Genomic DNA, 117,670 nt, shown 5'->3' with positions numbered 1-117,670 from the left:
CAGAGGTAAAAGAGGACAGCGAGACTTGGTGGAGGGATGAGGAAGTGCAGGAAAATATTAAAAGGAGATTACCAAAGAGACTGGCAAATAAAAAGTGGGACTGGAGGTGCAAAATACAGACAGGAGTACTGGGAAACTAGGCATACAGGAAAGACAGACGTGGCAAAGGAAAAGCCTTAGTGCGTTGTATGTGAAGGAGGGAAAGAACAGTGCTGAGTGGCTACACGCTGACAGATGGAGCTGGAAAGGATGTGCAGCAGCTGGAGATAATCAGGGACAGGAATGGAGATGTGCTAACAGGTGATGGGAGTGTGCAGAAAACGAGAGATTGAGGAGCACAGAGGGAGGACAGTGGGTGAGTCAGGAAGTGACTTAGAAAGGAGGAGGAGTGGAAAGGCAGCTGGTCCAGGTGCCATACCTGTGGAGGTATGGAGATGTCTGAGAGGGAGCAGTGGACTTCTCAGTAGGCTTACAGCAAAGCAGTAAGAAGAGAATCACAGCACCGTTTCAACCTGTTGACCAAATAATAAAGAAATCTTTGATGATTTTCCACCAAACGTGCACATTTGCAGACACTCTTCTTCCTGTCGTCCTCAGTCCTATGTTGATGCAAGTGTTCAGTTATTTCTGACTGTTCCAGGTTTCATGTCTGTAGTTTTCCCAGTTTAGGGAAAGAAAGGGGTTTGTCTTTTGGTTAATGTTTTGCTATCGGCCATAATGAACGACACACATTTGTCAAAATCTAGTTTTGCGTCTGGTCGTCTGTGTTTGGGTCGTTATGATCACTCCACACGCTGTGGCACTGCAGACGATCAACATAATCTATGTTATAAGAGCAGGTTTGTGGTCCACACACACTGAGTAGTTCTATAAAATCATCATGAGTGAAACAGAAGCTTCCCTGGTGTGTATTATCTTTCACTACGAGTCAGATCTTGTCCTGTTCTTAGCTCTGTCTCTTTCTCACCCTCTCTGTCCTGCTCTCTCAGTGCTGTCACAGCAAAGTGTAACAGTGAAACAGAATTTACAACCACATAAATGCCATCAGACTAAAGTTAATTAATAATTTCTAATAACACAGTGTACATATGTTTATAAATGAGACGGTGCAGTCTGAATATTCAAACTGAAGGTGGACTACTGCTTTTCAATGATCAGGTACAAGGATGACCTGCAGAGCTACATCATCCTATACTGAGAGAGACGATCATTCCACAGCAGGGTGGTGCAGCACATACATGTGTGCAGCAGGAGTGACAGACGGCTCAGGGTGGGGGGGTTACATCAGAAACGTGCTCTGAGCCGTACTTGTTTGCAGTGCTGATGGACAGATTCACACATGTTTGTAGCTTTAGAACGAAAGTGCAGGGCGAACATGGATTTGCACGTGATATTAAAGTAGAAACATGAACTCAAATAAAACTTTATTGTTGAAAGTGTTGCACAAGCACATGGAACCTTTTTGCTCTCTGCCATCCACACGACTGTTGCATGAGCCAATTACAACAGACTGACAGCAGAGCTGAGGGTTAACCAAGCCGACTCATACAGGTGTAACTCATCGTGCGTTTTCAGGGGTCTACATGCGAACACCTGCATTAATACTAACAAATAAAGCGGAAGCAGCAGCTGGGTTCAGGCTCAGGTCTCCCCCCGCGGCTCCGGCTCACAGCCCAACATGTTTGTAACATATATAATTACAGATATTCCGCATTTAAACACGTCGCTTCCTGGCGTGGACATGTCGGCATGTTCACAAACAGGCGGATGTCCAACCTGATCAGCCTCAGCGCAGGAACAGACCCATATTCCCAGCGCGGTGAATTCTGGGAACACACAGTAGTTTCAAGATGGCGGCGAGCAGGAGGCTGGCCAAGGTAAATCCGTCGTTGCCGTTCTTTTTGATCGTTTCTAATGTTTAAGGACGTATTGACGGTTAGTGGAAGCGTCCGTCCTTTGGCTCGTGTTCACGTTACAGAGTATATTTGCATTAAGTGACCGTCAGTGTCCAGCTGTAGCTGCAGCTCAACAGAAACAAGAGGTCAGCATTGACCACCTAGCCGACCAAATATTAACGTTAGGCAACTAAGCAGTCCCAAATCAGGCCGGAGGATCTACAGGGATCCTGCCCGGGGCTGCCAAAAACCTCATTCAAGTCTCTTATCTACAGTTTGAACGTCAGAAACTCTTGAGTTGTGTGACCGAGGGAGTCAATCCGGCAGCGGGCAGCCCGAGATCGTGTCAATTTCCACGGCATAAGACGTTTGCTAATCAGCTAAGTTGCTATCCCCAGGTCTCAGCTAGCTACACTTCAACTTAATCAGACTTTGAAGTTCGCCATTAGGAAGTGGGTGTGAACTACAGCGCAGCGTTACACTTCCAGTAATGCGGCCTGAAGGCGACACACACTAAATGCTGCTTTCGTTTTGTGTAGTGGTCGTAGCATATTGCGTAAGGTCTGCGTTAACCTACGTTTGTTTCCCCGTGATTATCGTTTCCGCCTTTAAACGTACACTGCGCTGAATGAGGCGGTTACAGGAGGCTGTGTGTTTGAAGTTTACCCGGAGTAACAACGCTGAAAGCACGGGGAGCAGAGCTGGCCTGGAACCGGCTCACTGATGCAGGTGGAGTTATTCAGTGCGGACATGCAGATTAACATTAACAGGATTTCATTCACGTGAAACAAACGTCGGTGCTGTTGGACCGTAAACCGGTCACACGCTGTTTATTAATCACAATCACTTTACCCTAAAAACGTGTTAGACACACCGTCGAGCTGTGCAACAAAAACCTGCCACAGATGGAACCACGAGGCTGGCTGTAAGTGCCACTCAGGGGGTTTCAGCTAATAGCTAACATAATCTAACGTAAGTCAAACTGGTGACAGAACCAGTAACCTGATGGCAAACTAGGAGGTCCACTGTGGTGCTGCTGGATGCAGGTTGTAGTTCACTTTCACTTTCACTGTTGGCTGCTGCACTGAAATGAAAGAGAAACGCTCCTGTTGGCTGGAAGGCTTGAGTTTGGTTAGCATGTGATGAATTAAGATGAAGTGCAACGCTGCTACTTTATGCAATGAAATAGTTGCAATCCAAGCAGTTTAGAGCTTAACAGGTCACTGGACACATACTGTGAATAAAACATGTAGCGCTGAGCACATCCTCAGATCTACCATATACAACAACACTTCTCTACAGAGCTGAGATGTTGCAGTTGGTTTGTCATTTGTTTTAAGTGACATGTTTCATTGTATAGCAGCTTTAATTTTCTTTACCTGAAAACACTGGAGGTGGTGCTGTTTAGTACTGGGGACCTCTGAGGTGGATGACAGGAACCAAACCAACATCAGCTTGTTGTTTCTTTGCTCTTACTTTCTGCTTAGACTTCACATCAACATTCAGGAAAGAACGTGTAAATAATGTCAGCGCAGTTTAAAACCTGGTGTGTAGTTTGGAGGCTGAAACAGACGAGGCTGCGTCTTCCTGCTACGCTGTCCTAAACTGGTGGTGTCATTTGGGTGGTGCATCCTTCCACTCTGTAAAATCATACATGTTTTATTTTTCTTGTATTGACTGTAATAACCTTTCTAATATCAACTGTGTGCTCGTTCTTTCAGGAACTTGATGAGATTCGCAAGTCTGGAATGAAAAACTTCAGAAACATTCAAGTTGAGGAATCAAACTTACTGGCATGGCAAGGGCTGATTGTTCCTGTAAGCTGCTGTTCCTTCTTTGGCTGGTCTGAGATACGTAGGCCCGAGGTTCCCCTTACTAACCTTATTGGTTCCCTTTCAGGACAACCCTCCTTATGACAAAGGTGCATTCAGGATTGAAATCATTTTCCCCACCGAGTACCCTTTCAAGCCTCCCAAGATCACATTCAAGACAAAGATCTACCACCCCAACATTGATGAGAAGGGCCAGGTGTGCTTGCCTGTGATCAGTGCAGAGAACTGGAAGCCTGCCACCAAAACTGACCAAGGTTGGTGCTGAAGTCTTACACAGGGCTGCTCGATGTGAGTCGCAGCGAGCTGGAGAGCTGCACATCTTTTGATTTTTGTCTGACGTGATGATTGCAGGAAAAAAAGTCCGTGTCCAAAATAAAACGTTGTCCTGTTTCAGTAACTGTCCGTCTGTCGGGCTCAGAGCATTTTCACATAGAGCTCCGTGTGACGAACAGAGCAGAAAGCGTGTTTTATGCACACGCATGGTTGTGTGATCAAAACACAGTGTTTAGTATGTTTTGTATTTATTGAACAGCACAGCTATAGTAACAGGAAGCTGCCGATTCTGTGACTCAGTAAAGCGTCACATCGTTTAGACAGCTGTGTGTTTTTATATCGCTGCTACTGCAGCTGCTAACCTGTTTGTTTCATCAGCGAAGCAGGAGACACAGAGATGACTCCTACTCACAGTTTAGGGAACATTTATTCCCTAAATCTTAAACATTGAGTGTTATTTCAGTTTGAAAGAAACAAAGAGAAACCTGCAGAGTTTATCACAAAGTGTACGTGAAAAACAAGAATGAACTCAGCACCGACTCAGTTTTCAGTGTTGTCCCTCAGGTGGTAGGACCTGCTGCCAGACAGCTTTTAGTACCTGGTGACGGTTTCAAGCGAGCAGAGTCGGGCAGAAAGTGTGATGACAGCAGACCTATCACAACAATCAACCCCACCAGTGTTTGTGAAACATGGAGGGAAACAGCTGCACATAAACCAACACTGTGGTCCAACGATGGGTGCAGGTGCAGCTATAATCCTCAGTCTCCTCCATTGTTTGGGCCACCTTGCTATAACAACCCATCATCATTGGGGTGGTGCTCAGTTGTCATGGAAACAGTGGAGACGAGGTGCTAGTGTAAACGAGGGAGATCTGTGGTCAGTTTCCACAGTGCTCGTGGGTATAAATGTCGTTATAATTTGGGTCCTTTAATGATTTCTTTGAACCGGTTTCTTTCAGGGTGGAGTGACTGTGCAGCGAGCACGTTGAACCACTTTAGAAACAAGTTTGGATTGATTTTGTCTGATCCACACTACGACTGAAAGCAAGCTGCCCCTCAGTGAGTGGGGCTTGGCCTTTAGCATAGTTCTGGCAGGATATTTGACCACCGTTCTGGGCACAGTGGGTAGAGTTCATTTCAGTTGGTTTGGTGTCATGGAGCCATCTCTGTAACCCTAACCTCAGTCTACAAACTCTTCAGTAGGGTTAATGTTGGGCTTTTAAGAGCATCCCAGGAGCTCAGTGCAGCCGTTTCTAAATGACTGCAGATTCTGGGATCACCAGTTTCAACAGTTGGACATAAGTGCAAGTTATTTGGATGTGTTAGCACTTTGCTGAGGTGTAGGAGAGGACACGTTAACCTGCAGCTGCCCACGTGGAGAAAAGTCAGCGTCAGATCAGACGTTTGAGTTGACAGACGGATTTAAAATTGTGCATCCAATTCTTTCTTTCTTTTTTTTTTCTTTTTTAAAAGTCCTTAAAGATGTGCCGTACAGTCGCTTCACCCTGGAAGAGTTACTGTGAGCGTCTGTAAACTTTTGGCCTTTCATTATAATCAGGTTATAATGGTTTCTACTGTCAAACACATCGTTACATACGTCACACTGCAGGGTTTCATCTCACTGGTTAATCTTTAAGCTGACAGTTTTAATTCAATAGTTTAAATGTTTCCCCATAAGCTGAGCTTCAGTCTGCTGACGTGGAAGAGCATCTGTCCTCTCAACAAACACCATACATGCAACCACGCAGCTGAAATGGGGGTTAACCTCTACTGTGCACGAGAGATGGCACGATACCACTTTTTTTATATCCGTACCGATATCATAAATTTGGATATCGGCCGATATGATATGAATCCAATATAGTGTTTTTTAATCAATAAAACTGTTTTTTTAATATCTTGCTGCATTTTGTATAAGTTCATACTCAAGTTTAAATAAACAACAACACTAAAGCTATTCTGTTACTCCTGTATGTAAAAAAAACACACTGCACCCAAAATATTTCATAGTTCAGCAAAACTGATCAATCTAATAAACTTAAACCTGCTCCATCCTCCTATTCTGGTATTTTAAAGAGTAAGCAACCTAACTAATAGGGTTGCAAACTCCAAGCAAAAAAAATAGGGAACCACCCCCCACCCTCCACCTCATGATGCTTAATTGATGTAATCAACTTTAATTTGATGCAGTGTGGGGGGGGGAATGCACAGAAATAAATTATTTTTCAAGAATGAAAATAGATTCAACAGAACTGCACAGATGGAAAAAGTACTATAGCTTACTAGGGTATATTAGACTTAACAGTTACTATATACAGTAATGGACTTCTATACATTTTACATCAGATTAAAACTTTGGGTGTAAGATAATTATTTATTAAAAGCTCGACATTTTAAATGAGAATAAGAAAGAAAAGTATGTCTTTGTGCCCCCTTTTCCCTGTTCATGCCCTATCGGCCCCCCTGGCTAAACTTTGCTAGATCCGCCCCTGCACAGTTACCAGCGTCAGCTACGTAGAAAAAGATCCTGGTGTAGAAAGTAATATTAAATAAATTCTAACAACAGCTTATCAAGCTTAAACGTGCTGCTGTTGTTCAGCCGCTGGTTTCCTCTTTCTGGTGCAAAGTGGACTAAAAACAAAGAAGAGAGACGATCAGCTGATCATTGATCAGTTTCACATTGAAGGAGAGGGAGGGGGAGGCAGTCTCTCCATATATCGTTTGTTAAGCTTAACGTGGGAATGATTTACAAACATTCAGAGATGAACTTACACACTTGCTTTACTTCTCTCTGGGAAAACTTCCTCTGAGTTTGGTAGCGAGGCTACAAATACACACAGCCGCTCTATCACGTCACCACACTGCTCCGACGTGCTACAGTTATGAGCCGAGTTACGGCGTGTCGCAAGTTTTGTGAGGTGCTTTTTTTGTTATTTAATGGATCGGATTACATTTTTTTTTTTTATTATTATTATTTCTCTCCGATATCCGATCCAGTAATTTACGGACCGATACCGTATCGGTCCGATACGTAATATCGGATCGGTCCATCTCTACTGTGCACATGACTTATTGCAGCAACGTCATTGGTTAATCAGTTCCCAGTTGCCCTCTGTAGTGTTTCAGAACGGTCCCATGGATTTATCAGTGAACTTACATGATGTGTGCACGTTTCAGAAGAACGACACGACTGTGCTGATCAGGTCTATCAGGGCACGCTGGGTTTGTGTTTGTGGATTCACTGAGCGCGTCTCCTAAACGTCCACACACAACAGAAACAGTTTTATTTAAACAATCACAACAACATTAAGCTGAAGCTGCTTTCCACTGTCAGTGTGTGTTACCTACAGTCATACAACATGTGTTTGCATGATGTGAGACTGACGAAGAGAAGGTTGGACTTTCTCACGACACAAACTCATGAGTTCACTCTGACTCTAAAGACTTATCTAAGTGCACAAGCTGCAGACGGTTTTGTTTTTATTACTTTTTAGAAATGTTTTCTATTTCTTTGCTTTACATGATGATAGTTGTGAAAAGCTGTAAGTCACAGCACACTGCAGCCTCCTGACAAACAAACTGCTGTGACAGTGGAGGCTGTGGCCTGTTAGGAAGCATTTTGTGTCTGACTCTATCTCCTTCGTGTCTTTCAGTAATTCAGTCCCTCATCGCGCTGGTGAACGACCCCCAGCCCGAGCATCCCCTGAGGGCCGACCTAGCAGAAGAATACTCAAAAGACCGTAAAAAATTCTTGAAGAACGCAGAAGAATTTACAAAGAAACACGGAGAAAAGCGGCCAATGGACTGATCACGTCACGAGCGCGTAGCCCTCTGTCTGCCTCCCTCCCCAGCCCCCTTCTGTTTCACGTGTCCGACCAAATACTGATCTTCCTCTGCCCTCCCCGCTCCGTCCCCCACCAGCAGCTCGCCACCTCCTCGGCCCCCCCGTTTCACATAGCGCTCCTTTAAACGGCCCTGGAGCTGCCCCGCTGAGGCCAGGCAGCGACAGCCAAGCAGGACTCTCTGTGGATCAGACCGCTTTCTCTCTCTCGTCCTCGTCGCCGTAGATCTCCAGACCATTTCTAACTTTCTACTCTTTCTTAAAGTGAAAATGGGGAAAAAAGAAATGCTAAGGGAACATGATGTGTTAATTTTCTTTGGGCTTTTTTGGCTTTTCCTCAGTAGAAACAGCTCCTGTTTTAAATGGATCTCACTTAGACATGATTGGTCATAAATATTTGATTCTTTTATTTTGAAAAGCAGAAGACGAGTGTGTTTGTTTTTGGTTTTGTTGGTTTTCATTTGGCCCATCTTGTGTAACATTTTAAGCTGAAACACATGAAGTAGTGAAATGAGAGTTGCCGTAGCTCAGACCGAGGCCGATGTTTGGCTGCAGAAATGCACCGTACTCTGTGGAACATCTCACATCTCCTCCCCCAGAGTCTGTAACAGTTGACAATGTTAGGCCGTACACGAGTCGAGTTATTGTAGAAATGCCAGAGATGACTTCCGAGTGTTAAAGATTTTCAAACACTAAAACATGCAGCTGAAAACTTCTGCATCACAGATGGTTAGCCATTCACCCGCCCTCCTCAACAGCCATTGGCTCCCAAACGTCTTTTTTTTTGATTGACACTTGTGTATAAAATCTGCAAGAATGTGTTGGATTGATTTGAATTTCCATGCATGTCCCCTTTCCTCCTGCTGGGTGCCCAGTATAACCATGTTTAGAACCAGGAACCTGTAGTACACTGAGACATACTCACATAGTCCCAGCTGAGAGGGGCCTAACTTATCAAGCTGGGGGAAGGAGACGCTAAGCTTGAAGCTTGGATCAGCTCCTGGAGATCGTCCGAGAAACGGTAACCTAGAAGGCAGCTGGGAGAGGGCTGGCCGTCCAGGGATGTGCCGGGACATGGAAAGGGACTGCAGCGGCCAAACAACACCATGTAACAGCTATTTGATCTGCTCCCAATATTGTTTCATAATAAAGATGATGGCTTACCATTTGGCCTCCATGTTTTCCTGGTGCTGTGGGGATGTTGTGTTGGGACTCGATCCAGTGCTGCTTACAGAGGGACAGATTCACTCCACTTCCAGCATAAACTGGGATTTGGTGTTTAAAAAAAGCCACACCACAGGTATTTAGTGAGCGCAGTGAGGGGAAGAACAGGCTAACAGAGGTAACACACCGCGTCAGTCCAGGGCTGCAGAGAGCTCCCTGCTGTTGGCCTGAAGAAAAGCAAAGTTATAACATTCAAACTATCAAATCTCTGTTCACACCAACGGACCCTTTATCTACAGCTCGGTGAATAATGGAGGCCCACAGTAGTTCTGACAGCAGCTAAACTCCATGCTATAAGCACATACAGATAAAATTGTGCCATACAATAGTAATGGTAGCATCTACCAACACATTAGATTTAGATGGTGAAAACTTATGAAAGACTAGGGGACTCTCAGCTGGGCAATATCTGCCATTTGAGCCAATATGAGAATAAAGCTGTTTTATGGCATATTAACTGTAATGGTTGTTGGGTCTGCGCTTCCACAGGCCGCTGGTTTAGAGACTCATTCCCATTAAGGAAGCAAGACGAACAGCGATTTTACTTGCGCAAGGGAGGATCTCAGAGCAGCCCTTCTGCCCTCGTTCAGACCACTTCCACCCCGGCCTCCGCTTGCCGCCTTTCATTGAAAACAGAGTACACACAGCACCACCCATTGTAAACCCCCCTATGGTTATAAAAGATAAGGTATTGTGTGTGTGTGTGTGCACGTGTAAGCACGCGTGTGTATGCATGTATGTGCGACCATCTGTATGTGTGTGTTTGGGGTTGTGTTTCTGTGACCTGCTGCCCACAAAAAGGTCATAAAGGCAGGAAGTTTACTAACCTCATAGGACCTGGCGTCCACATGTGTGGACATCACATTTTGGGTTAATTAGACCAAAATACTAAATTTTGCTCTGCAAGGGCCTGATGTCCACTGACGAGGACGTTATGCTGCTGCTGTTCTATCGAACTTCTAAACACATCCTCATATGTGGCTCTCGTTTTTCTCAGAAACCAAAATCAGGTAAAAAAAATAAATAAATCGGGTAATTCTTTGTTTTTACATTCACCAGGTCCCAATCAGCCCAAATATCAAAGAGAAATTAAAAATGCTGCCGTGGAAGAGTTCAGGTCTCAGGAGGCTAAAGAAAACAGAAGCCTCACATAGGATGTGCCTGTAATAAACACTACAGCCTCCCCACCGCTCAACAGGCTGCGGAGGGCGTCAGAAACAAAAGAATGTCTTTGATCATACAGTTTGAACTAACACAAATTTAAGTAACACAATGACAACATTTAACAATTTGACTCCAACAATGGTCAAGTTGGATAAATATATTCAAACCAGGACACGCTCCATTCAATGACTCTGGGTATTCAAACAGTGGAGATTTAGTGCAAATGACAATGAACTCAGCATTTCATGGCTAACATGACTTTATTTGGGCCTGAGACTAGTTTTTGTCTCCATGCAGCAGACGTTATACATGTAAGGATTACTGCTTCTACTACAGGCGGCTCCAGGCTTTGAGATGTCCAGTAAGCAGGTCACAGTCACAATCGATGACCTGAAACTTTGATTGGATGCAAATGAAGGCGTGAAGCTGCCCTCAACAGTGCACCGCCTGCTGCACCTCACCTCTGTGCAGGCGGGGTGGCTGCAGCTCAACGGGCACAGCAGGTCTGCTAACTGGAAGGTTGGTGTTTTGATCCCTGGCTGCTCCAGTCTGCAAGCCAACATATTAACCTCATGTTGTTCTCCGACGCATCAATCAGAGTGTGAATGTTAGAAAGAACTTAAGCACAGTAAAAAGTCATTGAATGGGCGAATGAGGCGCGTTGCAGTAAGGCAGAGAAGAAAAGTGCTGTATAAGAACCAGTCCAGAGTATTATGGGCTCATGTTGGGCCATCAGGCCAGCCTCATGTCTGTTTTTGAGTGACTGATCAGAGACATCCACACAGCGACCTGCTGGAGGTCATTTTGTGCTCCTCCTGTTCTTCCTTACAAATACCAGTCCTGCTGATGGGTTCAGGACCCTTTGCAGGTCTGCCCACCTCTTCCTGAGACTGTGCTTGGGGACACAGTTGGACTTCCTCTACAGCGTCTGTAGGGACATGCTGGTCTTAGCCAAATGTAAAACTTGAAAGCACAGTACTCAGCTTCTTCACTGCTCGGGCTGACAGAGACGGCAATGAGGAAAAAGGTGGTGCAGTCCAGAACATGTTCCTGTGACTGTCTCACCTGACAATGAACTGAGCGTTTCACACGTTATTTACTGGGAGAACTCTCGTCTGCTGTATTGATCAGTGTTTACTCATCACCACCAGCTGGTGGAGGCAGCAGCCTTACACTCAGCTGACCTACAGTGTAAACACTCAGAAGTGGGATTCATGTTTGAGCAGACGGAGGGTGTCTGCTCCTCTCCAAGGCCGGCCCGTCGGCCTGCAGTGCTCTGCTGTCAGTGTGCAGAGGAGGTGCTACAACCGGTCTGTGGCTTCCTCGTGTTGGTTTGTGAGCCAGACGCAAAAGAGAGCAAAGTTACACCTTACAAAGAGCTGAAGCCAAACAGTGTTCATGAAAGTGTACGCTACATCCAGTGTCTGTGCTTGTCATGGTTTATGTTTTCACAGTTCTCCTGTTCCCAGTGAACTCTGCTATCACTCCATCAGTAATGGGGGACATTTAAAAGCTGACGTGTAAACCTACGCACACAGATCAGTATTTAAGGTTTGAATACTGAGAAAACCTTTGCTGATGCCTAATGCGTCAGGAGTATCGGAACAGTTAAGACACACTTTCTTTAAACGCAGCATCTCTGTGGCCAAAAACTGGTCCACCCCAAGGATCGGGTCCCCCGACACAAACAGAGTAATGTAGTGCACGCTGTTAAGAGCCAGGAGGACTGCTATGAGAATGGTACTCGTGGCCAGGGATGGGTACCGGTGTCCGGTGCCATGATGGCACCGGTTCTGACATAAACGGTAGTAACCAGACCGAAAAGCAGCGCACATTTCGGTGCTTTATTTCGGTGCTTTTTTTTCCTGAGCTGTGATACACTTTGGATTCTAGCCAATCATTTTACGTTTCCGAGGATAGTAGGCGGGTCCAGGTACGTACGTTCTTTTAGAGCAGAGCTACAGATTAAAAATGTCCAAGGCAAAGCGGTCAAAAGTCTGGCTGTACTTCACAGCAAAAGATGCAAACTCAGCAGCAACAAGTGCTTTAAGCTGATACTGTGATACTGTCAAAGGAGGTAACACCTCAAATCCGATGAAACACCTGGCGACGCATAGCGTTTTTTTTAAAAGCCGAGAAATGCTCCGTATTTGATAGCTTACTGCGAGACCTCACACCAAGCACATCTACTGCGGGTGTGGTGCCTGTTATCGGACCCGGAGTTAGCAACATCCCCCAAGAACCCGAAGAGGAGAGTCCTGGCCCCTAGCCCTGCCAGTGTAGCAGAAATGATGAGGATGATGATGCGGCAGCAGCCGTTCTTCTCTGCGTGAGGAGCTTAATGTTGTTCGTGTGTAATTTACGTTGAGTAGGCTAACCACGTTATTACATTAATGCATGTAAGGTGAACTAGCAAACATCATCATAGCTACATGCGGCTGTCTTCTTGTTTGATGGCAGATACTCCCTTCACCCTGGCCAAAAAGGCCAAAATGACCAAAGAAAAAGTGGAAAACAGCTAAACATGAGAGGTTTTTAGACAAAGTTTGTTTTTTTTCCATTGTTTAAGCACTGCTTCCAGCCAAGAGTGATGCCATATATGCCCCATAGCTGCAGAAAAGGCTAACATTGTTATCTTTTTACAAAAAAACAGCTGAACATGAGAGATTTGTGGACCAATTTTGTGTTCTCCATTCTTTAAGCACCGGTGTGAGCACCGTTTAAGCACTGGCACCGTTTCAAAAGTACCGGTTTGGCACCGGTATCGGATAAAACCTAAACGATACCCATCCCTACTCGTGGCCATTGATCATTGATCAGTGTTGTTAATCAGTGATCATGACTGTTTGCCTATTAATGATCAACAAACTGACCTCACAGCCCTTTGTTCCTTCACTGGGCTGGTTTCAGTCATCGTGCAAATGTCCTGTTTATAAGATTGGAAACCTGCAGTCAGCTGAGACTGAAGACGTCACCTGATGATGATGATGAAACGTTTCTCCCACTGGAAACTTCCAGATGAACACAATCAGCCTTTAGGATCAGCTGTCACTCCTTGCTCTGCTCGGGCCCAACAGCCACCAGTCGCTCACACCATGCACTTCCAGTGACTCTGCCAACTATCCAGCAGTATGTGGGCTGTAAAACACAGGACAATACAACTCTGGACACACAGGTGACAGAGCCACGGGGAGACAGAACAATGCTGCAAGCCCTGATTGCATCAGTCCCAGGGTCCTGAGATCTCTGAGGCCCAGCCTTCATCCTTCAGCATCTCTTCAATTCAATTCAATTCAATTCAATTCAATTTTATTTATATAGCGCCAAATCACAACAAAAGTCGCCTCAAGGCGCTTCATAGATACAGAGAAAAACCCAACAATCATATGACCCCCTATGAGCAAGCACTTTGGCGACAGTGGGAAGGGAAAACTCCCTTTTAACAGGAAGAAACCTCCAGCAGAACCAGGCTCAGGGAGGGGCGGGGCCATCTGCTGTGATTGGTTGGGGTGAGAGAAGGAAGACAGGATAAAGACATGCTGTGGAAGAGAGACAGAGGTTAATAACAGATATGATTCAATGCAGAGAGGTCTGTTAACACATAGTGAGTGAAGAAGAAACACCCAGTGCATCATGGGAATCCCCGGCAGCCTACGTCTATTGCAGCATAACTAAGGGAGGATTCAGGGTCACCTGGTCCAGCCCTAACTATATGCTTTAGCAAAAAGGAAAGTTTGAAGCCTAATCTTGGAAGTAGAGATAGTGTCTGTCTCATGGAAGCCAATGAAGGGAAGCCAAAACAGGAGAAATCTGCTCTCTCCTTCTAGTCCCTGTCAGGACTCTTGCTGCAGCATTTTGGATTAGCTGAAGGCTTTTCAGGGAGTTTTTAGGACTTCCTGATAATAATGAATTACAGTCGTCCAGCCTGGAAGTAATAAATGCATGAACTAGTTTTTCAGCGTCACTCTGAGACAGGATATTTCTAATTTTAGAGATGCTGCACAAATGGAAGAAAGCAGTCTTACATATTTGTTTAATATGTGCATTGAAGGACATGTCCTGGTCAAAAATGACTCCAAGGTTCCTCACAGCATTACTGGAGGCCAAGGTAATGCCATCCAGAGTAAGAATCTGCTTAGATACCATATTTCTAAGATTTTCAGGGCCGAGTACAATAACCTCAGTTTGATCTGAATTAAGAAGCAGAAAGTTAGCGGCCATCCAGGTCTTTATGTCTTTAAGACATTCCTGCAGTTTAACTCATTGGTGTGTGTTATCTGGCTTCATGGACAGATAGAGCTGGGTGTCATCAGCATAGCAGTGTAAATGTATGCTATGTCTTCTAATGATGCTGCCTAAGGGAAGCATGTATAATGTAAACAGAATTGGTCCTAGCACTGAACCCTGTGGAACTCCATAATTAACCTCAGTGTGTGAAGAGGACTCTCCATTTACATGCACAAACTGGAGTCTATTAGATAGATATGATACAAACCACTGCAGCACAGTACCTGTAATACCTACAGCATGTTCTAATCGCTCTAATAGGATATTATGGTCGACAGTATCGAACGCTGCACTGAGGTCTAGCAGGACAAGCACAGAGATGAGTCCACTGTCAGAGGCCATAAGAAGATCATTTGTAACCTTCACTAAAGCTGTTTCTGTGCTGTGATGAGCTCTGAAACCTGACTGAAACTCTTCAAATAAACCTCTGCAGATGATCTGCAACCTGAGACTCCAGCAGCAGAAGTTGTCGAACTATGGAAGACATCATGTTTAGTTCCAATACTAAAGAAAGACAGACCAGACTGGTTCTCATGTCATGAAGGTGCTTGGAGCGGTTCTTGCCCAGTTTAGCCTGCAGGTGAAACCTCTTCAGTTTACTCACCAGTCTTTTGTGGGGGTGGATGATGCTTTCATCTACCTGTTGTTCCAGCATTCTCACTCTCAGGTGGAAGGTGGCATTGTAAGAATCATGTTTTTTTATTTTTACAGTGCCTTTAATACCATCCAACCCCTTTTGCAGAGTGGAAAGCTGGTCAGGATGTCAGCACTTCTACTGTCTCCTGGATCGCTGTCTGTCTGGCTGGTGGGTAGCCTGTGTGTTGTGGTGGTCAGTAATACTGGGGCACTACAGTGCTATCACCATTCCTATTTACCTTGTACACCTCAGATTTCCAGTATAACAATGAAACGTGAGTCCTCTGATGACACTGCAGTGGTTGGGTGTGATAGTCACGTAGAGCTGGAGCTAAGTGTCAGAGTGGAAAGACGGTGCAAACCATCTGTACCCTCGATCATTATGGGAGATGTCAGATCTCTCCCCAGTAAGATCGAGGAATTGGCAGCGCTGAACAGACTCCAGAGGGAGTACCGGGAGGTTAGCATGATGTGATACACAGAGTCGTGGCTAGCACACCTCACTCCAGACTCTCACGTGAGTGTTCCGGGATTTCACCTGGTGAGAGCGGATCAGGACGCGAAGGAGACCGGCAAGAGGAAAGGTGGGGGGATTGTGATGTGTGTGAACGAGAGGTGGTGTAAATCGGGGCACATCAGTGTTAAGGAGCAGCACTTTACTCGTGATGTGGAGCTTTTAGCGGTTAGCATCCGACCATATTACCTGCCACGGGAGCTCTCGCAAGTCATCGCGATAACCGTGTACATCTCGCCAGCGGCAGATGCGGCAGCAGCATTTGAGACAACCCACGCGGCAGTGTCCCAGCTGCACACGTCACACCTCCAGTGGCGTGTCTAGAAAATTTTTGTTTGGGGGGGCCAGGTAGGGGCACAGATTTGGAGAAGGGTGGCAGATGTAATTGGCAGATAATGTTAAAAAATATTCTACCAACTGAATCAGAATCAGAATACTTTATTAATCCCGAAGGAAATCAGGGTTACAGCAGGCTGCACGCTAATGGCGCATGCGCACTTACAAAGGAACCTTCTGACCAACTTTACACAAACATCACATTGGGGAGACACGTTAGAAAGGTCGGCTGATAGGAAAAAAACAACGAAAATACACTACATGAGGTAAGAGGAGGAGAAAAAAAACTCCACTCAGACTGAGCTCCTAGTGGGAGAACAGTTTGATAACAGAAAAAACACCTCAGCACAAAAAGCACATGACTATCAATACACCATAGAAACACAAGACAAGCAACAGGGGCGGGTAAAGGTGAGAGAGAGCCGGTGTAGACAGCGCATCCGGCCCTGCAGCCTGTCTGCGCTGGTCCAGTCGACCGCCATCTTCCCCGGTAGGGCACAAGCATCGAAGGCGTTTGGAAAGGGAGGGGGGATCAGTGTGTGCATATCACTGTATGTGTGTGTGTGTGTCCAGAGTTCAGCTGAGACAGTGTCCTTCGCCCTGCCAGGCTAAGTAAACAGTCTTCCAGCCAACCCAGGTGGCCTTGCATGGGATGGGAAGGACAGTCATAACACAGTCGTTATCAGGGAGTGATTGTTCGGCTCCAGCCTTGGGCCTGCAGCTGGCGCCGTGATGGGGGTCCGCAATTTTGATATTGATTTTGTAAATTTCCATGCGAGCAGCCCAGGAGAATTTTCAGGCTGCTCTTTAACACTCTGACGCTGGTCTCTCAATCTCCCGTTGGAGAGCCGCGAGCCTCCCCATGATGGTATCAAACTTCTGTTCCATGGTGTTGTCATTCTTTTGATTCTGAGACCCCACAGCTGCAGTGATCCGTTCCGCGATGTTTTCCAACTGTCGCTCAAGGGTCTCATTCTGAGCAGGCCTCTCTCTGATGTATCCCCCCATACGCTCAATGGTGTTGTTTTGAGCCTTCACAGCAGCTGTAAGCGTCTCCAAGGTGTTAACCATATTACGTTCGTTGTGAGAGGTCGCGCCTCGTCCCGTCGCTTCGATTCCAGCAGGCAGCCTTGGGGGGGGTTTGAACAGCCGGTTCCGCTCTCTTATTTCTCCGATAAACCAGGGCTAAGCCAGCTCCGATCAGCAAGAACAACCGTTCACCATAATTCAATAACCCTGTAAACCTAATAACCAAATGTGCTTTTAACTCTTGTTAGAATGAGATTTTAACCACTACGGTGCAAAGTTTTTAGATACTGCGTTGATAAAGTACAAGAGATACAATCAGTCAGTGTTTATTCAGCAGTCAAGGACATCAATATTTGCATAGTATTTTTACTGACATGTAGTGCACATATGTTTTGGGCAAAAACATTTTTGAATATTAAAATACGAACATTTTTAACATACAATTGGCAAATTAGCCAGTTCCAATGCAAAACTTTATCTGCCTGTTAAAAAAAGAAGATAATCTTCTCACAAACTAGTGTTTGATTTTGAAACAGGAAAAAAGTGGGGAAACAACTGAAAAGACTAACATTTGAATAAAACCTGAAAGCAACTAAATACTTTCTATGCTGCCTTATGGTAAACTTTGGTAATATTGATAAAGAACAACACTGGCTGATGATGAAATACAGTCAGCTGGCACGGTGACACTGCCAGTATTAACCTGCAGGGCTGGACTGGGACAGAAAATCGGGCATTTTGACTAGAGACCGGCCCACCAGGTATTAAAGCCATAAAGCCTTTGAATGAAAACAAACGCTGCTGTAGGCTGTGGCACTTGGCCAGAGGTGGCGCTGGTTGATTCGAGTCCATGTTAGTGCACAAAGTAAACTGCACGCTTTAGTTGTGAAGCAAAAACACTGAAATCGGGGAAATAAAACGTAGGAGGGGAACGATAACGACGACAAGAGCATCCCGATCGTTGACTCTTGCTGTCCTGTGAACAACATCGGCTTCTGGGTGGCAAATGTTTGGAATCATGTATGATTTTTGTTCCACTTCTCACGTGTGCACCACTTTGTGTTGGTCTTTCACGTGGAAGTCCAACACAATTGATTCATGTTTGTGGCTGTAATGTGACAAAATGTGGGAAAGTTCAAGGGGGCCGAATACTTTTGCATCCACTGTAAGAAGAGCACGAGCAGACTACTTTCTAAGGAAGCTCAGATCCTATAATGTGTGCAGAAGGATGTTGGGAGGTCTTCTACCAGTCTGTGGTAGTGAGTACCAACGATGCCAGTGCCAGAGGTCCCAGCAGGATCAACAAACTAACCCACGAGGTCTACTTGATATATAAAATATAAGTCATGAAAATAAAGATTCATAGATGAAACACAAAAGTCAAAGTGCACTTTTCCCACTGACAACATCCAGATGAGCAGAATCAACTTTTACTTACCTGGATGATTGAAACAGATTTTGTCTTGATCTTTGCTCAGAGTGCAGCGATGTCCTGTGTGAAGGGGCCTTCAGTCGCTTGTATTTATGCCCACTGTTAAGAGGCAGGAAGCCACTGCAGTATTCTCCTGAGCGACAGCTGTGTCACTCAGACGTACGTGCTGGTAAGAGGAAGGAGTCACGTTCTTTCCACAAACTCAACTTTTCAAACAGTTCCAACACTGTGTGTCAGTACGTCTCTGAGCTTCTGTGCAGGATTATCATTAAAACTGTAGTAAAAACTGGCACCATCGCACACTCACGCCTTTAATCCAGCTGTGACGGCCGCGCACAGCGTGCCACCTTACAAGAATCAAGAGGTGCACAGCTGACCGACGCAACACAAACACTGTGTTCCAGTCCCAAACAGCTTTAAATCCATCACGGACAGCAAACTCACCTGTTCACCTGCAGAGTCATGCACCCTCTAAATAACACAGTTAGTATAAACAGGAGATTTCATCATCAGTTGATTTTTAACATGGCAAACAACCCTGACAAAAAACAGCCAAAACAGACAAACACAGCATCTGTTTTTATTTGGATTTTGTGCAGCTTCCCACAGATGGATGCAGAAAGTCAAAAACTGGCACTTTAAGATAATTAAGGCATTTGTTGTTGGTGATCAGGTTTACTCTGCAAGTGGTTTGAAAGAAACAACAAAGAAAAAAAAGTTCACCATCATTTATTCCCCAGAGCTGTTCAGTTCTGATGTTTGATGACAGCAGACAGAAAACGGTTTCAACATGAAAATATGAGCTTTGAAATACAAAGAACATATCTATAAAGACTACTGAAGCTCTCTGTAGTTCCACACATCCAGACCTGAGATAGTTCAAAAGTGTCCCTGCTCAGCAGGTGGAAACCAGGGCCATGAACACACACACAGCTCCTTTATTCTATAATGAGCCAGACTGAAAACTACCAAACATACTTATGATGAGAGCTCTGAACATATGTTGCTGATTATTTTAGTAAAATGATTCATTAGTATTTTAAAACAGTGTTGCAGTGAACACTGTGCCTTCATTAGACATTTCTACACAGTGTATCATGTGCTGCTCTGACAGCCATCCTCAGGCTAGACTCAGAGCCGGTCATGGACAGTCCCACTCATTAAAGGCTGCTACGAGCTAATTTGATCAGTCTCAGTTTGTAGGGCAGCATAAAGTGGTGTTACTACAAACATCAGTGGTAACTGAGCAACATTTGGAAGCTGAGGGCAGTCACAGGTCTCTGAAGGCACAGAGCTGCACTCTCTCTTGGCAATAGAGAGCCAGCACAGATGGATCTTTGAGAACACTCAGCTCGTGCTGCCTGTCAGCAGACTGGGAGAAGTCGTCGGGGCCCTCTCCACAGCCTCCCTCCTTGGGGTGACTGGGGTACCCCGGGTGGACCATGAGCTCAGCTGTGACCACAGGCTGATGTGAACCCTGCACAGAGCTGGAGGTAGAGGATGAAGGGTTTGCAGCCAAGGCGTAGCTGAGGGCCCTGTGCAGGCTTGGGATGGACATGTTCTGCCCCATGGTGGTCAGTCCCAGGTACACATCTGGCCACCTGTGGAGGAGGAAAATCGTTACGATTCACGTTTATCATATGTGCAACATCAGAAACTCTCTTGTCCTCCAATTGTCCAGTTTCCTTTATTTAAAGACACTCTCCACACTCTGCCCAGCAGCTCTTTGGAAACTCTAATGAGACACGTTTAAGCCTGTCACAACATCTTAGCAAAGATACTGAAGCTTTTTGCTAAAGGCAGCTAGTCCTTTACTAAGTTTCAGCGTTATGTGTAGAAACTCTGGTTCATCGCTGTGTCCTGAGTCAGGTGTCTTTCCTGTGCTTGAGTCACAGGTCAGTGTTGAGTAGCTTCCTTTGAAAACAAGCATCACACTGAACAAATGAGTGAAACGCTGCCAGTGTTCAGAGAAAGACTTCAGACAGTCTGGAGCAAAATATAAAATCTAAGAAAGTGTGGTGAGTTTGGACAGCACTGTGAAACACCACCAGTGACACTTAAGCGTGATGCTTAAACTCAAAGTAACTGTAGAGCTGACTGGGCTCATCTGCACAGACAACAGGACAAAGAGCAGCCAGCAGCCAGCTTTGATGAAGCCTGGAGAATTATTTCTGAGGAGAAGAAAACACGAGCGCCCCACAGAGTCCGGCTGTGATGGAGAATAGAGGTGGTCACACCAAATACTGACTTTCAGGTCAGAGTTGTGTGAACTCTGGTTTTGCCTTAGGTGTGTTTTTCATGTATGCTCACAAATTTGTTTAATTGCTGCATTTATTTCCTGTTTTTGTAGCAAACTAAGTAAATCTGTCTTTGTTCTAATACAGTAATGTGCAAAAGTCTTGAGCTGTGCCATCGTTTATCTAACAGACATGGAGCCAAAGTCCAGCCCTGCTGCTTCCACAGGACTTCAGAGGGAAGCGTGTGCTGGTAACACATGCACCATATAAACTGATCATCAATAAGTATGGACGCTTCTATAAAAGCAGAAGCTTTTGCAGGTTTGCATTCAGGTGTGTGTTAGTATAGAAACACAGGCAAAGACAGCAGCACGGATCTGAAAGATCATGAATCACTGCTGCTTATCTTTTCTGCACAGAAGCCACCTCGACAAAGATCATCCCAGGAGTGGACGTCACTGCAAAAACACTCCGACTCTACAGGGCTACACGTTCATGCAAGAACAGCAGCATGGGTCAGGTTTGCAAAAACCACGATGTGCTCTGGAAAGCAGTGCTGTGCAGGTCCATACTGGAGCCCACTCAGCTGAGTCATGTGTGGGGCTAGTTCAGCTCCAGGAACTTAAAACTACAGAGGCCCATTTGTTCAAACTGCAGAGCCTTTAAAGTTTATTATGCAGAGTAGGTCTCCTTTAAATATACAGCGAACATGAAGCTTTAGAAAATAAAAGTACAACTCACAATATTTCATAGATGAATAAACAATAGCGTGTGTAAAATGTTTCTCAGCATTATTATTGTTTTCAGTTACATTTGTTTTTTTGGTACTTGAATATTTTGAAATGCTGGTAATGACTTTTTTAGGATTTCTGTTTCCTGTGTGATAATTCTGGACAATGAAGCAATAAGACCGAGAAGTTTCATGTCGTGTGTTCATCATGAAGGTGCAGTTTAAAAGTGTCAGTGTGGGATCAGACAGGGGTGTGTTTCTATTGGAGGGTGCACAGACGCTTCAAGCTAGCACGGTGGCGTCTGTTGGCCTCTCCGTGCTGAGGTGCACTCTCAAACGCTGCGTCTGCATCTGGGCTTTGTTTAAATATCGTTTCAGGTTTATTCAGTTTAAACCTCGATAAGGACTCGATCACATTTATGTCCTGACATGTAAAACCTTAGAGATGACCAGTGTTGGGAAGGTTACTTTTCAAATGTATTCCACTACAGATTACAGATTACATGCCTCAAAATGTATTTTGTAACATATTCTGAATACTTTGGATTACTTAATATATTATCATGCTTTTTACAACTACATGAATGTCCTATTGCTGTGATTTATTACTATTACTGCAGGTTACTCTCCACACCAACACCAGCTAGATGTTTAAATTTTAATATAAATGAGTAACAGCAGGTGGACATTAGGTAAGGCTGCACGTTTTGCAGCGATCTCGTGTAGAAAACTATTCGGCACGTATATAAAACAGGTCCGCGGCTCTGAACCGTAGTAAAGGGACCTCTGGCTGATACGTTGGGTTCGTGTCGGCTCGTAGCTGAAAACTGGCTTTACTTTGTTGTCTGGGTCAAGTTTGCTTGTGAGAGACAGAGAGAGGCGTTGAAAGGCTGCTGCAACGAAGCTTATTGTTTCAGAGGAAACAGGAACACAGTGTACAGTCAAGTCTTAACAGCTTACTTACAGCTGGGCTCGTCAGGCTCTCTGTTTGGCTGCAGTGGTTATTATTATATTTACATGCTTCCAGCTCCTGTTTCTGCTCGGTGACAGCTCGTACTTTTCCTTTTTCTCCCTCCTCGCTCACAGACACATCACGGGTACAGCAGTCCATCCTCCCTGCAGCACGGACTGCACTGCCCATCAGGCTGCATGCTTTAGGGCCTGTAACACTCTGCCTGTTGCCTTCATATTAAATCATTTTTAAAATGACATTATGAGACGCGAGGCTGAGACAGACATCAGAGCCTCTTATTGTGTGTTTTGTTTGGTTTCCACCAGCGTGGAATTACCAAAAACAGAGGGCATAGCCGAACATGTGAAACAGGAAAAGACCGCTGTGTAATCCCTTTATTTCAACAAAGTAACTGTATTCTGAATACCACCCTTTTAAACGGTAACTGTAACAGAATACAGTTACTCATATTTTGTGTTTTAAATACGTAACGGCGGCACATGTACTCCGTTACTCGCCAACACTGGAGATGACACTCACTGCATATGTGTGGTTTAATTTGAAGCCTGGTCTAGTCCCAGCAGTTTCATACAAACAGACCTGATTCCATGGCGTCTGAACACTGGGATGGCATCCAGAGCGTCCTTCTCCACCTGCTTGTAGAATTTGTGCAGGTGTGCTGGTATCCACGGGCAGCTGTATAGACCCGGCTCCACGGGAACACGAGTGTAGGGGATCCTGAGATCTGAGACAACCTTCGCAAACACTTCACGGACCTCTGCACAGACGACATAACACGAACATTTCACTGCTGTCATCTTCTTAATGGAGCCAACAGCTAAGCGCTCACTGAACTGAATCCTACATATGGAAGAAAAGCATCAGTGGAACAATAACTAATAGCAAAGCTCTGTGTTGGAGCACAGCAGGACTTCTCTTTGTTTCTCAGCTAAATTATATTTCTGCCCATATAATCATTGCTCTTTTACATAGCATATTATTAACTACTCAAACTTTTTCACTGGTCAGATGACAGGATGCTTGTTTTGTTTTCTATTATAAAAACATTTTTTAAATTAATGAATCTGATTAGTAGAACCAAAATCAGCTGCCTCAGTACAAACAAACATTAACGGTCTCCTCCCTTCAGTTCACATTTACCTGCTAACTCAAAAGCAGAGACACACAGGTGCGCATTTGGATGATTAATCTGTACCATAACTCCATGGGGACGTGTTGGAAATAACCTGAAACATGCTATATATCACCACAATCAGTCATAAATGTGTAAATGCTGTTGACTCTAGCAGCAAACAGCAGTTACAGCTTTGTCTCTTCATCCTCTGATCCTCTGACCTGGGAGGACGTGAACATGTTGGTGTCCGTCCATGTGCTCGGGTAGGTGACCATTCAGCTCCACGAAAAGCCCGACCTGGGCCCTCAACTCCAGCTCCACCTTGGAGGAAACAAAACACACCTGGAAACAGCTGTGATGGAGACACATGACTTCAAAGACAAAGGTCGTTTTAAAATCTGAGGCTGGTGCTTTTGCAACTCAGCAATAACAACGTGACAGCTGTACCCAAGTTCAAACTGGTACTGTCTGAAGACGGTTCAGTTTCATTCACATAGTGCTGAATCTCAGCAGTCGCCTTCAAGTGTAAAAATGAAATAACAGAATCCGCCAGCGATCAAACTGGAGTCTGTTAGATCTGCTCGGTGTTATTCAAACCACTGCAGCGCTCTAATCTCGGTAATACTGTGGTCAGTATTGGTGTAGCTCATGAGGCAGAGCGGGTCATCTACTGATTGGAAGGTTGGTGGTTCGATCCCTGGCTTTCTGCGTGCCAAATATGCTTGGGCAAGATACTGACCCCAAGCTGTATGAATGTTTGTTAGGAAGCACTTACAGAAAAAAGTGCTTGTATGAATGTGGCGTGTTGTATAAAGCGCTTTGAGTGCTCAGAGTGGACATAATAAGTATATATAAGAACCAGTCCATTTTTTCTCTAACTGTAAAATTGTATTTGTAAACGAGGCCATTAATAGTTAATGTTAAAGGAACATTCAGTTCAACAGAGTTCAGACTCTCCTTCAGTGCTGAAGGCAAACCTGTGGTTGTTCTTATTCTCTTAAATCAGTGAAAGATTTACTTTACAAAGGGCTCTTTTTAAATGAAGCAACAACCTGTTTTTCCAGGCTAAATAAAAACCTTCTAAATTAACGAGACGCTTTGTCCTCTCCAGCTTACAGGTCATCTGCTTCCATGTCTGAGAGTTACACCTGGGACTCAGGTACCTGTAATGTGAGGACTTCGTTTGCAGAGAAGCTGCAGCATCCAGAGTGGTACACAGTGAGGAGGTAACACTACGAGATAATCGACCTCTGTGGGAGGAGCTGCTCTGCACTGTGTTTGCATACAGTAATGAAGAGAGTAGCAGTGGAGAATGAAAGTAATCTCCTGTAATCAAATGTATCCCCACTGCTGTGTAATCCATTACTGTAAACTGAAATGTTGTCAAGAAATGATCAGATGAGACTGTTTTTCAGGAAACACTATTAAATGTTCAGTTTCTGTATGTCTGGAGAAGACAGAGCCCACTATCACTCCTGTCACACTCCACCACCTGTCACACCATGTGACCTGCTCTCACATATCGCTAACATTTGTTTACCTGTATCTTGATATTTTAAGATCATATAAAGATGCATAAAAATGTGTAACATTATATATTTTACACTGATCTTTATTTTTCACTGACAGTGAAATTCTAGTTTTTAATGTCGTACCTGTTTCATGCTGAGTTCTCCTCTCTTCAACGCCTGACGAAAGCCCATCTTCCCATGGAAGAAGCCATGCTGGTTTACGAGCGTGGAGGACTGCTGGAGGCTCGGACACACTGGTATGCCTTCAGACAGGTTGGCATGCAAGCCAATGGGAATGTTGTGTCTGACACAGGAACAGCACACTCTGTTAAACCATGCGATGCTACAACAGGCAAACATTTGTCTATGTTCAAAGGCACAGTCACTCTGTTCTTGATTATAAATACAACATCTCTATCGAAATACAGCTGTGAAAAAGAAAATCCACTCCTTTGAAATAGTCTTTTTGTTTTTTCAACGACTGTTTCACATCATCACAGAGGAAACGTACTGCTTCACAACAGCGCTGCTTTAGTTCATCGAGGTTTGTGGGCGTATGTTTATGCACAGCTCTCTCAAGGTCCCGTCACAGTTGGGTCCAAGTCCAGAGTCAGCCACTGTAACACCTTGGTTCATTTTTTTGTAGATATTCTGTTTTTGATTTGATGGTGTACATGGAAAGAGTAATTGTTGGATACAGTGTCAGCCAGGCTTTATTCAGGGACAGATTCAATTCAATTTTATTTATATAGCGCCAAATCACAACAAAAGTCGCCTCAAGGCGCTTCATAGATACAGAGAAAAACCCAACAATCACATGACCCCCTATGAGCAAGCACTTTGGCGACAGTGGGAAGGAAAAACTCCCTTTTAACAGGAAGAAACCTCCAGCAGAACCAGGCTCAGGGAGGGGCGGGGCCATCTGCTGTGATTGGTTGGGGTGAGAGAAGGATGGCCTCACAGTAAGCTTTATAATACTGTGGTACACAGAGGAGTTCATGGTCAACTAGCAGTGAGATACCCGGGTCCTATGGCTGCGAAACAAGCTGTAATCATCCCCCAGACTGTCCCACCAATCGCCCTTGGTCTGGAGCACCATGCAGGATCGTACCTCACAGAGTGATGATAGTCATGAAAAAGGTGGTGGATCAGTCCAAAAACATGTAGCAGGAGCTGGTTAATGATCTGACGGCAGTTCGGACCACAGTCACCAACAACACCACAGGTAACGTACTACATTACAATTGTTTGTCCCCCTGCTCAGGAAGACACATTTATAGGCTTGTCTGAAGTTTGCCACTGAACATCTAAATGATTCAGAGAAGGGTTAGAAGAAACTGCTGTGGTCAGAAACTAGAATAGAATAGAATAGAATAGAATAGCCTTTATTGTCATTGTACAGAGTACAACGAAATTGGAGTGCCACTCCCTTGGTGCAAGTTTCAATAATAAATATAAATGTAAAATATAAAAAGTACAGAAAAAAAAAAACAATCGTAAGTACTCAAACAATAGTATGTACAATATATACAGTGTAGCAGCATTAATATAATGACAGTATGAATAGCAGCATAATATAATGACAGTGACGGTATGGAATAGGTTCAATTGTTTTTGTGCTTATTTACTACGGTGATAGCTCTGGGAAAGAAGCTATCCCTGAATCTGTTTGTCCTGGTTTTATGTGACCTGTACCGTCGGCCTGACGGTAATAGTTCAAACAGTTGGTTGCTGGGGTGAGAGTGGTCCTTGATGATATTGCCAGCTCTGCTGAGGTACCGAGAGTTTGCAGTGACCTCCAGGCTGGGCAGAGAGCAGCCAGTGATCTTCTGGGCTGTGTTGATGACCCTCTGCAGTACTTTCCTGTCTGCAGCTGAGCACCCTGCATACCATGATGTTATGCCGTACGTTAGGATGCTCTCTATGGTGGCTCTGTAAAATGTCACCAGCAGCCTCTCCTCCAGGTTGTTCCTCCTGAGCACTCTCAGAAAGTGGAGACGCTGCTGGGCCTTTTTAACCACCGCTGTAGTATTTGCAGTCCAGGAGAGGTCATCAGATATCTGCACGCCCAGAAACCTCATGGAGTGTACCCTCTCCACACAGCTCCCGTGAATGTAAAGTGGGGCCGGGTCTGCTCTGCCCTTCCTGAAGTCCAAGATAAGTTCTTTAGTTTTCGTGGTGTTCAGTTGGAGGTTGTTAACTGAACACCACTCAGTCAGTCTGTTGACCTCATCTCTGTAGTCCGACTCATCCCCCCTTGAGATGAGTCCAACCACTGTGGTGTCATCCGCGAACTTTATGATGGTGTTTGAGAGATGGGTAGGGGAGCAGTCGGATGTGTAGAGCGTAAACAGGAGGGGACTCAAAACACATCCTTGTGGAGACCCGGTGCTGAGTGTGATGGTGCTGGACCGGTGGGGGCCGAGTCTGACAGACTGTGGTCTATTTGTCAGGAAGTCCTTGATCCAGAGGCAGATGGGGGTGGAGAGTCCCAGGTGAGACAGTTTCTGGACCAGGATCTCCGGGATGATATGATTGAATGCTGAGCTGAAGTCCAGAAAGAGCATTCTCACATAGCTTCCTCGGTGCTCCAGGTGACTCAGCGCAGTGTGGAGCGCTATGGTGATAGCGTCCTCGGTGGAACGATTTGTCCTGTAGGCAAATTGGTGGGGGTCCAGAGTGGGAGGCAGACCGGCCCTGATGTGCTGACAGACCAGTCTCTCAAAGCACTTCATCACTACAGGCGTAAGTGCAACAGGCCTGTAGTCATTTGGGCTGGCCACAGCTGTCTTCTTGGCGATGGGGATGATGGTGGAGGTTTTGAGGCAGGGCGGGACGGTGTTTGATGACAAGGAAAGGTTGAAGATTTTAGTGAAGACTCCGGTCAGTTCGTCAGCACATGCTCTGAGAACCTTTCCATGTATTCCATCAGGACCTGCCGCCTTCCTGGGATTCACTGACCTTAGAACACACCTCACTTGGTGCTCCCTAAGTGTTAGTGTGCCAGTGCTGGGGGCGGGTGGAAGTGGTGTGGCAGCTGAGGGCTTGGTCGTCTCAAAGCGGGCGAAGAAACGGTTTAGATCCTCAGCCAGTGAGGCATCAGTCCTAGATGTTGCCTGGTTATTGCTTCTGTAGTTGGTAATGTGGTTGATCCCCTGCCACATTTTTCTGGGGTCGTTGTCAGCAAAGTGATCTTCAATCCTCCTCCTATAGGCAGCCTTAGCTTTCCTGATGCCTCTACTCAGGTCTGCCCTGGCCGCCCTATACGCAGCCCTGTCCCCTGACTTAAAGGCAGTGTTGCGGCTTTTTAGGAGGGATTGCACTTCACTATTCATCCAGGGTTTTTGATTTGGAAACACCCTGACCCTTTTGTTGACGGTGACATTGTCAACACAGTTCCTGATGTACGAGAGTACAGTGTCCGTGTACTCCTGGAGGTTGTGGCTGGAGAATAAATCCCATACAGTTGTTGAGAAGCAGTCCTGCAGTTGAGAAAGGGCTCCTTCAGGCCAGGTTTTTATTGTCTTTGTCTGGGGCTTTGTTTTTCTCAGCAGGGGGGTGTAGGTGGGGGTGAGGGACATGCAGAGGTGGTCAGATCCAGCCAGGTGGGGGAGGGGTGTCGCTCTGAAAGCATGCCTGATGTTTGAATAGACATGGTCCAAAGTGTGTTCTCCTCTCGTAGCAAAGTCCACGAACTGGACAAATTTAGGAAGCACAGTCTTTAGGCACGCTTTGTTAAAGTCGCTGGCGACAATAAAAACCCCATCGGGGTGGGCAAGCTGTTGTTTGTTTATGGTGTTGAGCAAGAGGCTGAGAGCCGTGCTAACGTTAGCATCCGGTGGTATATAAACAGCTATCACAATAACTACTGTAAACTCCCTCGGGATGTAAAAAGGTCTGCACGAGACTGCCAGAACCTCCAAATCAGGAGAACAGTGTGTGTGAATGATCCTGCTGTTTACAACACAACTAAAATCAACTCAACCTCAGAATTGCTGAGGTTCACCTAAAGAACACTATTCCCATAGTTCCCAGTGGCCTTTTACTTTGCTCTTGTGCGATGACCTGATCACGGTGCAGCTCCACTGTTACACGTGAGATCAACTGTCATTGTCAATCAATATCCTCATCCACACAACTAATGCCCCCAGCTGAACCAGGGTGTGGTGAACCAGGATCTATGTGCAGCCTGAGTCCACCATTGCATGCATACCCCCTTGGCACCTTATTGGTACGCTGCATGTCTCACGCAGACCAGTGAGAAGTGTTACAGGGCTGGAGATACCAAACACCTGTCCCACATCCATGCACAGTCACTGTCTGTGGAAGTGTCCCTGTCCTCAACAGCCATCGGCTATTGAGGTGTAGTGTCTGTGGCCACTGGGACCTGAGCAGAAATAGAGGGAGAAGGGTGATGGGTCCCAGAGCCGCTTACTTGTTCCATCAGTTGCGTCCGCTCCACCGACTCTTGGCCATTACAACGGGTGGTCCAACATCAGTGTCACTGTAATGTCGAGGCTGATCAGTCGGTGGCAACAGACCAACTCCGCTGTGCCCGCCTGAGGCCCCTCCATCACCATGAGCTCTGCCAGCCAAGCCTCCCCTTTCCTGGGACCAGGTTGTAGCTTTTGGTTTGCATATTATGCAAAGCCCTTTCCATACGCCAAGCTGCAGGCAGCTGATCTCCATCATGGAGATCAGCTGTTCTGGTCAACCACACCCCTCGCCCGTAGCTGAGTCACGAGCCACACCCCACCACTTTAACTTGAGTAGGTACTGAAAAAGAGTTGTTTATTAACCAAGATAAGGATTCTGCAATCATTCCCTTTAGTTATTTAGTTCTTTGCTTTTCTACTGTACTCAAAGGACTTTACACAACTTGCCTCATTCACCCACTCAGACAAGCACTTCTATTTTTTATGTAAGTGCTTACTAAGTAAAGTGCTCTGACTGCTCAGAGTAGAAAAGTGCTATATCAGAACCAGTCCATTTACTAACCAACATTCACACACACATGCAGCAATGGATTCGTCAGAGAGCAACTTGGGGTTAGTATCTTGCTTTGGGATATTTGACATGGACACTAGAGCAGCCGGAGATCAAACCACCAACCTTCTAATTAGAAGATGACCTGACCGAGGTGCTTCCTTCTTTTAAAGACTATACCAGATTCTAAATTTGGCTCATCCTAAAGTTATCTTATTTTTCTTATTATCTTATTTTCTTTCTATATTGTCTTATTGGAATATCATTCGAACTGTAGAAGTGTAGTCGGATGATAACACACAGAGGAAAGGTTCAGAACTGAGGGGATCAAACTACCAGAAGGCAACATTGCAGACATGGAGAACAGCTACAAGTTCCTATGAATGCCAAAGGGAAATGGGAACCACAAACAGGTCGCTAAGAAACTTGCAACCGCCAAACACCTGGAAAAGTCAGGCAAGGCCAGAGGAGTCAGCTGAACGGTAAGAACAAGATCCGGGCTATCAACACCTATATCCTGCCGCTAATCAGGTACCCTGCTGGGATGATAAGCTGGCCAAAGGAGGAGATAGAAGCCACTGACATCAAGCAAGAAGAAGAACCATTATGGAAGGACAGGCCCAGGATGACATCCAGAAATCCTACCAGTGGCTGGACAAAGCTGGACTGAAAGACAGCACAGAGGCACTAATCATGGCAGCACAAGAACAAGCTCTGAGTACAAGATCCATAGAGGCTGGGGTCTATCACACCAGGCAAGACCCCAGGTGCAGGCTGTGTAAAGATGCCCCAGAGACAATCCAGCACAGAACAGCAGGGTGCAAGATGCTAGCAGGCAAGGCATACATGGAACGCCATAACCAAGTGGCCGGCATAGTGTACAGGAACATCTGTGGGAGTACGGCCTGGAGGTCCCGAGGTCAAAATGGGACACGCCCCCAGGGGTGGTGGAGAATGACCGAGCTAAGATCCTGTGGGACTTCCAGATACAGACGGACAAAATGGTGGTGGCTAACCAACCGGACATAGTGGTGGTAGACAAACAGAAGACGACGGCCGTAGTGATCGATGTAGCGGTTCCGAATGACAGCATTATCAGGAAGAAGGAACACGAGAAGCTGGAGAAATACCAAGGGCTCAGAGAAGAGCTGGAGAGGATGTGGAGGGTGAAGGTAACGGTGGTCCCCGTGGTAATCGGAGCACTCGGTGCGGTGACTCCCAAGCTAGGCGAGTGGCTCCAGCAGATCCCGGGAACAACATCTAAGATCAGCGTTAATCTCGTTAAAATGACGTTAACGCCATAACCGCATTAACGGGGCAAATCTCCGTTAGCGAGTTAACACGGATCGCCCCGTGCAGGGGCTGCATGGCGCTAACACGTTAGCGTGCTTAGCTTGTTAACGGTTATGGCGTTAACGTCATTTTAACAAGATTAACGCTGACGGCACAACTTTTTAAACCTCTTGAATTAAAGCTGAAAGTCTTACTTCACTGTTTGCTTTGAAATTCACTGTGGTCATGTAAAGAGGAAGGGAAAAAAAGTATGGCTCTAACTCTACTTTATTTATCCCTGAAACTGGGAAATTATTGTGTTACAGCACCCGAAACGTTAAACACAATCCATAACAAAATAGCTTACATGAAGCCGAAGCACTAATAATATAAAAGTGGCAAAACAAAACATTTAAATAAAGCAGTAAAAATATAAATATATATATAAAAAGCATGAGAAAAGCTAAAGAGAAAAGAGAAAACAAGCCCAAAAAGTTAAAATAGGTGGTAAAGAATTTCTTTATGTGTCTTTCTGGCAGCAGAGCTTAAAGAGATATATGAGAGAGAGCCGGTGCAGTGTGTAGTGCAAAGGAAAAATGAAAGAAAAAAAAAGTTACAAAACGAAAAGACGTGGAAAACAAAGCAAGTCTTCAGAAACTGCCAGGACTAGCAGGAAAAAGTGAAAGATTTCTGGTCTCCTACACATTACATTATGTACTGTAAATGGTATTTTTGCAGTGTGTTAGATTTTACATATACAGTGTAAGGCTACGCTACCTTTTAGCCAGATCTGCCGCCTGTTTTGCAGCCGAGCCATTAACCAGCAACGAGACATTGGAGATGCCTCCAGCCTGGAAGCAATCCACAATCCCCTGGTTCCTCCTGGGACAGTAGCCAAAATCATCTCCTGTCACCACCAGCATCATTCTGGGCTGTGGCATTATTGCTGGTCTCTGTTGGCGACACACAGGGGACAGATTAACATTCATCATTATGGTGTCCATGGCTAATAATGACCAGGTTGTCCATTATCAGTGAACATGGACCCTGGATCCTCCGACTGTTCCACGTCACATGGTTTATTGATAAGAAAGACACGAAACACCAAACTGTTGTGGTTTTCAACAGTGCCTTTCATTGCTGCTATAGAACATGAAAGAGCAGTACGTCAGCAAACAGAAGCACACGCACATATCTGTCAATACACCAGCCACGTTTCTAAACTAGATGATGGTCTGATTCAAGTTTTTGTGCACATTTTAAGATTGCTCTACATCGCCAGCTGGACTATTAAAAACACATAAAACTGCAAAGTTAGTCTATATTAGCCCTTTGTGGTGATATACTTGCCCGATGCAGCTGCCCGCTCATAATCAACGAAGTGCTGGGAAATCTTTGCTGAGTTACTGCGCTCTGTCTCTCGGTGCCTCTGGAGCTTCGGTTTGGGCTGCATTCTAATATGAACAGCTTCAGTCCGTGCAGGTAAGTACAGAGCATGATGAGCCAGACGAGCTGCTGCTTTTTACAGTGTAAAATTATCTGATCTACCTGGGCAAACACAGGAGCCACCTAGAAACCAAACAGTAACACCTTAACAAACATCTAAGGTGTGTTTACTATTTAGATCAGGTTTGAAAAAACACCCACAACACTCCTGTTAATCTTAGCCCCCATGTCTGTTAACCCAACTATATTCTACAGGTTCATGTTTACCATTATTCCTGAGTTACAAGCAAAGCCTGCACAGGTAGATCATAAGTTTCTTTTTAAATGGTAACAGTAGTGTCCACAGATCTTTGGTCCAACAGAAGAAGAAGGCCACAGCCTCCAAAGGGCAGTCTCATTCTGTCTTCTGGATCGTGGTACAGCCAGCAATGATCAGCAGACCTCAGAGATCTAGCTGGCACATACGGATGTAGCAGCTCACTGATCATGGAGGCATCTGATCATGGAGGGGTCTCAAAATGATCAGCACACTTTTAAACTGAGCCCCAAACTTTATGAGGAGGCAGGAAGACATAATCTGTCCACTTTAAGGGGACCCAGTGATAAGCTCAGGCAAATGAACTACAATAATCAAGATGTAATGAAATAAAGGTATGTATAACCACTTTGATTTCACTTTGAGACACAGTGTATTTACATTTGTAAAAGATAACCAACATGTTTTTCCAAACTGAAGCCTGATAAAAGGTGACGCCCAGATTTCTCACAGTGGGGAAAACTGAAGTTGAAAGATGAAGATGAAAGGGGCACAGAGTTATTCAGGATGAATGCAAGTGTGAACATGAACTAAATTAGCAGAAGCAACTAAAAAGCTCCTGTGAAAGAGAGAAAGAAACTCCCTCAAGTGCTGATCCAGACATTCAAACACAAGCTCTAAATGTCTAAGATACCATTACATTTAAAGATGGAGCTGCCAGGGACGGAAAGACCACAGGGAAGCTTTATACATACAGTGAAAGAAGACACGCAGGGGTTGGTGTGACAGACGAATATGCTAGAGATGGGGTTAGATGATAGCAACTGATCTATGGCGTTATTTTTGTGCCACTATTCTGAACGCACGTAAAAAAAGTTTGCAGGTGCAAGTGTTGTATTTTGAGGAGAAATTTATTTTGAGCGAAGAAAAGCTGAATTTGAGTGAACAAAATTCATTCCTGCGTGCAAAAACTGTATTTCAGTGTTTGCTGTTATCCACACACACACACACACACACACACACACACACACACACACACACACACACAACAGCAGCCCCTCTCGCTCAGTTTTTGCATTTGCGCTCGCTCACAATGTGTCGCTCGCGCTCTCAACATTTCTGCCTGTGCTCGCTCAACTCTTTCTCTACACCGTTATATTTGTGCCACAAAACCAGCCAATCACAGACTTGGATGCAAAAAAATCTGATTGGCTGTTTTGGTCTCCAATCAGCTCGAAATGACGAAATGCAATATCCCAGAATCCATTTGGTCCAAAGCTCAAACGCGGCCATATTCTTCCTCTGGATGGCATTACCTTGGCCTCCAGTAACACTGTGAGGAACCTTGGAGTCATTTTTGACCAGGACATCAACGCACATATTAAACAAATATGTAAGACTGCGTTCTTCCATTTGTGCAACATCTCTAAAGTTAGAAATATCCTGTCTCAGAGTGACGCTGAAAAACTAGTTCATGCATTTATTACTTCCAGGCTGGACGACTGTAATTCATTATTATCAGGATGTCCAAAAAACTCACTGAAAAGCCTTCAGCTAATCCAAAATGCTGCAGCAAGAGTCCTGACAGGGACTAGAAAGAGAGAGCAGATTTCTCCTGTTTTGGCTTCCTGTTAAATCCAGAATTCAAAATCGTGCTCCTCACATACAAGGTCTTAAATAATCAGGCCCCATCTTATCTTAATGACCTTGTAGTACCATATCACCCTATTAGAGCGCTTCGCTCTCGCTCTGCAGGCCTACTTGTTGTTCCTAGAGTATTTAAAAGTAGAATGGGAGGCAGAGCCTTCAGTTTTCAGGCCCCTCTTCTGTGGAACCAGCTTCCAGTTTGGATTCAGGAGACAGACACTATCTCTACTTTTAAGATTAGGCTTCAAACGTTCCTTTTTGCTAAAGCATATAGTTAGGGCTGGACCAGGTGACCCTGAATCCTCCCTTAGTTATGCTGCAATAGGTGTAGGCTGCCGGGGATTCCCATGATGCATTGAGTTTTTCTTCTTCACTCACTATGTGTTAACAGACCTCTCTGCACTGAATCATATCTGTTATTAATCTCTGTCTCTCTTGCACAGCATGTCTTTATCCTGAATCGCAACTGAATTGAATCACAATAATCAACAGCAGCTTTACTGCTACTCAAGACTTTAACTTTAATAACAGATTTGTCACATTGGTAGACCATAATTTAATGATTGCCTTCCTGTATTATAGCAATTATATATTGTTAGCTATATTGTAGATGTTTGATTTCAGTATCTACAACTACAGTGAATGCAATGGTATTTATGTTAGTCCAAGCTTGCATGATGGCGGGTTGTATTAAACCATAATGAAAGTTTTTGTCAAAGTGTTTTTTTCCAACACTTTCACCTTCTAATTATATTCTTTTTCTGTATAACACACAAATTATTTTTAAATTAATCATAAATTACATATTTATTCATTTATTTTCTTATGTTGTAAATTTGCACTGCACAGTCTCTTATTTCTTTTTTTTGTGTTATATTCTGGACTTTCGTGTGACCCTGCATGCTCCATCGGTCTGTCTTTGCTGCTGGAACACATGAATCTCCCCAATGAGGAACAACAAAGGATATTTCTGTTCTACTCTATTTCTATTTGTACATAATATCTGAATTATTTAAAACAAAAAAAAAAACCCTCAGTGGGTCAATACCATCAGCTCCCTGACACACACAGACTGATTGCTGATTTTCAAAAAGTGGGAAATGGATATATGAAGTCATCACAAATTTTCCCAGTGCCAAAAACTGGAGCGAGAAGGATCATCAAGAAATTCAAAGAGAGCTGAAAGTACTGAACAAACTACTGAGAGATGGGTTTAAAGACCCCAGCAGACAGTAGTGAATGACTTCGCCAAGTTGGGAATTGTAGTCTCAAAGAAGAAAATCACAAGAACCTTAAACAGGAACAGACTGACAAACTGGGAATCTCATCAAGATGGAAGGAATCAAAATATGTCACAGAAAACCTTAAGTCAGCAGCAAAACTACGTCAAGGTCATTGCTTTGTCTTCCAACATGACAACAGCCCAAAACATATGACACTCCTGATGAAGAACTTCCTCTACAGGTCCAAAGTGAACATTACTGCCTGGGCTCCACAAAGCCCTCCTACTGAAGATCTATGGGGTGAACTGAAGAGCAAGGTCCATGCCAGAGAAGCTTGAGAGATTTACCAAAGAAGAATGGGCTGGGCTAATCATTTATTTCCATGGTAGTTAGCTGCACATACCTGATTGTCGTCTACTTCAACAACGGCAGTAAAAAAGAACCAGCTGCGCCATCGAGTATCCGCCAGACAGTCAGCCTCTGAATAGGCCAAACTTTGCTCTCTAGTGACTACTTTGTGTTGTTGTTTTTGTGTGTCGGCTGGAGAGAGTTTACAAATGAGAAGCAAAAAAGAGCCGTCTGATATTCAAAATATATTCAAAGGTGAGAACAGGCTTTTCCCTGCAGCACGGTATGTAATAAAGACTCACTAAGAGAATAGTGGCATTTACCAGAAGTACAAATACTTCATTAATGTACTTAAGTAGAAATTTCAGAATCAGTTATTTATTCTCAATAATCCCGAGTAAACCATCACCAAACTGGTTTAGATCTCTGGAATCGTCCATTTCTAAATTGCTTTGAAAGATAAACTTGTGTATTATCTTAAAAATGCTTCAAAGGACCAAGGATGAAGCTCCTGAACGGGTCCGGGACAGGCTTGCGGACCAGGTGTTCTGGCTGGGCCTGGGAGTTTGGGTTCTGGGTCATGGCTGGGGTGTCACCAGGGTTGTGGGTTGGTGCATGCAGGCCCCCGTGCACGGGGGTTTGGCCCTGGCAGACTTCAGCAAATCAGTGGAAGTGGGGGCCTCTTTAGCTAACGGGTAGGTTGGGACCATCTTTTGCAGGTGGTCTCTGCTCTTCGGGAGTCCACTCTGTGGGTGGGGGGGTCTAGCAGAGGTGGAGGATGGGTGAACCTGGGTGTCCATTGACTGAATGTTGGGGTGGGTGTAGTTTTTCCCCTGTAGTGGAGTCGGGTGGGCCACCCCGAGCTCTCTGGGGCTCAGTGGTGCTACTGCCCCAGTGTGGATGGGCCTGGGCCCCCCTGCCCTTGGTGGATTTGGGGAATGGGGGTGCCCATGGGGGTCAGCGGGGGAACTGGCTTCAGGTAGGAGGTATTCCTCCTCTGTCCCCTCCTGGCTGCCTGAGCCTCAAATTTATTCCACACCACAGATACTCGCATTACGTACACGGTCATGACAAATGCATATAGGGCCTTGTGGGTGAGTACACTGAACTGTGTCCAGAGGATGGTCTGTTTATTCAGCCTCACCTCTCGTGCCAGTGCCCACTTCTCAATTTTAAATCGCACTTAGACACTGAGGGTTCTTGGGAGGGAGCTGTCCCCACAGAGGCTTGTTGGTGCCATGCCCCTCTGCCGTTTTAAATAAGCTTTAAAACAGCATGCAACAACATCACATATGAGTGGGCGGAGTGAGGTATCAGGTCTTCTCACACCCCTGTTCCCTGTTCTCCATCTGGGGCAGCGGACAAGGAGGAATAGCTGGCCGTCTGGTCAAGATGGTGGGCTTCCCTGCTGCTGCGGGACCGGGACGGTTTGCTTGTCTCCACCCCAGGGTACAGGGGACCATGGTGGACACCATTCATTCTTTCATTCTTTATTCATTCTTTATTTTTTTGTCACATGTAGTTATAGCTAGTACAACATACAGTGAAATGTTTTTCCTGGCTAAAAAATACTCCCCCCGACTGTGAGAAACATACTAGAAAAAACTTTTACCTAAACTAAGAAAAAGGAAAAACTATAAAAATATACATATTTACATAAGTACAAATGTATATAATATGATAAGATAAGATAAGGTTCAGGAAAGAAGAAAGTAAAGTGCGAATTATGTACTATGTGTGAGATTGTCCAGAGGTGAAGGGAGCCACCAGGTGGAAGAAGGAGTCCTATTGGGCTTTTTAGCCTGTGGGACTTTGGAGGCAGCTGATAGGTACCGACAGGCCAAGTGGAACGCAGCTCGGGCAGTGGGTGAAGCAAAACCTCGGGTGCGGGGGGAGTTTGGAGAGGCCATGGAAAAAGACTTTCGGACTGCCTTGAAGAGATTCTGGCAAACCGTCAGACGACTCAGGAGGGGAGAGTGGTGCTCTACCTGCACTGTGTATAGTGCGGGTGGAGCACTGCTGACTTTGACTGAGAACACTGTCAGGCGGTGGAAGGAATAAACAAAATACTCCTTAATCCCACTGTCTTCCATGACGAAAGCAAAGTCCGGGGACGGCTCGTCTATCCCCGGGGGTGAGGTCACTGAGGCAGTTAAGGAACTGCTTGGTGGTAGGCCCCCTGGGGTGGAAGAGGTTTACCCAGAGTTCCTGAAGGCTCTGGATGTTGTAGGGCTGTGTGGTTGACACGCCTCTACAATGTTGTTTGATCAGTGATGGTACCTCTAGATTGGCAGACCGGGGGGGGGGGGTTTCCATCTTTAATAAGGGGGACTGGAGGGTGTGTTCCAACTATAGGAGGATCACACTCCTCAGCCTCCCTGGAAATGCCAGGGAGCTGGAAAGGAGAGTCCATCCGTTAGTCGAACCTTGAATACAAGAGGAATAATGCGGTTTTTGTCCTGGTCGTGGAACACTGGACCAGCTCTTCACCCTCTCATGGATACTTGAGGGTGCGTGGGAATTTGCCCAACCAGTCTACATGTGTTTTATGGCCCTGGAACTTACTGATTCTTTACATTGATGCTATGGTTATTTTTCTTTCTTGTACTGAGACAGTGATTGTAATTCTCTGACACTGGGCCTTTGTTAGGACAGTGAAAAAAATCAGGGCTTAGCCCAGCCCAGAAATCTTCCCCCCCCCCCAAAAAAGCAACTTTTTAAAAGCTTTTACTATATTTTTGTCATGGTCCCGGTCGGTGAGCCAGTGTTTTGAGTTTTGCACTTCTACTTTTTATTTTATCATGGATTATGACTGCTTGTGTTTTGGTTTCTGCCCTAAGTATTTCTAGCTCCTTAGTTCTGTAGTACTTCCTGAGTTCTAATTCTTAGGTTTTGTTATTTGGCTTCCCGGTGTTAACTCTGTCCCACACTTCAGGTCTCTATGTTCTGTCTCCCCAGTCTCTGTTAAGTTTACGTGTCTAGAGTTCAGCCGGTGTGTTTCCTGTTTTACTTTGAAGGTCCGTGTCTCATGTCAGTGTTTCTAGTTTTGCTTCCCTTTGGTCTCGTCGTGTCTGATTTCTTCCAGCTGTGCTCTCCTCCTGTGTCTTATTCCCCTCGTTATGCCCCAGTGTATTTAAGCCCTGTGTTTCTCTGTGTCAGTGTCGCGTCCTCCCTCATGCTGTGTGATCCCTGGTGTGGAGTTTTAGGTTTTGGTTTCCCAGTCTAGTTTAGTTCTGTTATTAAAGCAGCGTTTTTCTGAGTTCATTCCTGTGTGTTGCGCGTCCTGCATTTTGGGTCCTCTTCCTGCCTGACCACAGCCAAATCGGGACAATTTTACAGTTAAATAAATATTTAAAAATACACACTGAGTGCTACCTAAAGGCTGAAGTAAGATGTGTGTAGCTGCCTGTCACAGAATGATACTACGATTAACTATCAGTGCAGTAAGAGTTCTTCAGCTTCGTTACTATTTTTTATTTTAAGCAGCAGCGTAAAGCTCGATGAAGTAGTTACATGCATATTTAAGCTTTACCAGCTCTGGTCTCAACGTATCTGCTTCTATTCTGCCAAAATGGCCATTTTAAACTGTTACCTGTGTTTGGTCTTTTGGGTACTCACCTCTTCCTCACCTTCACCTGGCGTCTCATCAATCTGCTGCACTCTTAATTTCCTCTACTCTCCTCCCTCGCTCCTGTCCTGGTTGTTACAAATAATGCAATCAGGATGTATCAAACAAACTATGTTGCAAATGTTTTGATGTGACGATTAGTATTACTACATTATTACATACTTTATATTTTAAACACAGATTTTAGCATATATTTAACATATCAGATTGAATTAAAAGCAAAAACCTAATGTTTCTGTTTCATAAGACCAAGTCACTAATGAATACCGACTACAGGCTAATATTTATTATACACTACCAGTCAAAGTGTGGACACAGCTTCTGATTTAATGGTTTTTCTTTATTTTCACGACTGTTTGCATTGTAGATTCTCACCAAAGGCCTCAAAACTGAATGAATGAACACATGTGGAATTATGTAGTAAACAAAAAAGTGTGAAATATCTCAAAACATATTTGATATTTTAGATTCTTCTAAACATCCACCCTTTGCTTTGATTCCTGCTTTGCTCACTCTTGGCTCTCTCTCCATGAGCTTCATGAGGTCGTCACCTGAAATTGTTTCCAACAGTCTTGAAGGAGTTCACAGAGATGCTGAGCACTTGTTGGGCCTTTGGCCTTCACTCTGAGCTCCATCTCATCACAAACCATCTCCATTGGGTTAGGTCAGGTGACTGTGGAGGCCAGATCACCTGGTCAGCACTCCATCACTCTCCTTCTTGGTCAGATAGCTCTTACACAGCCTGGAGGTGTGTTTGGACTCATTGTCCTGTCAAAAATAAAATAAATGATGGTCCAACTAAATGCAAACCAGATGGGATTTCAAATATGGCTGTCAGCTGTGTCCCATCATGACTTCTGCACAACACAACTGATGGTCCCAACCTCATTAAGAAAGCAAGAAATCCCACCAATGACCCCTGACAGGCTCACCTGTGAGGTGAAACCATTTCAGGTGACGACATCATGGAGCTCACTGAGAGAAGGCCGAGGGTTTGCAGCGCTGTCAACAAAGCAAAGGGTGTCTACTTTCAGGAATCTTAAATATAAGACTTATTTAGAGTTATTTATGATTTTTCTTTGATACGTAATTCCATATATCTGGCTTCATACACTTGATGTCTTCAGTTTGTGTCTACGATGTTGAAAGTAGTAAAAATAAAGAAAAACCATTAAATGAGTAGGTGTGTCCAAACTTTTGACTGGTAGGTACATCAGCCAGCATTTCATTCCCATTTAATCCCACTGGATTCTGTGCCCTTTCCATCTAATGACATCTGTCTTTCCAGCAACATCACGTCCTATTTAGGTAACACGTTTTTTTTCATGTAATTCTGCATTCAGTATTCAGATTTAATCATTAGACTGTATTGTGTCTTCAAATGGTAAACGGACTGATTCTTCTGCTTTATACAACAGGCCTCAATCACCCCTTCACACCCATTCATACAAGCACTTCTTTGTATGTTTTCTATCTAACATTCACACTCAGATGGCTGCAGCGGAGGACAGCTTGGGGTTAGTATCTTATCCAAGGATATTTGGCATGTAGACCGGGGCAGCCAGGGATCGAACCACCTCAGCTACAGCCACGAGGTTGGTGGTTCAAGTCCTGTCTGAATGTGAGTAAATGACAGAAAACAAGGATGGACATAAAAAGTAAAATTGTCAGGTATCATACTTTAGTAGCTTCTACTTTTACGCCCTACATTTTAAAACAAATATCTGGACTTTCTACTCCTTACATTTTCAAAACACGAGGCGAGTTATTGTTTCATGTCGCTGTTCAAACATCAAACAGTAACACATTAAAAGTAATACTGTTAGTGTAGCAATCATCAGGGGTGTTCCAAAAACGGATGAAAGAGGAAAAACATAGAGCTATAGTCAAGGTCGGCGTGGGTCAGTGGGGCTTTAGGCACAGCTGCACATGTTCATACATTTTGGTTGCTGTACTTCAGCATCTACAAAAAAATGAGTGAGCATATAGGCAGAGATGTTTTTTTAATTGGCATGCAATTTTAATGCAACGTTTCTATCGGCTCAACAAACATGGCAAACACACAAACTGTTTGTGTGCAGTTTCATACACCGTGTGCTGCAGCGAAAGGTCCAGCTGCTGAATCTGGCTGGGAGAAAAAAAGAAAGAACCAACTTCACTCAGAGATGGAGGAAGATAAGAAAGCCAGGACAGGAAGAAGAGAGCTTAGATTTAAAGGCAAAGACTGTTCAGTCGTTTTGATAAACTGGAAATTGAAAGCTTACATGTAAACACTTGTGTTTTTAAATCAGCTACTGGATGTGTACATGTGACTTTATGTTTTTCATATTGTGAAACATGCTGCAAAACAAACAGACACAGCTCGCTAACTTTGTGTTATTGAAAGTGTGCATGAAAACGCTGCACTACAGGTCAGTGCAGGATAAACACATAACGTGATGGATTTAAAGTACAGACCAGTGACTAGTGCACAGTGGCTGTGGTGCTCATGGCCAGTTTCTTTCTCAGGATATGCCAAACTGTAGATTTAGCCCTGTTGTGTTACTTTCTCAGATGGTTTTTGGTCTGTTCTCCTGTTTCGCAGCTTGTTTCACCTGCACGGAGAGCTCCTTTGACAGCATGCAAGCACAACACCTCAGATCAACTCCAGGCCTTTTATCTGCTTACATGATAATGACATCAAGAACGAATTGCCCACACCTGCCAATGTCAAATGTCCAATTACTTTTGGTCCCTTTAAAAAGAGGGTGGCACATGTTAAGGAGCTAAAATTCCCACTGTTCCCAAGGCCACTGTTCCCAAGGCCACTGTTCCCAAGGCCACTGTTCCCAGGTTGTCCTAGTTTCGATTATGCATATGAACTGTTTATAGTGTTGGGGAAATCTGCAGTCAGCACATCTGCAGGCACAGTCCCTGGTTGGACGTTTTTAAAGGGATACAGCAAAGATCAATGTAATAAATCTAATGAGTCTGCACACACACACACACACACACACACAGGAGATAATGGAGATGCATGTTAGAAATGGCATGTTATCCAGCCACAGCACAGCAGGCTGATTTACACCAGTGTCCACAGACCTGTTTTTGTTCCACCTCCAGGATCTGTTATGATTTATATGCAGATGGTAAACGGTTCCATTTCTGAGGGCCTTCAAATGAAAACGCTGACTGACCAAATAATGTGTTGTACTTTGGTAGTCTGCAGGCTCCATGATCCTCTGGCCCCAGCTCCTGTACTGCTGCTGACTTTTAGAATGATTCTGCTCACTAACTCTGGGACAAGGCCCTTAATGCATTTACAAGTCGGTTTTAAAGAAATCCCCCAAATTATCAAAGCTTAAGAGATCCTTAAGCCATCAGAGTGAGATTTTCCAAAGATGCCCCTTCACTGGTTTCTGTCTAAAACGTTCAGAGCTGTTTATACAGCAGCATCAGAGGTTTGAAAGCAGATCGACTCCAAACAGTGACACAGTATGAGGGATGAGACAGAATCATGGCAGGAATCCAAGATGATACCCAGATATTCAAACTCATCCACTTTTTGGATTTCTCTCTGATCTATCACAATGGAAAAGTTATTCCAGACTTTACACCAGATTGTAAAACACCCTGAGAGCGTTTTGTTACAGTTCAGAGTCAAAGAGTGATCGTTGAACCACCGAGACACTCCCACCACCTCTGTTCAGCTCTGCTGCCTGTCGTGGAGTCTTTGCAGATACATATGTAATAGCATCATCTGCATACATCTGACACTGGACACCTTTACAACTGTCCATAAGTCACTGATGTAGAAACAGAAAAGCAGCAGTCCTAAAACGGACCCCTGTGGACCTCCCACACAATTTTGAAAGCTTGATTTCATTACATGAACTCTTCTCTATTTGCAGATATGAGCTGGGACATTTTGGACTAAGGTCTTATTATTACAGGTAAGTATTCAGAATAGCCCACCCTGCACAGGTATCAGTCTGTCACCTTCATCTGCCACAGGCTGTCAAAGCTACAGCACTGCAATGTCTTTAACTAAGATTTGTTTCGTATGATTGAGTTATTGATTTCTCTTCTGCTATAACTTCAAAAAACTCAAATATGTCATAGTAACAAACCCATGGCAGACCCGACCACACTAACCATTCTAAACACGCTTTTATTCCGGTTGTCGTTCTTTTACACGCAGCTGCAGCTTTTCAGCTGAACACACACCAACAACAACAACTCAGTCAGGACCCAGTACGGGTCTAATGCAGCTGCGGTGTGTCAGCATCCCTGCAGCGGTGCTGTCAAACATCATTCCCACACACTGGGTGACACAGATATTATGTCAATATGCAGAATCTCTGGGTCACGACTACTGTAAGCCACCTTTCTGATGAAGATGATTAGTCACAAAATCATCTGAAATAGCTGATTCATTTGTGATCAGTCTCATTCACTCAGTCTGAGAGGATGCAGCGTTACAGTAATCCATGTGAGCGACCCAGTTCATCACCAGCCTGTGGAAGTCATTCAAAGCGACTTTGTGGAGTTCTCCTGATGAACGTATCGTAACGTCTGGAGCGGTCTATGCACTACACCTACTACAATCATCCTAAGGTACTGAACAACACTGTGTTCATGACAGTGTTGTGGAAGCTGCTAAAGTGCTGCCCGACTCAGAGCCTGCAGAGCCTGCATCACTGTATCAGAGCACGGCAGGTTTGGTTTCCTGTTGTTGGACTTTGTTACAATAAACTGCAATTACAGAAATAACAGAACCAGGACAGTGGTATATGAACATCTTAGAGCTTAACATCAGTGTAAATAATATAATTCATATATTTAAAAGTACATGTTTCCTATTTTGTAATGATTTAATATTTCCTGACTATAGACAGCGCAGTGTGTTACTGATGGAGGCAAGAAAATACTTCAGCCAGCACTGGAGTATTTTAACACAAGGATCTGTACTTTTACTTCAGTAAATGATGTCTGTACTTTTCCCTCGTGTGTTTTATTGGGACGCTTCCCCCTGTAACCATGGTTTCCCACCATCCCTGTGCACATACTCCGATAAAGGAACGACACACGGTGCTGAGTTCACCGACCTGAGTCCGTGCGCTGCCTCAGCAGCGGCTCGTTGTCCTCTCACAGGCCTGTTACGCTCATGGTCCAAATGTTTCAGCTAGCAGAGTTATCCGCCGGCAGACTGCAGCACAGCTGCTACAGTCACACAGGTTGGTGAATGACGTTTGTCGGACACGGACCAATCAACACGGGCGCTGACGTTAGTGGGACCCGCCGCGTGGATGCTCAGCTGTGACTGGTTCATACTATTACGGTAGGTCGGTCAAAAAAATCCGTTTCAAATGTGATTCGCCCGATAAACGTTTATCTTACGCTAATCCAAAAACACGCCGCAGGCTAACGACGCTGACGTCAGCGCTGCCGGAAATGACGGAAAATTACCGTCCAGGCCAATCAAATATTTGCGGTGGGGGAGGGATTTGCGTTTACGACGTAGCTATGACGTAAGCGTTAATCCCCGGTCTCTGTTCGAAGGGAAACGTTTAAGTGGGCGGGTACATTTGCGTGACCATAAATTTTACGGTAGGAGTGAATCATCACACAGCAGCCTTTAACCTGCTGCACCGGCAGGACGAATAAATCACCCGTGACTAAGATGAGCTTCACCGTGGGAGAGCCCCAGTCACTGCCGGGTGTCTGTTACGGTCAGGAACAGGACGGGACACTCAGCTGTCTCCCGTCCAGCCAAGCATACCAACACCACACATCTAAGACGTCCCCGTGACTGCGGGATAAACGGCTCCTCTGTTTGCTAGTGTCACCGCCCAGTGTACACAACACGAGAACACACAATCCTATTATATGACAATACAAAACGAATCTTACCCATTGTGCTACACACGGGCGTTCATGGAAGTCCGAAAGCCCCACGCACGGCGCAACGACACTGTACTTCCGACTAGTAAGCCGCATACATGAGACCGGGTTGACTTTACTGAAAATACGTCGCCCCCTGCTGGAGAAACCGGAGATACACGTGGAAGTGGGAAAAACTCAGTGCGTTAAAAAATATCCTCCGATGTAAACAAACGCAAAAATGTAAACACGTCATAAAAACAGGATTTCCTATTAATCCTGTGAGAACTATTACATTTAATACACAGTTTTAAACAGGCCTACACTAACAGTGGGGACACTCCAGGCTGTGATAGTCTTCACATGATGCTAAAAGGTTTGACAATCTGAATGTTACAAAGGCAACAGCAAAAATGGAGATGGGTCTCTAAACGACGTCACCTAGAGATGTTCAGTCACACCAGTGCAACTGCACATTATCCTTCCAGTGACATGTTTAGCAGGTGAAACCTTACAAGGAGCAGAACACTACCCAAAGGAAGCATTGCAGTACCATCTTCACTGCCTTGCTTTTTCCCCACATGTCCCGATTCTGTCGCCACTCCAGGTAAACTTATCCAAGCAGCCATTCATATCACACCACGCTGACATGTCCACTGTAGTTTATTTGGGTGGTGGACAGGGATCGGCACTTTGACCGGTCTGCCCCTATACAACCCAGCATAGCTTTCAGCTGTATGTGCTCCAGTAGCTGTTCTGTGGGATCAGGCCACAGCGGCCAGGCTTCTCTGGGGTGTCTATGGGCAGAGGAATCCTGGTGGGCTGGTTATCTTTCCTTGGAGAACTTCACAAAAGGTTGAGTACCTACGTCAAACGCTGCTTTCTTTGGCCTTTAATCACAGATTGAACTAACAACATGAGAACAAACTGTGTGGCTAGTAGCAAAATGCCTAAAGATCCAATTACAATGGTTTATTTGCCTTGTCTGTCATAGAATTCCATCTAAATCTAGACAACACTGATTCATTCGTTCAGTTAGGTGATAATTGATTCATAGGTCATGTAGCTAAACAACATGCTTTCTGAAAACTGTACAAAGACTGGATAAAAACTGAGTGCAAAAGCAGGCACTGTCCAAAGAGACACTTTGAAAGTCTGTCCAACTATTGCTCAAGACCACATGTGTCCAACTCCAGGCCTCGAGGGCCGGTGTCCTGCAGGTTTTAGATGTGTCCTTGATCCAACACAGCTGATTCAAATTGCTAAATGACCTCCTCAACATGTCTTGTAGTTCTCCAGAAACCTGCTAATAAACTAATCATGTGATTCAGGTGTGTTGACCCAGGGTGATATCTAAAACCTGCAGGACACCGGCCCTCGAGGCCTGGAGTTCGACACCCCTGCTCAAGACCAATTACAAGAAAGTCGGGTCATTGGAAACAAAATACAAACAAATTCAAAACTTTTGCTCAATATGACAGTAAACGCAGATTCAGAAATGATACAATTCAGGTTTTAATTGTTGACTCTTGTTGACCCAATGAGGTCACCTCCTAGTTATGGTCCTTCATCCACTGTTCAGTCCAATGCACTATCTGCTCCAGGTTGTGCTCCATGTCCTCAGGAGTGTTGCTGGGAAGTTGGTGGACAATCTCCTTACTGTAGGCCTCCATGGCTTCCTCATAGATGGTCTGGAAGATCTCACATTGCACATTGTCCTGCAGCTTTTTTCCCGTGTAGCCCCTTTCAGTCACAAAGAAGACAGGGACAACTTGGTTCAATGGTTAAAATGATGAATTATCACTCAAATACAAAGAGACAGGGAACCAGACACGGTGGCTGCAGACGAGTTCCTGGAAGTTCTCATTTTTACAGCTTTCTTACGGAAAAAAAAGACAAGTCTCACAGCACTTGCTATTTCTGGAACCCGGATGGCTCAGCCACATGTTCACAGTCATTATCCAGGAGTAGAGAATGACTGTGATGCCTATGATAGAGCTACATTTACCACAAGCAGTGACAGCTCTGCTCTCGTCTGTATGCAGAAGGTGCTGAAGCTGGTTAGAGCTTGGAGCTGCAGTCAGCCATGTGTCTTAGCTCCCAGCCACAGAGGCTGAATGTGTTTGTCCAAGCAGACTGTGTCACAACTTCAAAAGCACCGTTTTAAATTCAAACTGTTAATAGCTGCCATATGCTACGTAATAATTCAATGACAAAACCAGTGTAGTGTACTGCAGGCTAACACTGTAGTGAAGAACTATCACATTATTTAACTATGATTAATTCATGAATCAGAAATCTCATCGTTTTCACTTCAGCAACAAATGTATTTCCCTCCAAATCAAACGCTGTCATGTTGCAGCCTCATTTCAAAACTCTTCAAATTCCATTCGCACCTGTAAAAAAAGGCTTTGCTTTAAATTCTTCCAAATGTATTAAAAACAAAAACATGTAGCTAACAGGGCAGCGATACACACAATTCACGGTTCGATATTTTTTCGATACAAAAAAAGTGTTCATGCCCTTTTTTAATTTGTCATTTATCAGAAATATATATATTTAACTCAAAAGGACAGTTTTTAAATTTAATGTTGCTGAAACAACAAAGTAATAAGAAAAAAAATAAATCTGACGGAGAAATCCCTCATCTTTGGAAAAGAGAGTTTATTACAGAGAAATGTCTCTTTCCAAAGTAAAAGCTATACTATCCGCTTCTTCTGGGCTATATTCTCAGCAGCATATTAAACATATCAGGTCCCCATAAGGAGAATCCTGTGCTAACGGCTGTCTAAATGACTCGGGTAAAGTTTGTAGCATGCGTGCTTGTTGTTTTTGTCTGCTTCCACTTGTCTTTGCACTAGGATGATGTCGGAGTAAATGTGCAGTCATATTCGTTGTGTTCCCACTAGTGCTGTCAGCGTTAATCTGAAATGACCTTAACGCCACAACACGGCAAATCTCCGTTAACGAGCTACCCCTGATCGCCCCGTGCGTGGGGCTAGACGGCCAACACGTTAACGAGCTAACTGCGCTAACACACTAGTTCCCACCCATGTAATTGAGCACATCCAACATACTGTTTTACTTTAGTCCATGACGCGCTTACCTTCAGGGTCATACGTCACATGAAAACCAAAATAGTTCCAAAGGCCAGATCTGAATGAGGGTGGGGGAGGTTCAATTTGCCATGTTGCAACGAGAGCTTAACGTCTGTCTCGCTAGCTTGCGCTGCGCTCAGTGAATCTGCGTTCGACTACTCCGCCTAGGCTGCACTGTCGAGCGCAGATCCACTGAGCGCTCAACACAGACAGCATAGTCAGAAGGAAAATTGATAAAATAAATTAAAAATTCTGTATTGTTCGATACATATGCGTACCGAACCGAAGGCACTGTATCGAACGGTTTAATATCGATACCAGTATCGTTGCACCCCTAGTAGATAAGTAATCACAGTCGTCCTGTTTTCACTGATCATCTGTCAGATGTTTCTGTAAGTTGGCTGAATCCACCTGTTTTGAAATCCAGTTGACCGGACTTGGACACACACCTGTCTATATAAGGTCCCATAGGTGACAGTAAACGTCAGAGCACAAACCAGTCCATGGAGTGTAAGGAACTGTCTGAGACCACAGAGGACTGTATCTGCACCCAGAGCCACCAACAAATGAACCAGCGGGACTCTTCCAATCTGAGCGATTCATTCAGAAAGGGCTTAGTCAGGGAGGTGACCAAGAACCCGATGATCCCTCTGACAGAGCTCCGGTGTGGCTTTGTGGAGAGAGGATAACCTTCAATCAGCCCTGAAGTGGCCAGACAGAAGCTGCTCCTTGGTTAAAGGTACATGACAGCCCACTGGGAATTGGCCAAGTGTCACCTGAAGGACTCAGACCACGAGAAACTGAAGTGTCTGGTCTGATGAAACAAAGACTGAACCACACAGCCAAGATAACAAAGGAGTGACTTTGGGACCATGCTGTCCTTGAGTGACCCATCTGGAGCCCAGTGAGCCCCACCGAACATCTCTGCACAGGCCTGATAAAGCTGATGGAGGTTCTGCAAAGAAATCTGGGAGAAATGTCCAGAAATAGACACACCAGGCTCGTAGCGTCGTACTCATACTGCCAAAGGTGACTCGACAACGTTTTGAGCAAAGGCTTATGTACATGTTAAATTTGTTTTTTTATTTTTAATAAATCTGCAAGAATTTCAGCTTGTGTTACTTTGTCATTCTGAGGTCTTATGTGAACACTGAGTGTAGTCCACTGTGGAGCAAGCCTGTAACATGACAGCGCTGTGATGACTGCTCTGTGAGCAGAAACAAACCCAGGTGTTGTTACCTGGCCTCCAGTCGAGTGTACAGCTGGGTGTTGTCTGTGCGCAGGACAAAAACGATGTCGAACCAGCGCTCGGGGAACAGGTCACAGCCGTGATAGTCCACGATCACGCCTCCTTCACTCATCTTTTCATCCAGCTCATCCACCACCTGCAGAACACCAACAAGCTCCAACACTGACACTCGATGCACTCCCTCAATCTACCTGCACCGTTAGCAAAACGTTTGTTTTGTCTGCAAGCAGCAAAATTCTGCTAGAAATAATAAACAGAAATCCATCAACTTAGCGGAGAGGTGGGCTCTGAGAGGGGAAACCATCAAAGTGTGCTGTGGCAAAATATCCAGACATTTATCATTTGTTGTAATAATGATATTTAATAAAGCTCAGCACATTAACAGCTGTGGACAGATTCACAGGCCCTCTTTCTTCCCCTGTTTTAATGATGGAGAGAAATGTGTCTCCAAAAGGCTGCAGATGCTTACAATGTGCTGCACAGGCGTAAACTAAGATGTACACATGAACACACGCTCCGATCCATTTTACAAATGCATCCACCTGATCACTTATGCACAGTTATTACCTTCAGCTCACAAATCTGATCATTTTCTCTTTCAAAAACCTTCCTGCTGCTGGTCTGGTCTTGTTGTCAGACTGTGTTTGTGCTCATTGTTGGGCATTAAAAAAAAAAAGTGGTTTGGATTCTCAGGAAGGAGTCGCTCTCGTGACTCATCAAGTGATGTCACTGACTGAGTAACTGGTGGCAGGCTCTTTGAAAAAGTAGCAGGTAGCAGGTACTGGTGAATATAAATCTCTCTGCCTCAGACATCGTTGTGTTTCTCTGCTCTACAGTCCAGTGTGGAAGTTCACTCACCCTGTCCTCATCCAGAATGGGGCACTGGTACTCGTCATCATATCCATCAAACAGTTGTCCTGGAGGAAAAAATGATCCATGTTTCATATGCAGAGTTCAGATTCAGTGTGATTGAAAGCAGGGCCATCAACAGAATCACTGGCTGTAAATCACTTTGTGTAGACGAGTTAGTGAAAGTGTAATAATTGTACTGAGAACATGATTTCTGCTTTGGGTCACAGACACCGTGTGCTGTAAGTATAAGAACATGGAAAAGATGGTGCAGACAGCTGCACCTGGTCAGAGTGGACGGGTACAAATGCCAGGATGTTGATGGCTCCACCCTCGTGGAACACAAATCATGTGTGTGACATCAGAAGAAACAATAAGATGAGTCTGTTCCACTCATGTACCAGAGGGAATCTGTGGAGGCCACAGCAGCTGTGACAGCTGTCATCTCCACAGTCAGCCTTTGTGTCACAGCACTATTTCATTTAATCCCAAAGTTCTGAGTTTATTCTCAGAATGATCTTTGTCCCTAGCATGGTAGATGTTTCTGTCTTAATGCCCATTAGTTCCCAAAGTTCCTTTACCTTCCTGGGCCAGGTCTCCTATGTTGACATAGGTCAGCCCCGTGCGCTGGGCCAGTTCCTTTCCTAGAGTGGTTTTTCCAACTCCGGGAGTCCCTGTAGGAAGAAGAGTTAACAGCTGAATTCAAATTCAAAGTTAGTCTATATTAAAGATTTGACTTTACCCCATCTGGTGATGAGCATCCGATTGATTCTGCAGTAAAATGCTCAGTTTTGTTCTTCAACTACCCACCTGGCATTTAATAATTCAGTAGAAGTAAGAAATACAGTGATAGTGGTGCTACTGGGGGGTTTCAGCTGCTGGGAACCGTCTCTGCTGTGACTCAAGGCTATAAAGTAGTGATAGTGATGATATTTGAATCTTCTGTTGACCATACATCTAGTTTACCCATTTAACTCATAACTGACTTCAGGAGGCACAGACACTCCCCCCTCATTAAAAATGGAGAACACCTTCAGGTTTCTGGGCACCAACATCTCAGCTGGACCCATCACCCTGGTGAAGAAGGCCCAGAAGCAGCTACACTTCCTCCGTGTCCTCAGGAAGAAGAACCTGGACCAGGAGCTGCTGCTGGCCTTCTACTGCTCCTCAGTGGAGCGCGTGCTCTCCTACTGCCTGGTGTTTGGTACTCAAGACCCACTGCTGAGAAGAGGAAGGCTGCACAGAGGATACTTAACTCTGACCAAGAAAGTCACTGGCTGCCCTCTGCCACCCCTGGAGACCATCGCCAGATCCTCCTGTCTCAGGAAAACCAGGGCCATTACAGGTGAGCACCCTGCTGCGCTCTGGTTGGTGCCTCAGGTCAATCAGGTCCACACGAGCCCCCCCATTGGAAGTCCCAGGTTATCATGACATTAGTGGTTATTGTACCTTTGATTATATAACGGGTTGGTAGGTTACTCACATGCTTAAAGGTGGAACTATAGTAAAGATAAATAATAGATGCTACATGGACCTGAAGCTGCTGGAACACCTTCAGTGTGCGCTGGCATTCATTCTAAGAGTAAGCACATTCTAACGCCCCGCTCCAAAACACAGCACTTCATCCTCCCCCGTGTGCACGGAGGCGCGATCATTGTGGGACACGGCAGCTCCACGCGAACAGAGACGTTTCACCGTATAATCAGTCAGAATAACTTCGGTGTGCTGACACGTGGGTCCAAGGGGCAAACGCTCCAGTATACCCCGCGACATAATTACTCGGGTTGTTCATCATGTCACCCCTCTGTGTGCGTGGGACGGGTACATATCTAACAGCATCCAAATACACTGTACACCATTTTCATCATCGTTATTATCGCAGCTGCAGCTTCACAGGACGCGATGGCTGAGATCAGACCACATGGACTCAGCTCCCATGATTACAAACATGTTGAACACCTACTAACTACCCGACATTTAACCGCAGCGCAGGCTTCACGTCTGCAGTGGGGTAACTGCAGAGAGTAACCAGGTGTATAAATGTACCGAACCTGTCAGCAGGATGTTCGGTTGCTTCTTCGTCTTCATAGCTCCAGCAGACACGTGTTTGATGATCGACACCTGAAAGTCAGAGCAGTGCTGTTATTCCTCCATGTCATTCCAGTCAGACCAGTAACGGCCAGAGTTAACTAACAAACCTGGAAAACTGGGAACCAGTTCGATGTAAAACTTTGTTTTGTTGTACGCTATAACCGGACTGATTCCACTGCCGTAAACTGAAGCTTTACGTCAATATTACGTCAGTGAGCAGTCAGTTAGCGACAGTTAGACAATTAGTTGTCGGAGTTTAAATTTTACAGCTCCGCACGAAGTGTGTGGGAAACATACGTGTGATTGGTTTAAACTGAAGTTTCCATTGTGCCCGGACAAGAGTGCGAATCTCTGAAAAGCCAGCTGTGTTTCGTACGAGGTAAAGCGAAGTTATATTAGCTTAACAGAAGCTGCCGTCCGAATATAAACTGTGAAATGTGTAATTAGCTAAACAACAGTAGCCTGGTTATGAGTTTGACACTCGACAGAGGTCCTGGAGTCTGGTCCTGTGGCTTAACTAACAGACGCAGTAAGTTAGAGATGTTGTTGTCCCGAGTGCTGCGATATTTACGGGCTGTGTTTTCTCTCTCGTTTCGTCGCCAGCAGCTGTTCAGGTCTCCGGTCCTTCACTAATATACTGTTCTCTATGGGAAACAGCAGCTTTAAGGATGAACAAGCTTTCTGTGGCAGATAAAGCTACTGAGCGCAGGGTAAGTAACACAGTACTCGAGTGAGTGGATTTCGGATTTGAAGGGAGGGGAGCCCGGGGTCAGTGGGGTCACACTGCAAACAGGAAGAATAGAAACCGTTACTTTATTACAAAGTGCTTCCATTTACATAAGCCACGTCCATATGACGTTGTTTGCATGAGCAGTGTCCAGAGTAGAGTTTCAGTGTTCATTTCTGTTTGGTTTAAATAGATTTATTTCACTAAACTTCGCAAAACTCTGATGCTTCTTTCATACAGCCCAACCAGCACTGACCCAACCATTATTTAGGATCGTACAGTAATCACTCTGATGTGCTAATACACACCTCAAATACTTAAGACCAGCAAACTGTCAAATGTTCTGGTCACACTTGATTCCTGTGGAAGCAGTAAGGTTGTATTAGTATGTCAGAGGACTGCATGGATCCTGCTGAAAGCTGTGTTTTCCACATAGCTGTACCTGTTCAGGTATCACCTGCATCTCACATGTTTATTAAGGAATGTAATCTTTCCCCGACCTGATTCACGTACCATTATTTTGAGGTACTAGCTCTCCATTAAGCACAGAGCAGCCAAGTACCTCTTTTGTCATGTTTTGCATCAATTAATTATGTATTTTTTGTACTTCGTGTTAGGGCTGGGCCATATCATCATATATCATATTATACCGTTCATGGTAATACCGGTACAATGTTAGGCAGCGATACGAAAATGAAATATCGCGATACAATACGAGTAAAACCGCATGTGCAGTGCCTTTGTTTTCATACGCACATGGCGGAAAAAGCATGGCGGCGATGGCGAATGAGGAGGGCAAAAGCGGATCGTTGAATGAAACGATGTAGCTTTAATGCAGATAAAAAACAGCTGCTTGTTTAAGTGAAAATACATTTATGTTTTTTGGGGTTTGTTTTGCACTAATAAAGTTGAGGAGTTGTAAAGTATTTTCTCGTGTCAGTTATATCGTTATCACAAATTTTCAAATGTATATCGTGATAAATATTTTTGGTCATATCGTCCTGCTCTACTTCCTATATATATAACAGGCAAACCATTGGGTGGATCCGTCCTTTATTGATTTGAGAGAGGAATGTTCTTCTCTTTCTGGAAGAAGAAATGGCAACCCTGTTTTATGCTCCAAGGCTGAGATAAAGAGGAAGAGGAAAAGAGAAGCTAGCGTCTCCTACCTGCTGAAGGAGTCGTCTCAACTGGACCAGAATGAGCCCTGGGTGGACAAATACTCACCCCGCTCACAGGTCAGCACCTTTGCTTGTCATGTACAAACTGCCCTTCACAACACAGTCCACCAACAACAGCTCAGGTTCAAGTCCGGCATGCTGTCGTGAGCTTTCAAGGCCCTGCATAGCACGATGGAGTCCCCTGATGGGAAACCTTCTACTACCCACTCAGGGTCTCACCAGGGGTAACTGTAGACTGGAACAGAGTCCAGTCACAGAAAGACCCACTTTTTAATCAGAATAAAGCATCAGGACAGTAAATTTTGATCTGTTGGTCAGTTTCAACTGCTTTGGTGTTAGTGAAATTAGTAACAGGTGTGCCAGAGGGGCAACAACGAGACAACTCTCAAAACGAGAGTGGTTTTACAGGTGGAGGTCCCTGATAGTTTTGGAACGCCAGGACTGCCATAATGAATTAATTAAATACACCATTAAATAATTAATTAAATGTGGCAATAATTAATTAATTCCAATTTTAATTAATTATTTAATGGTGTATTTAATTAATTCATTATGGCAGTCCTGGCGTTCCATAGATAGTTACCTCCTCATCTTTTTTTGTTTTTGCACTAGTTTTGCATTTGTCTGGGCTCGTTGTCTCAACCAGTAACATGAGGTGACACCTGGACCCTACAGAGGCTGTACAGGTAGTCATGCTCCAGGATCAATACATTAGCATTGCTGCATCTCCCAGCACAGCTGGAGGAGATTCCAGGAGACTGGCAGTTCTTCTAGGAGAGCTGGACAAGGCCGTAAAGGTCCTTAACCTATCAGCAGGGCCAGTATCGATGAGCATTGTCAGAGCTACAAAATGACCTCCAGCAGACCACTGGTGTGAATGTTTCTGACCAAACAATCAGAATTAGACTTCCGAGGGTCAGCCGAGGCCCCGGTGTCCTCTAGTGGACCCTGTGCTCACTGCCTGGCACCATGAAGCCTGATTGGCATTTACCATCGAGTTCCAGAATTGGCACCTCTGACGCCAGGTCATTTTCAAAGATGAGAGCAGGCTTAGAGCTGAAAGCACATGTGGTAGACATAATGGGTCTCGAGAACCTGTGGAGAACATCCCTGTAAAGTCATTCAGCATGACTGGTTTGCTGGTGGTTCAGCGGTGTCTGAGGAGGTATACCCATGGAGGGACGCGCAGACCTCTGCAGGGTAAGCAACAGCGCCCTGGCTGCCATTAGGTGCTGGGCTGAAACCCTTGGACCTATGGTCAGGCTGTATGCTGGTGCAGTGGGCTGCTCTTGGTGCACAGCAATGCCCAGCCTCATGTGGTGAGAGTATGCAGTCGCTCCTGGAGGATAGAATAGAATAGAATTCAACTTTATTGTCATTGCACAGGTACAGGGCAACGAAATGCAGTTTGCATCCATCCAGAAGTGCTTTAGTGATATAGATATATTACAATATATATTAGCAATAATATAGATATGTAAGTATATTACAGAAATGGGTCTATTATGGTATGTTATAATGTACACGGTATGAAGTATGTTGTGAATATTCTATAACTATAAGTATGTACAGGCTGTAGTGAGTACAAGCTATGTACAGGCTATGAACAGGATATAAATATGAAAAACTATACAGAATATGAAATAAATAACTTTACAGAATCTGAGATATACAGCTATACAGAAATGGGAACTATGCAAGTTGTAAACAGTTGTAGGATTAAAGATTATCGAATGTACAGAATGATTATTTACACAGAGCTATACAGTAGTGCAGTTAAGATAAGTGAGGGTGTAGATAGTTTCTACAGAGGCTATATAAAGTGCTAGTGGTTGTGAGTGGTGGTTCAGTCCATGTTGTTATTATTGTGTGTTTGAGGGTACAGCTGTCCATTGTGGGTGTGTGTATGTTCAGTCCATGTGTTAACGTGGGTCAGATGTCAGGAGGCAGAGTTCAGGAGTCTGACAGCTGTGGGGAAGAAGCTGTTCCGGTACCTGGTGGTCTTAGTCCGGAGGCTCCTGTAGCGCCTCCCAGAGGGCAGGAGGGTGAAGAGTCCATGTGATGGGTGACTGGGGTCTTTGATGATTTTCCCAGCCCTTTTCAGACACCGCTTCCTGTAGATGTCTTTTATGGCAGGAAGTGGTGCTCCGGCGATGCGCTGGGCAGTTTTCACGACCCTCTGCAACGCCTTCCGGTCCGAGGCAGAGCAGTTCCCGTACCAGACTGTTATACAGTTGGTCAGGATGCTCTCGATGGTGCAGCGATAGAAGTTCACCAGGATGTCTGAGGACAGGTGGTTCTTCCTCAGAGTCCTCAAGAAGAAGAGGCGCTGGTGAGCCTTCTTGACCATCTTGGAGCAGTTGGTCGTCCAGGTGAGATCCTCGGAGATGTGGACTCCCAGGAACTTGAAGCTGCTCACACGCTCCACAGCCGTCCCCTTAATGTGGATGGGTGGATGTGGGTCAGCATTCCTCCTGTAGTCCACGATGAGCTCCTTGGTCTTCTCGGTGTTGAGCAGCAGGTTGTTTCTGTCGCACCACTCAGCCAGACGATCCACCTCCTCCCTGTAGGCGGCCTCATCGTTGTCACTGATGAGGCCAATCACTGTGGTGTCATCTGCAAACTTAATGATGGTGTTGGAACCATCAGCAGGTCTGCAGTCGTGGGTGAAGAGGGAGTAGAGGAAAGGGCTCATCACACAGCCTTGTGGTACACCGGTGTTCATTGTGATGGTAGATGAGCAGCGGTTATCCAGCCGGACATGTTGGGGGCGGTTGGTCAGGAAGTCCAGTAACCATTTGCAGATGAGGGAACTGATGCCCAGGTCTGTCAGTTTCCTGATGAGTTGTGAGGGGTGGATTGTATTGAACGCTGAACTGAAGTCTATAAACAGCATTCTGGTGTAGGTGTTGTTGTTGTCCAGGTGTGAGAGGACAGAGTGCGATGGAGACTGCATCCTCTGTGCTCCTGTTCTGGCGGTATGCGAATTGGTGGGGGTCCAGGGTGGGGGGGAGACAGGATTTGAAGTGTGGATGAAGGGATTCATAGTATTGACTGGCCCCCACGCTGAATGACACCAATCCAAAAGAACACCTCTGGGATATTATGGCTACGTTCACACTGCAGGCGAAAGACTTTTCTGACCCTGTGCGACCCATCTATCCGATCATGGTGTGACAGTGTGAACGGCACAAATCCGATATTTTCAAATCAGACCTGGGTCACTTTGGTATGTGGTGCTGAATACGATACAAATCTGCGACTGCTGTTTGATGGTCACGTCGCATTAAATCCGTCTTTTACGTCACTGACACAAGACAGACGCCAACTATCAGCGCCGGAGAAGACATCGCGAACGCTTCCTGGCCATCCAGTGAAACTGTTGGGAAGACAACGTTGGAGAAACGTGAACATTTTCTTTGTTCTGTATAATCTGCAGATTCTGACAGAAATCTATCCTTTGAAGCAGCGCTCCTCTAAAACAGCAGTAAGGATCATTATTAGGCCAAATGTAGATAACTTTATAACTTAAAGCAAAAATTGGGAAACGTAAAGTCCAAAGTCTTTATATTAAGGCCATCAGTCACACAACACTGTTGTTCTGGGTCTAAACAGAGCGCGTTGTGTGTGACGTCTTCTTTTGCGCCGCTTTGAGCGTTCACACTAGAGCGCGTTTGCTGTCACATTTTATTTGTAGTGTGAAGAAGCAGACAGAAAAATCGCATTTGATCCAAAAATCTGAATTGAGCATCAAGACCTGCAGAGTGAACGTAGCCTCAGTTTTTGTTCTATCTGCCAGCGAGCAGCTGTCCATGAGCTCAGTGATGTCTGAGGAGGTCTCCCACAGCTCTGTCATCTCACTAACAGCATGCTGTGACGTTGCCAGGTTTGCCTGCAGGGGCCATTACAAACTAGCCTGTCACATCATTTTTCCACTTTGACTTTGGGGTGTCTGTAGACTGATCTTGACTTTAATTCCTGACACGTTACACAGTCAGTGTAGATCTACAGGACGATTTCTCTCCATTGAGATCTGATGCTTTCAATGTGTTCCTTTCATGTTTTGAACAGTATGTTTGTAGGTTTGGCCAATCAGCACTTGGGAGAAGTTCATTTGAAGTTTAAAGGCCTCGTGAGACTAAATCTGTGTTAATGTTTATTATCAGTTGTTGCAGGTTTGATTGTGTTTGTGTGGAAGATGAACGATCCCGTCCTGTGTTTGTGACGAGGTATTAGCGCTGACTGTGTACTGAGCGGTTTATGCTACGGTGTGTCCATCTGTGTAGGCTGAACTAGCTGTCCACAAGAAGAAGGTGGAGGAAGTTGAGAAGTGGATCAGAGTTCACACCAACACAAAGGTAACTACGCTTTGCATTCGTACACTGAGTGAAGTAATCACGTTCAAGCAGTTCATGCTCTGATTTTTCTTTGAGTAACAGAGATGATAATGCTTCATCCTCCCTGACAAAAAGAAAATGAGTGATTGCTGGTGGAAAACTTTCCCTGTGTGGACACGTGGCTCAGCCACAGCCTGAGTTCTGATCATTTTAGGCCCTGTTGTCTGAGGAGGCTGTAAAGTCGGAGACTCAGTTTGAGCCTTTCATCTACAGAGTGGTATTTTGCTGCTGACGGGGCCGTCGGGCTGTGGAAAGACGGCCACAGTCCGTGTGCTGTCCCTGGAGATGGGCCTCAGGGTTCAGGAATGGAGTAGTCCCACAAACCTAGAAGCATACAGCAGCAGTCATGGTGAGGAAACATCTGTCTGTCCTCCTCACACGTGTCAGCGGGACAGTCATCAGCATGAAGAGGTTACCTGTAGAAATTCAGTCTGATGACTAAACCTCAGTGTACCGTCCTCACCTGTGCTTACTAATGCAAATTCATTTAACAGGTATAAACTAAGTCAGATCATCTCTGGATAATAACCAGTTTCTGTCTGGACTGGAACAACGAAGAAAGTGTGTTTGGTGTGTTATTGCTGTGAAAGCCTGTTTATTGGCCCTTACATGGGGCCTCGTTTGTTAGGAAAATACATCTGTGGCTTCCAATGTTGTATTTGCCAAATCTTCCATCGTCCAGTCCAATAAACTGCACTAAACAAAAGTCAGTAGCAGGATAAGCTGGTTGGAAACTCCTCCATGTGTGCGTTTGTGCTTAACCCACAAACGCGTGTTGCTTATGACACCACCGGCACCGTTTAAAGCGACATAAACAGGCTTTCCAGCTGTGTCAGATTTATACAAGAAGCATCACAACAACAAAGTAACTGACCAGAGACAAAGCTCCTTGTTTCCTTACTTGTGCTAAATTAGGACATTTTGGCAAATGTGAGATGTTCCAGATGGAGAGCGAAGTTTATCTTGCTCTGCATGTGTGTTTTTATCTGCACTGAGCAAACCGCTGCTCATCAGGAAGTCTATACATGTTAACCAGATAGCACATCATACCAAAAGTCTAGCATGCAGAGTCTGTTCTCATATGTGCAGGTGATTACTCCTCAGGTAACCAAATGCATAGAGCTGGAGGGTGTGGGGGCACAGTGACAGTGTTGTGTTCTTGTAGCCATCCCAGTACTAACAGAAGACCACGTGCCTACACTGTAGCATACAGACTTCTGCTTCTCGTCTCTGATGCTCTAAACTTTTACTAGAGTGGCGAACGAACGGCTTCTCCTCCAGCTCTCAGTCGTCACAGTTCCAGGATTTCCTCCTCAGAGCCAACAAATACAACTGCCTGAAGATGGCAGGTGATGGAGGAGTCACGCACAACAAGCTCATCCTGGTGGAGGTATGACACACAGAGACTACTCCAGTGTTTCACTGCTGTTCATTTCAATACGACTGTACAGCTGTGGGAAGATGTTATGGTCTGTATTTCAGTTTGGCTGTTGCTTCATTTCCTCATAGCTCAGGGCTGGAAGGCAGTGTTAGAAATCCCTCGTTATTCATGGTGATGTCGAAGGCATCTGTTCTTTCAGTGCGTGTAACTCATTTAACAAAACTCCTCTGGTGTGAAAACAGCGCTGCGATTCATCGTCTCGTGTTATGCTCTGGGATTTGTTTTGTGCTGTCACACAGTTCACTGCTGTCGTTTTCCACTGGCAGTTTGCAGTGGTCACTAACACATCGAGGAGCTCGTTCCTAAATGTGGGTCTGCGTCTATAACACGGCTCAGCTATGAAAACAGAAAACTGTACAGTGGAGCTAACTGGTCCCAGTACAGACACCGACCCCACAAAGCTCTTCTACCACCTAACCACGAGGCGTGTGAAAGAGTAAGGACAGAAGTTACTAATGAGAAACAAAAAGAGCCGTCGGACGCTCACCGTCAACACCAGACTCCCCGCGGTGCACCACAAAGACTCAGAGACACGAGCAGCAACACAAACACTCGAGTTGCATCGTTTATTTAGTGTTTGAGGACGTGCAGTGTAAGACACGTCTGACACGTGGACGAGTCAAACAGCAGAGCCCTGTGTGAGCTCAGTGCTGCACTTCAGCAGAGACGGAGACGCCACAGTGGATGTCTGCAGACTCGTGGAGCCCACATGGGCTCAGCCACTGAATGAAAGGTCCCATAGACACCACAGTGCTGCATGTTATCCCTGGTGATCTGTGCCGTGTTGTTTTCATTTTTAATGTTGTGGCTTTGGTGGGTTCAGGGGGTTGGGAAGCTCATCTTGTGATTGGAAGGTTGCCGGTTCGATCCCCAGCTCTGTCTGTCTCGGTCGTTGTGTCCTTGGGCAAGACGCTTCACCTGCCGCCTACTGGTGTTGGCCAGAGGGGCCGATGGCGCCGTATGGCAGCCTCGCCTCTGTCAGTCTGCCCCAGGGCAGCTGTGGCTACACCTGCAGCTGCCTCCACCAGTGTGTGAGAGTGAATGAATAGTGGTATTGTGAAGCGCTCTGAGGGTCTCGAACAGCGCTATATAAATGCAATCCATTATTATTCTTAACTGTGGCATATAAACTATATAGTGGTGTAACACAGTTTTGTTTAACATGCGTACATTTATACTCTCGTGTGCCTCTTCAGGATCTGCCAAACCAGTTCTACAGGCAGCCCGGAGCCCTGCACGAGGTCCTGAGGTAAGACCTGATCCCAGGACTCTGTGCCGTGACAAACAGCTTCACATGTTTTACATCATCAAACACATTTTCATGTTAGACGGAGGCATCAACAAATAAATACAACCTGCAGTTTGTAAATGATTTTATTTATTAGGGGTAAAAACTATCCAAACACATTACACATGCTGTAGAGGAAGTAATCCCCCCACTGGTTAAATCATGGATCAACTGTGATTAACAACATTAAGATGAAAGTTCAGCTTCAACATGGAGGTGTGATTACTGACAGACCTGATGAATCATAAGTGCACTGAAGTAGGTCATCGTGGTGCCACAGTGAGAAGAACCTGCTGGAAAACAAAGTCGGCGATGTTCATCACTCTAGAAAAGGTTACAAAGCCACTGCTGAGGCTTTTTGAACTCAGGTGAACCAGGATGGGAGCCGGTGCTGAACCTACCAGGGGCCATCTGTGCTGCCAACATGAATCCAGAGCATCGTGTAAACGGCACAGTGACCTCCTGACCTTCTCTGTACTTCTGCATCAACACTCTCACATCAAAGATCACATCTGTAGAGCAGCGTGTTCAGGGTCCAGTCTTTATCTCCCTGTAGTCACTGCTGCTCTGCACGTCACCTTTGGTATTTCCTCTGCTGCCTAAAATCTCTTCCTTTGAGTATAGACAACATCGAGGTGCCCCTCATATCATTGACTTATTTTCTCAGGAGAGGATGTGACACTAGTGTCTTGCAGTGTGTACTTGTGCTTTAGATGGAGGGCTTGTACAGAGAGGACAGCCCCTGGTGGTTCCTCTGTGCTACTGACCACGCTGTCAGACGCACATATTGTGGTCGGTCTGTCAGGTGATCAACAACCCAGGACACGAGCGCGGCATCCACCTGCATCGCTGTCAGCTTTTCACCCATGAGGGCTGGCCTGATGGTATTAAATACTCTGGAAAAGTCCACAATCACGTCCTCGTCGTGCCAAGCTGACAGAAAGCGTCCTTTTATCATACCTGCAGTTTTTCACAGTTCATTTGTTTTCACACAGCAAACAAGAACCTGTTTCTGTCCTTTTAATGATTTCTTTGAAGTGTTGAAGGTAGGATTACAGAGTAAATACTTAGTTACACCAGTACCAGCATTCCTAGTTTACATTTAGGACCAGGTTGGCCTGATTGAAGCCTTGCTGCATGCAGTGGTCTGTACACTGACTGCACTGTAAGGTTTATAATGTTTGTGTCACCAAAGCAGTGCTGTGTGGTTCCTGCTCTCAGATTCTGTCCTTGTGTCTTTCAGGCGTTTCGTGAGGACCAGTCAGTGCCCCCTGGTGTTCATAGTGTCAGACAGCCTGAGTGGAGACGGCAGTTCACGCTTTCTTTTTCCCAAAGACATCCAGGAGGAGCTGGGCATTAGCAGCATCAGGTTCTGGAAACTGTGAACATGATTTGATAACCAGCTGTTACACACACTTCATCCTAGGCATCTTCAGATCTTGGTTTCACTGAGTCTGTAGTTGCAAACCTTGTGTAGTCAGAGCTCGATTTATTAAATAAGCAGCTAATTATGCATTCAGACCCTGAAATGAACCGTGGGAGGATGAACATGTGGATGCACAGTGCAAAGAAATCAGACCACACGTCTCAGCGACATCTGCGCGCCCATTGCAGCAGGAAAAGATGGGGCGGGAGGCACCTATAGGCATCCCAGGGAGGGGCAGCGGTTATTTCCGGGCCCCAGACCCAGCTACACACACAAAGGCCATTTGCTCAGTTACTCAGTCACTCACACTTAACCCCCCCACCCACTGATGACCCAAGTCTTTGGCCCATCTGCACACTGTGTCCCAACACCAGTCGTCCACTCAGTTACAACAGACACACAGTAAAGGGACAAGACAGACTGGTCTGGATCTGGGACAAACTGCACCAAGCAGCAGCTGCTCGCTCACCTGGAGGCCCCACCCAGTGGGTCTGTGGACACCCACAAGCCCCCCAAGCGCAGACCAGACATCCCAGTGTGGGCGAAGCAGCCAGGAAGGCGCAGACCTTTACATGCTTACTGGCAGTCTGACTCTGGAGGCATCTACGTACCAATATGAGGTCACATTAAGGCGCCACCTAGTGGCAACATTAAATATGCATACAGTTGTATGTATGTATAATCATGCAGCATGCATAAAATTACACGAGTTTTGATTTTGTGCATCTCAAAGGCCAGAGAGCTGTTTGTGTTCCTCTCGTTGTATAACAGCGTTTACATGTTTGTGTTATGATTCCATTTCACACTGACTTCATCATCATCATCAACTTTTATTCTCCACATGCAGTGAAGTGTGTGTGTGTGTGTGTGTGTGTGTGTGTGTGTGTGTGTGTGTGCGTTCCAGCTTTAATCCAGTGGCTCCAACTGCAATGATGAAGGTTCTCACTTGCATTGCAACCCAGGAGGCAGCAAAGGTGAGACTCTGTTCACATTCATTTGTGTACGTCTGTGTTTGTTGTCTGCATTGTATTTGTGTGCTGTTCTAAGCAGAGCTGTAGAAGCATGTGCGTCCCAGACCAGACGCTGTTGGAAACACTGTGTTCAGGAAGCTCGGGAGATATTCGCAGTGCCATCAACAGCCTCCAGTTCTCCTGTTTGCCCACTGATAGCTGTAAGTGTACAAATACATGTTAAATTATCTATAAATGACTTTTGATCCTAATGATTCAGTTTATTCTCACTAAAACTTTCCAGGCAGGTCACTGGAAACAGGTTTATGGAGGACAAAGAAGGACAGGTCACTGTGCAGAGCTGCTTCCACAACAAGTCAAAGGAAGAAGAAGTCCAAGCAGGAAGAGGCGCTCGCCATTGGAGGGAAGGATGCCTCTCTCTTCCTGTTCAGAGCACTGGGAAAGATCCTGCACTGCAAACGTTAGTCACTCCCACTTTCAGCTTCCTCTCAGCTGCTTTTGTCATCTCTGCAGTGGCAACAGTAAAATGTCTGATCTTTGTCAAAACTTACATTTATCCAAGTGAACAAACTCTGCTAATAAACACCCACTGTTTTCTTTATGTCTTTAACCCACTGACTCTCCCACTGAGCAGGGTGGAGCAGGGTGGAGCAGCTGCTGGGAGTCACATTTTCAGTTAAGGGTCATTAAGAGGCCCTGCTGTATAATTTTAGGTAGATAGTAGATGAGTGGGTGTGAGCCAATCCTCAGTCACAACAACATTTACAGGAACATTAAAATCATTGAATCAAACCCTGAGGAGATGATGAGGTCACAGCTATCACTAAACAAACTATTACATAATGTGATTTATTACAGAGTTATAACAAAACAATAGATACAAAGAGTAGTAATTATAAATATCCCAGTATGTTACAGATTAAATGTATACGTCAGACTGCACCATATTTCCTCTGTAGCACATGCAGAGATCGTAAAGGGTGGGAGGTACTGTCCAGCTCTTCCTTATCTGACACCACCTTAAGAAGCTCCAGCTCCATGCCCACAGTGTTACTGACCTTGTGGATCAGTTTGAGTGTGTTGGGAGTCACGACCCTCGACCTGTGGACTTGCCTGAGTCTTCTCATTTGTCTCTAAACATGGCCGTGAGTGAAAGTGACAGGTGTGGAAGGGGTGTCAGGGCTTTGGCTGTGGTGTGGCTGTGGACTGCAGGCTGACTACAGTAACTCAGTGTTGAATCTGTTGAACACATTCGACCTCCTGGCTCTGTGCTCACGCTGTCAGCTCCCTGCGGTCCTGTGGGACGGCATGTGCACTACAATAAAACGCATGCTGAATGACCTGCTTATGTTCTGCCGTAGTTTCTGTTCTGTTTTTAATATAATTGGTCTGTGACTAACTTTAGTGAACAGTAGGGGTTGAGAACGCAGCCCTGCAGGGATCCAGTGCTGAGTGACTTGACTGGACCAACTTTGGGGGAGGGCTGGGGTTGTGTGGGAGGGGTGGTCTCAAACCAGGGAAAGAAGCAGGTGAGCTCCTCTGCTGCTGTCGGGGGTTGGGGGGCACTGGGCTTGGAAGGTGGAGAGGGCCTGGATGCCTGTGAGACCTGGTGGGGGTTGTCCGTGAAGGAGCCCTCTGTCCTCCCCCTGCAGGCCTCCTCGGCCCGTTTGATGCCCCCTCCTCAGGTTGGCTCTGGCTGTGCCGTGCAGAGAGCCGTCCCTCTGAGCAGAGCCTGGACTTTTCTCATCATCCAGGTTTTTGGTTTGGGAAAACCTGGATTAGTGTCGTGGTGTTGGTCACGGTCACATTGTCTCCAGGTCCAGCTGTTTGAAGATGAAGCAGTCCTGAGGAGAGCATCATCTGGACATGTTTTAATGAACCGGAGGGTGGAGGGGCCCCTGAGGGTGGTGTAGGCAGGGATGAGGAGCAGCGAGAGGCCTGAGGTTACTGTACACATGGTCCAGTGTCCTGGCCCCTCTTGGTAGGACAGTTAACATGTTGGTGGAGTTTAGGGCCGAACATTATTAAAGACCCCAGCAGCAATATGGACGCCTGCTGGGTGCTCTCTCAGCTGTCTGCTGATGAGAAGTTGGAGGTGGTTGAGTGCTGAGCTAACGTTAGCATTGGAGGGGATGTAAACTATGGTAACTATGGCTACCATTAGTCCCCGACTGTCTCAAAGGTAGATAAATAGGCCTGAATGGACATGGCCTCTATGTCTGCAGCCCTGGAGTACATAAGCCCCCACCCCTTCCCTTTGTTTCGGTGCTGGTGGTGTACGGTCCGGACCGTAGCTCCACTGAGGCATTGAGGCTTAGCAGGTGGAGCCAGGACACTGTCGGACAGAACAGTTGGAGTAAATCTTGGATTGTAGCTCATCCGTTGTTTCCTCAGCGTCACTCGCTGTTCCCCGATGACTGAAAGTGATCCGTGCGTCACACAAAGACACAACACGCCATGAAACCATAGAAACAGAAGCTGCGCAGCAGTAAGGAGCGCTGTGACGCTCGTACAGCCGTACCAACTTGAATAGGTAAAGATAAATGAAAGCAATGATCAGACTTTGAGCAGTCTGGCAGGAGTAGAGTTTAATATGCACACTGATGATTTACAGGGAGACGTGATTGAATTTGACTATAAAAATATATTTTGTATTAGAAGCGGTCTAACATCAGGAGGTATCACAGTGCTCACACACACCTGTGGGATGGCTTTGAATCTTTTTAACATTTTATTGAAGAACTTGATGAAGTCCTTGAGTTTAAAGGAGAGCTTGGCTCATCAGTGCTGAAGACAAACCTGAGGTTGTCCTCGCATCAGTGATGAGTAGTACCAGGTCCTGCCACCTCTTTATTGTCATTGTTCGTTTACAGTGAGATTGTAGGTGCTCCACCGACTGTTCTGGGATAAAATCTAAATGACAGACAGCAGGAATAAATAGCAAACAGGAGAAATCTGTACAATCGAGAGGGAGGCACACATTAATGTTTAATGTAAGAAAAATGCAGAACATTATGTTTAGAGGAGAAGAGACTCGACACAGTGAAACCAGGACCTGATTCTAGCTGTGAAACACAGGAGGATGTAACACAGAGCATCGTCTCACTGGCTGCTTGTGACTTCAGTCACTCTGCGCTGACTTTGCTTAATAAATCACATGAATCTAAATCTGCTCGGTCAGTTTGAAACCTTTTAATAATGAAGAAGAAGAACCGTGTTTTTCTCTGGTGTTCTGTGTAGTTAGGGGAGCGTGCTTGCTGTCAGTCCAGCTGCTGTTTCACCTCTTTATCTTCTGCAGGAATGAGCATGTGGATACTAAAGCTGCTGCACTGTGCCTGTGATTGTCATTGACAGGAGAGAAACATGAAGGTGCTGACGGAGCGGAGGGTGGTTGTGGGCGTGGTCTACCGTCCCACCTGCTGCATCATCACAGAGCAGCCTTACTAGTCGACCCTGAGGTGCTGATCAGCTGTTGTATTGATTTATCTTTACTTACAGGAGCATAAACGGTCTTTGGTCTTCTCTTTCTCCTGTCAGCTGGTTGTTGAGCGTTCTCACATGTCCGGAGAGTTCTTCAGCCTGTACCTTCACCAGAACTACTTGGACTTCTTCTGTGAGGTGGAGGATGTGGAAAGAGCCAGCGAGTATCTGTCTGATGCCGACCTTCTCACTGCTGATTGGACGGTCAGTCCTAACATCACTCTCATTTCTGCGGTTGTTATTTCATATCATTGTAACATGTCAATGTGAGGAACCAGCAGCCCGATGCAGGAGCTCAGTCCCTGATCCTTGGAGTCCCGGCAGTGGGCAGTACAGAGATCAGAACCCGGAGATGTGCTCATCTCTGTGCTGAGTGTTTAGACTCTAACACTTCAAAAGGGAACTAAATGAATGAACAACATGGTGCCGGTGAGGATGCTGGCCGTTAGTTGGCGTCCTCCTCATTTCTGCATTTTTCGTATGTTTTTAACACTATTTTTTTTATTTTATTTTTGTTTTTAAATGTTTTTGAAACGTGATGCACTGATCACCTACGACAGAGAGACTCTTACACAGCCCACAGCATTCACTATCTGGGACCACACCAGCAGACTGGAATGGAGGCTTGTCTCGGCTACGTGATTGGAAAAGAGCCTGAAGAACAGGGGACGAGCCTGATAGCTGATGAACAGACGGCATTCTTCTAGCTAAAGTCCAAACTTTGGAAAACAAGCTGTCTTTATTTGTACGGAGACATGGCTTACTTCACTGGCCTTGGCTGTTGTTGCTGCGGGCATCTCCGCTCACTGCGTGGAGAGGAAGGTGTCGGGACGCTGGGAGGAGGTGGCGTGTGCACACTCACTGAGCGATGGTGTTTGGGTGTACAGTTTGATCTTGGACACTTGATCGGAGAGTTTACAGCTGTGTTCTGTACTGCTGTTTATATCCCCTCCCACGCCGACGCAACGCTGCCACGTGACGAGCTGTATGATGTCATCGACCAGCAGGAAGCACTACACCTTAAAGGGGCTTCCACTGTGACAGGCGACTTCAACAAAGCCAAACTAAAGAAAGTTCTGCCAATGTTCTCCCAGCACGTAGACGCTCCGTCGCTCAGCCACAACATCCTGACCAGCCTTCGGCGAATCAGGAAGCTCCGGGCCAGATAACATGGTGCTTTCAAAGCACGCACTCATGAACTGGCAGCTGTCTTCAGACATGTCACTGCTTTTGTCTTTAGTCCCCTCATTTGATGGACCACCATCATCCCCAAGAAACCTAATGTGAGTTTAAAAAAGGAGAACACTGAGGTCGATTAGCTCAGAACTTTGTTTTATATCTTCTCTTTGAACAAGACAGAAATGTAGGAGTAACATGGCCTCAGTACTATAATTTCATCCAGGCTCAGCATCAAACTTTGGAATCTGCACATCAGTGACTCCTTATGCACCTGGATCCTGGACTTCCTGACAGACAGATCACGGATCAGCAGCGTCACATCTTCTCCTACCAGAAGCTTCTTGTTGACTTATGGCTAAACTGACAATCAGCCGGTCCAGGTGGAGATGAGTGCTTACAGAGCAGAGGTGAGTGCCCTGGCATCGTGGTGTCAGGACAACAACCTGCTGCTCAACGTCAGCAAGACCAAGGAGCTCATTGTGGACCACAGAAAACTGCAGGGTGGAGGGGACACCCCCATTTACACTGAGGGGACAGAGGTGGGGAGAGTCGGATGGTTCCTGGGGATTAACATCAGTGAGGATCTGACCTTCTCACATCACGTGGATGCAGTCACAAAAACAGTGAAACAGCAGCTGTTGTTTCTGCATCGGCTGAGATTTAGCATGGACTCTGTCGATGCACCAGCAAAGTATTCTGTCTGGCTGTAGCTGACCTGCTGTGGCACCTGAAACGCTGTGGACCACCAAGCTCTATGGAGGGTGGTCAGATCAGTGCTGTATATCACCAGGTCTGAGCTACCAGCATCCAGGACCTCTGCAGGCAGCGCTGTGGGAGGAAGGCCCAGTAGATCCTGTTTGATCCCAGCCACCCAAACCATCCACGCTCCTGTCAGGCAGGAGCTACAGCAGAATCCACAGCAGCAGATTCGGGGACCGTTTCTACCCACAAGCCACCAGGCTCGGGCAGCGGTTTGATCCGTCTGTCGTCTCTGCTGGAGTTTAACTGTGAACATCTTGGGTCCAATAATCTGGACTGTTCATATTACAGAAAACCAAGGGAAGAACCCGTATCGCCTCTTCACCTAAAGGCCGGATCGACTCGGCACGGTTCACCACATTCTTCAGGGTTTTCCATTAGGCCACAGTACCTGGTCCCAGGTCTTTTTTTTAGTACCTGAGCAGGCACTAAAATGTGACCTCATCAGACTGCATGCCACTGATTGGCTGGTCAGTAGCGTCAGTTGACGAGTCATGAGAACTGCCCGAGTTTTAATTTCCCCCCGAGTGTGACAAAACCCACAGACTGAGCAGCAGGTGTATCCGTGATTCAACGTCCACCTTTTTGGTAGCGCTCGTCTTCCATATTAATTCCACTGCAGGATGCTTGGACACGTTGCTATGACGACAACCTGAACGTCGGCGGAGTGCGACTCTGACTGCAGAAAGATAAAGGCTGTAAAGAAGCCTCAGCCGGTTAAACTGTGTGAAATACAACACACAGTTAGAAGTAAGTTACTTCAGAGAGATAAACATGCCTCAGATCCCTCCTTTGTTCTCACATGTTGTTTTAAAACACCAAGAGGATGATGGTGAAAAGCACACAACCAACAGGCGAGGTCACAATGGCAAATCCAACCTGCCCTAACCCTCAGTGCGGCGGGATCACACCTGCTCGCAGGTCCAAGAGTGGAAACTTCTGTTTTTGCTGCTACAGCAGAGCTGTAAGTGGCCTGTAGTGTACTGCTGCGTGTGCTGTATCTGTGTCTCCTGTATGAATGGCCGTCTGTACTGTTTCCAGAATCGCAGCGTTTTGGGGGATTATGGGTCTTCAGTGGCCACGAGAGGCCTCCTTCACTCCAACTCTCAGCTGGCGTCTGTTGGCTTCAGAGCCCTGCACAAACCCAGCTGGCTGCTCGTCAACAGGAAGGTGAGTGACTGAGATCAGATGTCACAGCATCAGTGGAGCTCAGCTGTTAAACATTTAGTGTTACTTTATTATCTGTGACATTTCAAATGAGCAGCATGAATTTACACTGGACTGTCTTCATGAAATGGATTCTGTAGTTATCAGTAACTGGTTCAACATCTGCTTCCAAACTTCACTCATCAGCTTCTTTTTGTGCTCTGACTTTTCTCTTTTCTAACTTTTGTGCTATTTAAACTATTCAGCTTGTGTCAGTAAAATCTGACAGTATTTTCATGGAGGTTCATGACGCGGCTCTAAATGCTTCTACGTGTTTTCAGCTACAGGCACCATTCAAAGTTGATACCAGTGTTCCAGTTTCGTGCTTCATCATCAGCTTCAGTCAGAGACACACTGAGTGTAGGAGGGATGATAGAGTTCCTTCCTCTTCATCTGCTGCTGAGCCCATATTTTGCAGCCATAATTTTACCCACGATTCATAGAGCCACACTTCTTCTTTCAAATAGCTCGTCTCTCCAAACTAACAAATGTAAACATTTTGATGAAAGTGGATCCAAGCAGGAGGAGAACCTTCTAACTGAAGCATGGGGGGATATTTTAGTCTGTCTGAACAGCAGGACAGACCCTGTTTTGGTCCTCTGATGATCACATGTTTGACATCAGGAACATAACAAACATACGTTTGTGTAGAACTTCTTGGCACTGAGTTTAAAAACCATTGCTTAGTGTCCTGGATTTAGAAGCAGTCCATTGATGGCTGCACCAGGCTCAGTAAGAGGGATTGGTCACAGAGTAACATGATGTGAGCCATCACTGCAGCTCAGCTGTTGGTAGGAAGGGAACAATAAACCACCCAAACCATATCTGGCCCTCTGTGGGAAAGTATTCGCCCAAAGCCCACAGTGACAACGAAACGTCTGGAAAAATATTCTGTGAACTGAAGAGTTCAGTTTATTTTGACAGGTTTGAGTCACAGCTGGTGCAGCACTAACATGGCATTTGATAAAACATCATCACACCAGTCAAACGTGGTGGTGGTGTGCTTTGTATGGCTTACACATGAAATCTGCTCTCTACCAGGAAACTGAACGAGAATGTCAGAAACAAACCAGGTTCACCTCTGAATGACTGACGAAGACACTCCAGCACCTTCAGTTTTTTAAAAAGGCCCGAACCCCATCGGCATGAAGCTAAACAGGCTGTTCATGCTTAACAACCCTCCAATGTGGCTGAATTCAAACTGTAAGGAACAGTTGGCCTAAACGTCTCCACATCGGTGTGAAAGACTCACTGTGACTAATCATAAAGGCTTGATGGCAGCTATTGCTGCAGTCGCCTAGTGGGACGACTGCCAGTGAAGATGCTATTAAGCCCAGTATGTGCAGGTGTCCTCTGAGTGGGAGACATTTAGAGCGCTTGCTATGAAGGAGATGGTGTGTAGCTCCAGGACACTCTTTGGTAGTTCGTTGTCAGATGCAGAGCCATCAGGTGAGCCACACCCTGGTGTGCTCTTTTCATGACCTGAGATGCTGAATACGAGCTGCGTTGGTCTGCTCTCGGGTTGCTTCCTGGATCGCTCTCTGTGATAACAACGAGGATATTTGTTGCTGCAGAATTCCTTCCAGTTCTCTTCTAGAAAGGGAGAAAACCTCTATGTTAAATTAATGGAGGGGTGATTGCAGATTGTAATGGGGGGGGGGGGGTCCTCCCAACCCACTGTAGTGCAACATGATCCTACTGTCTCTGTATTCTTGTTGAGCGATGACCCGATGATGTTTGGCTCCCTCTTGTGGCAGAACCAGGTGTTGCAGTCCAGGGGATGCCTATGCATGCATGGCCTGCACATGTTTGACCAGGTGTCATGTGGCTGGACACCGCTGAGGACCTTCTCTTGTGGGAGATGCTAGGCCGTCCTCTTCCTCTGGGGGACCAACTGTCTGTGACTGGGGGACCCTGAGTGGCAGTAGGTGGGATGTGTTTTCTAGGCCAGTGGGTTTGGATACTGGGATCCTGTGGAGCTGTCTGCAGGGGATTTTAAGTGTCAGCATGCTGGCTGGTGCCCAGTGACCTGGACAGACATGCAGCGAGCGGGTGGAGGTGTGGGCACGGCCTGGGTCTATGAAGGCACAGCTGCACGGCGTCGCCCTCTTTCTTTTTCTCTTCACGCTGCCGTGGCAACGGTGGTGCCAAAAGGGCCAGCGCCTGGATGCACTCATCAGAGATGTCACGTTTCCTTTTTCAAGAACACCGACAAATTCCGCCACCTTACCTCGCGTCTGGACGATGGTGCTGAAAGCCCTCTGTGGCTGCTCCGGTGAGGCGGAGACGTGATGGAGCCCAGCTCCTCCCAAAGCTCACTGCCATCAGTTGAGCAGAGTTTGTGGTCCCTCAGATCTGTCAGCCCATGTACACTTTTCAGTTGGACAGTTTCACCAAACACTCGCTCCCTTACAGCCCTGCAGTGGCTCTCTCTGAAACAGCCTCTCAGCCACACACGGCTTCAGTCCCCTGTGAAGTTTGGAGCGTCATAGTGATGTTTCTTATTTGGATCATTGCTCCTGTACAATAAGAGTGTATTTTTCAGGGGGTGCAGTTTGATGCAAATCATTCCAAACTGCACATAGTGACCAGTGATGGTGTGCTAACTCTGCTGTTGTCCCTGGCAGCACTGGGAGAACTGTGTGGCTGCCCAGTCCTTGTTCCGGAGCTTTTGCCTGACTCCGCTCAGCCTGCAGACTGAGCTGCTTCCATACTTGGCCAAACTCACCAACCCTATGAGGAACCAAGGTAAGGCCCACGGGTACACGGGGGGTACTTTCAGGGAAAACCTGTTTTATTAAGGAGTGGAGTTTGCAGACAGATGTTCATTTGTGCCACAGCACCTCATTAGAAGTGTGACTCTGCAGCATCACTCGGAGGATCCAAACAACACTGACAGCGCTCCAGTTGTTCCACTTTTTGTCATGTTCCACTTTTAAAATGGATTAAATTCACTCAAAGCACTCAACAGTTTGAAGCACGTTTCCCTTCATCATACGTGCAGAATGATGGAATAAGGCTGGAACAGGAGAAAATGTGCAACACATGAAGCGCTGTCAGCATTTTCCAGATGCACTGCAGTGTAGCAGTGACACATGTAGTGACACAGCGTTAGTCAAGCCTGGGTCCTGTTTTCACTGGAAACTTTCAGTATAACAGTTTAACAATACCTGAAGGAACTTCACAGTATTGATACCTGAGCACGCTGACCGTGAACAAACATCCTTCCTGGGATGTTGTTCGATCTTTTTAACCAGCTGCTTAAAGCCCTCCATTGCATCCATGTCACTGCTCAGTTCCAGTCACAGAGAGGTGCAGCAGTGATGCTCAGCTGGCTGGTTGTAGTTTTTGCCTTAAAGAGCAAAGCAGGTTTGTTGTTTCCACCTGTCACTGTTAGCTAATACATCACGTCACCGTATCCATCACTCAGTATGATTTATTTAATTGTTTTTGTGACTCGTGTGAAAATGATTCCTGATGTTGTCACAGAGTGACACAGACAGCACAGCTGTGTGGCCTCCTTACAGAGCTCAGAGCCGAGCATCATTACTGTGAGAATCACATGTTGAGTCAATGGTAGTTGTTGCAGTGAACTGAGGCATCACTCACATACCTGATGTAATGTTAATGATGTTAATGTGCTGAGCACAGCTGTGGACTCATGTCTGTGCTGCTCTGTTCCTACAGACCAAATAACATTTATCCAGGATGTGGGGCAGATGTCACTGAGGAGATTCTCCAGCAGGTACCACACTCTGTCGTTTACTGTCAAACAGCACAGGATGTCTTTATTGTCACTGCACAGTTGTAGGAGAGCAGGTAGAACAGGAGTGACTGGACTGAGGGTTGGATGGCTGTTTTCTTTCACCAGCTGTTTGGTCCTTGTTGCTGTTCTTTAGTTTCCTGGAACATGTCAGTAGGTTGGACGTGGTGCGCTTGTTTTATCAGCTCTGTGTGGCTCCAGCAGGCTGAGGTCATCATAACTGTGATCAGACCGAAGAACAACTGTTTCTGTTGTTTTAACAAAGTAACGATGTCTTCTGACAGAACAGTAATAATGCCAACAGAACTTTGTGTGTGTTACTACAGCTGCTGCAGTGTTCATATTTGCTATTGTTACAAATGTACATGTTTTAAGAGTTTTCTTCTTTTGTCTCATTAAAGTTCTAGTTGTGCTCCTGTTACCGTGGATACTGTAACACATCATAGTGGTGTCCCGTGTCAGGGACCTCACGTTTTAACCTGATCTTTGACCTCTGATCTTTGGTTTGCTCTTGTGTGTCCAGATTAAAACCAGAGGCTCTGACAGACAAAGAATCAGGCGAGCTGGAAATGGACAGTGAGGTGGAGGAGAAGGAGGAGGTGAAAGAGGCAGGTGGTGCTGAGGAGGGTCTGCCAGCCAGCCAACCCCAGCCCACCTTAAATCAAGTCCTCCTAGAGGACGAAGACCTGACCATAGAGGAATACATCAGTGACTGAGCCCTCTGTGCTGTATCCACTGATACGTTTGTGTTCTAGAGGAAGTTCTCTGCTTTGTGAATAAGTTGTGGAAGTTGGTACTTTTCTAAGTCACAAGCCCACGGTGGCCCCCAGCGTGACTCCCAGCAGACCCAGCTCCTTCCACAGATGAGTGTTTCTGCCTCTGAGGTATCATCACCTGTCCCACAGAGCCTGCATGTCACCCTGTAGTTTTACACAGGCTGATAATCCTGAGGATCGTTCATCGTTACAATAATCTAAAAATCTCTCAAAGTGAAGCTAAATTATTTGGTTCTGTCAGTTAAACTTATTATTTATTGGTTTTGCTGAGTGACTGTTCAGGATCGATGACTGTTCCCCGTTACAGTCTGTTTAGTAAAGGATCAAGTGTATGAATAAATGTGAGAAATGAATGCAGTCTTATTGTTGGACACACACACCTTCTTCCAATATTTACTCAACAGTTTCTAGTGACGCTCTGCAGCATGCTCCATCTGCTGATGGTGACTCACTAAACTCCTCCATCATAAAGTTGACTGCGTGAATGAAACAACCAGAGTGTGATAGCGTTGAAAGCAAATGTGGACCATTACAGAAACATCTACAGGTATAAAAACACAGCATCACAAACTGTGATCCTCCCACACACCTGTCAACAGAACCTGTTTCACCTGAGCACCACTGCCAGTCACACGGTGCTGTTAGCATCACGCATGTGCCTTTACATCGATGTAGTTTCATGTCAAGCTTATCGCAGCCTGAAGGATCCAGTGCTGAGAGCTACATCTGATTACCTGTTGGTATATTTGTTGTAGAGAAATGACCGAAGTGCTGCACTCTGATTTATTCAGGTTGTGTTGGACAGAACTAGGAGACGTCTTGATGCTCGATCATCCAGGTAAGAAAATCCAAAGGTTGAAACGTCCACATGAACAGAATCAATGGGAGAAACGTTTCATCATCATCAGGTGACTTCTTCCGTCTCAGCTGACTGCAGGTTTCCAACCTTAGAAACAGGACATGTGCACAGTGACTGAAACTGGCAGCACTGATTGAACACTGGGCTGGGAGGTCGCTTCCATACAGGGATGCTTCCCCACACTGAGGGCCCAATGGATTGGGCCATGGAAAGTCTTGGAAAAAGGTTTATGAAAACATGGATGACCTAACAGCGCCACACACGGAAAACTTCGGCTTTGTTTTTGTACAATGAGAGGAAGTGGAGCCAGGTCGTCATTGGAGTTTACTGGCTGATTCATCACAAGAAACGTCAGTCGCAACCACAGACTTCAAGCCAAAGGCTAGTCCTTGGCTAACTGATTTTACCAGAGCCGCTAGAAAAGAATGTAGAAGATGTGAAAGACGGTGGAAAAAAGATAGGCTGTGCGTCTCTATGGAAGCTCTTAAGACTAGCTGGAAAGTCTATCAGAGAGCAGTAAAGGCTGCCAAGCACTCCTATTTTTCTCAACTTATTGCTGCCAGCTCGCATAACCCTCGTGTTCTATATAACACTATAAATTCTGTACTTAATCCGGAAGGCTAAATTCTTTTGCACTCTTCTGCGGTTATGTGCAATAAGTTTCTTAATTATTTTGTGGAAAAGGTTGCTAGTTTGAGACCTCCGACTCTACCTATTGCTGACCCAGCCATGCATGGTTCTTGCTCAAGTCTGTTCTCTGCTTTTCTACCAATTGTTTTATCTGATTTAGAGAAACTTGTGTTGAATGCTAAACCGTGTGGCTCTCCAAATGACGTTGTTCCTCCCCATTTTCTTAAAAAGGTATTTCCTATCATCGGACCACATATTCTGAACATTATTAATACTAGTCTTTTGTCTGGTCAAGTACCTAGGGAATTTAAGCAGTCCTACATCCTTTACTTAAGAAACCAGGCTTAGACAGTTCAGTCGTATCAAATTTTAGACCCATCTCTAAGCTTCCCTTTCTTAGTAAGATTCTGGAAAGGGTTGTTTATACTCAGTTGATGGACTACTTGAATGACTCTAAATTGTCAGAAATCTTTCAGTCCGGCTTTAAGCCATTCCACAGCACGGAGACCGCCCTCGTAAAAGTTATGAATGACATCCTGATAGCGACAGACCGTGGTAAATATGCAGTGCTGGTCTTGTTGGACATGACAGCTGCATTTGACACTGTGGATCACGATTTGCTGATCTCCTGCCTACAGCACGGTGTGGGAATTACTGGTTCGGCACTTTTGTGGTTAAAGTCCTATCTTTTAAATAGGACCTTTTGTGTTAAGTTGGGGTCGGCTTCATCCTCTGTGGCCCCTCTGCTTTGGGGTGTTCCACAGGGATCTATTCTTGGGCCGTTATTGTTTTCATTGTACCTCTTGCCTCTTGGTGCGATTTTCCGGAAACATAAAGTGCCATTCCATCTATACGCAGATGACTGCCAGCTCTACTTACCTTTTAGTCATTCTGATAGTCTCCCAACTGGACCTCTGCTTGACTGCCTTACTGATGTCAAAGCATGGATGGCAAAAAACGTTTTAAATTTTAATGATCGGAAGACAGAAGCAATTTTATTTGGCCCAAATCGTTCTTCTCATACTCTGGATGTTGATCTTGCAGCTTTGACTTCCCAACTAAAGAGCTCGATCACAAATCTCGGAGTTAAAATTGATTCTGCACTCACCTTTGATGACCATGTAAACGGGGTGGTAAAATCAGCATTTTATCACCTCAGACGTTTATCAAAGGTTAAGCCCTTTCTTTCCAAGCGTGACTTATAAAGCGTTATTCATGCCTTTATTACCTCACGTTTAGATTATTGTAATTCTCTTTTAATAGGGGTTGGGCAGGGCACTTTGTCACGCTTGCAATTAGTGCAAAATGCTGCAGCACGATTTTTAACTGGCAGAAGAAAATTTGATCACATCACTCCGATTTTGGCCTCTTTACACTGGCTTCCAATTGAATTCAGGATCCGTTTTAAAGTCCTTTTATTGGCTTTTAAATCTCTAAATGGTCTGGCACCTGTTTATTTGTCTGACAGCCCCACGTCCCCACTCGTTCCCTTCGGTCAGCTGAGCAGTTGCTGCTTTCGGTCCCAAAGTCACGGCTGAAACTTAGAGGAGACCGAGCGTTCTCTGTTGCCGCGCCGATGCTTTGGAATAACCTTCCTCTCCATATTAGACAGGCTGCATCAGTGCCAGTTTTTAAGTCTTTGTTAAAAACCTATTTTTATTCCCTGGCTTTTAACTCTGTGGGTAACTGACATTTTTATTGTTTTTTTTAACTTTATTGCTATGTCTGGTTTTATTACTATGTGCATATTAGTATTGTACAGCACTTTGGTCTACCAGGTGTGTTTTTAAAGTGCTATATAAATAAATAGATGATGATGATGATGATGATGATGACTTTAATATATTGAAGAAGTGTTTTGTTTTAAATAAAACTTCTTTTTTTTTTTTTCTTTTTTTTTTTTTTTTTAACAAATGCTGGTGGTTGTTCATTAAACTTCATTTGCAAATGTGACCTGTTCAGAACTAATGATGATTGTTGGTAAGTTCAGCACAAGGAGCTGGCTCAGGTCACCTACCAGTGCGAGGCCGGTGGTTTGATCCGCGGCTACTCCAGTCTCCAAGTTACTAACCCCAAATTGCTCTCTGGTGCATTAATGGGACTGAATGTGTGACAATGTTAGAAAAGGTGCTTATATTTGAATTGGTGAGTGAGATGTTCTAGTAGAAAAACAGTTTACAGGGAAACGACTAACCGGGATGTTAGTTTGGTCCTCACGTCTCCGAGTACAGTTTACTCTTAACTCAAGTTGTTATGCCCGTCATTGTGGAGGAAGCACAGAAAGAAAAATGTATATGAAGAAATATTCTTGGGTAGATCGTCTACAGAGACACCCCCCCCCCTTTTCAGGTAAGCTTCTCTTCCACATTAAAGAAGTCTATAACAATATCTGTAACCATGTTTTTACTGCACAATCAACAGTCTGACGCACAGCCGTCTGATGCACGCAACAGTAAAAACTGTTAGAGAAAAATGTCTTTTAATAACAACTTCTTTCTTTATGCTGATTCTACATTAGGGTAGAGAAACAGCAACACGTTGCAGCAACACGTTGCAGCAACACGTTGCAGCAACACGTTGCAGCAACACGTTGCAGCAACACGTTGCAGCAACACGTTGCAGCAACACGTTGCTTCTCCTGAGCAGAGCTGTGTGTTGCCTCAACAATGAAAATCATGTAAATTAAGATGAGAAATTAATTGATTGACTTCTGTAAACGCATCATATTCTATTCCGAGGTGTTTTTAAGGTATGAGTGTGTAGACTTATAATAAATGCATGATAATAATGCTGGTTAATAAACTTCCCAACTAGACTCATAACGATGAACTGGAGAGTGCAACTTTTATTTCTGTGCTGAGGTATTTAATCTTCATGCGACTACTCTTTAAAAACGATGAAAGAAGCCTGTGTAAACAAACATAACCAGTTAATATAAAAACCAGTTAATCTGACACACCGGAAGTCGTTTCGTGTTGGCGCGTGCACTCTGCTGGAGGTTTCAGACGCGGTTGGTCGCTGCTGGGCGAAGAGCTGTTTTTGGACTTTTTAATGTGTATTTTTACTTTCTTTTTTCCGTCTCCGCTCTAACTTCGCAGGTTTCGCTCTGAAACTATAGTTTCATTAAAACGGATCTTCATCCGGGTCGGAGCAGACGCAAACGCTTACCTTTGTCTCAGGTTCGCAGGTAAGAGGAAGTCATTCAGAAAACCGCATAAATTTTGACATTTTAAAAACACTTCATATCTTTAATGCACGTTGTTTCTGTCACATGTCGTCCAATAATCATTTGTATTCTTTTGCTTTGTGTGTTTAGTCTCTGCTGTATGATAGTTTCGTTAGCCTCCACTTAAAGTAATGTTGTCAAGCTAGCCCCCACGTGCTGCAGCAGAGAAGTGATTTCAAAATAAAAGCGGCGAGCTGGCCAACGTGATTTCAAGATGAGCAACGAAAAAGATGAGATACAGACTCATGCATAAATACAACAAAGGAATATAAATGTATGCAAAGGTAATAATTAGAAAGTAGCATTGATGCACATAATAAATTGGAGAATAAGACTGTGTATTAACATTAAAAACAATCAAGGGTTTCTGAGTTCAGCGTGGACGTGGCTGGAGAGTAAAAACTGTTCAGGAGTTGTCCTGTGTGAGTTAGGTCGTTTGGAGGTGTGGCCCCTGATTGACCTGAGGTGCGTCTGGAGGGCAGGGGGTCAAACAGGTGGTGAGTGGGATGTGAGGGGTCACCTGTAACAGCCCTAGTTTTCCTGAGACAGGAGGAGCTGATGATGACCTCGAGTGGTAGCAGAGGGCATCTATTGATTTTGGTCAGTGTTAATGAGCCTCTGCGCAGCCTCCTTGTTCTCTTTTGGCCCCTGTGTACCAAACACCAGGCAGGAGGAGAGCACGCTCTCCACTGAGGAGTGGTGGAAGGCCAGCAGCTCCTGGTCCGAGTTTTTCTTCCTCAGGACACGGAGGAAGTGCAACTGCTGTGAGGTTGGTGGCGACGTAGGTGCCCGAGAAACCTGAAGGTGGAGACAGTTTCCACCTGTTTTCCATTTATAATGAGAGGGAGTGGACTCATCTGTGCCTCCTGAAGTCCATGATGAGTTCTTTGGTTGGATGTTCAGTTTCAGGTGGTTTTCTGAGCAGCAGCAGGACAAATTCTCTACCTCTGCCCTGCACACTGTCTGATGTCTGTTAGAGATGAGACCAGCCACGGTGGTATCATCGGTATACTTAATGATGACGGTGGTCGGGTGGGTTGGAGACTGGGGCCGGTTGGTGAGGAGGTCTTTGGCCCAGGGGAAGGTGGCAGAGGGGATGTTCTGGTGGTCCAGTTCGTTGATTTTTGGGATTTTTGTGTTAAACGCTAAACTGTAGTCGACGAGGAGCGTCCTCACGGAGCTCTTCCTGTTCTCCAGATGGCTCAGTGCTCTGTGGAGGCTGATGGTGATGGTATCCTCTGTAGGCTGGTTTGCTTTGTAAGCAGACTGGTGGGTATCGAGACAGGAGTGGAGGCTGAAAGCCTTTAATGTCATTATACGCAGTATAACAAGATTAAAAAGCAGCTCCATAAAAGTGCACGTATGCTAGCACATTATAAGAAAGCCTATAATAAAATAACCATAAGAATAATATAAATACACAGCACAAGAGTGACAGAGTTTGAGCACCGACAGTTTAAAACAGACATGAGTTCAGAGATATTTCAGTGCAGATTACTTTGGTGCAAGGTTGAGTTTGGTGATAGCTTTGGGGAAGAAGCTGTTCCTGAGTCTGTTCTGGCCCACATGGATCTGAAGCGCCTGCCAGAGGGCAGTAGGTTAAAAAGATGGTAGCCCGGGTGGGTAATGAGGGCAGGGCGTTTCTGGCCCTGCTGAGACAACGGGAGTTATAGACTGCAGACGAGGAGGGCTGGGGGCAGTCGATGATTCTTTGTGCTGTGTTCACCACCCTCTGCAGTCTCTTCCTGTCTGCCTCCGTGCAGCTGGCGTGCCGCACTGTCACTGCATAGGTCAGCAGGCCCTCGATGGTGGATCTGTAGAAGGTCACCAGCAGTGTTTAGTTGCTCCTTCCTGAGGAAGTGTAGCTGCTGCTGGGTCTTCTTGCCTCCACTTGCTCTACACATTCACCGTTTATGTGCAGGGCGGCACAGCCTGAAGTCCAGGATGAGTTCCTTGGTCTTGGTGATGTTAAGTGCCAGGGGTCTGTAGGTAGTCTGTGATGTGCTGAGACACTGAAGTAAAGATGCCACTGAAGGCTGTGAGGTGGGAGTTGATATGTGGAGTTTCATGTTTTTGTTATTCCATGTTTGAGGTTATCATGTTTTGGTTTTAGTTTGCATCAGGGATTGTTTTCTTGTTCTCTTGTTGTGTTTATGATGATGATTATGATGTTTATTATTTGAGTTTCATGTTTAAGGATTTGTTCTCGGTTGTATCTCACGTTTAGTTTAGTTCAGGTTCCATGTGTCATTCTGTCTGTCTCTCAGTGTCAGGTCTGCGTCTTGGTGTGGTGTTCTCATTTCCTGTTTTATTGTGAAGGTCTGGGTCTCATGTGAGTGTGTTCAGTTTTACCTCTGTCTCGTCTTGTTGATCATTCCCAGCTGTGTCCACCACCTGTGTGTAATTCCCCTGTGTTTCTCTGGGTGTATTTAAGTCGTGTCCTCTGTCATTGTAGTTGCTGGTCCGTCTGTGTATTCCACCCTGCCTCATCTGCGTTTCTACCATGTCTCAGCCGTGTGTTCTCCCTGCTGTCCGCCGTTAGTCTCTTCTGGTCGTTCTCGTTAAGGTTTGTGCTCTGTAGTTTAGTTGATCCCAGTATAGTTTAGTTCTAGCTCCGTTTGCCGTTTGTATTTACTTTCATGTTCAATAAACCACCAATACACCTTCACGACTGCCTGCATTTGGATCCTCCTTCATTTCCTCCACACGGCTCACCTCACTCGCCGTGACATATTCTCATTAACTATAGCTGCCTTTCCCAGCAGCAGGTTGGTTTTTCTAGTCCATGCTAGTTCCACTTCTTTGCCACTGATGTGCACTGGTGTGTACATCCTTCTTTCTCCTGAAGCAGATGATCACTTCCTTTGTTGTCTTCATATTGAGTGGAAGGTTATTGTCTTTAAATCACACTGCAGCTGTGTTGCACTTCCTCCCTGTAGGCAGATCAGCCTCACCACCGATGTGTCATCAGCAAATCTGACCGTGACACTGGTGTTATGTGATGGGGTGCAGTCATGTGTGTACAGGAAAGGGCTTAACAACAACCTTGTGGGGCTCCAATGTTAGAGCGGGGGCGTGATTGGTGCTCATCCAGACTGTTAGTCAGGAAGTGCTTCATCCAGAGGCAGATGTTGGTCTGTTTGCCCAAGTTGGACATTTTGAAGAAGCCTGCTGTACAGGGTGGTGTTAGCAGCACACGCAGCAGCCATGCACATGTGGCTGTTCGATTGCACTGCAGTTTCCATTTTAAGCTATAAATGCTGACAGATTTTGCCTCAAAGTTATTGCGGTGCTGCAGTCACAGAGTGATCTACCAACAATAATAATAATTTACTGACAAAGATGCAGCAGGTTCACTTCAGTGATAACCAGCTTTCTGCCAAGAGGAAGAATGATCAGCTCGAAAATCAGCAGACCTGAGGGAGTGATGTCAGCCTTTCCAGAATAATCCGGTGTAAGCTCAGGTTCCTGTTTCCCTGTGAAACAGCAGGGCAGTGTGTACAGATGAGAGGATGGTGAAGGAAGACGTTTCTTATAGCTTCAGATACAAATCTGTGTGCACTGTGCAAAGGGCTCCGAGGATTAAGACACTGATGCCGTATTTATCCAGAGAGAGCAGCGCAGATCTCCTTTTAAAAGTCATTCCTGATAAATCCTAACACTGTTGTTTTCTGTATGTATCATGTTGCTTTCTTCATCCACCCTGACACTGCAGTGTCACGTTTGTCTGCATGTGTTTGATGTTCACATTCAGTGTAGGTGGCAGCATTTGTGTCTGTGCTGTATGTGGAATGGAGACTTTGAAAAAGCACTTCATCATAGGCACAACTATAACCATCTACTATAGTGCTGTTCGATATAAGGATATATATCGTGTGACGATATAAAAACGTCTATCGTTTCATTTCACGCTATAGTTTTTTTCTTTGTTGTTGCAAAATAAACTGTTTACGGCGATATTTGTTCATGTTCTGATGTCACTGTAGTGGCTGTAATCATTTATTAAAGTTCTCTCTTTCTCTTATATTTAATATAACCACACTACAGACGGACAGTTTTTATGCGTTGTCGTTAGCAACAACGACGGTAACACCACTGCGTGTCCGCTTGTTTATGTTCCACCTAAACTTTTCACAATAAAGCTCAAGATCCTGTTGAGACCTTTCAAAATAAACTGAATCACGTGAAAGATGCAGATTATTTACAGATGAGAAGCAAAAAAGAGCCGCCAGGTGCTAAAAAATAAACCTTGGACTCAAACGTTAGAACAGGCTTTTCCCCGCAGCACGCCGTGTAATAAATACAAAGAAAACGGCGCCGTTACAACTTATGTCTAAAAATGTATCGTTTCATGCATCGTTAAAACACTCGACTCCAGCTACACGACGCGCAGCTGGAAACACTTCACGCAAGTCGAGCTGCCCGAGATTCACAGGATTTACAGAAAATGTTAAATTTTTGTGATTTATATCGTTATCGGACGATAGATGTCTTATATCGGGATATGAGATTTTGGTCATATCGCACAGTCCTAATCTACTATACACTTAAAAAAATAAAGCAACGTGTTGAAACACATCAGATCTCGATGGGTCTTGATGTCACTCATGTGCTTGTATGCATGGCTGATACGGTCCAGGCGTGCTCTTAATGAGATGATGGATGGTGTCCTGGGGCTCTGCTCCCAGAGCTGGACCAAGGCATCACCCAGCTCCTGAACAGTCTGAGGTGCAACCTGGTGGATAAACTTAAACATAAAGTTCCCGAGGTGTTCTGTTGGATTTAGGTCAGGCAGCCACAGAGGCCAGTCAATGGGTTCAATTCCTTGATCCTCTAGGACATTGGTGTCCAACTCCAGGCCTCGAGGGCCGGTGTCCTGCAGGTTTTAGATGCGTCCTTGATCCAACACAGCTGATTAAACGGCTAAATTACCTCCTCAACATGTCCTGAAGTTCTCCAGAGGCCTGGTAACGAACTAATCATGTGATTCAGGTGCGTTGACCCAGAGTGAGATCAGGACACCGGCCCTCCAGGCCTGGAGTTGGACACCCCTGCTCTAGGAACTGCCTGGATACTTGAGGTTGACCATCGTCGTGCACCAAGAGGAACCCTCGACCCACTTCATCAGTGCACCTTGGACAGCAGGTCCAAGGAGTTCATCCCGATACCTAATGACAGTCAGGGTGCTAGTGGCTAGCCTGTAGAGGTCTGTGTCCCTCCGTGGACATATCCCCAGGCCATCACTGACCCACTGCCATAGTCATAGTGAACGATGTTACAGGCAGCATAAAGTGGCTCCTCCTCCCACGTCTGTCTCTTACTTTCGGCTGTAGTTACACCCATTACTGTAACAAGTGCAGTGTGTTACTTTGTAACTATCCTCATCCACGTTATTGAACAGAAAACGAGGCTGCATTTCATGTTCCTGGAGCTTCTTATCAACAGTGTCATGCATTTTAATGTTATATTATAATGATTACATGTACCTCATTTACAATGAAACAAGGAAAAATGCAAATAAAAAATTTCTACACATTCAGGCAAAAATCATAAAAATCCCATCCAGACTTCTGTACTTGGTGTACGTAGGAACATCTAAGGACTGGCTACTTGTCTGTACGCAGTATTTAAATACTTGTGTTGACCACCTGTGATGAAACCAGTATGTGGCCTGTGTCCAGTTTAGCTGGGACCTTTTTCAGATGGAGGAGCTCAGTGAGGACTGCAGCCTGAAGGATGACATGGTGGATGGGGACCTGGGTGATGGGATAGGAGTCACAACAGCACTCAGCTCCACTAGGATGAAGAGTGACAGAGTGAGCGGTCGCTCAGAGAGTCGGCTGCTCAGGACGGACCCGCTGCAGTGCAGCAGTCGAGCAGGAGAGGCCGTCTGGACTCCTACAATAAAAACTGCAGAGACACAGCAGAGAGCCCAGCGGGAGCTGTCATACTTTGGTAACACTTTCTAACGTGTGTTTCTTACTGTTGTACAGAAGACACCAAAGAATATACACCATATCAGCACATTTCACCATTTTTAATTATAACTGGCTAACAATTTAAAGCTTTGGATTTCTTCAGTTGGACGTGAAGAAGCTTTTTGGATCAGCAATGAAATGTCTTCAAAGAACATCTGAAATCTACTCATTCAGTCAACTTAGCAGTTAAACATCCTGTCCCTCTGACTCACATCTCCGGGTTTTTAGAAATATTTTACATAGTGTTTCAAATGTTATCATACGACACTAGTTACACAGCTACGCTAGCTAGTTTGGGTTCTGCAGCCTCTGCTCAGTTTGAACGTCTTTGACTACACTGACAATGTTGTCTTGATAAAAGAGCGTCTTCTGTGACTGTATAGGCTCACTCGTGGACCTGTCTAAAGACGAACTCAAGGAAAGACTACAGGAAGCAACTAAGGTAGGACAAGAGTAGAGCTAATGTAACTAATGTTGTCAACTTGATTGTAGCCTGGAAACTAACAAGTGCTGCTTCTTTGTTGGCAGATGATAGATGGACTATGCTGTGAGCTTGATGTAGCACACCGTTACTTTGAAGGAAAATATGAAGCTCTGAAGATTCTGCAAGGCAAGGTAGAGCAGCACATTACAGCTTATAGTAGCTAGCTTAACTTCTTTGGACTCTATTAACAATACTTTTAGGACTTTTGGCAAGACATTACGCCAGATTGAACTAAGTTTTAATATAAATTATAAAAAGAAAATGGAGTGAAATAAAAGTTTGATTCTAAAGGAGAACATGACTTAGTGTTTGGGGAGAAAGCCTGTTGTCAAGAACAGCATTAAGACATTTCTTGTTGTTGGTCTCCAGGTTTGCACATATGTTAGAAGGATTCTGGCCCACTTTACAGAAACTCTGAATCCTTTAGGTTTCTTGGCTACTGGGTGGCAACTTGAAGCTTCAGCTTCCGTCATAGGTTGTTCTGTAGCATTGAGGTCTGTAGATCACTCATGACCTTAATATGCTTCTGTAGCCATCCTATTGTTGCCTTGGCAATATGTTTTAGGTCATTATCATGCTAGATGATCCATCCTTGACTGATCTATAGTGTTCAGGCTTGGGAAGGAGGTTCTCGTCCAAAGTTTTACAGTACACTCCCCCATCCATTGGCCCGTCGATGCTGTGAAGTGTCTTTTTGAGCAGAGGAATTGCAAGATATCAAATATCACAACCCCCTTGGTTCTGACTACTTTCCCTCTCGTTACAATCCGACTACACTTCTCCAGTCTGAGTGACATTCGATATCACTGCTTTAGATCGTACTGGTATGGATCAGTGAATCCACGTCTCGTCCACTTCTGGAACACTGCTTGATCCATGTAGAGGAGTCCTGTTGGTGATCTTAGTGAGGGGTTCAGGCTATGCAGAGCAGCAGTGGGGACACAGCATCTCCTTGCTAAACCCCGAACTTCATGGCTACTTGAAGTGTTGTTCGTCACATTCCTATTGAGTTCTTGATGAAGGCTCTTGGAGTCCTGTTGATCTTATACAGTTCTATGAATCATGACATTATTATGCGTGAGGCGCTGAGTGATAGGCTTACTTTAATCAATCCAGGCGCTGCACAGTTTGGTTTGTCTGATCTGCCAGTTTGTCTGAATTTAGAAGGAAATCTTGGGACATCCGTGCCTTTATGTCTTTAAGACATGTTGGTAGTTTAACTCATTTGTGTCATCTGTTTGCATAGATGATTACCATTCCTGTGTGAAGACTCACGATTAATATACAAAAACTATCAGACAGAATTCAAACCAGTGCATCACAGTTCCTTTAATACACACATTGATGGTTTGGAGGAAGTAATTACTGAAGTTAGTACCGTCATTGGAAAAGAGAGAGTCTAAACAAATATAAACACTTATTTAAGCCCACAGATTTATCCAGAATAACCAAACGCAATTAGAGAAACTTTATGGCTCGTGTGTTTGAAATTAAAAGATTGACTTTACTTTGAATTAAATTATTTTAAATTTCATTGCACAAGCAGTGCCTGCCTTGTGTGCCTTCATAGAACACCACTGATTAAAAAGTATGTGCACGTCATGAATTTAATGTAAGACTGAGCCGTATGTTTCACGTGTAAAAACATTTTCCTTTAGTCAAACTGAAACTAGTAGTTATAAACTGCATAAAAGTCCCACAGAAATCGGTTGATGACTGAAAACTATTGTGTGTGTTGTTCACAGGCCATTCTTGACAAAGCTACAAGTCACACTAAAAGTGTGCTGCAGAAAACTGAGGAGAAAGCCAAAGCACTCGAGAAGGTAACGTCATTTCTGGTTTATATAAGAGCAACTCAATTAAAAGTACATAAATAAAAAAAAATATAAAAGAAACTCAGATAAGCTTGTAAGGAATCGATCTGTTAGTGCTAAAATTCTTCTTTCCTGCTCAACATTCATGAACTAACTAAGCTATTCCTGTTTAACGCAACTCTTGTAAAAAGGTTTTTCCATTTGCAGTTACATGCTGACCAGAGGTTATGTTATCAAGGGGGGCTTTTGCCCCCTGTAGGGTCTCCCACAGCAAATTGGTCCTGGGTGAGGAAACAGTCATAGAGCGATTCAGAAGACCCCTATGAGATCAAAGGAACAGTTCACCCTGCCTAGTATAACATTACCGGGACCCTAAACCTAACCCCGGGAGGTTGCTCACGGGCGAACATCTGGTGGTCAGGCCTTAGCTTATGGGGCCCGGACTGGGCACAGCTCAAGAAAGGGGCATGAGCTAGGGCTGCTCGATTATGGCAAAAATGACAATCACGATTATTTTCACTGAAATTGAGATCTCGATTATTTGACGATATTTATTTAACAATAACAATGTGTTGAATAATGACTTTAAAGATTGTCAAAAAATAATAATAAATAGTGTGCAAATGTTTGCAATATAAGAAATAAATGAAAAATGTAAACATCTGTGTTTAGTGAACTTTGCAGTGTTGCTCTGTGGTGCAGCTACAACACCGTAGCAAAGTTTACACACTGTGTCTACTTGATCCACGTCTGACTCCATGAACCCATAATGTTTCCACACCACTGAAGTTTTTTACCTCTCTTTTCAACCAACAGCAGTCACTCTCCTCTCCAAATAACTTCTGCTCAGCTTTCCGAGCTTCCCTCGGGTCCTCTTAATCAGCGGTCCCCAACCCCCGGGCCTCGGACCGGTCCGTGAGTCGTTTGGTACCGGGCCGCGAGAGTTGAGGCTCAGGTGTGAAATGTGTGGTTTTCAGGGTTTTTATCGGTTGTCAGCGTTATTTTGTTATCGTTTTTATCGTTTACTCTGTTTTCCTGGGTCTTTTCACGTGTGTTATGAATAAATCTTCTTTTTTTCGGTACCGGTACAAGTTTTATTTTGTTGTATTTATCCGCGACACCTTAAAGGCCGGTCCGTGAAAATATTGTCGGGCATAAACCGGTCCGTGGCACAAAAAAGGTTGGGGACCGCTGCTCTTAATTGTTGTGACACGTGTTCGAAATGCAGAGAGGTGCGCTCGATTTGCCACACGGAGCAGCGCGAGAGTAAAGCACGAGGGAGGGGCTAATAATCGGCTCAGTCATTTTTAATGTTCGATTAATTGAGCAGCCCTAGCATGAGCCTATCCTCCTGTAGGCCCACCTCCCACAGGAGGTGCCGTAGGGGTCGGGTGCAATGTGTGTTGGGCGGTGGTAGGAGCGGAGGCCCTGGCAGACTGATCCCTGGGTACAGACACTGGCGGTTGGGACATGGACTGTCACCTTTCTGGTGAGAAAGTTGTCTGAGTTAGTGCATGAAGTTGAGAGGTACTGGATAGATATAGTTGGGCTCACTCTCCAGTCTCCTGGAGAGGGGCTGGACTCACTGCACTGGGTGAGAGGCGGCGGGCTGGCGTGGGTACCCTAGTATTCCCTCGGCTTGCTACCTGTATGTTGTGGATTCTCCCGGTGGATGAGAGGGTAAGCGCCGAATGACGGCTCAGAGTACCCGGCCTTCTTGGGCGGGGTCCTTGAGGGTGCCCCAACTGGGGACTCTGTTGTCCTACTGGGAAACATCAACGCTCATGCAGGCAATGACAGTGAGACCTGGAGGGATGTGACTGGGAGGAACGGGAGCAGCATTTTGTTACAGGACTTATGTGCAAACCAAAGTTTGTCCTTAACATGTTCAAACATAAGGGTGTCCATAAGTGCACGTGGCAGCAGGACATCCTAGGCTGCAGGTTGATGATCGATTCTGTAATTGCATCATCAGATCTGCGGCCATATGTTCTGGACACTCGGGTAAAGAGAGGGGCTGAGCTGTCAGCTGATCACATCCTGGTGGGGAGTTAGATCAGGGGGTGGGGAGGATGCTGGACAGACCTGGCACACATAAACGTAAAGTGAGGGTGCGCTGGGAAGGTTGGCAGAGGCTCCAGTCTGCGAGATCTCAAACTCACACCTCCGGCAGGGCTTCAACAGCAGTTTGAGAGAGACTGGCGAGTCCCACAGTCTTATCCTTGGGATTAATCTTGACAGGGCAGCAGCTCTGATGCACAGGAAGTTTACCGCCTTATCTCCCATTTCAAAAATAACATTGCTTTGTTTTAAGCAATTGAGTTTCAAAGTTGGATGTTGACAAAAGATTCAGGTGTTGATCATACAGAGTGGGAGAAATGGCATATTGTGTGTACATTTCCAATGGTTGATTCAAAAGCCAAGTTGTTTTGTCTGTGTTGACCGTTTTTCTGGTGAGAGGGAAAAGAGATGGCCTGCTCCCTCAGATAAAGTGCCTCTCAGGGGTATCATTTATCTGAAAAAAGATTTCCACCAAGAAAAAAAATCTAGGGTTGGTAAGTAAAAAGCAAATTTATAGTCATCCCAGACAGGTAGACCCTCATCAGCATAACTGGGGAGTCAAAAAGATGAAAAGATGCTGCCACAAAAGACCCAGAATCTCCAATCGAATGTGTCGGTTTAATAATGGCCCCCTCTTGAGTGAAATACATGTCCCATCCAGGATCTGGTAAGACGAGAGACCTCAGAAGGTTTAAGGAGGGTTTCCCCCCCCCCCGCTGTCTCAGGTGTGAGAGCGCCCTATCTGTCTTAACTATCCTGTTAACTCTCCTAACAGGCCACGAAACAGTCCTGCAGCCCTGGTTTTATGTTACACATCTATTCTTGTACAGGGATGACAGACTCGTGCTGTGATGATATAAGTTGGAGAGCCTCCCTCTGCCAGCCCCGCCCCCACTTCCCAAATACCCTGTATGAGATCCCTTTAGAGCTCCCAGTTCTTTGAGCACAGAGATGCCCTTCTCAGTGCACCTCCCGCTGGTTGTGATTCAATCCTTCTGACAAAGATGTTGTGAGGTTGTTCTAGGGTGGCTGTAGCCCAGATGGTAGAGCAGGTCACCTACTGTCTGCTCCAGTCTGCATGCCAAATATTCTTGGGAAAGATACTAACTCCCATGTTGCTCTCCAGTGCATCCATCAGAATATGAATGGGTGTGAAAGTTAGACAGAAAGCACGTAGAAACAGCAGAGGTGTAAATGGGTGTGAATGGGTAAATGAGGCAAGTTGTGCTTTCAAAGGAACCTTTTTTAGTGTAGCATCAAGTCAGTAATGGGATGGTGATCAGGTCAGCTATGTAGCAGAGGGGGTTGTTAATCAGTTAATAGCACCAGAGGGACAACAATGAGAAAACCCCCAAAACAGGAAGAGTCTACTGGTGGAGACCACTGACTTTTTTTTCCTCCTGATTTTTCAGATATTTTAGTTTTGCATTTGGCAGCGATCACTGTCTCTACTAGTAGCATGAAGCAATACGTGGACCCTACAAAGGTTGCACACGTAGCCCCACTCCTCCAGGATGGCATATGTATACGTACAATGCCAGAAGCTTTGCTCTGTCTCCCATCGAGAGTATGGAGGAGATTCAAGGAGACAGGATGCAACTCTAGAAGAGCTGGACAGGGCCATAGAAGGTCCTTAGCCCATTAGCAGGATCAGTATGTGCTTCTTTCTGCCAGGAGAAACAGGAAGAGCACAGAGCTACAAAATGACCGAAATGAACAGCCGGTGACCGACCAATCAGGACCAAACTTCATGACGTCCTCTAGTGCAGCGGTCCCCAACCCCCGGGCCACGGACCAGTACCTGTCTGTGAGTCGTTTGGTACCGGGAAAGAGGCTCGGGTGTGAAATGTATGGTTCTTATCATCAACTCTGTTTCCCTGGGTCTTTTCCAGTTATGAATGAATCTTCTTTTTTTTGGTACTGGTTTTATTTTGTTGTATTTATCCGCGACACCTGAAAGGCCGGTCTGTGAGAGTATTTTACAGATGAGAGGAGGTTCACCCTGAGCACATGTGACTGAAGCAATGGAGAAAGACATGTTTATGTAACATCGTTCAGCGTGACTGGTTTGGTGGCGTGTCCATGGAGTACACAGACCTCTACAGGCCATTAGGTACTGGGATCAAATCCTTGGATCCACAGACATTGTCATATGCTGGTGCAATGATTCCTGTGTTCCTCCTGGTGCATGACGACGCCCGGCCTCATGTGCTGAGAGTGTGCAGGCAGTTCCTGGAGGATGAAGGGATTGACACCATTACCTGGCACCCACGCTTGCTTGGCCTAAATTTAGTAGAACAGCTCGGGGACATTGTTTCAGTTCATCCAGCAGGTATCATCTCAGACGACTCGGTTTAGTGAGGCCCTGGTCTGGAGGAGATGCTGCAGGACACCATCCATCATCTCATTAGGAGCATGCCTGGATGTCATTGGGCATGCACAAAGCACCTGAGAGCCAAACAAACTACTGAGCACTGTTTTGAGTTGCTCAATGAAATTTCAGACTGCTGCATAATTCTTTGATTTTCGAGGTGTCTTTGAAATCTGCCCTCTACAGGTTGAATTTCATTTTGATGATGTGGCATCCTTTCATTCTTAACACATTATTCATGTCAGCATAGATATCAGCATGATGTTTTTCCCCTACTGACATCTGAAGTGGTCCTTTTTTTTCAGCAGTGTACTAGCAATCCAGCGTTAAATGGGAATTGCTCTCTGAGAGCATTTTTAGGCTGTCAAAACAAGCATGAAAACTGTTAAAGTTTAACCAAGTCAAGGAGACGACAGAGTTGATGTGTTTATTGTAACAGACACCGACGTCATCATAGTATCAGAAAGTGTATGAAATGTGGGCGATTAGACTGTACATTTGAAAACTGATCAGAAACTGCAGATAAATCCTTCATCGCTTGCAGGAGGTGAACAGTTTGCAGTGGGAGCTCAGCTTCTCTCAGGCTCAGATGAAGAAATCTGAGCAGTCCTGGGAGCACAAGCACAACAGGTCAGATTAACTCTGCATACACTTCTGTCTCTGGTCTCTTACCTGCATCATAACGCTGCTGCTTTATGATCAGAATGTCAGGTGAGAACAAGCTTCTGACTGACAAGTTGCAGGAGATGGAGAGTGAGAGCCAGCAGCTCCGAGCAGAAAACTCTGGTAAATGAGTCCAACACATGTAGATGCTTGTATGAGTTATATGTGATGCAGAGGGTTAACGTGTGTCTGTCTGCAGCCTTGAAGCGACAGTACGTGGAACTTCTCTCCATGCTGAATGTGAAGGAGCAGAGAATTTACCAAGCCACCAAACCTCAGTACAGCCTGGACACCGAGTCAGGTGTTCTGGAGGTGAGAGACAATGGGGGAGGTCGCTGGGTGGGATAGCACACTGTGATTCTCAGCAACACAAAAGCTGCTTGAAGCATTTGTGCTGATTTGAATGTTGTTATGGCTCATCTGCTTTCTAGCATTGACTCTTTGATGCAGGAAGTCACAAACCGATCAACATCAGCACAGCTTGACTCTCTTCCATGTACACTTCTGAAGCTCATGTAAAAACGTGTAAAAACAGCTTAATTTTGATCGTGTAATCGTTCATTTAGGAACGGAACAAGAATTTACCCTACCAAAGAGCACAGCAGGGCCAGTAATAGGTAAGGGTTTGTACGCCTCAGCATCTACACCCAAATCTGTGAATGCAATGAGAACGAGGCGACGTAGGGTCGATGTCATAGATGTGTCTGCTAAGAATCTCGGAGCAGTTTGACTCTCGGTGACCTCGACCTCAAGGTCAAGTTACCTGAAAGGTTTGTGGATACAAAGACTCGAGAACGAGGTGATTTGAAATGATACCATAGGTGTGTCTACGAGGAGGGCGAGGGCCCACACCAAACGCCATATCAGAAACAATAAGACCTTCACACTGTTTACCTGAAGCGTATTTACTGATTGCACGTGTTGTTACACTGAAAGGTGAATGTGTTGTCATTTGTGTTGAACAGCTATGATAAAATAAAGTTTGTAGCCTCTCACTTAATGCTTTAAAGCAATAAATAAGATCAAATATAACAAGTAAGTCGTTATGCAGTGAATAATGATCAAATAACAAACAGTTTTGCAGTTATAAGTGTAACTGTAGCAGGAGACCACGCTACCACATACAACAGGTAACCAGGCTGCAGCTTCCAGGTGTTTCACTAAATAAGAGGAATATGTTATTAGATGCACAGCTGGTGTGTGATCACTCCCTGAACCACTCTGCCACAGCTGGGCAACACAGTTAATTATCATTAACTTGCACTTGTACTCAGTCGTATCCTTTCTAATCTCTGTTTTCCAGTTGACTGTACTGGGAGCCTGCCAGTGTGCGTTTGATACTGAACCGTGTCCATGTAGCCGGACTGCTGCTGCCAGCAGGAAGCAGTTGGTCCAGTTACAACAGGAGGTAAACGTCATGTAACTCTGTCACTGCACCAAGTTCCAACTTTCGTTCTATTCGGGTCAGTTATTATCATCTATGCATCGTTCAGTTTGATTCATGGATTTAAAAAATGTTGAATAATCAAAATATTGGTTTTGGAACTGGTTAAAAAATATAACAACAGCTTGTGTCAGAACAAACGACCAGACATCCTCCAGCTTCTGTCTCCTGAGGGGCTCCAGGCAGGGATGCCCACTCTCCCCTTCACTGTTTGCAGTTTTTATCCAACCACTAGCAGCAGCAGTTAGACAGGCTGCAGTAATGAAGGGCATCAGATGCAAGAATGTAGAACATAGTCAGTCTCTGTGCAGATAATGTGTTGCTTTCACAAACCAATCTCTCTGAGATAGTCACGCTAATAAACTCTTTTTCAAGAGTTTCAGATTATTCAATAAACTGGTTAAAATCGGCAGTTCTTCCGTTGAATTGCTCCTTCCATAATCCTTCTTCTGCCCCACTGCAATCTGGAAATATTAAATACTTAGCTATTAATGTTTCTACTAAGCTTGCAGATTTAACTAAATTAAACCACATCCCAGTTCTAAAGAAAGTAGAAGACGATCTGGCTAGATGGAAATCTCTACCCATTTCACTCATGGGAAGGGTCGCTGCAATAAAAATGATTATCTTGCCAAAAATAAATTATTTATTCTCACTGATCCTGAGTGAACCATCACCAGACTGGTTCAGATCTCTCGATTTGTCTATTTCTAAATTCCTTTGGAAAGATAAACCCGTGTATCAGATTAAAAACACTACAAAGGACCAAGGACAAAGGACTAGATCTGCCTAACTTTCAACAACACTTCTTAGCCCACAGGCTTCATCTCAGGATGGTTTAAACACACCCTCTTAGATGAGCCCTGGGTAGATGTAAAACTTTGCACTGATCCAGAGATTTCAGACCATTTATCAGCTCAAACATCAAACGACATGATGCTTTAAAAGCATCAACATCAGCTCTTCTCTGACAGCATGGTGGGAGTTTGTAACAATGACGGAGTCTTCATGCAAACGTTCGCCTATCTGGAACAACCCTGACATACTACAGAACAATGATATGATAAACTCCCAGATTGGAGTTGTAAACCCCACCCCAACCAATCACAGCAGATGGCCCCGCCCCTCCCTGAGCCTGGTTCTGCTGGAGGTTTCTTCCTGTTAAAAGGGAGTTTTTCTTTCCCACTGTCACCAAAGTGCTGCTCATAGGGGGTCATATGATTGTTGGGTTTTTCTCTATGTGTTATTGTAGGGTCTGCCAATATAAAGCACCTTGAGGTGACTGTTGTTGTGATTTGGCGCTGTGTAAATAAAACTGAATTGAAAATAAAGGAATTAAATACTTGGAACATATATTCAAAGGAACAGATATTATTCCGTTTGGCAGTAGTTGTACAAAATGTGTTTAACAAGAAAAGACTTTAGAATATCAACTAATTAAATCTATAGTGAAAAAGGAAATTTAAGCCTGGTCAAGTCAAATTACAACTACCACCAAGTGCGTTATAATTCCTTAATTTCAAACCCCCTAAATTACTGTCTAACATATATAGGACACTCTATAAAATCAGTGAATCAATATGCCCTGTTGCAAATGGGAGGCGGATCTATCAGTCAGCTTAGACCAAAACGTCTGGTCTCAACATGTTTAAAACCTTTCAAGTGATTAGAAATCTACAATTACAATACGCAATACTACACAGAGTGCACCACACAGGTCAGCAGATGTTCAGCATGGGTTTTACAACAACTGCTTACACTGTCAAAACAATATACATGACAATTGCATCCACGCTCTAGGTTCAGAGGTTTTGGTGAAGGATATGTGAAGACTTATCAGAGTGTCTGAAATGCAGCATTCCAGCCTCCCTTTTAGTTTGCTTATTGGGCAACTTATTATGTCCCTGTGGAGATGAATACAGTCCACATGGCTCTCACTGTCCTCATGACGGTCCTCATGAACTGGTGCACCAGGCCTCCCCCGGCACCTGATCCAACTCACCATCAGATAGTGATCAGTCGACAGCTCAACCCCTCTCTTCACCAGAGTGTCCTGCACACATGGTCGCAGCTCTGATGACACAATTACAAAATCATTCAATCATGATGTTCATTATGGACAAACTGTAACAAAACGGCGCTCGGGTTCAGATCCAGGAGGCTGTCCAGGTCTCACTATCATCGCCCAGCGTTGAAGTCTCTCAGTATGACAACAGAGTCCCCAGGTGGAGCACCCTCAAGGACCCTCTCAAGGACCCTGCCCAGGGACTCCAAGAAGGCTGTGTACTCTGAGCTGTCGTTTGGCGCATAAGCACAGACGACAGTCAGGACTCGTTCCCTGACCCAAAGGCGAGAGAACAAACCCTCTCATCCACTGGGAGAAACCCCAACATACAGGCAGCAAGCCGAGGGGATACTAGGATACCCACCCCACCGCCTCTCACAAAGGGCAACTCCTGACGGAGACAGAGTCCAGCTCCCCTCCAGCAGACTGGTTCCAGAGCCCGAGGTGTGCTTGAGGTGAACCTGACGCTTTCTAGCCGGTACCTCTCAACCTCACACACTAACTCCTTCCCCATCAGAGAGGTGCCACTCCATGTCCCAGTCGCTAGTTTTGGTAGTCGGGGATCAGCACCCCAGGGCCTCCACTCCTGGCTGATAAGGTAGCGATTCACGCTACCTTATCAGCCAGACCAGGGACCACAACTTTCCCCAGTCCCCCAAACCCCTGACAGGCCATCACCCTCCTCCCCCTCCCTTTCTCCCTCCTCTCCACACCTGAAATACCCTGAGGAGATGATGGAGCGGGTCAATGCTGGGCTCAGATCTACCCCCCGGCCCAATCCCTTTTTGTCCCCCATAAACCCCCCACCAGAGCAGCCAAAGGTTCGCCATCGAGCCCCGCCCTCAACAGAGCAATCGAAGTCACATTGGCCAGCCTCGCCCCCCTTAGTTCCTCCTTACCACCTTCATGCCCTGTCTCCGCAGTCTGATGTGTGATGTGTGGAGGGTCCGGGCTGCGAGGATTATGGCAGTGGTGACTTTTCCCAGGAGAAGCTGGGACCCTGTTTACTAGAAGGTTTTAAAATTTCTGTACTTTCAGGTGACAGAAGGAGACATGTGGCCTGGTCAAAACACAGAGAGGTGCACTCTAAAGGATCTTTAAACATAGTAAACATACCTTGTGTGCCACAGACTGCTCCCAAACACGAGGGGACAAGTAATGTCTCTAAAACACTTAAGTTGGCTTTATTAAACGTTAGATCTTTAGCTGGGAAAACATTTTTAATTAATGATTTAATCACTGAGCACAGCCTTGATTTTATGTTTTTAACTGAAACTTGGTTGGACCAAAATAACAGTGGGGCTGTTCTCATCGAGACGACCCCTCCTAACTACAGTTTTATCAGTGAGGCCAGGGTGAGCAGGAGAGGAGGGGGGGTTGCTGTCTTATTTAATGAATCATTTCCATGTAAGCAGCTATCTCCTGGAAGTTTTCAGGCTTTTGAATATGTGGCTTTACAGCTGAAGGCCCCATCCAAAGTTGTGTTTCTTAATGTTTACAGGCCTCCCAAATACTGCACAGACTTTTTTAATGACCTCAGTGAACTGCTGTCTGTGATCTGTGTTGATTTCGACTGTGTAATTATTGTTGGGGATTTTAACATCCATGTTAAATCCAGAGCGGTTTCAGTGCTGTGGTTCTGTCTGAATACAGACAGAACCACAGCACTGAAACCGCTCTGACCAAAGAGTTCAATGACATATGTCTGAACACAGACAGTGGAAAAATGTCAGTCTTAGTTTTACTGGATCTCAGTGCAGCATTTGATACAGTCGACCACAACATATTACTCAAACGACTGGAGAACTGGGCAGGTCTCTCAGGAACTGTACTAAACTGGTTCAAAACATACTTAGAAAACAGGAAATACTTTGTATCAATAGGTAACTTCACATCCGAGCAGACAAGTATCACATGTGGAGTTCCCCAAGGTTCCATCTTGGGACCCCTTCTGTTTAACATCTACATGCTCCCACTGGCACAGATTATAAAGAACAACAAAATAAACTACCACAGCTATGCAGATGACACACAAATATATATCACAATGTCACCAGGAGACCGAGGCCCTGTACAGGCTCTTGGTAAATGCATTGAGGAAATTAATGACTGGTTGTGCCACAGTTTTCTCCAACTAAACAAAAACAAAACTGAGGTAATAGTCTTTGGCGCCAAAGAAAAACGATTACAGGTCACCAGAGAACTTCAATCTATACATCTAAAAACCACAAACCAGGCGAGAAATTTGGGTGTAGTGATGGATGCAGACCTAAACTTAGAAAAACACATTAAGACAATAACAAAATCAGCTTACTATCACCTCAAGAATATATCAAGGATAAAAGATCTGATGTCTCAACAGGACCTGGAAAAACTAGTCCATGCATTCATCTTTAGTAGGCTTGATTACTGTAACAGCATCTTTACAGGTCTACCTAAAAAATCAGTCAGACAACTACAGCTCATTCAGAGCTCTGCTGCTCGAGTCCTCACTAAGACCAAAAAAGTGGACCACATCAGTCCAGCTCTGAGGTCTTTACACTGGCTGCCTGTCCGTCAGAGGATAGACTTTAAAGTCCTGATGCTGGTCTATAAAGCTCTGAATGGTTTAGGACCAAAATACATCAGTGACCTCCTGACCCAGTATGAACCTTCCAGATCCCTCAGGTCATCTGGATCCGGTCTTTTATCAGTTCCCAGAGTCAGAACCAGACACGGAGAAGCTGCATTCAGCTTTTATGCTCCTTATATCTGGAACAAACTCCCAGAAAGCCTCAGATCAGCTGAAACACTCAGCTTATTTAAATCCAGGTTGAAGACTCACCTGTTCTCAGCTGCATTTGAATAAAGCACCAAATCCACACTTTTAAGCTTAAATTTCAAAACTTTTAACTACTGATTTTATCTACTGTTCCTTTTTTTCCCATTTTAAATCCTGCTTATTATTGTTTTTGTTTTTTAATGTCTCTGTAAAGCACTTTGAATCACCTTGCTGTTGAATTGTGCTCTATAAATAAACTTGCCTTGCCTAATATACATATACAGAAGATCATTCAACAGCTACTGATTAAACTCAGATGAGACATGAGTCTTAGCATACATCAAACCTAATAAATCAACATACAAACCACATTATTAACATGATCAGTCACCATATTATGACTCCCACAAGTAGGTTTTTGTATTCCTGTGATTCCTGGTTGGTGGTTGGACAGTACGTCCCTGTCTTAAGAGGGCAGACCTGGCAACAATTGACATTACTGGAGTTTAGCAAAGTCCAACATTTTCAAAAATTAGATCTCCCCTCATTGGTCTACTATCATTCAAACTTAAAGGAAGCCTTAATATTTAGGAACAGTCATCTCTTCTTATTCCAGAATTTGGTTTCCTTTCTCTTCTTACTCGCTTAAATATATTTGAATAAGATATTCTCCCCAGGACCCCTCAGAAGGGAGGCGTCCCAGTTTTTGTTTCATCTGTTGTCTTTATCGAGGTTTTCTCTTGAGTGTCAGTCATTAAGTAGTTCCTCTTGCACTCGGTGCACCGTGTTCAGGGTACATCTGTGTCCACTGTAATGTTTACCGTGGTATGAAGCGTTAGTGTTTGTATGTTTTACAGCTGGATGCTCAGCGTTTAAGGAAAGAAGAGGCCTTGATGGTTGCAGATGCTTTTCGCATCGCCTTTGAACAACAGCTGAGGAAGCGAAGTGAGGAGTTCCTGCTCGTAGCCGAGGCCAATATTAAGAAATCAAATCACTCTAAAGCTGAAGGCAAGTCTGCTGTCAACATAACGTCCTACACTAACTGGATCGTTTGCTTTTGGACTGGTTCTGGTTCTTCTATAGCACCTTTCTACTCTTCTGAGCACTTTACACAACTTGTGCATTCACCCATTCACACACTAACATTCACACACATTCATACTCCGATGGATGCATCGGAGAGCACTTTGGGGTCAGTATCTTGCCCAAGGATATTTGGCTTGCAGACTAGGGGAAGCCAGGAATCGAACCACCAACCTTCCGATCAGTAGATGCCTGAGACGCCTGAGCTACAGCCACCCCAAGGAATTCATCTCATATTTTTTCAGATTTAATTTTGGGGGGTTTTGCCCAAAAGTGTAATTTTGGGTAGTGTAGAGTAGACAAGGAGGTGGGGCCCACACGAGGCCCTTAACTATTAAATTAATAAATTGTTAAAATGCTAATGAGGCTTGTTTCTTCAGATTTATATGATCCAGTCCAAGAAACACAGGATTCGCTGCTTGGTGTTGGTAAAGTAGCTGTGTCAGGGTTTTAAAAATGGTCTTTCTGTTTCAAATTACAGTAGAGTAGATGGAATCAAACTTTCTATTTCATAATAGCAGATCATTTCTGAGAACACCGGTCACCGTAGTTGTGTTTGCATATCCAGACAGTGTTGTGGGACGTATGTTGAGCATTGTTTGAATTTGCCCTTTATTAGGTGTTCACACAGCAGGTCAGAGAAACGACTCTCACCGACCCACACAGAATCAGCTGCAATAACTAAAGATCCACATAGACTTGATTTATTATTTTAGGTGAAAAAATAAAAATAGTGCACAAATACTTAACAAGGTACCAAAGAAGTACAAAGACAAACACTGAAACCCCTAAAAAGCTCAGAACAGAAGCTGCCACTGATGCGCCTCTCGTGGCAAAGCAAAAACTAACTTGTGTATTGAAGCCACGCAAATTTGACCTCCGTTCAAAATAAATGTCGATTTTTCCGTGGAATAACTTTGGACAAATCAGACACAGTCACTGATGGAAGCAGTTTGTTTTAAGTGATAGTAATTATGCAGAGGACGGTGGACATTACGCTCACTTGTCTTCATTTGTCTGTTCGGACATCAAAGCTAAAGGAAGCTGGCACGGGAACGTTTGCACTGCGACAGTGAAAACGATGTGAACAAATCATGTTACAAATGCTTCTCAATCTGTTTTGTCTACAGGTGCCAACAAGAGTCCTTTAATAAGTGTAAGTAAGAGGCTGAAGGCATTGCTCCCCTCTGGTCTGGAGATGAAGATGCCTGATGAACATTTAGAGACTCTCTACAAGCTGCTGGACTTGGTTAGTATCTTGTCTAAGATCTTCAGTGTTGTCGTGAGAAAGAAAGAGATCGAGGCCCCACCGCTGCTCAGCTTCGTCTGCAAAAATATTTCTCTGTGATAGAACGGTTTCATCAAGAAATGTTAATTTATAGAAAAACTCCGAAAATTTAAATACAAATGCTCGTCTGTAACCTGACAACAAAAGAAGTCCACTAGTGACCAACCGTCTGCAACAAAGTGATGTGCAACAAGCTAGTTGGTGTCTCTGTGGGTGGGCCTTTGTAACAAATGTTATTTGACCTTTAATACTGTGTTTTCTGGTGTAGCTGAACGACAAGGAGGAGGCCCTGGCCCACCAGAGGAAGGTGAGCATCATGCTAGCCCACAGCGCTGAGGAGCTGCAGAGACAGTTGCATCTGGGTTCCAGTTGCCAGCTGCAGGACCCACCAGAACCCAGGATTCAACAGAGGCAACCCCAAGCTCCACTGGAGAACCAGAGCCAGTCTCAGAAAACATCTGAGACATCAGAACCTGAGGTTGAAGTGTCATCAGAGTGCAAACTCCACAGTCCACCACAGCTCTCTGAGTCCAGGACAGAATCAGAGGGTGTGTGAGGCTCATCAAAGACTAGCAGTAAGGTACTGGCTAATTACAGGAGCTGCAGCCAGTTATCGTCCTGATCTCCCCACATGAGGAAATACACTGAGGGTTCTGTCTGAGCACTTGGGCTTTACTCTGAAGTCCCAAACTGTGACAGGTTCATTTGTGACCTGTCCAGAATATACCCCAGTCCTATCATGGCTGGAGTTGCATTATATGTTGCATTGCATGTTCATCCAATATTATAATTTTATCTTAGTCTGTAAAATCAATTGCTTACACAACACATAACACAACATCAGCTCTTTGCAAGCATTTGAAACCAAGGCTAGCGACGGCCCAGAGTGACGTTAATGTCTCCTAAGCAAAGCTCTGCCATCCCAGCCAGGCAGGCCGTCTGATTGTCAACCTGCCTGTTATGCAGTCAGCCTCATAGAGCTGAGATAGACAAAAGTACTGGGCTACCTCGTTGCCTTTGAATTCAGGTGTTTAATTCCAGATCTTAGCCACGCCCTCTGCCTTTATATTTCATCCTAGAGTCTTTCTCACTGAATTTGAGTGTGATACTGTAAGGTTTGATCCATGATCAAAAATTTCTTCCTCCTAAATGGTCTCTAATCAGCTGTGAGTTGTGTAATTGCAGAGTGAAAGTGGAACCACACAGTCATGAAATGACAGCATGCAGGAAGTTACAGAGCAGGTTCAGCGAGTGCTGCGATGCCCACTGTGTAAGCGTTGCTGTGTCAGTGACGCGTGAGCTCTCCTGGCATGCATGTAAACAACATGCAGGAGTGTAATGCAGCTGCTGTAGGTGTGACACGTAGGCTCTGGGGCCATCGTGGCTCAAGAGTTGGCAGTTCGTCTTGTAACCGGAAGGTTGCCGGTTTGATCCCCGGCTCGGACAGTCTCGGTCGTTGTGTCCTTGGGCAAGACACTTCACCTACCGCCTGCTGGTAGGTGAATGTGAGAGTGAATGAATAGTGGAATTGTACAGCGCTTTAAGGGACCTCGAAAAGCGGCATATAAATGCAAATTATTATTATTATTATTATTATTATTATTATTATTATTATTATTATTCTTGTACTGTTGTCCACGTTGCATCTGTGCAGATTCTAAACATGCTGTGGCTTCTCCTCTGCTCACAGACAAAGGTCAGCTGGGAAACACTCGGTCCTGCTATGATGTTATTTTGACACTCACCACCTACTTAAGCATTGTTGTACAGACCATGTATCAACAAGCTTGAGTGTTGGCTTGGCTTCCAAAGTCCCCACGTCCCGATCCAGTCGAGCTACAGATCAGGGATCGAGTCCATGCCTCGACAGGACAGGCAGCTACAGAGAGGCACCGACACAATATGAGGCAGGTGGTTCAAACCTGACCTGTGTAGGTTAAAGCACTGAGAACAAACAAGGAAAATGAACATACATGAAAACTCGATTATGATTGGCAGATGAGATCTGGACTTTGGCTGATTCCTACAATCGAAAACACGTGTTTGGGTTGCTGGATCAGCTGTTCAGGTGAAGGACAGGTTTATGTTTTTAATCTGGAAGATGACATCTGTCGTTTAACCTGAAACTGCTGTCAAACTGCAGCTCAGGAAGTAACCAGCAGAGGGCAGTGTTTGTGTGTGCGTCTCTGTGCGTTCATGGCTGTGGTACCTGCAGCTTCCAGCTTTGTGTCACTGAGCTAACACTGTGTTATTGACATTTCTGTTCATCTTTACAAAATATCAGCACTGTAACCCTGAGATATCGACATTATAGTTTAATTTAATGCAAAGAGACGATCGTTTATGGTGGATTTCAAACTAAAAACAGTCAAAATGTTTTTATTATAGTTTCCAAAAATGATAAGTGAACCATGTGATACTCAACCACAGATGTTTGTTCCTGACAGCATGAACATGTCGTTTAGTTCCTCATCATGGTGCCACATACTTTGAGGTACCGTCACTACACCCGAATAACAGCTGACTCTGCCCGTTTCATTGGTGTAAATATAAATGTAAAAACCAAAGGAAAGGCGAGTTACAGCCCTGCATTTCTCATCATTTCTCAAACTGCTTCACTGATTCCTCAGTTTTGCTGATATCGACTTGCACATAGTTCAGTATACACCAGTGCAAACTGACTTTGTGGATTTTAACCATTGAAACATGTGAAGTTGACTGTTTTTACATTTGTATGAAGTATACATGTCTTCACAAAGAGCGCGGTGGAGTGATTTTCAGAGAAAATGTCTCAGCTTTGAAATTAATTACTGTTAAAGTAAAACTTTGAAGGATTGGAGAGCGAGCAGTGAAACCTGTAATCTCCAAATCTGTATTAAAATGATTTGAACAGAGAAAGAATCAGAAGTACAAAAAAAGACCTTTCAGGGGTTAAAACTCTGATACGAACCTCGTGCAAAAGATGTTATATGTATGTGTGTGTGTGTGTGTGTGTGTGTGTGTGCGTGTGTATGCGTGTGTGTGTGTGTGTATGCGCGTGTGTGTTGTGTGTGTGTGTATGCGTGTGTGTGTGTGTGTGTGTATGCGTGTGTGTGTGTGTGTGTGTGTGTGTGTGTGTGTGTGTGTGTGTGTGTGTATGCGTGTGTGTGTGTGTGTGCGTGTGTGTGTGTGTATGCGTGTGTGTGTGTGTGCGTGTGTGTGTGCGTGTGTGTGTGTGTATGCGTGTGTGTGTGTGTGTGTGTGTGTGTGTATGCGCGTGTATGCGCGCGTGTGTGTGCGTGTATGCGCGCGTGTGTGTGCATATGCGTGCGTGTGTGTGTATATGCGTGCGTGTGTCTCTGAGACGTTCACAGCACATCTTGTTTGTGTACAAAGTAAATCAATAAAATAAATGTTTTTCTTGACTCTTTGCTCGAAGTTCCAGCTGCTGCTTCAGCAAATGAAGCCAATAAGACGAATGTCAGTCATCACAGTTCACCAGTGACACCAGTGACTGGATTCTTTAATCAGCCTGTGACTACTTCCTGAAGTGATAGCTAGCATCTGAACTCTGTACTGTGTCATTTCCACCTCCTGTGTCTGCCCCATTAGCTTCAGATAATGGCCAAGCTTTCCACACAGGCTGGCCCACAGCCTTGGAGCGCTCAGCATCACTGATTGCAGGCATTCTGGGAATTGGACTGACAGCAACCAAATAAATGGAATGAGAACTGAATTGCAATAGGAGGTAATGCTATGGAACAAACACGCTGTAAAATGACAACTTCTAAGTGAAAGGAAATCAGCATGTTGCAACATTTAGTCATTATTGTTTCTATTTATTCATTTATTTGTAACTGAAAACATCCAGGACAAAACAAAAACACCCTGTTTAAAAAACAACTGTGAAAATGATCATGTCACTTCATTTTATCCTCCACTGAACCATCTGCTGCACACTGACAACAACATGTTTCCCTTTGAAATGAACCAAGTTCATTTTTTAAAATTCTTTCATTGGTCCTTCAGGTAAGAATCTCATTTCTAACCGAGACCTGCCATCATGGCAGCAAAGCTCAAACACACTTGCACCACATAACTACTCTGCACAAACATGTGACACAATAACAGATCATTAACAGAAACATCCACGCTGACTAACAGAGTTCTTCCTCGTTCCTTTACGGTGGACTTAAACTCCCCCACAGTAACATTGTCCAGGAAACAGCGCATCTAAAAGCCTTTTTCCTCGTTCTGTTCAGATTTTTGGGACAGTCAGTTGTATGAGACGATTTTACACATATAAACACACGAACACGTTACTTTTACATTTTAAAGTAAGTATTAGTTCATCATATTATCAAGTATACAGAATTATTGCAGCAACAGTTACTGACGTGGGTCCTGTTGCACTGGGCCCATATTTGTGATGTGACTGAAACTATGAGTGTTTCTCCACACGTCCACATTTTTAATAGACTCATGGATCGAAGGTCGTGGCTGCATTTAAACATGTTGCTAATGCTTCTGAATCTAACATCCCAGATGCCCCATTCTGGAGGTGGATTCCTGCATTAAAATGACTTTTGTCGTGTATTTGTGAGAAATGAACTTTCCCGTACTGACAGGCCGTGGCTGTGGGTCGCAGAGCCAGCCTCCTGCCCTCCTCTGCACGGGAACAAAAGCAGAGATGCAGTCAGGAGCTTTATGGGCCGCCTGCATCCCCAGGGCACTGTATGTGGGGCACCCCGAGCCTCCAGGACTTTCATGTTTTGCACTTTGTAAAATATTGACACTCCCTGGGCTTTCAAGACTGCACCATTGATTGGCGCTTAAGCCTCGCAGCTGGACTCTGACCAAAGCTGCTTCGTATTATTGGCGTGATTAATTAAAAAGAAAATGGTTTTAGCATGGCTGGATACACAGACGGGCTGCAGCCGCGACATGGTGGGACATGGCATTACATACAGACGCGTTTGCTCGCATGCACACGCATGAGCGGCGTACTGCGATGGCTGAAGGGTGAGGGGGAGGTGTATGAAACACATTAACCCACAATGCACTGCTGAGTTTTGACAGATCCCTGCTTCAGGGCTGCTGAATTCATGAGCCATTACTCCTTCTCCTAGTTGGTGCATTATGTTCCATGTCATCTGCTATTAGTGGTGCAGTGACTGACATCCATTGAGAAAGCCGGTGCTTTCTGACACTGGCCAGCTGATGGGGCCAGCGTGGTGTTCTTGGGCTACGATGAAGCCACATTGTTGTTTTGTTTCCAGGCCTTCCTCTTTTTCTTGCTCATCCAGTTGCATTCATGCCTGCAGTAATCAGGACAATATTGCATCCTCCACAACGTCAAAGCAGCTATTGTGGTGCACAGTGAGCTCCAGCTGGCCTGCTTTACTCTTTTAGGGTACAGTGAGCTGGGGTTACCACCTTACGTTAGACTGTTCATGTCACGCAAGCTGTGATGTGGAGTTGATGTTTTTAAGGAGAAAAATCCTGAAGCCTTTTAATTATTAGAAATTCAGCAAATATAAGAAATAAGTCTGTATTTACCATCTGTTTGCTCCTTTTTCTGTGTATATAAGCAAACTGCATATGCTGTAGTATCTAATATGTCTGCCTTAACAACTGAGATGTGTATGAAACTGGGCCATGATCTCAGGAAGTATGCCGACTTCCTGTTTCAAACGCAATCTGACTGTATTGTAATTGTGACCATCACAGATACAGGAGTATATTTGAGTAACCCCCCCACCCCCACCACCCATTAGCCCACAGTCTAAATAGGCCTAAAAGGTTATGATGGAATTCGTCCCTGCCTGTTGTTGTTTACGCACTTCTTAGCGAAGGTCAGTGTATTGACCAATCTGGATATGGGGCAAGCATGACAAAACGCTGACATATAATCTGTGTGGCCTTGATGTTCCATTAAATGATCGATTCAGCTGGTTTGGGCTGGGGTGGGGGGGTGAGGGTAACCAGGGACTATGAAAGGTCAGTAACTGTTAGTTCATTGCTGGAGTGATTAATAAATCAATAGGAACAGCAGAGAGGTCCAGTAAATAAAACAGTTCCACCGAGTCCTGACCTCTCTGCAAACGGATGAATGAGGTGAGGGTGTGTCTACCAAAAGACCCCCCCCTCTGAACCCCCATACATACTGCTGACTGCTGCTGCTGCTATAGAAACAGATGAATATTATACTAATATTCATTATTTTAATATTATAGTCATATTCACATTATACTAATCTTTAGTATACTAACGATCTGTTACATTAGACAGTCATCTGTGCAGGTTCTGGTTACATTAGGCAAGGCAAATTTATTTGTATAGCACAATTCAACAACAAGGTGATTCAAAGTGCTTTACAGAGACATTAGAAACAAAACAAATAAAAAGCATGATTTAAAATTGATTAAAACTAACTAACTAACTAAACACACACATTTCACACCTGTTCGCGCGATCTGAACCCTTATCGTAAGGGGAGCTACCAGTCCTTCTGTGGACGAGCTACTTTCTATTTTAAATTCCCTGAATTTAAATACATTAGTTGTATTTGTTTCTCTTTTTTTGTGAAATAATCTCTACTTTTACAGGATTTGTTTCTGGTGTATTTTGTTGATGATGTTATCCTTAGAAAAGTACATAAACTTCCCTCCTGACAGACAAATAAGCTAACCCCGAGGTTATTTATTATTTATTATTATCCAGACTTTGTCTGAATTAAGCAACACAGACTACAGCAGGGGGAGCCAGGACAAAAGGTCAGGGGGGAGATGTCGTAACCCCCACACAAGATTGGTACCACACTGGGTACCCACTTAATGTCTGCTGGGAGATGTGAACGCAGTATTATGGACAATATCTGCTGCGACCATCACTGAACCAACCAGCTGATCTACAGCACGGCAGCAGTGACCAGGGAGATGCTACAAGATGAGCAGTAGCCTCCATGGAGAAGGAGGCTAGAGGCCAAGATGAGGGCAGCTGTAAGCTGTCCACACCTGAGGCCAAAGAGCCACAGCCTCGGTCAGCTGCTGGAGGAGGCAGAGAGAGAATAAACCAGCTGTTCTCCACAGAACCAGCCAAGGTGTAACCTCAGTGACGGGGGAACAACACGAGAACATGACCTGTCGTGTATGTGCTGATGGTGTGTGTGTGCATACACTCTGTACATACAGCAGAGATGTTTGTGCTTCTCTGTCACGGATTCACCTAACTTAGTGTTGTTAAACTGTTGTTGTGAACAACATCGATAAAACAAACAACATCAGTAAAAGCCGACATGTATGCAGTCATGATGTGTTGTTATGAATGTCTTGATGAGATTATTTAATTGAGCTAAGGTCGATAGTCTCTCCCACACAGACACACACGCACACAAATGCACGCACACACACACGCACACACACACACGCACGCTCTGCTGGTTATTCTTTTAATGGACTTCCAGGTTGTTTGTGATTGGTCAGTACCTTCCTTGGCATATCCTGCTGTTGATGTTTTCAAAGAAAACTAATAAACAGTAATTAGAGAAAGCGAGTGCACGTGTACACAGGGAGGCTGCAGTTTATGTTCATGCTGTTTGTTCATCAGCAAATTGCTCACCTTTGCAGGCAATGCTGCACTAACACATTTAAGCGACAGGGGGCAGTAGCGCCCCATGCCTGGGGTGTGCTGTAGCCCTGCGTGTGAGAGAAAAGAAATGGTTGCCACATGTTTCTCGTCTAATGCACTGGAGGATGTTTGAGTGGATTTCAAACATTTCCCTCGGAGGCATCTCTCTTGAATTTTCTCCATGTAGGAAGAAGATGAAATGCAGCAGCTTCTGTGGTAATGACTGGAACACACACACACACACACACACACACACACACACACACACACACACACACACACACACACATAACAATTAGTTTCTCTAATATTTTTAAATTCTGGGTTTTTTGTTTTGTACTTGTTTCCTTTTTATTTTCTCAGCAACCAGTGTCACAAAAATAACAGCTTCATATTTACAGAGTGTAATTAAATCTGCATTTGTGACACACGACAAACAAGCTGCAGACAATATTATTTAAATGTCCTTTGACTCTAAAACACAGGCTGATCTATTGTTCACAGCTCAAATGAACTGTGTCTGCTTTAAAGACTTTAAACTGGGGCGAACACGTACGAGTCTTTAAATGAAGCTGAAGACTAATTAGGTTGTTGTTTTTTAAACATTAAGAAGCTGGTTGGTTGGACAGCTTCCAGAAAGCTTCAGTCCTGAGCAGCAGAGTCGCAGTGCTTCTTCTACTATAGCACTTTACTAAAAGCAGCTAAAACACAGGTAAACATAAAGGTCAGCTGTGATTTACTGGATCTGACTCTGAAAGCACACATCAAGGTTTCACTATTATCACTTGTAAACATGACTAGCAAACAGTGCTGTAGGCTGAAAGAAACCTCTGTCACTGATTCAATGGTGATAATTGACGCGTAGCAACATTTGGGTCCTTGAAGAATAATTTTGATAATAAATAATACGTGAAATATGCACACAGAGCATGTGTGTACAGTTTAATGTTGGAATAAATACCAGAAGCAACATGCAAAAAGGAAAGTACATAATGTCATTTGGTTTCTAAAGGTGTCTAACCGCTGTGCTCCAATATTTGTACACAGGACATCGATTTTAAATATAATGTAAAAGTGATTATTTGACACAAATGCAGTTGAACTGGGAATCCTATAAGATTTGTATATTTAATATTCAAATGGATTTAACCACATTCAAACTGATCACATACTGAAGCATACCTGCTAAAATGAAATGTAAATAAAATAAAGGAGCATATGCGACTGATGTTCACCAGTGTCTGAATCTCCAGATTAAGATTAAACTGAAATGACAAGTTAGTTGAGCCGGTCTAAAATCCTGTCTCCATGTGACATGAATGAATTTTCCAGCTGAGTGAACGCCATTATTGATCCCACACGGAGACACTTCTAGAACTGTGCCCACACCGAAGTTGGCTTTTGGTTAAATGTTGGACAGTCGAGTTAAAGACGAGGACGTTTCTGTCTGACTGTCCTGGAGAAATCCAGCTGCTTTTGCATTTATTATTTGAGCATTCAAATCCTCTTTGTTCGCTGTGTTTTTGCCTCAGTAACAGTGAGCTGTTCCACCTCACTGATGTTTGACTCATGTGTCCAAAGCGACACTCACAGATGTCATGACGTCGGGGGTGGTACCCCTGCTCCCAGAAGGATTTATTCTAGCAGTTGGCCTTTGAGTGCCACTACCCACTGCCGTCCTCTGCTCCAACAGTCCATTGGTCTTTAATAATCCTGCTGCTGTGGTTATTACTGGGATGCTCATGAATGAAGCCTGATGCAAAACATTCTTTCGTACGGTCTGTTGGTCATGTGTTTGGCACTGTGTCTGCTAATAACATCTATTGGAGGTTATGAATCCGATTTTCAGGAGCGGGACCACGCCTCCAAACACGCTCCTTCCGGTTGTCATCTATATAGGTTCCCCCAGTTCTGCAAACTGTTCATTCTCGTTTACGTGCTCTCCCTCCCTCCTTGTTCTCAGTTCTTTAACTTCTTCACTCCTATTTATAGCATGGGGATCTGCCAGGCCCGGGAGCCGTCGCCAGTCCCCTTCGAGGCCTTCCCCAAACCGCAGCTCAATTAATGTCCAAGCATCACCTTTACCTACTAAAACGCTGCCAATCCTAAAATGAGGACGTGGGCCCAGCTAGTGAACTGTGGACTGTGGACGACAACAACCCCAAGGCAGTTACAGAAGTCACCATCACATGTGGAACATAAAGTCTCAGCTGCTGTTCTGCATACGCCTCAAGCACCCAGGCCAACTCCTCACTAAGACTGGATACAGACATAATTCAGGAGTGGAGTTCCCATCAGCCACCTCCTCTACATGGATGACATGAAGCTGTATACATGCAGTGAGAGAGACGCTGACCCACTGAGCCGCGTCACTAGGATCTACAGCGAGGACGCTGTGATGTCATTCAGACAATGAGTAATTAGTGTGCGTTAGTGCCACAGGCCTGGCTAAAACACGAGGCATTCACAACTAAGGGAGGCTGCAGCTGAGCCAGTAATGACTCAGCTTACAGACGTGATAAGGAACAGGAAGAGGAACTACACGGACCACCAACCCTTTCCATGGGACGTACCATCGACAAAAACAGTTGGTGGCTGACATCAAGAAAAATTACCCGTAGGTAGAAAAGGTTGGTGTAAAGGACAGCACACGAACAGGCCCTAAGCACCAAACAGGCTGCAGGCCGTGCCAAGGGCCCCGAAGACTCTCCAACACATGTAAGCTGGGCCCATGTACACTGAGAGGCAGCCTCCAGTGGCTGGGAAAAGTATAGCAGCATCAGAAATGAGAAAATAGGTTCAAAGTATCAGGTCTGAAGGAACAACTGAACAACTGGATGATGTGAAAAGGTCTGAAATAAAGACGTATTTACCTGTTGTGACTGGAGGACACACACAGGGTGGGTATGTGTTAGGGGTGGGGGAAAAAATCGATACTGTGTACTATCGTGATATTTTGTTTGCTAATAATGTATCGATACAGGGACAGCAGAAATCGATATTTTGTTACAAAAAAGGTTTTTTTGCTCTGACTTCAGAGCATGTTGATCCTTTTTCTGAGCAAGAATCCTGACATTCCTTCACTGTCCAAATGTGGTTAACTTGGTTTTTTTTTTTGGCAGCGATAAACTAAATTTAAGACATGTTTTATTTTAATTAAGTTTAAAACTTTTTTATTTAATGTAAAATTATATTTTGTTTTAATTTACTTTCAAATTCTTCAGCTGCTGAAGGGGCTGCATAGTTTTCATATTGCATAGTTCAGAATAGCTGTAATTGTACCAGATGGTTGCATTCAGTTAAGTTGGACTAGACTGTAATACAAACCGTTCAGTTTGTCAACAATAAAACTGAAATGAGAGAAAGACTGAGTGCGAGACTTTGATATTAGATAAAATGAATATTCATAAAGTTTACCTTTATGTACAGAATCTGAATATCGCAAAATATTTTTAAAAATTGCAATAATATCGTATCGTGCGTTAAGTATTGTGATAATATCGTATCGTGGGATGTATGGTGATTCCCACCTCTAGTATATGTCTGTATCTATCTATCATCAGTGTTTTGTGATTGAAAATACAATTAAAATGAAGGTGGAGCACACAGCAGCAGCTAAAGTGTGATTCATTTGGCAGAAAGCTTATGAAAGACTGACACTGTTACAGTATTAAACCCAGTGTGTCTCTTTGTCGGGACACTGTGAGGTCTTTCAAACGCTGCTCCTGTGAGACGAGGAGTCCCAGCATTCAGTGTGTGCTGTTTTCAGTATGTAATGACAGAAATATAACAAACATAATAGATACATAGTTGCATATAATCAGTAGAAAATTCCATGAGCTGAGAAGCACCGACACTGTAAACAGAATAAACAGTGATGCTGGACAGTTGTTCACGTGGGGTTTGCAGTTTTTAGACGTCCCGACTTTCACTTTAAGCATATTTGCACTGCACAAGACACTAAATAATGTGGATCGCACAACACTGGTCATTATATTCTTCATTTCCAGTTAATACTTGTACAGCTGCTGTTATTGTGTATATAATATTTATATTTCTTCATACATTCTTATATATTTCTATACTGTGTATTGTGTATTTTGTTGTACAGTTATTTCATTTTTAACTTTTTATATTTTATTTTATTCCTTCCTAGTTAAATTTACCCTTTTTAATTTTCATATTTATTTCCTATCTTATTCATAGCCTTTTCTTTTTTTTTCTTTAGGTCACGAGCAGTTGTCCAAGCATTTCACTGCATATCGTACTGTGTATGACTGTGTACGTGACAAATAAAATTTGAATTTGAATTCTGCCAGCATGGTGATATTTGGTCTGTCATTATGCTTCAGGCAAGACAAAACAAACAGCAAAAAAGCTTCTTTATTTTTAAAGGTGTTGGTTGCTTATCCAGTCTGCTGGCCTCAGAAAGCCTAGTCTGAAAACCTGAGCAGCAGTCTGGTGCTGTAGCTCTTATTACAGGCAGAATCTATTAAGAGTTTTCTGTACCAAGCCTGTCTGTCAGGGCTTTCATGCAGCTAACAAGGAGTGATTAATCACAGGAGAAATCTGCCTGTCACAACTGAGGCAGCAGTGGGACACACTGCTCTCGGTTGCTGGTCTTTGTCCAGGACTAATCTCTGTACAAAATCGACTCCCAGTGCTCTCTTGCCCACAGGCGACTTCTCTGTTCTGCCTCTATCTCATAAATCCACCATCTGGTCACACTGACAGGTTGTTATTAATCTGAGGAACATCTCTGATTTCTCTGTGGATGACATCGAGGCTTACACTGGGTAAAACAGCGATCACAGTCAGTCCCTGTCATGCATTTTGTCACGCGTGTGGAAAACAATTTTGGTTACACAAAAAAGATTTTGAGAGTGGTAATAACATCAAAGGGCCAAAACGTCTCCTACGTCCTTCGCTTCATTAGCAGAACATTGTGTTTTCTTTCAAATTACAAGCATAGAGATGGCTGACGATGGCACAACAAAACACGCCATCATCAGGTTTGCTGTGTCTCCCAGAACAGTCTCGTGAGGAGCTCCCAGTTACTGCAGGAGAGCTGGACGGGCTCTAGAAGGTCCATAACCCATTAGCAGGGACGGTGCTTTGTGCAAGGAGGAGCCGCAGCTACAAAATGACCTTCAGCAGCCCTCTGCTGTCACACAATGTCTCTGACCAAACAGACCCTGTGCCCAACACCTGTCACCTCAGAGCCTGATTGGTGTCTGCCACAGAATACCAGAGCCGAGAGGTCCATCACTGGGCCCTGTGGTTTCTACAGATGAGAGCAAGCTCAGTCTGAGCACATGTGACAGATGTAAGAAGGTGATGATCTGCATATTTATGGAGCGATGCACAGACACGTACAGGCTGGGCAATAACAGCCTGACTGTCAGTAGGTATCTGGATGAAATCCTTGGACCTGTCAGTCTGTCTGCTGGTGCAGAGGGTCATGGCTCCCCCCTCATGTGCAGGTAGATCCTGGAGGGTGAAGGAACTGATACCATCACCGGTCCTAAATCCAGTAGATCACCTTAGGGACTTTATGGAAAAGCCCCACATTATCTTTACTAGAAGTTCAGAGATGATCCACAGCTAAAATAATTTTAAACTTTTCATCCATCACTGCCAATCAAAATCAGCTGAGAGGAAATGAGATCAGATCCCTGCAAATGTGTAACGCACTCACAGCAAACCCCGTGTACAGGTGTAGATATTATCTGACTTTGGTGTGATCCTACAAGAAGAAACACATGACGTCTAAACAAAAACATCAAACATTTTAATGCACAGTTTTATATACCAACAACAACCAGCTCCCTCCCACTCCACTCATGACACTTCTAATATACTGTCAGCAACTCCACATCAATAAATAAAAAACAGTCTAATAATTGCCGTTTTATTGATGATTGTATTAATGATGATGAACAATCATATCTGGCCGTCTGTCACACGTAACCAGTAAGAATCACAGATTCTGGGATGTTACTGAATGGAGACAGTCTGGAAAGTGTGACTACAGTTAGCTCATTGTTTGCTTTCATAGTGACATGTAGGCTTTCATGTAGTGTTAAAGATGTCCTGGGACCAAAAGGTATCAGAAGCTTTGATCCAGTTGTGTAAAAGACACTTTCCTTTAAATGTTTTCTGAAATATTCCTCCAGGTTCTTTCGAAAACAAATGTCCAGGACCTGGAATTGTATTCACACTCTGAGAAGCAGTGAAAGCAGATCAGAGAGGAGAGAGAGGACGAGACATCACAGAACAACAGGGCAGTGGGAACAATCTCATACACTCCTCAGTCTATTGCATGGAAAAGTAGGTTTGATCAAGGTTATAGCTCCCCTCCCTAAGTTATCCTCTATATATCCTGTGCCTACATCCTTTCCCACTTATGAGCAATATTGGCAGCTCATATGCATCAGAGGAACAGAGAAGGGAGTAGAAAAGTAGAATAAAATAGAATAAAGTGTCTCCCAGTTTGGCGAGCAAGATAAACCTGGATGAGAAAACATCACGTTTAAAGACATCATGATGTATATGAGTATATAAACCCCACCATGAAGAGGACACAGATGAGACAATACCAGCAGGAAAGTCAGGATTTCGGACAATGGGTTAATTTAATGCTGCTGTATAAGAAAGAGTTTTGCTTTATTACAGGACAAGTGACCAGACTGTGGGAAACACGTCTCCTTATGTAGCCAAACCTAAACTAGCTAGCAGAAGCCTCGTTGTAAGAAAGTAACTCAGACGTGGAAAGCCCACCCATGTCTGTATGTAGCTGCACAAGTCCAACTTTACTGCCATACCAGATGCATTCAAAGCCTTTTCACCCTCAGCTGGTCGCAGCAGATGGCCCCGCCCCTCCCTGAGCCTGGTTCTGCTGCAGGTTTCTTCCTGTTAAAAGGGAGTTTTTCCTTCCCGCTGTTGCCGAGGGTTTGTTCATAGGGAGATGTCTAAATGTTGGGGTTTCTTTCTATTATTGTAGAGTCTTTTCCTTACAGTATGAAGCACCTTGAGGTTGTTGTGATTTGGTGCTGTGTAAATAACATTAATTTGAATGGACATTTTCTGAATCGTCTTCTTTGGCGAGTATAAAAGAAGCAGAGGGCACACGATATGAGGGAGGATATTCATTTTAATAAGACTAGTTCCATCCATGTGCCATTGTTCAAGGTCGTTTTTAACTGACACATAAACTGGAAGGAAATGAGTCTTCCACAGGAGAACCTGCGCTACAGCTGTATTCTCCAGATTTTCTAGTGGCATGGACTCAGACTGTAGAGGTTTGCGTCTGCTTTGGTTCTGAACTGTGGTTCAAATGTGTCATCAGTCCCAGACTGACGGCAGATGATCGCCCCTCACCAAGCCTGGGTTTTTCCTTCCCGCCGTCTCTACAAAGCAGCGAACGCAACAAATACAGCCGAGTGTAAAAACAGCACAGTGCCAGGGACCGATCTAATCAGCTTTCATAAACCCATCTGGACTTTTCTAGCCTTTACACAATGGAGCTGTATGTGAAAACACAAATATGTGACTTAGCTGAAATAAATGCCCTTTAACCTCGGCACCCTAATAAAAAGATCTGTGTGATAATGTCAGCCAGTGCAGACTGCTGAGCCCACGTGAGAACACAGCACCTAATTGTTCAGAGAACTCGCAGAGCAAGTGAGAGTGCTGCCTCCTGCTCACGGCAGCATCGCCGGCTGAAGCGAATGGGATAATTACAGCAGACGGTTTCATG

The 117,670-nt window shown here is 44.9% G+C and overlaps 5 protein-coding genes and 1 long non-coding RNA gene across 18 annotated transcripts; 4 read left to right on the top strand and 2 right to left on the bottom strand.

Annotated features, from left to right (window-relative positions):
- Positions 1–1,685: 1,685 nt before the first annotated feature.
- Positions 1,686–9,006, top strand: ube2l3b (ubiquitin-conjugating enzyme E2L 3b). Of its 4 annotated transcripts, none has more exons than XM_040046553.1 (4): positions 1,686–1,877; positions 3,617–3,712; positions 3,795–3,981; positions 7,653–9,006. In XM_040046553.1, the coding sequence occupies exons 1-4, from the start codon at positions 1,851–1,853 to the stop codon at positions 7,805–7,807; spliced, it is 465 nt and encodes a 154-aa protein (XP_039902487.1). In that variant the 5' UTR covers positions 1,686–1,850; the 3' UTR covers positions 7,808–9,006. The 4 variants fall into 4 exon arrangements, with proteins under 4 accessions (XP_039902487.1, XP_039902488.1, XP_039902490.1 ...); XM_040046554.1 differs by lacking the exon at positions 1,686–1,877 and adding an exon at positions 1,900–1,935; XM_040046556.1 differs by lacking the exon at positions 1,686–1,877 and adding an exon at positions 1,942–2,041.
- A 10,016-nt stretch (positions 9,007–19,022) lies between these two features.
- ydjc (YdjC chitooligosaccharide deacetylase homolog) lies at positions 19,023–45,948 on the bottom strand. Of its 7 annotated transcripts, none has more exons than XM_040046503.1 (7): positions 45,726–45,764; positions 39,824–39,901; positions 32,063–32,238; positions 25,172–25,331; positions 23,738–23,837; positions 22,982–23,159; positions 19,023–20,063 (listed from the first exon to the last, which is right to left on the bottom strand). In XM_040046503.1, the coding sequence occupies exons 3-7, from the start codon at positions 32,224–32,226 to the stop codon at positions 19,733–19,735; spliced, it is 933 nt and encodes a 310-aa protein (XP_039902437.1). In that variant the 5' UTR covers positions 32,227–32,238; positions 39,824–39,901; positions 45,726–45,764; the 3' UTR covers positions 19,023–19,732. The 7 variants fall into 7 exon arrangements, with proteins under 7 accessions (XP_039902437.1, XP_039902439.1, XP_039902438.1 ...); XM_040046505.1 differs by lacking the exon at positions 45,726–45,764 and adding an exon at positions 44,921–45,710; XM_040046504.1 differs by lacking the exons at positions 39,824–39,901; positions 45,726–45,764 and adding an exon at positions 44,921–45,710.
- Positions 20,226–21,597, top strand: LOC120742974. Its single transcript, XR_005698008.1, has 2 exons — positions 20,226–21,032; positions 21,119–21,597. It is a non-coding gene; the product is annotated as an uncharacterized LOC120742974 (long non-coding RNA).
- Positions 45,949–46,571: 623 nt separating the features above from the next.
- On the bottom strand, positions 46,572–53,662 carry ak6 (adenylate kinase 6). Of its 2 annotated transcripts, none has more exons than XM_040046509.1 (6): positions 53,554–53,662; positions 52,943–53,012; positions 51,473–51,565; positions 50,901–50,959; positions 50,033–50,178; positions 46,572–47,438 (listed from the first exon to the last, which is right to left on the bottom strand). In XM_040046509.1, the coding sequence occupies exons 2-6, from the start codon at positions 52,977–52,979 to the stop codon at positions 47,249–47,251; spliced, it is 525 nt and encodes a 174-aa protein (XP_039902443.1). In that variant the 5' UTR covers positions 52,980–53,012; positions 53,554–53,662; the 3' UTR covers positions 46,572–47,248. The 2 variants fall into 2 exon arrangements, with proteins under 2 accessions (XP_039902443.1, XP_039902442.1); XM_040046508.1 differs by lacking the exon at positions 53,554–53,662 and adding an exon at positions 53,090–53,206.
- Positions 51,617–76,120, top strand: rad17 (RAD17 checkpoint clamp loader component). 2 transcript variants are annotated; one of them, XM_040046499.1, is made up of 17 exons: positions 51,617–52,236; positions 53,589–53,692; positions 54,738–54,947; positions 59,177–59,248; positions 59,501–59,636; positions 60,541–60,677; positions 61,925–61,977; positions 63,260–63,385; positions 64,347–64,416; positions 64,493–64,613; positions 64,697–64,873; positions 67,768–67,871; positions 67,951–68,097; positions 70,873–71,001; positions 73,665–73,785; positions 74,725–74,782; positions 75,324–76,120. In XM_040046499.1, the coding sequence occupies exons 1-17, from the start codon at positions 51,912–51,914 to the stop codon at positions 75,514–75,516; spliced, it is 2,283 nt and encodes a 760-aa protein (XP_039902433.1). In that variant the 5' UTR covers positions 51,617–51,911; the 3' UTR covers positions 75,517–76,120. The 2 variants fall into 2 exon arrangements, with proteins under 2 accessions (XP_039902433.1, XP_039902432.1); XM_040046498.1 differs by having other exon boundaries at positions 53,586–53,692.
- A 2,853-nt stretch (positions 76,121–78,973) lies between these two features.
- Positions 78,974–103,293, top strand: ccdc125 (coiled-coil domain containing 125). 2 transcript variants are annotated; one of them, XM_040046564.1, is made up of 12 exons: positions 78,974–80,252; positions 85,978–86,246; positions 86,653–86,711; positions 86,798–86,884; positions 88,499–88,576; positions 93,544–93,629; positions 93,703–93,785; positions 93,862–93,974; positions 94,966–95,070; positions 100,790–100,940; positions 102,146–102,264; positions 102,572–103,293. In XM_040046564.1, the coding sequence occupies exons 2-12, from the start codon at positions 85,994–85,996 to the stop codon at positions 102,857–102,859; spliced, it is 1,422 nt and encodes a 473-aa protein (XP_039902498.1). In that variant the 5' UTR covers positions 78,974–80,252; positions 85,978–85,993; the 3' UTR covers positions 102,860–103,293. The 2 variants fall into 2 exon arrangements, with proteins under 2 accessions (XP_039902498.1, XP_039902497.1); XM_040046563.1 differs by having other exon boundaries at positions 85,973–86,246.
- The last annotated feature ends 14,377 nt before the right edge of the window (positions 103,294–117,670 follow it).

This window comes from Simochromis diagramma, unplaced genomic scaffold (genome assembly GCF_900408965.1).
Source record: "Simochromis diagramma unplaced genomic scaffold, fSimDia1.1 OVJJ01000005.1, whole genome shotgun sequence".
NCBI classification, from domain to species: domain Eukaryota; kingdom Metazoa; phylum Chordata; class Actinopteri; order Cichliformes; family Cichlidae; genus Simochromis; species Simochromis diagramma.
Note: the sequence above shows the minus strand (reverse complement) of the source record. Positions and strands in the feature narration are given on the sequence as shown.

What these genes read in the sequence shown, in the direction of transcription:
- rad17 (XM_040046498.1), top strand. Translation starts at nt 51,912, where the DNA reads ATGGAGAACACCTTCAGGTTTCTGGGCACCAACATCTCAGCTGGACCC. An exon ending in CTGTTTGCCCACTGATAGCT is followed by an intron (nt 64,614 to 64,696) that starts GTAAGTGTACAA and finishes AAAACTTTCCAG; the next exon opens with GCAGGTCACTGGAAACAGGT. An exon ending in GGCTGCTCGTCAACAGGAAG is followed by an intron (nt 71,002 to 73,664) that starts GTGAGTGACTGA and finishes TGTCCCTGGCAG; the next exon opens with CACTGGGAGAACTGTGTGGC.
- ube2l3b (XM_040046553.1), top strand. Translation starts at nt 1,851, where the DNA reads ATGGCGGCGAGCAGGAGGCTGGCCAAG. An exon ending in CGAGCAGGAGGCTGGCCAAG is followed by an intron (nt 1,878 to 3,616) that starts GTAAATCCGTCG and finishes TCGTTCTTTCAG; the next exon opens with GAACTTGATGAGATTCGCAA. An exon ending in GGCAAGGGCTGATTGTTCCT is followed by an intron (nt 3,713 to 3,794) that starts GTAAGCTGCTGT and finishes GTTCCCTTTCAG; the next exon opens with GACAACCCTCCTTATGACAA.
- ccdc125 (XM_040046564.1), top strand. Translation starts at nt 85,994, where the DNA reads ATGGAGGAGCTCAGTGAGGACTGCAGCCTGAAGGATGACATGGTGGAT. An exon ending in AAATCACTCTAAAGCTGAAG is followed by an intron (nt 100,941 to 102,145) that starts GCAAGTCTGCTG and finishes TTTTGTCTACAG; the next exon opens with GTGCCAACAAGAGTCCTTTA. An exon ending in TCTACAAGCTGCTGGACTTG is followed by an intron (nt 102,265 to 102,571) that starts GTTAGTATCTTG and finishes TTTCTGGTGTAG; the next exon opens with CTGAACGACAAGGAGGAGGC.
- ak6 (XM_040046509.1), bottom strand. Translation starts at nt 52,979, where the DNA reads ATGAAGACGAAGAAGCAACCGAACATCCTGCTGACAG. An exon ending in ACCGAACATCCTGCTGACAG is followed by an intron (nt 51,566 to 52,942) that starts GTTCGGTACATT and finishes TTCTTCCTACAG; the next exon opens with GGACTCCCGGAGTTGGAAAA. An exon ending in TACACTCGACTGGAGGCCAG is followed by an intron (nt 47,439 to 50,032) that starts GTAACAACACCT and finishes TGTGACTGAAAG; the next exon opens with GGGCTACACGGGAAAAAAGC.
- ydjc (XM_040046500.1), bottom strand. Translation starts at nt 32,782, where the DNA reads ATGCTCTGTACTTACCTGCACGGACTGAAGCTGTTCATATTAGAATGC. An exon ending in GCGGCAGATCTGGCTAAAAG is followed by an intron (nt 25,332 to 32,062) that starts GTAGCGTAGCCT and finishes TTCCTGTGTCAG; the next exon opens with ACACAACATTCCCATTGGCT. An exon ending in TTCAGACGCCATGGAATCAG is followed by an intron (nt 20,064 to 22,981) that starts GTCTGTTTGTAT and finishes CCTCCTCCACAG; the next exon opens with GTGGCCAGATGTGTACCTGG.